Source organism: Pempheris klunzingeri, chromosome 5 (assembly GCF_042242105.1).
Source record: "Pempheris klunzingeri isolate RE-2024b chromosome 5, fPemKlu1.hap1, whole genome shotgun sequence".
NCBI classification, from domain to species: Eukaryota; Metazoa; Chordata; class Actinopteri; order Acropomatiformes; family Pempheridae; genus Pempheris; species Pempheris klunzingeri.
The window spans coordinates 18114797-18248195 of record NC_092016.1 but is presented as its reverse complement, the minus strand read 5'-3'; the positions used below and the strand labels follow the sequence as shown (position 1 = coordinate 18248195).

Below are 133399 nucleotides of genomic sequence, written 5' to 3'. Positions count from 1 at the left end.
ATTTGCTGTACAAGCAGATGATGAAATCAGATGCAAATATGCACTCCATGGTGATGTGGATGGAATAAAATATCTTAACAACAGCAAACAAACAATTTGGACAAAAAAGTCTCTGGAGAACAGATACATCACATAAAACAAGACATAAATGTGTGTCAGAATCAAAGACCAAATGAAGATGTAATTTTTTTTCTTTAAAAAAGGGGAACTGAGCTCCAGACTTCCCTCCTAACAAAGCTGATCGGACTTTTAGAAGCTGGGCCTTTAAAGGTCTATGTAAATTTGGACAAATGTTTGGGGATGAAGAAATGAAATCTTTTTAGCAGCTATGCTCACAATATGGTGCACTCACTTCTTGTTTATTTAGACTCTTTCAAGTGAGAGGTTAGCTTTTTGAAAGAGAGATCTATTCAAAATATAAATCCACTGGCAAACTGTACGCTTGAGATGTTTGACTGTGGGGTTCAAATGAAATTCTTAACTAACATGGTTAAAATAGTACAAGCTATTCATCAAGATAAACAACTACTGCCAATGTAAAAAAAATGATCTCGCATACAATATGTCGCCAGCTGTTTTGGAACAAATGTGCAAAAACATTCATCAAACAACTCCCTCAAACTATTGGAAAGAATATACATGGAAGACTATAATTTGATATTTAAAACACCCCGAATTCAAAGTAAGCACAAAGAAAAATGTACCTCCAAGATGTTGGAGAGAATACGGTGAGCAGATGGTAAACCACGATGGCATATTTTAGTCATGTAACGCTACAAGTGGCTTCTGAGAGAAGTAGAACTGTCGAGTATTTTTGGCGTTTCTCTAAAGAAAAACCCACAAGTCCTACTATTTGGGGAAAATACCAGAAGACATCAAGAAGAAAGATTCTCACTTCCACTGAGTAATAACGGTAGCAATAAGTAAACAAATTAGAGGGACTTGGTTGAACTTCAGATGGGAGGATCAGACAATATTTCTACTGGCCCTCCCGTCAGATGTGATAACTAAGACAATAATATGATATTACAGTAATTGTGTTGATATCTTTCTCTTACATAGGCATACACAAGAATGTGTGTGTACATTTCTATGTATGTACGTGTCTTTGTACATGGTTATTGCTCTTTTATTGGTATAATGTATCCACTGACTTACATTTATCAGTTGGCCGTCAACTATTTTATGAAGATACAACTGTAGAATCGTTTTTTCTTCTCTCCGTCTAGGGACTTGTCTGACCTTTCACCCTTACCCTTTAGGCATCCTAATGAATAATAATAAACGGAGGCATCGTCATAATGCTTCTCTGTTTAGGAAATATGTCTGCACATCTACAGCCCAGCATACATGTGTCAGGAATAGGGAAGCGATACATGCTCGAACGGAGCACTTCCCTTTTCCTGCTCACTGGAAGTACTGCTCAGTCCTCGTAAATCGCCCCTGCAGAAGACAACTGAGGAAGGATGTCGCCCGGTTACTGAAGGGCCATATGGAAGATTCACATCCTATTTCACACTTTTATTCACAATGCAAAGGCAATATCAGTAGCGTCCGCTTTTCTGTACAGCCAGATGGTAATGTGGAATATTTTGTGGTATGGAGCAGATCATCCTGATTATCCTCGGAGGTCAAACTCTCCTTAAACAGGAACAATGAAGGTTTTAAATGGGTTTTTACTGGGATTTCTAGCTAGATCCCCCTTCCTCATTCAAATCTCCCTCTTTATCTGTCTGTCACTCTATCACTGTATCACTCAACCATGGAAAAATACACAACAATAGTAATAATAATAACAATAACAAGTCTTCAAAAGTGATTTAAAGGAAGAAAATAATGTGGCAAGCCATGTGTATGTAATGATTTTCATTGCGTGTCAGAAAACCTGCTCCGGTTCCCATAAACAGTCACACCCTTACCTGTAAATAAGACTTTGGCAGGCATCGTCTTGAATTTGTGTGGGTGTTTGTTTGCATTTCTGTGTGTAGGCGAGACTGAGAGAAAAACAGTATCAATACATCCAGGATTTTATGTTATAGTCATAAGAATTTGACCTCAGCTTCCACGGCCTGTGACATATCTTTCTTACCTTTTCTTAAGCTTTTCTCCAAAATGCTGCAGTCTGTTATGAATTTCACAATGTCTGACAATCCTTAATCATCTCTTTGTCAGGAAGCAAATCTCATTCTTAGTCACAAAATTCCTCTGTGATCAAGATCAGTCATGTGGTTAGTCGTAAGGTCATTTTACACAAACCTACAAAAATGCAGCGTAGAGTGTGAATGATGAGCCTTTCTCAGAGTACATGCTAGACATCAGCTTTATCAGCGTTGGGGGAGATATTATTTCAATATATAGATACTCTTTGAAGAAAAATAATGTGCTGACTGAACTGGTGTGTACCAGAGGGCTCTCGCTTCTATTTTATCTCAGCGCCCTCTGCTGTTGACAGGGAAAGGCCGGGCAGAGGAGCACAGATGGAGACTGCTGTACAAAAACACACAGGCTGAGGAAATTCCAAATTACTGCACTTAGATGCACTGTACGTCACTTAAGGACACACACACACACACATCCACAGGAAAGTAGCTTTTGCAGCAGGGAATATCAAAATATACATGAATCACACCCCAACCATTAAGAAAGAAAAAAGATGATGATAAAAAAGTGAAGTGATATTGATTGGTCATAAATCGTATGACATGATCACACTCTTCTCTAACAACAGTAACCTTTTATTCAAGTTTTAAGAAGAGTGGTTTGAAAGTGTTGCATCAAAGCCGACATTAGTGGAATACTTTGATGTGGGCAGACTTGAATTGACTGTTTATACTGATTTAAATGCTGCATTTCTCTATGAAGTGGCCTGACAAAGCCCTGAAATATTCAGACGTACAGGTGATGAATGACGATGATGTTTTCGTTCTGATGTGTTTGCTAATGTTGACTCAAAAACCCGCACAAAGGCCAAGATGGATTATCTGATTAGTGTTTACTCTGATTTCTCAGCTGCAATGTATGTAAACCAATTTTTGGTTTGTGATTGGTGATTTTTGTTGTGGACAGTGAGGGTCTGAAGATCTCATCCTGAAAGTGAGAGCTTCATTGTGTCATAATTATATCATTTAATATGAATTTGTGGTCTGAACATTCTCGGCTCAGAGGTGGAGATGTCGAGTCACTAGCTGTCAGGAAACCCTCCTCTCCCTCCCTGAATCAGAGGATGATAGTCAAGCCAATGCTGCAGGAGGTAGTTGCATTTCTCGCCGCCAGAGGCCGCAAGTGTCCCATTTTTTTTATTGGTCGACTGCCCTCTTATTTCCACACAGGCTGTCTCACTGCCAGAAGTTTCTGGTAGGAGGCTTATCCACAAACAAGTCGTATTTCTAATGTGTTTTTCTCTCCAATACTCTTTAAAACTGAATGTGAAATAAACTAAAACTAAAAAAAAAAAAAAAAATAGTGCGACTTTTACCGGCACGCAGACATAATTCAGAGGTGGGTGATCCTGCTGTGTTTGACTGTCCAGTCCGATGTGGTGCTGAAATGCTGCATCTGCACTGAGAGTTGGCTTTTATTGGCGGTTCAGCCCACTGTGTGGTCCCCATGGGCGTAAAAAAACAACGCAAACATATAACATTAAAGGAACTGTGTGCGGATAGGAGTCCACGAATTGAATTTCCAGTGACAAACCTGCCAAACAAGTGCCAGTAAAGCGATCCCCCGGGGACACTGCGTGGAGGGGTCGCTCTCATGTGCTCCTTCGGACGCCTGCGTGTCATAAACATGATATTTGCTTTTAAATGAATCGCTTCCCTGCGCGAGCTGTATAAGTGCGCTCAGAGACACGCTTGCAATTTATTTAGCTCTGTAAAGCTGTAGCCTGGATACAGGAGAGAGCGTCCTTGGTATGTGTGATTGTAAAGAGCCGGAGGAGAAAGATGGCCGAGGGGGGAAGACTGATAATTTGAAGACATGCCAGGGGTACATTGTCAAATTCAAAAGGCATTTCAAAGAACCAAACCATTCACTTTTTCATTCTCCCTTCTTTTTTTTCTTCTCTCTCTGTCCCCCCCCCCACCACCACCACCACCCTCTCCTTTCTTTCTTTTCGCACGGTTGCAGGCCGTTTGAATCCACCAATGGGCCTTCAAGTTAGAGACATTGGAATGTAAATGAGCCCAGCGCGTGCTCCCGGCGCAGTGAAAGCTCGGGATTGTTTATTGAGCTCCCAGAGCCACGCGCCTGGCCCGGGGGAGTCGGCGTGCAGAAGAATCACACAGCGGGGGCGGGGCCTCGCGACGAAGCGTGCGTCTCCGAAAAGGGGTGGGTGGGGTGTGTGTTGGGGCGCGTGTTGAAAAAGAGGAGTGCTGCCAAAGTTTGGGTCAGATCGGCTCGTGGAGTAAGCAGTCAAGAGAGACTTGGACTAGAGTTAGCCACACGGTCCCCACGCGAAGGACACGAGAGCTGTACACTGCCAACCCTCTCCGCTCTTCTTGTCCCACTGTCAGAGGCGCTGCGCTCTTCCCCCCCCCTCCCCTGCATCCATCACTTCAGAAGAACTGTCAGCGAGATGGAAACTACAACCATCACCACCACGCAGACTGCATTCACCTTTGGACTTACCGAAAGACGCGCCAGCCTCAGCCTGCACGCCCCAGCCCAGGACTGCGCAGTCCCCGCCGCGCACCCCAACGCCGGCAGCACAGCCGGCTTCCAAAGCAAAACCAAGGTGCTGAAGAGACAGCGCTCCAGCTCGCCGGAGCTCCTGCGCTGCAAGCGGCGCCTGAGCTTCAACGGCCTCGGCTACTCCATCCCTCAGCAGCAGCCCGTGGCCGTAGCCCGGCGGAACGAGAGGGAGAGGAACCGGGTCAAACAAGTCAACATGGGTTTCCAGACGCTGCGTCAGCATGTGCCCAACGGCGCTGCCAACAAGAAGATGAGCAAAGTGGAGACCCTGAGGTCAGCCGTGGAGTACATCAGGGCTTTACAGCAGCTCCTGGACGAACATGACGCGGTGTCTGCTGCTTTCCAGTGCGGGTTGCCATCCCCGACACTTTCCAACACCTATTCCGCCGACCCGGAGTCGCCTCACTCCACCTACTCGTCGGATGAAGGAGGTTATGAGCCCCTGAGCTCCGAGGAACAGGAGCTGTTGGACTTCACAACCTGGTTCGACAGGTACTGAGGCTGCCAGAGTCCGAACCACACAGCGGCGTGTGTGCGTAAAAGCGGCTGACTTCTTTCAGAAATGCTGACAGAGACTTGATAAAGGCATCAGATCAGTCTTGCCCTGCGTGCTTGAAAGTGATCTGTTGCCTCCCTCCCTCACCCGGGCTGATTCTGCAGGAGAAAAGCAATAGCGAGAAAGGGAGAGAGTGAGAGTGTGTGTGTGTGTGTGTGAGAGAGAGCGAGAGCGAGAGAGAGAGAGAGAGAGAGAGGGAGCCTCTTGTTGCATAGAGCATGAATAGTCGCCCTGAAGTCCCCACAAGGAGGAGGGAGTTGGACTCGGTGTCACGTTGACGCGTGGAAGTAAAGAACTGTTGGTGTTGTGTTTGAATAAGTGCAATTAATACGTGACACAGCAGGTTCTGCAGAGACGGCGCTGCAGATCCTGAGGACTTGCTCGATGAGAGTTTCATCGGAGCAGGACTGCCTTCCTCAGCTGCCACGTCTGCTGGAAGCAAAAAAAGATGATGCGTCGAGAGAGACTGTTTTTTTTTTTCTTTCTCGTGATGTACATTTGAATCCCCCTTTCATAACAAAATTGTACCATACGACGAATTGTTTTAACATGAAGACATATTTTTGTACATTGAGTCAAACAAACAATGTTTCTTGAACAACTGTCACTGCCACTTTCCCTGACAGTGTTGTTGAGAGCCAGCTGTCAGTGAGGCAGTGAGTTGGCATGTGTGAGTTGTGTGACTGGACAGCAATATCAAGGCTACTACCTGTGACAGATTGTAGTTGTTTTGTTATTTTCAAATAGATGGATGGCGTGGAGACCTTTATTAATGTATGCACTTGTTCTCCGTTTCCAGTAGCCTAAAGTGTAAATATTCGATTTTAACAGATATATTTTGTGTAAAACAAGTTTTATAAATAAAGATGAATCTATTTATATTATATGCTTTTCTAGTGGTTTGGTTCTTCAGCTGACCTGGCACACATGTGTGCTCAGACGTGTGTGTGTGTGTGTGTGTGTTTGTGGTGGCGGTAATTGAGCAAACGAGGCAGCGTCTCTTCTATTCAAAGCCCCTACGTGACCTTTTCCCGACTTGGTTGGGCACACGGGGGAAAATTGCGCAGCTGGGTGAGCACTCAATAACCATAATGGACGTGCACCTTCTACAGCGCTTTGTCTGCATTCAGGACGGGGAGATTAATATTACGTTTCATGCATTGCATTGTTTCTTTTGCATACTCTGCCTTTACCCAATAGCCCAGAGGGCCTGGAGCGGAGGGAGGAGAGGGGAGGGTGGGGGAGCGGGAGGGCTGCAATTCACTCCTCTCAAAGGGTATAGACACTTTGAAATACGGCCCGGGGAAAGTCAGCGAGACAATGAGACGGGTCAAAATTCTTATTGCCCGATTGAGATCAATCTAAATAAAACCTGGGGTTGTAGACTAGTTGTATCCCCGACTGTGTTTTTCATGGCGCACACAGCCCAATCAAAAAGCCCATCTCCTGCGAAATGGGGAGCACAGCACCACATTGTGAGCACTATTGTGTGCGCCTTTGCGCCTCATTATGCCAATTATGGAAGATCCTCTATTGTAATTAAACACTGATGCCAAATTCAGCGAGGCAGAACGAGGAATAACGAGTTTAATTTCACCTGGTGCTCTCTGTGGGAGTGGAAAATTGGAAACAAGAGAAATTGATTGAAGCCGGTCTTGTAGCCCTAGTAGTACTTTATAATACTTTAAAAAAAATAAATAAAAAAATAACTAAAATACATCACACCGACCGACATTAATCCAGAATTGTGAAGAATATGAGCAGTGGTGGTATCTCACAACAACATCACTTTCACTTCTGGACTTCAGAAATATGTGTTGGTTGTTTTTCTGCACCTGAAAGTGTGCCACATGCATTTGATCACCCCATCTTTCTTTTTCCTCTCTCCCCTTAACACACACACACACACACACACACACACACGGCAGCCTGCAGGTGTAAGCCACGTGCCTGTGCTCGGTGACAAAAGCTCTTGCTCTCCCATTGGTTAACGGCTCGCTTATGTGAGCCCTGTCGGGGAAGGCAGTGACAAAATCAAACAAGTGATAAACGACATTAATTACGCTCTGCATTATAACCTCCCACGTCACCGGGATTCAAAAAGACAAATCAATGTTTTGCTCAGAATACCCCGCTGCTCCATTATCATACGGCTGAAATGGTGTTTCTGATGTCCTTCAGTGTCAGACAGAGGCCAGGGCGCAAAGTGAAAATAAGCGCTTGTCTCTTGTCCTCTAAGATGGATATGCAATTTTCTCCTCAGCCACATAGGGAGGAGCAGGGGCAAAAATAGATTTATTCATGTCATTTTGTCCGTGGGTCCTTTTCACTTTGACAATACATAAGGGCAATGTTAATTTTAGAGTAATCCAATGGTGCATAATCAATCACATGCATCTAATTTATGCATGCGTTTTCGTGCGCAAAGCCATGATGTATGCCTAAACCATGGAAACGCCAAATGCGCACATACCTAAACTATAATATAAGCGCTAAAGTGGCCAAGAGTGGGGTGATGAGGGGTCATCTGTTGCTCTGCTGAATGCACTCATCAGACTGGATTTTTAAGCCGTTTTGCATGAACAGCGGGCCACCCATTCTTCCAGTGTGTGCGTAAATTGCGCATTGCTGAATTAGTTTTGCTGTACAACCTTCGTTGGGTTCATGTTTTGACCCCGTTGGCAAAAGTCCTTTATCAGTGTATGCCCCACAACATAAATAATTTCAGAGGTGGACAATATTTACATCATAACACTCTAACTGCCACTTACTACGCAAGTTGTTTCTGTTTCATCACCTTTCACTTTAATCAATGTTTGAGCTTCTCTTTGTCATTCATTCAGAAACCATTTAGCAAAAATGAAAAAAACAACAATGTATATTGTAAAAACATCCAGTTATTTCAACATAAAAATATATGTAGTCCTAAAATGTGAGATAACTGGCCCAATTTTTTAATGTTTTGTTTGTTTGTTAGAAATCAAATCACATTTTCAGCTGTGATGCCATGTACCAATGCCTGCTGGGACAGGGGCTGAAGGGGTCACAGACATCAGGGTCACTTTGTTGTTTCACCTTTTCCGAAACGTGACTTCTCTGTAATAAACTAATGGGAATACACACAGCAGATCTAACTGGCTTCTTCTGATAAGCTAACAATGTTACTCTATCAACTTTTTGAATTTAGTAGGACATCAAGTTAACTTTGAATCACGAGTCCTGAAATCATTCTCATAATAAAAACTACATATTTTAAGTTGACTTACACTGAAACTAAAAAGCAGGTTTCATGAAATCAGTTGTAATGTTCTGCCCTCTTGACATGAAAGGAAACTAAAATGTCAAAAATTGCCACCGGACAGTTGTTGAAGTCCCAACCCGCCACAAGTCATTATGTAGAGGATTTTAGTGCAGAGCCACAGCCACCTGTAGATACACTGGTGCATCAGGAGCTGCAGAGTATAAATTCAGACCAGACTTTGTCTTACTGTGCGTTACTTCAAACCACAGTCACACCTACTTATGTCTCTCAATATCTAATGATTCATAATTAGCACAAAAGAAACAAAAACATTACCTCAGATTGTAAGTTTATCAGAGGAAAGGTGAAACCATAAACTCCATAAGAAACGGCTTTTGGCCAGTAAGAAAAAACGTGATTCTCATTAGTTAGCACTAAACCTGAATGCAAGTACAAGTCAATGGAGACACTGACGTTATTTTATCACAACAAACAGTGAAATACTGAGCCACAGCTGTACAGATGCAAATCCGAAAAATACTCCTCAGACAAAGGAGGGATGAGCAGAGACAGAGCAGCGATGTAGCTGGTGCACAACCTTGAGCAATGCTTACAGAGGTGTTAATGTTTAAGCAGGGGCACAGACACGTTTATATTCAACATAGACAGAAAACATGCTGAACTGATTTGGAGTAGACCCATTTACACACACACACACACACACACACACACACACACACACACACACTCACACATACAGACAGGGCTGTGCAGCTGGTCCAGAGACAAATCTGTTGACCCCTTGGCTATTGATTGAGTAAGGTCCTGGGTAGCAGAAGCACTATGGACACACCAGTATTTTGCAGTAATCAGTGCTGCTGCTAGTCCTTTTTTCCCTGATAGAAGATATGGTCATCAGGTCACACTGGCTCTGAGCTGTGATAATAAAGGCCCTTTACATTTAAAGCTCCTCTCTCCTTACTAAATTTAGGGAGTTTCTGTTTTCTGCGGATGCTGCCTAAGCTTTTTTTTTTCTCACCAGAGAGTCTTCTTCATAGATTAAGTAGTTTTCCTTAAAAGAGAAGCTTATCCAGCCTGTGAGCACAGCAGGGGCTGACATTTAAACCAGCACAGATGCTACTATCTGCTGTAATAAAGTAGGCCCTTAAACTGAACATTCTTGATAGTTTAGTTTCTGGGATTCAAATTCATTCATTATTAAGATTTTCCATTCCCAGACTGGGAGATGTTCTTTAGTGAGCAATCCATTGCACTGAATATTTGGTGAGGATGTTCTACGGTTTCAATCAGAATCATGCACTGAGCCGTGTTGTACATCACTGCGTTGAAGGAATAGATACGCTGTTCAATATAAGCATGTTCTCTCCACCAGAATCTGCCCATCACATTTCTTTTTTAATTTCTCTCAATGTAAGCAAACATCATAGGCCCACTCCACCGAGCCGGGAGCCCTCTTCCCCACACCAATGGGAGTGTTGCTCACAGCCGCCAAGTCACTCTTACTTACTGACAAAAAAGTCAGTCATTCGACTCGTGTTTTTCTTCTATCTTTCTAAAAAAAGAAATCTTTCTCTTTTCAGATGAACATTTGAATGCATGCAGCTCAGCACTTTTAACTGACACCTCTGTATGTGAGTGAATAGGCCCTAAACTTCAGACGACCCAGCAGAGGAGGAACCAAGCTCAGGCCTGAAGAGTGGAGAGATGGAAGAGGTGGGGATGTGTGGTAGGGTGGAGGTGGCGGGGGCTGCGATTTGCATGGGCCATTGTGCTGCACAAGTTTGGGTGCTTTTTTTTTTGGCCTGGGCCCTTTTGGCCATTTACTTCCACTCTGGCTGGCTGTGGCGGGCTGTGAATAGTCTCTGCTCGGAGGAGACACAAAGGCGCTTTTGTGCTACGACCGCACCATATTCATCATGTAATGCCTGTAAGACAAATCTGATTGGACGTCTCTGTCACTTTGATGTGGGTCCAGAGTGCGAGTGGCCCTGAGATTGCTAACTTCACTCTCTATTGCCTATTCTGCAGCATTGATATGGGGGTGGAGGCAAGGGGGAGAGAGGAGAGGTGGCTCTGGGGGAGAAGGAGGAGGGAAAAAGGAGAGTAGGCAGGGGGTAGTCCTCATTATTTGCAGGAGCAAATTCATAATAAATTTCCCCATTCTACAAAACCGGGTCGAGATGATTGACACTACTTTACGCCAGGCTGAACAAAAGCCCTGATTTGAGCAGAATACCAAATGAATGGGGCGAGCGTGGACTCAATTCAAACAATTTTAATCTCTCCCTGTCCTCCCTTATTTCTCCTCTACTCCTCGCTCCCCCTTTCCCTCACACTTACCCTCCTTTTTCAACTCCACCTCTCCTGCCTCTTTTGTCCAGAGCATTCTCGTTTTACAGGGTAATTCTACTCCAACGGATGTGCTAATTGTGCTGGGTTAAACTGGATGCTGGTGGAGTCCTGTGATACAGAGCTTATTCTTGCCTAATGACTGTAATGATGGTTCAGAGAGACTGCAGCCTGTAGCCTGGAGTGGGCTGCTTGTCCAGAGCTTGAGAGGGAGATGTTTTTTTTTTGTTTTCTTTAACTTGTGTGGGCTGATTGGGAAGGAAGAGCAGAGTTGGGGCTGGTGTCTAATGCTATGTGTTGGAGAGAGGATGGTGGACACAATGATGGGACCATAAAATGGAGCTGCTCTGGAAGTGGAGTAGGTAGTTAGTGATGGGTTGGAGATTAGTGTGCAAATGAGGATTGGCAGATTACACAGAAGAATGAGTGCAGTGACAAGGATATTTTTCTCCAGCTATATCTATCATACAGATGACTATGATCAAACCTTTTGAGTCTGAGGTTCAATTTCACTGTCAGTCATGGGAGCCATAAAATTAAAACTTGGCCGATGTGGTGAAGCCATCTCTGATCTGTGGTGGGATGAGCAAGAATCAAACATTTTTAGAGTGATAAACTGAGACACCTGTCTCACAACCCCAACATATGCATCTTTTTACAATGATATTTTACACTCAGTCATTTGGCCCTTACCAATGTACAAATGAGGTACGACCCAAGCACATTAGAAAACAGCAGTAAACCTTGTTGTAAACAAAAATTGTTGACTTGTTATTGCCGGAATACAAATCAGCTGATTCAAACGCTACCACATATGACGCTATATTTACTAATTGCTTGAATCTTCTTCTATGTTGTTAGTTAAGCACAGTGTTCTAGAGTCATGCCAGATCTTCCTTCCAATGTCGCTATCATTATGTTTTCTGCTCCACAGGCCTCCTGTCACCCAATTAAAAACTCCCCCACACTGTCCGGCTCTGCCCTCACTTGTGTGCATGAGTGTGATGACGTGTCATGTTAAGTCATCAAAGAAAAAAAAACGGTAACTCCCTTTAACTGTCTTTCTAAAAACATGTTATGTGTGGGCTTGCTGCGTGTGTGTGTGCTTTAGCCTTTGTGTGTGTGTTTAACTAGCTTTCGCCCATGCTTCAGTCGAGATCAGGTGCATTCCTTCACTCAGCAGTGCGCTGTAATGTATCGTTGTAATGTCTTAGAGTCTGTGTGTGTAACCCCAAAACCCACTTTTCTGCTTTCGTTTTTATTCAAACAAGCTCCTAAACACACACACACACACACACACGCAGTCATGTCCTAGGGTCCTCAGCAGGTCGGAGCCTGCCCCTGGTAAACCTGTTCACAGTGACACACCAGCCTCTGACACGCACTGGATCACATGCTTCATTCTTCTATTGTTCGACACTTAGATATTTTCTTTTATATGTCTTGTGAATATCTCTGCATGACACAACAGAGGTGCCTTCTTTATGGTATCAAAGCTTAGTGAACACTTGCTTCTGATCATGAAAGGACCTATTAATGGAAACATGCGAACACATGCAGGATTAGGATAAAAAAAAAAAAAGAAATCACGTAGAGGTGGTCGAATAATGTTCGAGCACAGTTAAGTTTTGTCTGGTTTCACAGCCTTGATGTTGGCCACATTTTATTCAGAGACCTACATATACATATGACATATAATCTATCCAAGCAATATTTCTCTCACACTTTTTGATCTCTTTGTGTATTCTTGCCAGGCACTTGAGGAACTTCAGACTAGAGCTACTTAAGACTTCTACTCTAGTGTTATTCATCACATACAAAACATGATACATTTATAACGATATGCATTTTATCTACCCAACAACATTGCTGCTTAATGCAACAGTCAAACACTATAATATACAGTACAAGTTAACAATGACATGGCATGACAATGCAATATTGCTGCTTTTCTTATCCATCACTTCCTATTAAGCTTTTGGTCTTTCAGGGATTTTAAAGAACCAAAAGTCAGTTTCTTAAAACGGAGAGAATGTGACACTGCTCTCCACAACTAAATGATGCATGATTAAGCTGATTTGCATTAGAGCAACCGAAAAGATCACACCTTCCAGGCAATTGTTTTTGGAAAAATATGGGTCGTGTGACTCAGAATGTGATCAAATGAGATGTTGGGAGGGATGTTATTTGCTACTCTCTCTCTCTCTCTCTCTGTCTCTCTCCCTCTCTCTCTCTCTCTCTCTCTCTCTCACACACACACACACACACACACATATACATACACCCAAATCCATAGTCCCAGGTCCCCCTGCACCCCACGAGCTATTATCAACAGAGATGCCCAGGCTTACAGAGGCGTGCCCCCTCCCTAAAACAAGGTAAAGGGAGGATTAGTGAGCACCATTTAGGGGTTCCTTTCAGGCCCCCATTTCATTTCATTAGCTTGTGACCTCTCCAGTTAATTATTTTGATCTGGCCAAAGGCTTGGCCTGCTTTTAATGATCCTGACTGACTCACCGCCCCCATCAGCGCGCACAATACTTAACACACCCATTGAGGGCAAGGAATAGGAGGAGTGAAAAGGAAGGAGGAGAGAAAAGCGAAAGATTGAAAGTGGCATTTACCAGTCACCGGCAGAGGCTGTATGGAAGGGAACCTGGTGACGGCAGGGTGGCGTAACGCCCTCAGACTTTTTGTCAGAATATACCATTGTCCCTCATTGATGGAGTGGCTCTCCTTTTTAAAGGGCGAAATCATTGCAGAGCTTTAAGCTGATTTCAGTGGAAAAAAAGAGAGAATGAAAGAAAGGGAATCCACTGCACCTCCTTCTTAAAAATAACTGATGGAAAGAAGCCTTTAGAAATCATTCATCTGAAGTGTCAAGGCACTGAGAAGTTGTTCAGTTGCTATTTGGACATTCAGAGGTTAGAGATACAGTTGTGTGATGACAGTTACTTCCTGTGTTGTGTTGTTCTGTTTCATCTAGTAGAGAGAGCTTGAGCTGATAATAGAAGACATATATCTACCCGGTGTGTAGACTTTCTGGTAAATCCATATTATGGTATACTATATTATTGAATTATATTCTGTTGCATGTGAAAATAAAAATAAAGCTGTACACACACAATTGTATTTTTATGTGTCTGGTGGCCAGTTTTATGAATCAAATAGCTCCTCTGCTCTCCTCTCCTCTCCTCTCCTCTCCTCTCCTCTCCTCTCCTCTCCTCTCCTCTCCTCTCCTCTCCTCTCCTCTCCTCTCCTCTCCTCTCCTCTCCTCTCCTCTCCTCTCCTCTCCTCTCCTCTCCTCTCCTCTCCTCTCAATCCACCTGTCTCCCTGTTGCGACGTTGCACTAATTGCCTGTATTTGTTCATCCTGTGGGTGTTTGCGAAGGGATAGCATTCGTTTACCCATGGCCACACAGCTCCATATTGAATGCAAACACAATAAAATCCAAGCAGCTTGTGCTATTTAACGCCTTACATACATACATACATGCCACCCAATACATTTCTCATTCTAACCAGACACGAAGGATGAAAAGTTTTTGGGGTGGAGCAGGCTGATGGTTGGGTTGGTCTGGTATTCCTGTTTTTTTTTTTGTTTTTTTTTCTTCGTCTTTCCGTTCTCTCTAAGTCTGTTTTTGTGCCTTGTATTTGCTGGCTGCACTGCTGGCCAGTTTACTCTGTCTGGCTATGCATGTAAAGAGTGTCCCCTCTTTGTTCCTGCCTTGGGCCCACAGCCAAGCTCCCCCTTCAAAACTTAAGCCACACACACACGCACACACACACACACACACTCACACACACACCCACTCACCCCTTTTTACTCCCTCAAACAACTCTCTCCCTCTCCCCTGTGCCACCCTCAAATTGCAAATAACAAAAAAGGATGATAGAGCTGCAGAGACAAGCATCACTTTAAAAAGCAGGTGTCCAGAACTTTTCATTGCTCGTCGATTTCAAATGGAGACCCTTTAACCTCTGTGCTTTTCTGGCTGGTGGCTGAGGTAGCCAGTCAGAAGCCTAATCAGTCTCGTCTGACAATACTGGGAGGTTGAGGGCTGTCAGTCCTTCTTTCAGACAGGGGCTCCAATGAAGCCGTGGCAGGGAAACCCCTGATTGATTAGTGCCTCTTTATTGAAGTGCGAGTGTGTGTGAGCAAGAGTGTGTGTGTGTGTAGGGGCCCAGCCAGGAAGCTTTATTTAAATCCAGCCAGAGAGAGTACTATAATTATGACTTTTTCTTTCTGCTGGTCGGTTAAAGCTGACAGAGAGGGTTCTTATGACTCACTTCACCCTCTCAGCCTCCTAAAGAGAGATTATTACTGGCCCTAAGAGCTCGGACCAGTCAGGCTCATCAGCGTGGCTTTATAGACCTGAGAGAAGGGCCCAGTCCAGAGTAGGACTCAAAAAAGACAGAAAAAGGGTGGAGGACTGAGATGAAGACAAGTCACTGTGTAATCCTATTTCAGCCTTATTCACTGGTGCCAGGGGACTGAACAATTTATGTGCCCAGTATGTCAAATAAATGAGACCAGACAAAGTTCTAACAGAGAGCAGTGTGCCAGTTGACCGCTATCACTGGCAGTGAGATGCGTTACCCCCCACAACAAACAACCAAACACAAACGGAAGCCGTCTGGGGGTCAGATAAATTAGTAAAATGTTGCTGATCCTGTGTGGCCTTGTTGGTAGGAGGTCCTCCTTCTCTCCCATTCTCTCTTTCTCTCTCTCTCTCTTTTTATCAGGTCATCCACTATCAGTATGTGGCTGCATCCCCCTGCAGTTTCAGCGCTGGCCGGGCCTCAGCCCTGCCTCTATTGTTCAGTGACAGCTCCTATCTGCTGACCGTTGTGAGATGTGTGTGTACGCTCACCTGCACTGTAGGTGGGCTGCCTCATAATCTAGACATTAAACGTCACTTTCATTTGTAGATTCCCTTTTATTGCATTACTTGATAAGCAAGCAAACACATTCTGGTGCAGTTAATAAGACTTAATTAAAGCGACTAAAGAGAGGGTTTCATTCAAACATTGTAAAGCTGTAATTTGTGCCAGACTATAAGGAAGAGTGATTGGTTTTAGGCAGGCCTGTCATAAAATGAATGACTGAGTGGATTAATCGCCATCATTAGCGTGTACAGATAAGCAGCAAGAAGAACTGTATACTGTATGTCAACAGGGCAGCGGTAGAAGAACTATTAAGATCATTAAGTAGAAATAGCAATAACCACAATGTAGAAATTCTCCATTAAAAAAGTTTTATTAGCAAATGTACTTAGAGCATCAAAAGTAAAAATACTCAAATAACTCAAAGTAAATGGAAATAAAAACTACAATGTTTTCCTCATTAATGTGGTGATGTTGGGAAGTAAGTGGCATGAAATGGAAACACAAAGATACTCATACCTCAGAAATGTAAGGTGTTGTAATGGATGTAATGTAAATGTAATTTGTTACATTTCACCACTGGAATAAGACTGCAAATCACTATGTGTGCATCCATATGTGTTTTTGTGTCTTTCAGTGTGTGTGTGTGTGTGTGTGTGTGTGTGTGTGTGTGTGCGAGTCTGTTCACATTATGTTTGGACCATTATAACATGCACCTCTGGGTGTGGCGAGACTTTAGTTCTACTGACAGTGTCTGTTTTTACATGTGCAGAACTACGACAAAGACAAACACACACACACAGTCCTTGAACCACATTGTGCAGCCATGCCCCCGTGGTACCGACATAACACATCACAATTACTGTCACTCCTCAGACCTGACCAATTCATTGTCTGTACCTGCTCGTGGAGGTGCACTTCAGTGACGGGTTTCTGGGTGATGTTTGGACTTACGGCGCTCTTCTTTAGACACACTGAGTATTCACTGGTGAGTGAAAAATGAGGATTAGCTTGAACAGCATTCATAGATTCAAACAGTCTCTGGTTTGTGCTTTTGTAATGGCTTCCCTGAAGTGCTGCGCTTTCATCTTGAATCACCTTGTTCTTGTGTGAATAGCAGTCGAGCACAACTGGACGCAGTGACAGACCTCAGAGTCAATATTTAGACACAGGTAGAGAGTGCTTGGCTTCCCCCCCTCCTCCTGTGTTTTTGTTGCCGGCTGTGACAGTTTTTGGCTCATGACATCCCATGCGAAAAGGACAGACAGCTCTTGTCATTTGACTCCAGGGATTAACAGGAGCAAAGAGTGTAATCCTAACACTTTGAAGTGTGTAAGATCTTAGTATTTCACTTCACACAGAGCACCCGAAAAGACCTATCATTGTTATTGATCTAAAGAAACCATCAGCCTGCTCTGGGCTTTGAACATCACTTGATTTTCTTTTCTGCTTTTTAGCCATTGAGAGGAATGTCGGGGTCATTTCTTGAAAAGTTACAAAGAAAGAAAGAAAGGCAGACAGAAAAAGAAAGCAGTGACTCACCACATTCATTCAATCTAATTATCCACCTCATAATAAGCATAAACAGTCTATCTCTCTTTGAATCTTTGTGCATGCGTGTTTGGTTCTCAGTTAATTTCGATGGCGTGTGGCAGCAGGCCTGCCCTGTTCATCATTAATCACAGCTTGTTAGATAACAACCCCGTTCTCTCTTTCTTCTTTATGTCCTGTCCAGGTTCATGGCCTCCTCAGGTATAGAGGATTCACAGGTAAACACACAGGCATCAATACACACACACTTACACCTGCTTAAGCATTAACCATGTCAACCATAAGTGAATAAATGCACAGGTCCTCACATATCCTCTCTATCTGTCAGACACACACACACACACACACACACCTGTGTTTAGCATATCTTTTAGTTAGAGGGGGAAAATTCCGACATGAGCCCATTTATCAGGGGGAGAAGGCGAGCGATTAGATATTGGTGATAAAGATTTTGAGTCAACATCCCGGCAGGTGTCGAGCGCTTTTTACTGCACACGAGTGACTCCACTCCTGGATCTTTATAGGCAATAAAGGATGAAACTCTTCCTCCCTTCATCCCTCCACCCGCCCCCATTCCTCTTCTCTGGGCAGAGTCCAGGCTGGGGCTTAACCACCCTGCAGACAGGCAGACTCATATAACCTGATTGGCTACAGAGATGCATAAACTGAAAGTAGCTTGCTATTACCCACAAATGTAGCTCTTTTTCGATGTCATTACGAAGTAAATATGGGGTAAGCAGCCCATAATATGGAGTATAACATAGTACAGTGCAGTTATATAGTAGGTTGCAGTCTATCACCACAATGATTACTATTACGTTAAACAGAGAATTTGAAGTTGATCAGTAAAGATCTGTGAATCTATGTTGATAACACTGAATAAGCTTGGTTAACACCTTAGCCAACTGTGTACATATTTTCAGTTGTCTGTTTCAGCAGTTTTTTCTCTTTGTATTTCTTTAGTGGCACAAAAACACCAGAGCTAGCAGCTACATAGTTAACATAGGCTACACCATAAAGGTATTTTGGATGGCACTGTTATTGAAGGACACAAAGTCAGTGTGTCATCTTTTATCTTAAAGTTTTTTTGGTGTGTGTCACAAGCATGCTCCTTTTCATGACGTACATATTGTGAAAGGACACCTGTTGGTCTGTCCTTTGAAATGATTTCATATGCATTTGGTAATTTAAAAAGTACATACAGTGTAATTTATTTATGGTTTCCTCGTGAACACAAATTTGCTACCCCCTTATTCCCTCGTAAGCTACCATTGTATCCAGTATTGGTACCTCTTATGTGCACAATATTTACCTCATTACATGAATTAAGAAACTATTTATTCGATTCCTTTAAAATATCAAAGAGCTATTCAATAAAAATATTTTGAGAGAGTGTATCCCCCAGCCTGTCTAATTTCAGGCTGGTAAGCTCATAAAACTTGTGGAGGCATTGAGCGATCACAGAGTTTGCCAGAGTAGTCCAGAGGCATATATACTGTCTTTTACTGTGACAGGTTCCAACTAAGAAACTATAGCTCACTCAGCTATGATCACTTGACATAAATTACTGAATGTTAAGATGGTGCATTGCCCTGTTCTGGTTGCTGAGGGAGTTCACATCTGCATCTTGTGGGACCAATATAGAAATCAACGCATCAGGCCACTTAACGAGAGACAGACGTGTGCACCCTCACGGGGTGATGCAAACTTGTGCGTCCGTTTGAGCCAGAGGTGTTCAGTGTCACTGCAGTGATAAGTAATCTCCTTGTAGACGCAGGAATGTGTGATGCGTTTTCACCTCTACTGGGGGGTCCGCATTCAGTCACCTCAGAGACAGCAGTGAAGACCTACAGCAGTAGCATGTATGAACCCCCCGGTCATTATGAGCCACCTACTGAAACCAGCTACTTCATCAAACTTTGACAGGGATGAAGCCACAGGCCGCAGAAATTAACTAAGTTAGCCTTTCAGATGCTAGTCTGTGCAGAGAAAGGCAGGCAGGGAGAGTCTGGTCCAATTGTTCCCTGATCAATCAAAGTCCATTCCTCGCCTTCTTTTTGGTTTGGGATCAGAGAATTAGGTTGGATTGTCTTCCTAGTGATCCATTCCTGTGATAGTTTCATCACAATGGACAACAGAAGAATGCCAGTTGGTTTTCCTGCAGGGATTCTTTACTGTATTGGACAAATACAGATGGATGGACAGCATGGACTGAGAGCTATTGTTACACGGTGGGGAGGTTGTCCTGCATCTGCTGCCCACTGGGACCAGTTACTTCATTAATTGTCCAAAAAAGTCCATTCATTCAGCCATTGTTTGTGCATTGTGGTAAACTGATGTGTTAACATATGTACATGTTGTTTCCTGTTGTGAAATAAAGAGGCAGTTTCTGTCCTCTAAATCCAAAAAATCAAGTAGTGTTTCATATTTGACCTTATTAACATTTTTTTAAAGACAGTATTAATGTGTAGATGGGGTGAGGTTTTTTTTTTCACTTACAATGTCATTCTCATCTTTTTAGCACTTTATTTCTACAGAGAAAACATAACAAAGACATGAAAAGAGACAATCTCCCTTGTCATTTACCCTGATTTTCTCCTTCTCCTCCCGACTTTGTTTAAAAAAAAGTACTAACCACTCATGGACACACACACACACACACACACGGACACACACATGCACACACTGTGTCTTGGTTTGCTTGTAAATGAGAAAGATGCATCTTTAATAGCTCCCTTCAAGATAGCGGAAGGAAAAGAGAGTAAACAGAAGTATGATAAAGCAAAGAGGAACCAATAGCTGGGGGTCTGGTGTGCTGCCACAGTTTGCTTAATGTTAAACCAATAAGATAATACATGGACCATGTAGTCTGGACTCCCTCCATTCGGAGATAGTGCTCGGACTGAGCACTGTGTGGCGTGTGCTCTCAGTCCCTGTATCAGTGGCTCTGATTTTCAGTTAGATAGTGGGGCCAAAATGTGTGTGCTAAGTTAAAGATAGTGTTTACAGCACCCACTTATGGGCAGGTGTAACTTTAAAGCAGAGTGTGAAGCCCTGTGAACTTTGGTCCTCAGACCGTGTTCGTCCAAAAACCTTTTTGGCTTTTTTCCCTTTTTTGCGGGACAGGTGAGACAGAGTTTGGACCAGCAAATAGAAGGAGAAGAAGGATGAGGAGGAAAGAAAGATGCACAAGAGGGAGAAAATGATGATCAGGAAGAAGATGTTGATAAAGTGAAGGTGGATACTGAGGTCTTCCATGAGATCAGCGAATGAAGTGAAGAGAAGCAGAAAAAGATAATACGCTTGTTCCACGTTGAGGAATTTCAAATGATCCTCATCATTAACACTTACTGTACATCCATCATTATATGTCAGCCATCTCTCCAGAGATGACCTCACACCAAACCCCCCCCCCCCCTCTTCCTCCACTCACTTCCTACCACCTCTCCACGCCGCTGCTCAGCCCCCTTGGCTCGTGCTCCATTTACCCTCCACATTTGTGTGCTCCAGGGATGCTCCTGTGCGCCTGAGCAAGCGGGGGTTTGTTAATTTGCGACCCATGTGGAAGAGAAGGGACGATGGTCTGGATTTGGGGGTGGGGGGGTTGGTTTGAGGCCGGAGGGAGCAGAAAGTTGTTCATGCAGTGGGCCTTCACAAATGTGACACACACCTACAGGCTCAGAACTACAGGGCCTGAATGAGGAGGAAGAATAGAAAGTTTACCCTTTGCTGATCTATTTGCATCTGATGCTCTTTTACTGTCAACACAAGTGCAATACTGAATGTGAGTCTTGGCATATCTCTCATTTGATTTAGTAAATATGTTTGCATGCATAATAAAGAAAAGCACTTGCTCAAACTTTGCACTTTGTCTGTGTGTTTGTCTTATGCTGAACGCCAGTCGAGGTATACAGTGAAAAGAAGGGTGTGAAACCTGCTGTCCCTGAGACATCAGTGCACACACACACACACACACACACATTATTGTTTTTCTTCAAACAGCTTGGGATTTTGTGGTGCTGCCTTGGCAAATCAAGATTTCCATGTACCAAAACAATTTTCCATTTGGAAGATGGAACACAGGTCTTTGTTTATTCTCTGCTTCATTCAATTACCCCCTATTTGGTTTGTTTAACATTTCATACTCATGATCACATTTTTTGTTTGGTTGCTCCTCAGATCTGTAAATTAATGCCTGAGCTGAGCGCAGAAGCTGCATGTGGTGTAGAATTCATTAATCCTCCTTGTACCCTGCGTGTGTGTGTGTGCACATCACAGAACGACGGCATCCCCGGAAAGATACTGTGAGTGTGTGTGTGTGTGTGTGTGCGTGCGTGCGTGCGTGTGTGTGTGTACATGTGATGCTACGGTGAAAGGCACCATCTGTTCCATGTGACAGTAATGAAGTGAGGGGCATTGTGGTACAAAGCCTCAGACCCATTCATCACAGCTGTAGGCGGGCCAAGCATATTCCCCCTGTCTTATAGGGATACCTCTACACACACACACACACACACACACACACACACACACATATATATGCACACTCACACTGCAACTCCTCACATAACTGTATGGTGTCAGTTTGCTGTTGCCTAAATGGTATGTGTATGCAAACACTTGTAGAACAGTTATTCATAGGAACTGTCTATGAAATTGTGATGCATCAGTGAGATTTTGAGTGTGGTTTCATTTGCATGTTCATCGGCCATATTTGATATGCCATTCTGCCTCATTTACCTGGCGTACTGTAGCAGGAACTCTACTGCCAGTTAGTGTGGGGTCCAGTTTTACAACCTCAGGTTGTAAATGATTTGTATCAAAATAAACTGTTGAAACATGAGATGCAGAATCCCACCATGGAGGCGACTGCAAAAACTACAATTGCTTAACAAGGATAATTCATGCATGCCTGAGTTTTAGGCAACACATAGCTGTAAATGATGAGGTATCATCATTCTGCTGTGCTCAGATTCAGCAGATGACTGCACTTTGCTCCATTCATAATTATATACATAGATGGCTCCCCTCAGAGTGGTCAATTCTACTTTAACTTGCAACAGATGTGTGCAGGCACACAGAGGTATTAATGCTCTTAATTTATATGCAGTATATATGTTCAGATTTTTTAATGACTGCTCCAACCAGCAAGTTTTGCTTTCCAATCTCAGAGAACTGAACAGACATATAGAAAGTAAATAGTAACACTATTTTTTTCATAGGTGAGATTCATGTTGCAACACCAATGGTCCACTTACACACTTAGTTTGCACAAGTAGACGCTTCTGGACCTTGTGTGTCACAATAAGAAAAGCACGGGTGTAAATAATGAAATTCATTATGGCTGTATTCCATTTAGCTGCTTCAGTTTTGGGGTCCTGGTATTATGCATGCTGGTCCATTGTCACACTGTCATGGGTTATACTGGGATGCTTGGACAGAACTGAGGCACTGGTGGTGTTATTAGCAACACCTATGCTTTTCTTATGATGACAAGTCAAACGTCTGCTGCGTTAAGACCTACTGACATCTCTCTGATCCTCGTAATAGAAGAATTTACACCCTTATTCTAATTTGTTCATGACCTTCAGCTGAGCAGAGGTCTGATGAGCCAGAATAATTGGAAATGGAATGGAAAAATGTTGATCACTCTTTTTTAATTTAATGGGAAAATAGATTGAAGAAATATATGTAATTGTTTTGATTTTTAAAGAATTTTTGAGTTGATTTGATTACAACCAAAACAGCTTATTTTACATCTACCTAACATGCCCTTATATTATGGCTGTCATATTATGGCATAGGGTCAAAAAAACATTAGCAGTGTGACTCAAACATTTCTAACTTAACTTCTCTAAGGTCCAATAAGATAATAAGAGCTGGAGTTGAATATCATAACAGTGTTTGGTATTATTATTATATTTCACACTGGCAAACTGACTCAGGTGAGTTTCTACTATAGGAGTAACTGTGCTTTCAAATAGTGATCAGTTACTGTTGCCCAGTGCTGTTGGTGTTCCAGATTTGGACTCTGCGGGGGGTAAATTTGTCGCTGTGGCTTCTGACTACATCTGAGTCCACCCATAGATTTCACAAATGATAGAGGTTCCTGCTGACCACCCACTGCATCTTCATCTCACCACAATATCTTTTTAATTGGGCTGTGGCTTAAAATAGAAGGATAGTGTGGGTGGACGATGGGTATGCAAAATATTATTGCGAGTAATTGCGACTGATTAATTCAATAAACAGTGTTTACCGGCCCAAACCACATAATCCAACATTAAGACCAATGTTACCCCAATGTTTAATGTTGTCTTGCTGTCTTGTCTTGTCTTGCCGAATAATTTATCACACATGCAAATTACAATTCTTTAGTTTTTGTGAGAGTGACTGGCCTGCCTTTCCTTAAGCTCACACTGCATAAGTTTTAGGTTGATTTATTTAGCCTGATTCAGCCCTCCTGAACATCGGAGGAGAAATCTGGTCCGGTACCTTGGTCCGGTACTTTGGTCGGTACCAATGTTCAGCCTGGATCATCAGGTAATGTGAGGGGTTTACATATCCAATCTTAAACCTCCAGATCTGTTCACAAATTCATCTCAATAATTTCGAACATGTTGACATTTAGGATTCAGAATCTGGATAATAATGTCCCTACTTTCTGAGCCAGACCACGACAGATAATGAGAAAGGCAAGTCCCCAAGGAGCCCTGGAGCAGCTGACGTTACTGCCAAGCAATGGTAACCATTCTACCCATTGAGGCTAACATTAGCCAGCAACCTACTGTTGACAGATTTTAAAGATATTAAAACATATATTGACTGATACTAAAACTGACCTCCAGCCTGTGTCAACCGGGTCTCTCGACCATTTTGTCGTCCAGACTTGTTTAGTCTTCTGCTTTTGTGTTTTCTCGCTGCTAAACATTTGCAAGTTGCAACACGTCAATGACACCTCCAAATGAGGTGATGCATTGCTCGCAAAACGCTTGTTTGAGACATTTGCGAGCATTCTCCTAATTTATGGGATGCAACCGGATTTCAAAATCAGTTGGTATTTTAAAGCTCCTGTAGTGTGAGCCTGGCAGTACAGAACTGCTGTCAGTTTTCAATAAAGGAGGCAGCAGAAACAGCTTAAAAGTTAAAGTTCAAGCGTCTGCAATGCAAAAGTGTCTGAACTTGTGCACCACATTTGCATGATTAATTGCCATGAGACTATATGTACAAAGACATGCAAAAGCCAGAGAATTCCTTTTGAGAGACTGGGGAGGCAGTTATTTAGGATTTTCACCATCAGATATTTTGCCTTCTGATGTGATTGAATGAGACATCATACATGCAAAACTCAATTCCCACAATATATTACTGAATGTTTGAAATTTCAACAAAAACATATAGTATCATATCCTATATCGTATCCTGATTTAGCAGGATCTGTTTAACACGTTCTACCCCCACTGGTCCATTCAGAAAACTGCCTCCTTTTGCCATGCAGGTCTCTCTATCAGCCTCACACCAGCGCCTGATCTATTAGATAAACCAAGGCAGACCTCATCTCTGTGCAAATGATTAGAATCACTGTTCAAACATTGACATCAGCTGGAAATGCTTTATTCCCTGCTCTGTTTAACCAGACAGGGCTTTCCTGATGTCACCAACACTAATATTGACTCTTACAGCCTAATCCCTCAACGTCTTGCCTTGTCTCCGAACTATGAATGCTGACATTAAGCAGCCCATTTATCATATTTTCAGGGACTGACTGGAGGTGTCTCCTCTGTGGAACCTGCCCTCCCTCCTTCTTCTGCCCACTGGTTGTTTTGTCACTGCACAGATCAATGCCAGTGCGCACTTTCAGTTTTGTTATTTAGTTTTAGACCCCCCCCCCTTCCTCCAACCACAACCACCACCACCACCACCACCCCTCCATGCTCCATGCATCTCCCTAACGGACTTACAATGAGGTTCATTCTCTCCACTTGTTGCCCTCTCCCTGCATGAGTTGCTTGTGTGTCCTCCATTTTTACACTATATCAACACACGCTTTGTACATAACTGCCCTCTGTGACCCCAGACTGAGGCTGCTCTCTTCATCTGCCACCCACACACATTTGCATGTATACATGACCATAAATTATTTGCGCTTTGAATGTACACTGGTTGTTTGTGTGTGTGTGTGTGTGTGGGTGTTGGGAATTGTGATGTTTCCTGTTTAGACTCTTTCTCTCCAAACTCGGCGTGAAGTGTCGGTCAGCTTGTTCTGCACAGGTTAACTCCTCCCATCCTTTTGAACCTCCTCTGTCCCTCCTCTACACAAGCATCCTTCCCTGTCCCTCTCTCACTGTGCACCACCGTGCAGGGCTCCTTGACCATCTGAAACTGTACATTTTTACAGTAACACATATTAAGGCATTGTGTTGTGTGAATACAATTCACCTGTTAACTTAATCAATCACCACAGCCCGGGACATTTGCAGCTTTAACAGAGTGACTGTTATACACTAAAAGAAGGTATAAACTCCTTTTTCATGCTTGCAAAAGCATTGTTGTCACTTGCACTTTTACAAATTGCTCCTTACATCTTTTAATGGTTCTCCTCTTCTTGGTCTGTTGTGCAAGCGAGTTTAATTCTCCTCTCTCTTCATCAGCCTCCTTCACTCCCCGACCCGCCCTCTCTCCTCCCGCCTCCTCCTCCTCCTTATTTACTGGGTCGCTGGTGTGCCTCATGTTCTGTATAGGGCCCCACTTTGCATTTCCCTGCCTATCAGAGAGCTTGTGTGTGTGTGTGTGTGTGTATATGTATAGGACCCCCCCCGTTCTCCTGCTAGCTGAAAGCGCAGAGACAGCGTCCCTCTCCTTCAGCCCCGAGGCTAAGTCTACTATCATGCTAATGCCCATGTCCTGAGACTAATAGGTCCTTTTACACTGGAGGTTTTCATTCCCCTTGCCTCACTAAAGGGTTTAGTGCCAAGGCCCTTTCTCTCCTTCCTAAACTTTTAAACAGGATAAATATTTCTGTGATTCCTCCGCCTGGACGATGGGTTTGGGGACCGCTCTTTGTATAATTGGCTGCAATGGCCTTGTTACGCTTTCTGTAAATACACCAGGCGAGATGCTGGAATGCACAATTAAAAAGGCTGATCAAAAAAAAAAAAAAGATACAGGATTGTGCTGTGCATTTATGTGAGAGTGGCCTTTGTGTGTATGTGAGATGGTGTGTGTGGGTGTGGGTGCATGTGGGTGTGTGTCTGTGTTTATGTTGGAGTGATTTTGATGAGGCTCGTGGCTTCTCCACTCCTCGTTGCTCTGTATATATTTTGATGTGGAGGTAAATCAAAAAGTGGTTTATCTATTACCACCAACCTATGATCACCATAACCATTAATACAAATGAAAAATATAATTTTATTGAATATAATAATACCTTATCTTCATGAACTTGATATAATTTTCATGTTTTTTCTTTCTAAAACATATTCTACAAATCAGTGCACTTTAAAGGCCAGGTGACACCAGACAGTAGCATTAAAGAATTCACCTGCACCTGTCTCGTGAAATATCTAGTTAGAAGCTTGCTGATGTAGTGACCCACTGGTTAAGTTAACAAACACCTGTTGCTGTCAAGCAAGCTGTGAATATACATGTTGGGGAACATACCAGTGCTAGTCAGGCACTCCTTGAGCTAGCTAGTGTGCTAACTGCCAGCTGCACAGTTCCCACAATTTATTCCAGCTTTTTGTACCATTGACTTTAGTTTCATAACTGCCTGTTTTTTGTTGAACGGTGTGAATTTCAAACATGTTTGACATGTGAAAAGTTATTGAAACAATAGTTCCTGGCCAAAAACGTTGATATCATCTGACCATTGAATATAAAGCCACAGGGCTATAGCTAACAGCTGGTTAGCTTAGTATAACCATGGGCTGTAATAGAAGTGGACACAGCTTCCAGGTCTAAAAAGTGAAACCAGTAGGGAATTGCCCTAAAGCTGCATTCTTTCCTCAGTGAAAATTTCCCCAATGAGTTTATGGTCTCAATCGCTAGTTTCAAGTCCTGTTTGGTGCAGCATGATTTGTTAATTATGGTCCCATTTAGAGTAAAACAGACGATACAGCAGGCTATGCTTTAAGGCCGGAAGACCTTGTGACTAACCAGTCAGAGGAGGGTCATGCCGAAACATCAGACGTCGTCTGATTGTCGTTGCATAATTAACATCACATCTGGCTCCAAAACCAAGATGGCAACATCCTAAATGTCAAACTTGAGGCTTCAAAACAGTAGTCCACAAACCAATGGATGAGGTCACGGTGGCTGCGTCCGCTCCTTTTAAACAGTGTATGCGTTAAACATAGAGACTGGAAACATGAGGAAACTGCCAGACTGCCTTTGTTCCAATGGAACAAAGTCCACCAACGAGCACCTCTAAACATCATTAATGATACTATACGTTTTGAACTCTGCAGGTTAGCCTGGTTAGCACTGTCAACATGGCACTAATTAGTCAACTGCTGTTATTCAAACTGTCGACACTATATTTTAGATTTTAAAAAGTTACATAGTTTTTCATGATGTCATATGTCAGATAAACATGTTATATTATAAAAAAATCAAACATAGATTTTTCAATTTGATGTTCACCACCCAGTCATGTTCAGATGATGTTCTTATCTAGTCAAAATCTACCAAAGGGATTTGATGACATCACACTGATAAATTAGCCATGTTTAAATGAATGATTGTCCTCTCGTAGCAGAATCGATGGTCTTTGGAGAAGCTGTGTGGCATTCCAGGAGAAAGGTTGAGCGTTGGAGCATGCTGAGCGTTCACTATGTTTTGGGTTTTGCTTATCTCGCTGTACAGTAAACAAACAGACAAGGCGTTGGCAGCAGACAATCAAAGTGCAGGCCAACCGCTCCATCCCTTCAAATGTGAGGCTTCCAAACACACACACACAACACTGGAGCTTGTAAAGTTAAGCCCCTGCCAGTGTTTACATTTACATCAAGCATGAAGAAGGAGTCAGATACTGGTGTGGCGTTATTGTGACACCACCGATGACGATTCCAGCAGTTCCAGTAAACAGTTCCAGTTTATCTGTGACATCCTGACCGAGGAGAAGAGGGGGAACTCCTGTCAGTTCTCTTCAACTTGCTATAATTTACATTTTAACCAGTGCTGCTTTTCTGCAGTTCTGCAGGCATTTAATCAAATATATTCACAGTCATTGGTATGAGTTATGAGTTTTATATGCCATAGTTATGGAAACCGATAGAACTTCAAGGAATGTATTATGATAGCTGTGAAACATGATTTATGAACCTGACCCTCAGCAATAGGTTCACTTGCTGTTATATAACGTATAGGTAGCTGAGATGGTACAGAAAGCTTGAATATGCTAATAAACAAACACATTGCACTTAATCTAATAGTATCAACACATACATAGACAGTAGTATACATTCACATCCACATGAACACATAGTAGAAGTCAGTTGGCGGTTAGGGGCATTCTGTTGCTATAATTTGGCGTCAGATGTAACAGGCATGTCTGCTCATGTCTCAGCACACAGCAGAGAATGAAAGTAGCCCGGAGCAAGGATGGATTTGACTCTCTGAGCATGTGAGTGTGTCAGAGTCAGCAGAAAGGTGAGGGGAGAACAAAACCACTGAACAATACTTGTGCTGTCGTTGTTTAGGATAACTTCCACAGGTTGTTCAAACTTCAGTCTGGTAAAGTAAAATACCAAGTTGTGTGCACCAGGTTGTGTCCTTGTATCTGATACTGAGGTGCATGAGCGTGACTAGCACAAGAGATAGCTCACAGGGTCCTCACACCGTGTCCCACTCCACTGACTTGTGCTGTCAGATTCTGTATGTTTACAAGTCTACCGTACCTTTCTTTGTGCGTATCCGTCTGTCCTTGTGGATGAAGACACCTCCCAGGTCTCATCCTTCCATTCTCCGATGGAAGAATACATGCCCTGCGCTGATGAAAGACGGGGGACAAGCCGATGCATTCTGACAGCTCCGTCAAGCACAAGAAATGGCTGCTGGCTGTCCCTGATGCTGCTGGGTACCCCCACCCTTTCCACACACTTGAAAATAGTGTTGACATGAAGGCATCCACTCATGTATGTACACAACATAAATGAAAATAAGTTTTTTTTTGTGTAAAATTCCCAAAAAATATTTCTTTAATTATAATATCAAAATGTCTTTCTTTCCCTCTCTTGTTCCTTCTAAACACATATGAAAACGAGTCAGCTGGACAGAGTCAGACAGTTTCATACCACACCAATAGAAAACCTTGATACAGGAAGTATCATAAATAATGCACATAAATACATATTATATGTACGGTGTGTATACGATACAGTGCATACTGAACACATAGTTTTGTGTGTGTTTTTCCTTTTGTATGTGCTATTCAGTTTAAGGCTCATGAGAAGATGCCAAGTCTGATAATAGGCAAGGGGTTGGCTCTCTCTCCCTCTACCTGTCAAGCAGAGACAAAGTGACTCACAGCCACACACACATGCACGCACACTTGTATTCTTTCTTCTTATTATTATTATTATTATTGGTGACAATTATATATATGTTATAATCAAACAAATTCCCACAATTGCTTTGGGAAGCCACATGCCCAAGGTTTCATAACATAAATGGATTCACACAGACAAAAACACAGGCCTTAATTGTAAGATCTCTATTTAAATTTTCAAAGGGCACAGACTTCTACTGCTCTCAATCCATCCAGACAGGGACTAATTACTGCTGGGATACTATGTGTTGCAATATTAACTATCTCATAGAAAAGAAAACCAGAAGTTCCGCCGTGCCAAATGTATATTCATGCTTCTGTCTAGTGGACTGAAGTGGTCTGTGCCTGGTTTAATTTCCTTTTTGCTTTTGACTAAGGACTAAGGCAGCCTGAGTTTGCAAAGTGGACTTAAGAAAGGTGAGAGGAGTGAGGAAAAATGAGAAGGCAGTAACAAGGAAATTAAGTGACCCTCCAGGCAGTCGATCCTCTGTTTTCCCACCGAACACTTTTCAAGGTGAAGTATGCATCAGTGTGGAAATATGACAGATAACAGTGTCGTCTTCTTTACATCTCTGACCTTTTAACTTTCTCTTGCTGGGCTGCTTCAGGCCATGGATGAACTCTGACTAAAAATGCAAAATCGATGGTAGAAACAACTTCAGTTTAACAGACACCGGGGAGAAGATCTGTCTAGAATAGAAGGTAACCAATCCCCTTGGTCATGTATTCCTACTATTGCTTTAATTTCTTGTGCTTAGATCAGCCTCTATAGAATACTGAGACACATACACTGTTGCCCATAAAGTTGGAATAAAATGTTTTTTACCTCTTCTCATGCAATGATTGTGACAATGTGATTTATTATTGATAAATAAAGTGTATATCTTCTCAACTTTATTGATCAATCTCTTCCAAACATATCACAGTGAAACTTAAACCACAATTAACCTTTGCAAACTGTGTATTCAGGCTTTAACAAAATTGGGGGTATTGAACAATTATTCCAACTTTATGGGCAACAGTGTATATAAATTCAGCATTTTTAATTTTGCAAAAATGGTCAGTTCAAGATCACTCATTTTTGTCATTTTTAAAATATAATATTATATTATAATATTATAATAATTATATTAATATTATTATTATATTAATATAATATTTTAACTGCAAAACAAGTTATTACTCTCACTTTACTGGCAGTGTTTACAATGTGATTGCAACATAAATAAATAGATGAATATTAAGAATGAACTAAAAAAGGAAACATAACAGTAACACATAACAGTAAAAAGAAAAATGAAAACAATTAAAGAAAACATGTAAAAGAAAGTGATAAATAAAAAATAAAAAAACGTAAGCAAGCACAGACGTCTGCTGACTGTTACATGTGACAATAGTGATTGAGATTATTAGTGCTGTGTGAGCACTAATCCATGTTTACTCAACAGTGTTTAGGACAACCTGACATGCATGAGCCGTGACATGCTGTGATTGACAGGTAACCTGCAGGGCAGAGGGCCAGGTATGCGTACAGCTCTCCCCTCCATCTCCACATGTGTGAACACCTGATAGCTAGTGACAGGCAACCGCACAACCCTAACTCTGTTCTCTGGGTGTCTGTTTGTGTGTGTGGGTGAAGACAACCACTACAGCAGCAAAAATCAGCCTCAAGTCAGTCATCTCCACCTTTATGTAGGACGACGGTGAACAGTTGGCGCCCGTGTGAGCTTCTCCATACATGGCTCAGCTAATGATTTCTCATCACGGCGAGCCATTACCTCTTACATGCCAATCTCCAAGACAGCATGGAAAAGTCCACACACACACACACACACACACACACACATACATCGTCACGTTAACAAAACTTGATGTGTGTGTATATAATTTGGTGTTTGCCGACAGGGTGTTTGTGTTGACAGATGGATGTCTCGAAATCTGTTTATATTAAACACATGTGCATGTGTACAAAAGCGTACACACACTACCTCCACCGTTAACTGCTTCAAGAGTGCGGTTACAGGTACTGATGGAATATTAAACAGACACAAAGTGGATGAATGAGAAAGGAGGAAAGATGATGACAGGTTCAAGAGGGTTCAGGCCCTTCTTTTTGTATGTCTGTTTAAATGAGATAGACAAGAAATAAATAAGAAAACAGATTGTTAAGCTTGACCCTGTACAACCTCAGTCTGAGGTTAAATCAGCAAGGAGAACATCCGATCAAAGTCTTGGAGGAAACTCAGAATACCAGTTCCTAACAGGCTGACCAATGTCAATCGCACATGCTCAGCATGCCTGTGGTCAATCGAATGAAAAAGCCAAAAGACAGTTTTGTTTCTTTGATGTTTCTGAACATACAAACAAGCAGTCCATTCTCCTCTCTCTGTTTTTCTATGTTTCAGTGTTCTGTCCCATCTCCACACCCGTTCACATTTTACTGTATTCCCATGGCACTGCGCTAACTTGGTATATATATGTGACATCAGGTGTATTTGCATCTGTTTGTGCAGAGAAGCAGAAGTCTAACAGGGCATAAGGTACAGTAAATTAGATACGTGGCTAATTTTGTGCCTCTCTGTTCAAAAATGACAATCATCATTAGCGCACCATGTCCATAGAAGCCACAGAAGAACTCAATTGTGCTATAGAGGCGGCACTGGGAAATGAATGACAGGTAGCAGTAACGTTTAATTTTACAAAGAGGTTACAGAGCTGTGAAAATGAGCTCTGGTTAAGAAAAGATTGTTTGTGAAGAAAGGTGTTCTAAGCTCCTCCCCGAGGGGCGAATCTGCTGCACAGTTCTCTATTTTAGAGTGTTTTTAAACCCCAGAGAGGGGGAGGTTTTAATAGTTTTTTGCCTGCCTTGCACTCTGCAAGGTTGGGTTCTCTGGCAACAAAAAAAGTAAAGTAAAAAAGTTTTGAAACATTTGCTCTTTTAAAAATGTTGCTCAGTAAATCCTCACAATAAATAGTGGAATACTCATATCCTGAGCCATAATGAAGACACTGGAAAAGAAATCCATCCCAACATTTGCAAAAAACCTCATCTGGAAGATTAAAGAGTAAAAAGTGTTAAAAGCCACAAGAGCGTAAGATAAGAATTCCAACAATGAAGGGTTATGGATTTTATTTATAAATTCATGTTGATCTGACCATGTTTCAGTTGCATATGCAAGACACAAAAAAGAAGTAAGAGCTGTGCTTTGACAAGTCAAAATGTTTGCTGTGAAAAAGGCCTAGAAGGTGACCTATTATTATCATGGGGTACAGTAATATAATAATGAATAGACAAAGCATGTCACATGGGGAAAATACTGTAACTGGCCTACTGTCTCATTATTAGAGTGTTCATCACCTTATGGCCTTTGGATAGTTCACAGGATAATCATACAGGTTTAACACTGTGTAGTGTGTAATGTAGTGTGTAATACACAATGTATTCATCAGTACTGGCCATGCAGCCCTGTGTCTATGAGTATCAACAGCGATATCCACTCTGTTAGTAGTGACCCCCCCGTCAAAAATACTGGCACACCCATCTGACTAATACAACAGAGTTTGATACAATTTCTATTAGGGATACGCAGATCCAATCCAGGTTTAAAGACTTTCCTCATACATGCCTAAATGCTGATGGGATATCTGTTCCAGTGCAGCACAGTACAGTCTGATTAAGCCTGATTAATTAAAAAGCAGTCAAAATGCAGAGAATAAACTGAGAGCAACGCATGCTGTCTTATTCTGTCTGGTATGTTCATACACTTTTAAGTGTCACTTAATGACTGTGTCATATGTTATACATTATAGTAAGTTTAAGTGTCAGTAGCACAAATTCCCTCAATGAATTGTTCTTTTGAATGACTACATCAGCCCTCAGGTGTGCCCTACTTCAACACCGTACCCACGCTGCTCTTCTGTCACGGACGGTTTTCTGTCTGAGACTTGAAAATGTTTGTGATCTCTTTGAAAATATGAGCCCCAGATGTGTTCAGTGTGTCAAAAGGATTCAGGTATTGTAATGCATAAGTTCTGTTCTTTTTCCACATAGCTGTGGTAACAGATATTTTATGGGTTTTTCCTCCACTCTGTGTGCCGCGTTAACCATGGCGTTGCTTCATATCTCTGGTTTCCGTTGCGTTAGTGAGGCCGCAGTCGTCTGACCTCGGGCAAAACCCTCTTAACTGAAGCATTATTTAGTCACACACCACAATGGCTAACCTCTGCCCACACAGTTGTTTGCATTTCACATTTTGTGGACTATTGCAATTGACTGTGGTTTTCCCAGAGTGGAGACTTTGATAGCAAGCCAACTTCAGTTGGCTTGAAGCAGATAAAAAACAGCCACTCCTTAGAAACACAGACTCCATTACTACGAGGTAGGCAAATGAGGTGTTGGGAAGAGGAACCCACACCTTTCTATTAGTGCACATGCTCCTTGGCTGTTTGGTTGGTGAACAGACAGAGCCACTTTGATCGAGTCACTCAGGAGGATGTGTATGAAGCAGAATGTCTCAGACGATTACGCTCCTTAAGAGATGTGCTTAGTGTTCTTGAACCCAGACATGGCCTTAGAAGAATACAATTACTGTAGCAGGGTTATATAACAGTGATTCATCTTATTCAGAGATTCTGTCTCATACACACTTGTGTGTTCATATCATGCCCTGGAATGCTGTCACAATGACATATCGTGGGCATGGTGTCAGCATGAGCCACATCAACACGTCCATTTTCTTTCCATCTCTCTCACTATTTCTCTCAGTCTCTGTGGTCGGTGGAGGTGATGTGAAAGTAGACAGATGGGGTTGGCAGCCAGACAACAGGCTGTTGTCCTCCGCGTCTGTTACTGGGCTCTCTTTCCTGACTCCCATGTATCCCGTGTGCCCCCTCTTCTCTAACTCCCCATATAGCCCTGTTTTCTTCTTTACTTCCGTTTACAACATCTCTTCACCAACACTGCTCACCACATTTACCATTTTACACTTTTTATCCCTACGTACATTATCATCAACACATTTCACCATAATCCCCCCCCCCCTTCTCCTCTTTTTCACCGCCTCTCTCCATTCTTTTACCCACTGCCACTATGGCCCCACGCTAACAGAGGCCTTCATTAAATGTCAATTATACACCAGAGACCACACAGTGGAAGGACAGGACACAATGATTTCTGACCCCCAAAGGTCAACGTGCTTATGGGCATTCAGCTCTTGGTGGACAACAGTCTGTCAGCTCTGAGGTCTTAGCAGACCGTAGCTGGATTTTGAGTTTTCTCAGTTCAAAAAAATATTATACACAATGATCACATGCTGATAAAAATAGAAACTTAACAGCAGCAAAAGGGGCTGGATTTTGAAGTGCCAACTCCAAGGGGGAAAAAAAAAAATCACAGTCTCTCCATATGTGCACGAGCATGGGAATATTTTGATCACACATCTGTGCACTCCGTGTACTCCCTAGCGTGTTGCTGTGTGTGGGTCTCATACCACAGAGAGAACCAGGCCAGATGGTGAGTGTTATGGGGGGGGGAGTGGGCCACATGTTGTGAGTCTCTATTCAGACAAGCTGTGCAGTGCGGACATGCCCCCAGCTCTAAATAAACCTGTGGCAGCACCCAGGGTGGAGCCTATAGCACAGAGAGCAGTAGGTAGGAGGGTTAGGCAGAGGATAAAGTGAGTGAAGAGATTTCACCAGAGAACACATAACAAGAGGCTGTTTGTTGTTTTGGTTGCATACTGTGCGCTGTCACATATTTTGTCATCAGCTCCATGTCGGCCTTTGTATAGTTTTTGTCTCATTGTACATAACGGTGCAGCTCTACATTACTGAGCTTCTACATAACTGCCTCCATCTCCAACAGGTCAGACCGGGTGTGAACCAAATTCCCCTTGTGCTGTGTTATGCATCCAAACTGCACGCGATTTTTTGGAGCAAGACTTTAAGTGGATGTGAGACAGAGACATAGGAAAAAATGGTGTGCATTTGTAGAAACAGACAGCGAGACAATAAATGCGAAGGAGCGATAGGAAGATAGAGCCATCTGGCAAATTTTTAGCTGGCCGCTATGAACAAAAAGGGGGGCAAAGAAGGATTTGGTGCACAGCCCAAATGAGTGCAGGATATTTCTGAAGCAGTATAAACCACAGAGAAACTGAAATTCACTTAATTTCTGCCAGAGCAGGCTGTATATAGATAAGAGCACCTCTATCACAGGAAAGGTGTACCATTGGGAGGTTTGTGGAGAAACTTCCTGGGGCACATGCAAACCCACCGGCACAGCAGTTTTATCTTTTCCCCTTCTTTCCAGGGAAGTACTCCCAGATTACTAATGCATCTCCCTGTCAGCAAGGGCTGAAAATAGGTGAGCGCTGACCCATTTAATCAGACTTGTACTGACCCCTAACTAAGGTGAGAGCAAACGTTTGGTCAGGAGTTACAGGAATGGCTCAGATCATGCGTGCCCTGCGGTCTTTCATCTGAAATTAAAGTGAGGTGAAAATTACAGGTAGCATCTGAATGGGGCTGGTTGACTTTGGGATAATCTAATGTTTCAACACAGAGGTCATGGTATCCCTTTTGCAACACTTTCCCACCCTCCCTGTTCGTTTAAAGGTAGGATTCTGGATGCTAGATCACAGATTGTTTGTCCAGCTAACTGGTTTAGCGCTTTCTGAAAGGTAGAAAGAAGTGACAGAGGGTAGATTCTCGTGGGAGACTGATGGTTAAGTTCAGTTGACTCGATGACCCACGACCACCCTCTCTATCTTTCTCTCTGTCCTTCTCGGTGAAACCTCTGTGGCCCCTGGTCGCCACCTCTGGCCCTCTGGCCCCTGACATCCACCCCCAGTGTGCTCCTGTCCACCCACTGCATCCCCTCAAAGAGCGCCGGGGTCAAACCAGCAGCAGTGAAGGTGAAAATGCATCTCTACCCTGGACCCGTTTGTTCAAGGCTGCCATTATGCTGGGTGTGATCAAGCAACCAAGTTCAGCTCCAAGATAAACCAACCCCCCCGCACCCTCTCCTCTCTCTGTATCCCCAGGGAGATGCACCCCCAAGCAGAGTGTCTTCTCTCTTTCATTGCACCCCATCTCTGGCAAAGGACCTGCTCCCTGTTTATTCTCTTTTCAATACCCCCTCTTTTGTATCCTCCTTCTTTTTGGTCTTAGGCTATCGTGCCTGCGCTCCACTCTTTCTCATAACCCTTACCCATTTTGTGGTTCCTCATCCTCCACTTTCCCTCCTCTTTGTCACAAGTTTTATTTTGGCATGTCCCTTCACACCCATCTCATATTTTCCCCTCTCTTTTATCTTTAATCTTCTGTCTGTCTATCTCCTCTCTGATCTTCTTTCCTCCTTCCATCTCTCTTTCAGTGTGGCCTAGACACCCTGTAGTCTGGAAACTGGCCCATCACGGCCCTGCCCCTGAGGCCCTCCGCACGGCCCCGTGGGTAATGGGCATTGTGTATTCCCACTGATCCCTGACGGGGCCATATTGTGCCTCGGCGGGATGTCAGGAGCACAAAGCCAACCGGCCTGCCACATTGTCTCACACTCCAAATGAAGAAGTTCCTCCTCTGGCTCCCAACACAGCCTTGAAATGTCAGCAGAGAGGGAGGAGGTGTAGGGTGGTGGTAGTGTGTGTGTGTGTGAGAGTTGGGGTGTTTTTTTTTTTTTTAAGAGAATGGATGTGTGTATAGGAGGCTTATTGTTGGAGATGAGGGTTGTGTGTTACTCATTAATGCACCAACACTCAACTCATTTGGATCTAAATCCCACAGGCAACTCCAAGAGACACACACACACGCTTGGGTGCTTACTCTCACTCCTAAAAGACTCACATACACAGAGATGAGTGCACACACATACACACACACACATGTTGGACTTGGTTTCCAACTGGTAAAAGTTTAGATTTATGAATGGGAGCTGTTTTGCTTTGTAAAATTTCTTTCCACCAACTATCAAAACAAAATGAATTTCAGAGCCAAAAGTCACGCAGACCAGGTTTGGACAATGTAACATTATCCTTTAAACCATATAGATTTTTCCTTGAACTTGAAGACAAGTTCACTGGCAATCTCTCTGCTCAGTTATGCTGTCGCACTCACACACCCTGACTATCAAAGGTACGATTCAGATGCTGCTGATGTGCAGCTAGATAAATAAAGATAAAGAGCTTCACGGGCAGGTCTTCACCTTCACAGCTATCACAAAGCAGGAGTGATTGAGAAGAGACGTGCTGTTCAGACCTCTCTGTCTGCCCCTGTCTTTCTAATAGAAGTAAATATTAACTGTCTGGAGATAAAGGGGTACTTCCACACACCTATGGCCTCTACTCTCCTGTTGTTATTTTATACATATATGTATGCTGAAGTGATTGATTGATTGATTGATTGCAAAGTGCATATTGCTTTACTTCTGTCTTTCAGTGTGGCAGAAAAATTTGGTTTCACGTCCTGTCTTCACCTTCACATTATTTGTAGGTTTTAAACAAGACGATGATCTCTCCCTAACTTTTATGTTATTGAGTAATTTGAGTACCTTAAACACAGGAGAGGCACATAAAAAAAGAAGAGTACCGAACAAACTATTATCATTTAGTTATGATGACTTGTTGGGATATTCATAAGAGAAATAGGATCAATTCACCTAAATCCCAAAAATGTTAACATATTATTTTTTGTAACTTAATTAATATGATGAAATTCATCATAACTGCCTACTTTTGCATTAAGGAACTTGCTCCTGGTTTTTTAGTTTTGAAAAATAATAATCATAAAAAAAAAAACATATCAAAGCATATTAAAGTACTGTGTTAAAGTTCATTCCACACCTTGCTGGGAGTAATTTGACAAAAAAAATACACTTGCTGGCTTTTTCTGGAGCTTTCAGTCAAAAATGTCATGTACAGGATATACGGATGTACGGGGGGGGGGGGGGGGGGTTGCCTGATGTGAGGATTAGATTCAAAGCTGCTTTCCAAAATAAGTGGACAAGGAGGCTAAAACATGAGGAAATTAAACATCAAGAACATTCTGCGTATAGTGTTCGGAGACATCCAGAACCTACGATCCACTTTTAAGAATAATTTGTATTGTCTAATGTGTGATATACGGATACTTTTAACTGGATGTTAGCATGAGTCATCATCTATAAATGTTCCTGTAGATGTGCTTTTAGAGTCATCACTTTGGATTTCTTTTCTCACATCCTGCAAATGCAATATAATATATATTATCTATAATTTTGAGAGGTACATTTGGAGGTAAAAGGAGTTGTGGCTGAGTTAAGTTAAAGAGGAACATGTCTTGCCTAAATATACTGACACAACTAAGACTAATCTAAATAGCATTTCCTTTGGCCCCTTGTTTTTATGTTATCTGATTTGATCCTATCTTGTCCTATATACAGTATCATGTAGACATTATAGACCTCTGAGTTGCTCGCTTATGACTCTATATTTTGCTTCCTGTCTCAGACAAACATGGTTTCCTGCCATTTTAATTGAATCCATTATTAGAAGGGCAGAATTAACCTGTGAAAGGAGCTTTATTTGGTTTACTAGTCTAAGTGCAAAAAAAAAAAGCAAAGCAGCCACTTAATCAAATTATCCCTGTCTGTTGACATTGCACTTTGCTCCGCACAGGAATGTTGATCTCACTCAAACATACTTTCACATACTTACTGCCATCACATTCCAAAAGCTAAATTAGTCAGTTAACAAGGATGGTATTTGTGTAACACTTGCATTTATCAGTGTTTACATACGTTCCTTGTGTATGTTGACTAAAGCCTTACAGAAATCCCAGTAGTGGTTGAATGGACCAAACGTAAATGTGTGTTTTTATTTGTGTGGCTCTTCCCCAACAAACCGCTTCCAGCGCAGTGTTTCAAGAGGCTTAATGAAGTAGTGTTTGCGGGCGAGAGTGTAAATGTACGTATTTGCCTGCCAGCTGGAGCAGCCAGGTCAACAGGACGTCTGAGGGTATATCACACAGGTTGAGCAAACTGCCCCCTGTGAATCCAGCGAGTGAGCTGTTGACACTGAGCACAGATAGATTGGCTGTGGCTATAATGCAGACATGGCCCGGGCTCAGGGGGCTTGGCTTGGGGTCGAACCCTGCTCTGCCCAGCCGGTCAGACACCCTGGAGAGAGCCTGTCAGCATGTCTGAACTGAAGAGTGCTAATCCCTCTGGCAAGGGCCACGCTGGAGCCCACTCTCAAAAAATGCCATCAAAAATTCTATCATCTTAATGTCACTTTTGTCTCCTTTCATACTAGAGCCAATCCTCTGTGAGAATTGGCAGTTATTATTTTGAAAGGAAAGCTTTCGAACCAATATCTTTAATGTTTGCTCCAAATGGTCTGAACCAGGCCACAGGCCACATCACCAAAACGTAACCCCTGACCCTGCCTCATCACCTTATGATAATGTTGTATGCACCAAAGTAATTACTGAGAATTGGAAACAAAATGATATTGTTACAATAAAATCTCATTTGGAAGCAAAACGGAAATAAGGAAGCAGAAATATGTATGAAATGTATGACATGCAACGATGGGACTGAGCCAGGGACATTGAGATATGTGGTATGCAACTTAACTGTTAAGCTACTGGGGCACCCTTGGCTTTTAGGCGAAACTGCAGTTTGTAGGCCCACCATCCACCCCAACCACCTCTTTGCAATTAGCGTATGATATGATGGCAATGTATGATGAAATATGGTAGGTTAGATCAGAAATTTAGTCTGTAGTCTTCTGAGTTTGATATGAGTTGTATATATTCATGCTTGTAGGACATTACACAATGACACAAACACACACAAAATGTCTTGTCTATTTCCGCTCCTTGCTCAAGTCAGTCAGCATTGGTACCCACCCGCTTCTCTTGTAGTGGGGCAGTCTGTACATATACACCTATTTAGTCAAATTCACATCTCTCTGTTTTACATTTCAACTGTCCCTCTGCTCCATCTACTCTCTGTCTCACTCCCATTCTCTTTTCTCTGACTTATCTTTCCATTCTGCAGTAATGAGCGTGCTGTAGCTGCAGGCCTGTCCGTGCTCTGTGTTAATCCTTCCTTTCAGCTTGAGGGCCATTTAGAGCACAAGCACCCAGAGCCTGCTCCAGAATTTAATTAAACATTCTTGGTGTCGCTGAGTTACCTTGCACTCACTCTCTTTCTGTTTTTCAGACATGTACACGCATGCATACGCATGCACACACCCAGACTCCGTGCTTTTAAAAATCTTTTTTGGAATCCTGATGATCCCAACAACCAATTTCTATTTAATTGTGAAGGCATCAGGTCTCTCCTATGTCTGTGTGTACTCTTTACACCCAGTGCTCAACCGGTGGAATTGATACACATTATGTTTACCTTGTAACCTGGCAGCGGCTGTGCCTCATACCTCTCTGCATGGTTGAAAAGTTGAGTCATATGTCATGCTCACTTCAGCTATTTAGTTTTGATAACAGAATATATCAAAATAAAATCAAATAACTGCCAAAGCAGCATCAGTCAGTGATGCAGCTCCGGTGAGTGTGAGTCACTCCCTCATTTGTTCAAATGTTTATTTTACTCTTCGTTGAGTGACACCTTACAGGTGCAATTGGAAGAGTTTCTTTCGTGGCTCAGTTCAGACAAGATGAAGTATTGTCGGTTATTTCTCTACTTAGTGATTAGAGGAGGGCATATTACAATTTATTTGACTGCAAGGAATTTGCCTCAAGTGTCTCTGTAACCTCATGCGGCTGATAAAGTCTAAACTCTATAAATCAAACGTTTCAGCTCACCTCAAACCATTGGCTTGTGTACTATGTACTACAAAACAACCATGCATGCATATACTTTTGTGGAAAAACATGTCTGAGACAACCACACGAATTGTCTCTACTGATGAAAATTACTCTCCGAAGACTGGCATTCTGGTTGTTGCATTCAACTTTGGTGATTGTCTGGTGGCTTGGCTGCGACTCCTCTCCTCTTTCTGCAAGTCTGGTACAAATCTGGCAGGATGTCATGGCTTAATGACCAAACTCTCTGAGCACTAAACCCAATCAGGGGGATAGCAGAAGGCTTTTGATTTCTGTCATACACATACATGTATAAGGAGGCACACATGTATGTATACAGGCTCCGTGCATGTATAAAAACACAATGTAAGCGAACAGTTGGACAGGTGTAAAATGTGCCCCAGTCAGTTATGCTCGTCAGCCAATCAGGGCAGCGAGTCGGTCACGATAAATCATTTCTCTCCAATCAGATGTTGAGGAGGGTTGGAATACACAACGTTAGTTCCCCCTCGCTGTGAGTGAGTGTGTGTTATCTTCCCTGGACTAACAGAGGCCCTCATTCATACTCAGGTCTTTATAACTGGCCAAAGAAAGACTAATTTGGGTGGAGGTTTTTTTTGGTGGAGGGGGTAGTATGGGGGAGCTGTATTGTTTGCCTAATCCGCAGTGACTGGGAAGTTGTACGCTGTGCAAATAGCGCATATTTGAGGAGCTCTGCTCCAAAGTAAAGCCCCTTCTGCCCCAAACGTTGAGATAAGCATTGGGCTTGGTTTTATTCAGAGAGCAATGTCTTAACGGTCAAATTTTTTTGGCTCTCTCTCATGCCATTTTGTCCTCCATCAGAGCCGAATAACACATCAAATCTCACTGGATATACTGGCATTGGCTGTTGCAGAGACAATTGTGCAATTCTTATCTACAGCAATTTAGCTCATCAGTGCCTGTATCTGTGGGAAGAGTTATGACATTTTTCTTTTTTTGGATAACAGACAGCACAGTGACAGAAGAGATACTGTAGAAAAATGGAAATCTGTGGCTGCAGGACAGGACAGGAGTTTCTATTAAAATCATCTCTTCTCCTCTCTCTCTATGTTTCTTTCACTCGTCTCCTCTTTTATCTTCCCCACCACCTGAGCTTCATGTTTGAGGGAAACTTTCAGATGAAAGTTCAGCAAAGCACTCCTCTGATTAATTCAGTGTCCCCAAAATGTCCCGTGCGGTTAGATGTGGGGTTCTTTGATTTATAACTGAAATCATAAACTTGAAGACTGTCAGTGAATAGAGTCAGTCAGCAAGTCCATCCATCCATCCATCCATCCATCCATCCATCCATCCATCCATCCATTAGTTTCCATCTATTCATTAGTTTGGGATGTTAGTTATCGGTGAGACATGAAATACATTCCATGGTTACATGGGTGAAAATGGGCTCTGCACTGTGCATGTGTGTGTGTGTGTGAGTGGGACAGTTATATGTTTGTGTGTGTGACAGTTAGTTGGCATGATTAGACCTCAGTGAAATGTTTCACCTTGCTTGACGTGGAGCAGCTAGGCTTGTACCATGGCCCCCGGCTGCATGCGGAGTGTTTTGACGATGCGTCAGTGTAAATCTAAATGTTCTGACGCACTGCCTTCTCCACACTTTCGAGTTTCCTTTCACATGGCCCAAGGCTGACTCTACTATCTTGCCTACTATTTGACTTTGAGATCAGTCAATCTATTACATTACCATAGGATTGGCTTTCAAACACTGCAGACGTTCTGGCTTGGAGCACATAAGTCAAACAGAGTGCACTGAAAGGTTTGATAAGGAGTATGGGACCAACAGCTAAATCCGCTGTTTATTCTAGAGCGTTTTAAGGCTCAATAAATTCAGACAGCTGCAGCAGTTAGTGCCATTGTGTTACCTTTTGAAATATCGTGATAGATCTCTGTATCAGGACTTTAAAGGTCTTGTGTAGTCCAGGCCTTTCCTAATCTCCCGTCATCTGCATAGAACTGCATAAAACTACCGCTCACAATGGCAGTGCAGATCAACACCAACAAGGCTAACTTGTCCAACAAAGTGCTGCTTTATTTCAGCCACCCTTTAAAACACACAAGCTATAATCTTTCGGGGGAGTGTTTGGATTTGAGGTCTGAATCTCTCAAAAGCAGTGCTCCCCTTTCTTCCCTTTTTGCTGTATTGAGGAATTCCCTTATCTTGCCCCACCAGTGGCGTAGCACAGAAAAGAGCAGGCCACTCCATTGTCAGCCTCTTAGAGTTCCAGTCTTGTTTGATAGTGTTTTCTGCGGGTCATTTGACACCCCCCTCCTTCTTTTTCCAACACCCCCTTATGCCCCCTCATTGTTTGCCTCTTCTATTATTCCCCTAACCAGATTCAGGGTGGGGATGGGGGGGATATTGAGAGGTGGATGAGGGGAGGATAGGGAAGTTTGTCATCGGTTTGAAACAGTGAAAGGCCTCAGTCTGCTAGCGGCCAGCCAGGGTGAACCAAAAAGCCATGGAACCATATGGAGCCTCCAGACAATCAAATTACTTTTTTCTCCCCTCTCCCCCCCCTCCCCATCGTCTTTCTTTCTTTCATTTTCTTAAAGAAATTAACGCAGAGCTTTGAATTTGCCATCCGAAGGCAGGGAGGGCATAAGTGGAAGATGTGACCAAATTCCACCGGTCCTAATAAGTTAATGAAATAATGAGATCATTCCTTGTCCGTCATGCCCTTAAGAATTCTGGGGGAAATGCTTTGCTCTAAAGGTGAAGACCCTTAGGGGGTCAAATATGCCAGACCTCCATAGAAAAACTTGCCCTTTTTAGAAAATGGATGTGCAGCACAAAATAATAAAGCTATTTATTGTTACATAACACACATTGAAAAATTGCAAATAGATGAATATGAAGCCTATTTAGCAACATACAGCTCTCCATTTCTTGTGGCACTAATCATTCTGTTGCTCAAATTAACTAAAGCACTTGGCTGCGCTGGCAGAGTCAAGTGAAAACTTTTACACTGTATGAATATTTTCAGTTAAGGGTGCTGACAGAATTATAGCTGATGTGAAGGATAACTGTTTTTTTCACCTGTGACAAAACAATTTCACCATCCCCTCGGGCAAGTGCTTCCATTTGCCATGGTAACAAGCTTCCCCTCGGTCATTTAAATGGCAAGGTGAGTGGAGAATAGCCAGGGGGTGTTTCATGGGACACAGGCACATGCACGTGTTCTGGGGTAGAACTCACGCCAGAGTCAATGCCTGGGTGGCCAATTAGCAAAAAGGAAAGAAAAGACCCTGCGCCGTCAACCAATGATGGCTGGGAGTGCAGAGAAGGGGGAAGGTTTTTTTTTTTTGTCTGTTTTCCTCTCCCTTTCCTCCCTCCCTCTGTTCCTCTTTTACTCTCTAACTTTGTCTGTCAACTTGGTGTCCACAGCAAAACTCTGTCGGAATACCCAATGAGGATTACTAGACTGGAAGCAGTGGGATTTCTGGGGTTGTGTGTGTCTGTGTGCGTTTATGCATGTATGTGTGGCCGTGTGCGCGTGCAAGTGTGTGTGTGTCTCACTTGTTTGTGGAACAAAAATGTCCTAGTGTGTCCCTAGACAGACATTTGGCTGTGTCCCATTGGCCATAGAGGATTACAAACCCTCTCTTTGCCTCTTCACACTGGCCCACAGTGCTCCACTCCCCCTGGCTAATGACCCAGTGAGACACATTCATTCCTTCAAATAGACCTCAGATCTGGGCTCATCCCTGATATTTCCTCTACATAAAACATTTAAACACCAGAGGCTGATTACCACGAAATTAAAAAATCACACCCCTGATCTTTTGTGCTCTTCTTGCCATGTTGCTCTTGGTACTTACTTACCGACAAGTTCAAGTTGCGGAGAACAGTTGCCAAAAAGGCTTGTTGGCTTTGCAGAGCAACGACCATTTATCTGTGCTATCCTGTGAGACTTTGCTTGTTATCTCAAAAGTTAATGGCTTGCAGGCTAATATTGATGCTGAAAGTCATCGTGAGAGGCCTGAGCATAGACCACGGAGCTCCAGTTGCTGTTCGGTGCCATGTGCAACTGGCTGCTGTAATGCTTCAAGAGATCAACAAGGTGGTGGTTTAAGGACTGTTAGGTGCATTCCTCCCAGGCCTGCTCATTAATGATTCGGGAGTAGATGGAGTGTAAGAGAGACCTGTGGGAGCCTGTCTTCCACTATCCTTCACTTCAGCCTTCATCTTCTCACTCTGCCCCTCCAGATATTCCACCGAGCTGATCCTCCCTGATGCCAAGCCAAGACCTGAGCATGCTACTCCCCTTCCAGCAATACAGCCTATTTATACACATCAGGGTTATATGGAGTGGAACGCTGCCAATGGTGGGAGAAGCTAAATGCTGCGAAGATGACTTTTGATCAAAGAGGGTCGATTTTAATATTGAATGTGGATGTTTTGATCTTTTGTACTTTTGGGTTACTGAATCAACCAAGACAGGCCTCCTTCACGTGTATGCCTCCTTTATTCTGTGCTTACCACTTAGAATGATCTTCTATGATGCCTTTTGTCTTGTATTGTTTGTTTTCATGCTGCTGCAGGTGCGTGTTGCTTCGTGGCACAAGTGAACCAAACATTAGTTTGCTTGCAATATCCCAATTAGCTTTTCCTGCAAAATAATTGTTAATGCATTAAAATGTACAATGTACTTCTTCTCATTTTTGCTTGTATGTACGACATATGCGCATGTGTATCAGAATGAGTGTGTCTGTGCACTTGCACAAGCAGCCCGATTTAATGACTCCAGGCCTCGCTGTTGAAATTGAGAATAACTAATGAGTGTGTGCCGGCGGGTGCGCGTGCATTTCTGTGCAAGCATGTGTTTTTGTGTGTGTCTGCGTGTACGGGTGCGTGTTGAGGAGCGCAGGCCTGGAGTAGGGTGCTGCTACTGCATTTGGGTCTTTGTGGCTCTCTGTGAAGCGGGGTCGACCTTGTGGGGCTCTCCTCTGGGGCCCAGACAATGCCAGTGCAGGATTATCCACCCCAGGACAAAGTGTGTGATTACCATGAGAAAACAGCCAGCTCCAGCCCCATAGCCAAGGACTGCCAGGCCTGCTGGAGAGGTGGGCCGCCACTCATTAGCTGCAGGGAGATGCTGAATGCAGGCGCACACTCACTGCCTTACACGCACACACAAGGAAACACAATGGCACACACGCACATAGTGACACGCATGCTCATACTGATACACATGTGCGCATAGTGCAAATTTGTAGCTCATGCACAGACACACATACAGAACAGTCAGGTCTGCAAAAACTACATGGTTGTTAAATGTTTCATATAATTTTGCAAATGTTATTTTCATAAAAGCCAAACATGCAAAAGCAAAAATACTCTCCAAGATAAAAGTTATTTATTTATTTATTTTATTTTTATTTTTATTTCATTTTATTGTATTTTATTCTATTTTGTTTTATTAAAAAAAAAAAAATCTTTTTTAACCAATCACTAATACAAATCTTGTGAGCCACATTTTGGCCAAATAGGTGTGATAGAAATCTCACTGTAAACTCCATTAATATACACACTTGTAGTAATGTTATGAAGAACTGTATAAACAATATGATGATACCACCAAAATATACCAATTAGGGCATAATTAGGGCATATACAATTTCATTGTATATCAACTTTTAGTGTAATTATATAATGATGATATGATCATATTCAAAGTCATGTCCAAATTAAGAGTTAAGGGTTAAGTTGCAATTAAAAAATTAGCTAAATGACTTTGTCCAATGTGATGCATAACAGGCTAACACAGCTCACACCATTAAGATCAATTTCCTTTTCTTATATGTTATCTACATATATTAGTTATTTTGTAACATGCATAAACAGAAATAAATGAATATTGTCATAGTAATTTAAGCCATATCGCCCACCCAGTCTATATTTGGGTGTACTATTTGTGTGAGTATGTTGCAACATACAGGCAGTGTTGCTCTGCTAACGTGTGCTTTTGCATAATGAGCATTATCACTTTGAAAGTGCAGTTGCAGCAAGAGTGTGTGCTCCACAATGCACAGACAGAGATTGGTATCCCATCCTGCTGCGATGACCCCAAAGAGAGCCACAGACCTATTGTGGAGTTTGTATCTTAAGCCCCTGATCAGTGGATTTCCCACCTCTTCACTGAAGAGTCTCTCTGTCTACCCTGGATTAAAGGGATGAGCTGATACCCTCCTAGCTCCTCATCCATCCTTCTGTCTCCTTGGAGGAGGATAAGAAGAAGATGTCTTTTGTTGGACTGAGGCAACCCACTCGAGTTGAGCTGGAGAGGGCCTGCGATGGTGGAGGTTTTGGGGGTGGAGAGGAGCAAGACGGAGGGAGGATGGGAGAAATGATTATTGATAAAGAAGACGCTCTTAAAAGACGCATACCAGGAGGTATCTCCATCCGTAGGCACTAGAAGACAAGCGGGGACACACACACTGAGAGGGAGGGAGAGATTATGAGCGTATTGTTTTAACTGGGTGGCACCTCTGGGTCGCAGGGGAGGTCAAGAGTTCGGTCCCCTGCCACTTTGACCCCTCACAGTTACAGCATTTTTTTTGTGTGAAGCCACTCTTTTATATTTCTTTGTCTTTTACAACTTTGTGCTATTTTACGACCTCTTTGTTTCGTCATTGTTGGGAGGGGTAGAAGTAGCAGTGGGCAGGGCGGACTGAGCTGGTGGGGAAATGAATTGCCACAGACATATGTGTTACTGAAAATGACGTCTCGTTTTGCTTGACGTCATCTTTATTTTTGTACAATTACTTGATCCAGCCCAATCTTCTGCTCCTATTCTCATTTGGCACTTCTCTCCCACATGCCTATCTCTCTTTCAATCCATCTCCTCTCCCTTCCTGTTCCTCTTTCCCTCTCCAGGGTGGGAGACAGGTCACAGCTGTAGGGGGACGGCGAGCCTGTCACGTGTTGCTTTGTCCCGGCTTTCACCAAAACATACCGCTACAAGTTACCCTAGCAACTGCCTTTCCTTTTAACCACCCTACTGTAGTTTGGAGGAAATGGCAGCATTCCTCCTCCGGCCAGTATTCTCCAGTGACTTCCCAAAAGGTCACTTTGACTTTTAATTTCTCTCCTCTGGGTATGATTCATGATTTACTCTCTTATATGGGCCGGTTGATGTTTATATTTGACTTCTAGAAGAGCTAAAATAAATTCAGATCTGATTGGACACTCAGCTATTTATCTACCTGGAGATGGCTGCCAAAACGCTGTTCGCTGAAGCAGGAGTTAGTGAATGTCATGCGAGAGAAATGAATCTTGGTGTGTAGCTCTATAAATATTTGACTCTCCTTCCTCGAGCCCTCACTGTGAGAAGAGGCTCTGCCTATTCCTGCTCTCCTTACCAGAGGGAACAGGGTGGCAAGCCGTCTGATTAATTGACTTAAAGGGAACATAGATCATGTTTTTTGGGAGACCTAGAAAAAGTTTGGGCCTATCCTCTGTATCCTACAGAACATCTTATTCAGCAGTAAATTTGAGCCTGTTATCAGTGAAACATTATGCCGCTAAAGCCTGGCCTGCTTCTTCACAGATTCCTTTGCAGTCTCTTCTTTGAACTGAGCTATGTATGGCTGTAGAAACCCATTTTCTCTAAGCACCCAATATCCCCATCTTTGTGTCTTTTTACTATTTCTAGCTACCGCTTAAGGGGAAATTTGGGTATTTTTCAACTTGGATGTTCATGACTGCTACCTAAACGTAGATCCCTGTGCACACCTGCAAACGAAGGAGATAGACTGCGACCAGACATCTGTGAATGTGTCCATCAAAATTTAACACAGTTAAGTTACTCTTGTCATGTTTGCAGGAAACAGTGCAACACTTCACTTGTTCAGGCTGAAGTGAATTATGCGTGAACGATAGTCCATGACATGCCATGTTTGATTACCTGCAGCCTGACCTAAAAATTCACCAGTCACAGCCAAGCAGCCACTGCCTGTCAGACCAATGCAACATAAATAACGCACTGTTTAGAGCTACCTCTCGGATAGCTAAACTAGCTAGCATTAGCTAACTTCAAGTAAATTCACTCATGTACTTAAGCTCAGCACAAATTTGAGGTACTTGTACTTCTACTCCTCTACACTTGAGAGAAAAATATTGTAATGTCATCCAACTACATTTATCTAACAGCTTTAGTCAGGCCTACTTTGCATATTCATATCAACGATCCAAAGGATAATCACTATATGCATTATGATACTATTATAATCAATAAGGAATTATTGTTTTCCAGGGGGGAAATTCATAAACTACCCAGCAAAAATATAATGCAATGTGTATATATATATGAATAAATTAAAATGAGCTCTGCAAAAATGCAAAACAAGATGTTGTTTTCTTATCACATTCTGATCTGAAAATGATCCCAAAGGCTTAATTAGTGTCGCTAAATTCACTCAAATGTTCTCCCCTGTTTCAAACGGATAAAAATTAAACACAGAAAGCAAGCTCTCGAGATTACCGATTGCTGGCTAGCCAAACTAACCGCAGAGCTGTGTATCCCTGGATCTCTACAAAAAAAAAGTTGTTGAGTGCAAAGTTAGCATGACCCATGGATAGAATGGCCACAGTTATGAGAATAATCCAAAATGTCCTGTAGGATTAATGTTAGAAAAGTCACAAACTAGAAAACTAGTTGTCAGATTTGCTGAAGTTTTGGTACCTCTGCCATATGGGAAATCTGTGTATGTATTAGTCTTCTTTGCAATGTGTTTCCCAAGAGGATAGCTTTCACTTCAGTTTGAGTGTGTGTGTGTGTGTGTGTCTGTGTGTTAGACGTGCACACTATGAGATCATCTGTGAGTATCACAGATGGCCTGGGGTCCCTTTGCTGACATGACTCTCATTTATAACCATCAGGGGTGGATGCTGGAGCCTTGCCTTTCTAACCAGCACTCATTCTCCTTCTCTCTCTCTCTATCTCTCTCTCTCTGTGAGACACACACACACACACACACACACACGCATATATACACACACAAACTATGGACTAGTGCACTCTACCTAGCAACGCTCGGCACTGAATGGCATCACACTGCTCCGTGGTCCAACTCTATAGTCAGCGGAATCAATAGACGGCTGATGTTTGAGGATCTGGCTACTGTCCACAAGGGGGACTGTTTGTCTTTGCCGATCTATCATCACAATCACCACAGTATTATGCCATCTTTCATTCATTCAGATGTTCAGCTTCATTTAGCTGAAAATCAAGAAGTTAATTATCTTCAAACTAATTGTTGTGAAGAATTTCCTCCTGTCATTTCAATAAGACAAAATTAGATATTGTTTTTGAAACTCACCCATTTCGCTATTCAACAGTTACTATGGATTTTTGAATTCCTCGAGTAAGGGAACTCAGCAAGCTGTTGCACACAACATACCCCCCCCCCCACCTTCCTATCCACCCACACAGCAACCGGTGCTCATTGAAGAAAAGGGATCAGTTCCTTCTGGTGTGTTCCCTCGGCCCGTTTAGCATAGGTCCCCACCCTGGGGCCTTCGGGCCTGGCTCTGTGCCCTGACACCGGAGTCTGGGGGAATGCACACCCTGCTGAATGCTTTCTAATGGCTCAGAATAGTCTTTAATGAGCTTGAAGATGCAGTGCTCCGTATGGTGATGTTCACCTGGGAAAATCACAATCTGTGCACCCTCGGACCGGACATAGGCCTATGTATACACACACACACACACACACACACACACACACACACACACACACACACACACACACACACACACATAAATGGCCAGCACATACACATGCACATGCACACACACATTCAACTGGTTTTTTGCAGCCTCAGCACACTATTGTCCTTTTAGTGAATAGAACTGGAACGTGGTCAGTCACGGTTGCATTAGGGTGCTGTGTGTTTGGGGACTGATGTATGCTTATATGTGTGTGTTTGTGTTGTTTTTTTTATATTTTCTTTTGTGATTATTACGTCTAATTTTGTGCTCGTCCTCTCCAGTTCTGCATCCCCCATTACACTCCGTCTTCAACGCATAAATACTTTATTCTATTACTTTAAATATTGAATTACTAATATTGACGATAATAGAATGCACAGAATATATACGACACGGTGGCCCCCACCTCGCTTCATGCTGGTTCTAGGCACTAATTAACAATAGCTGTGCCACATATAACCCCATTCGTTCCCTCTCTCCACCCCTCCAGCCCCCTCTCATTCCACCAGTCCACTATCTGCCTCACAAGTCTCTGGGGTCTCATAAACTAGCACACTGAATTTGGACAATCCAACATGTGCTTTGTTTCCCCCGACCATGGCTTTCCCCCCATTAATAATTTTGCTGTCTTCTAACCTTTTCTATATAGACCTTTACCTCAACACTTTTCCAGGTTTGTTTCATTTGTTCTTATATTTTCTAAACTTTTAATGTCTTTTATTTCACAGCTTTCCTTTATTCCTCCATATGAATATCACTTGAAAATGAATGTTAGGTGTGTTTTCCCTTGTCGTCTTTTGATTTTCCATTTCTTATCTTCTTCGTCTTCTTCGTAAATCAGTCTTTTACAGATTGACTGTTCGCTTCTCTTCTGTCACCTCCATTTGTGCCCACGCAGCTGCAGGACTTTCTAACATCCATGACCAGCACTGAGAGGTGCTCTATCAGTAGAGGGTGTCAACGTGACCAAGTGGGGACTTCCCTCTCTTCCTTGGGCCATAAAGGCAGGATAGCCTGCAACAGAACATCAGTAGCAACAGAAAGGCACCAGCTTTTGTTTGCACTTAATGGATGCTGCCCATTCACTTACATAGTGCCCTCCTCAATCTTAACTCTTTTTACTTTTGGTTTCTGTTCTTTTTTTTTTTTTTACAGCACAAGAAGTGACAAAAGGGTTTTCTTTCTTTCTTTCATTTTCTTTCTGTTCAGAGATAAAATCTGTGCTCCAGTAGCATTACAGTTGAGTGCACATATCACACAAAAGTCAAAGGTGTCTTTGATGTCAGACTATGTAAATCTCCTACTTTATCCATCTCTCTTTTTTTCTTGCAGATGTGCACTCAGCCCCTCTGCCTCACCTGAGTTTTACTGTTCCACTTCACAGAGCATCAGTGGTCAGGTCAGCAGAGCACGGTGAGCCTCAGCCTGTGGGCCCCTGAGTCAGGAGTTCGGGGCCCCTACTGCCCTCCAGAGGGAGTGCCCATAGACGCAAGGGGAGGGCCTGGGCGGCCTTGTTTGACAGCTCAACACACAGGGCTTGCTGGTGACCAGGGGGCCATCGAGGGGGCCAAACTATACTGCTTTAGATAGCACCACACCCCGGTTCCATCCCCCAAGCCTCCGGGCTGTTGTTCCCTCAGAGAAGAGGGTGTGTTTGCAGGAGAGACCAGGCGAGGAGAGGCAAAACCCGGGACAAAAGACGGTACTCCGGCCAGCACTGTTCTGCATGGTAGCGGCTGTATTCTTCTCCCCTCTTTTTTGCCTTTTCTTTTCTTCGGGTTAGCTGCCTTTGTGAGGATGTGATGGAGGCCGGGGGGCAGATATGATGGATGGAACTGGGGGGCATGAACGCATAGGGGGGGCCGCAGGGAAGATGGGGATGGTGGGGCCCAGTGTCGTGCTCCCTGTCTGAGGGGAACGTGCAAGGCATGGGGTGTCCCTGGGTGGTAGGCGGACTTGGGCCGGCGGGGGTTTGGTTTCTATGTTGTGCATGTGTTTCATTTTAAAGGAGTGTGGATGGAAATGTGGGGGAGGGTGCAAGCCTCGGTGAGAAGGAGTGTGTGAGGGATGAGAGGGTCTGTGCAGCATCTATGGATGAGGATGTACAAGTGAAGAAGGATGTTGCTGCTGCGGGTGGGGAATTGTTGGAGATGAGGGTACAAGTTCAGGAAATAGAATCACTTTTTTGCAACATGGGGGATCCAGCTTCTCTGATGAATCTGCAAAAAAAAAAGTCCAACACAAGCAGATCTAGCCACTATTGGCCACTATTACAAAAATATTGTATATGATGCTCTTTAATGTCAAAAAATGTTGAGATTTGAAAATGCACCTAATCTTTGATATTTTTTAATGGGGAGAGAGTAGAGATTAGTGCATTAGTGCATTGCACTGCCTACTGCCTGTATGTGTGTGTGCATGTGTGCTTGTCGTGTATGTGTGCATACGTACTGGGTGCTGCTGTATGTGGAGCTCAGTTCTCTGGGGGTAAAAAGACAGATGAGGGTACTGAGTTAGGCTGAGGCCACAATATTTCATCATAGACAGTATAGAACCAGGGCTGGATAAATTGTTTAAAATAATCATCATATGGCCATCCTTTGACCAACAACATATAATACCACACACACGGTACATGATCATGATGTTTTCATCCATTTTGAAGCCTCACTCTGCTCTTCTGTTCACGTTTCTTATGCAATCAACAGAGCATCTTCCTCTCACAGTATAAGGATGAGGAGTACTAGCATTCCCATGGGATTGCCCTCCTGCTATGGCCTCCTTACTGCACCTTGCACTGTGGAATGTCCTCTCAGCAAATAAATGACAGCCTGCTTCTTGACTCGCTTCTATCTCCCACTGTCCACCTTGCAGCGTGGAATGTCCTAATCCATAGACATACATTAACAAGTGCTTATAGCCCCAGGAACACCACTCAGCAATCTGGAAAACCAACTAACAAATAAACAAAAAAGAGAAACATTCGACCGCCTGGAAATTTAGAATTTCCTGTCATTTGACAATTCAAACATACTTTTAATGTCAAGTGCCCAATTTTTATCAGTAAGAATTAGCAGTTGGCAGCTCCTTGATTTTCTAAACCAATTATTTGTTTTCAGATTGTTGTCAAGGTCACTGCATGGGGCTTGGAGTCATTATGATGCAGCTTTTAATACAAAGGTAGGAAATTCAAACCACTATACCCACTACCCACTATACTCCCTATAGTCTATCACATTAACTGGAGGTCTTTGTTGACACATACACACCACCTGCTGCATGACAAAACAGCCCTACGCCGCACTTTCACTTTCCTCACCAAGAAAGATACCAAACCTCCTCCTGGTGCATTACAGACAGGACAAAAAAAACAAAAAGGAAACCAGGACAGACGCCAATCTTCCACCCATCAGATACCAATCAGGGCCTTGCAACCTGCTGGTATCCCTCTGAAAGACTAAGATCAGTATCCGGCAACATGCTGGTTGTCCAGTAGTCGGCAGCCTGGTGGCTGTCACCCAGTGCCCAGAGAGAGACATCCTCTTAGGGCTGGGACAAAGGTGGCTGGTCCTCAGGGATTACCCATTAGCATGCTAGTCTGTGTGTTTAACACTGGCCTGAATGCAAAGGACAAGAGCCAGAGCCCTGGTCTATTCTTAAGCAGGGAAGTGTTACTGTTTCAGCTGCTAATGCCGACCTGACTTATGCATACATACGCATACATGCATATATATGAGAGGAATTTTTGTTTCTATCGGCATGCTGGCTGACTTAATGACAGCTCTGCTGCTCAGGGTGAAATCTGATGCAGTGAATGTTGCATTGCAAATAATAACAACTTAAAACTTTCTGTTTATCATTTCCTCATTCATTAATTATTACGAATTAAGTTTTTATGTTTTTCATATCTTTTAAGCTCGGATATCACAAAGCTCTCCTTGACTTCCTCCTAACAACGTGGATGGTCGGCCTTTTGAACTTATGCACTGCTCCTCTAGTGATTATGAGACTGTGACATCCATTGTGATTTAGAGGCAAAAATGCATATTGTTTGTTGTCACATGTGCAGAATCAATGTGATTAGTGACTTTATGGCAGGAAAGAATGGCACGGATCTCATATGAAGACTAGTGCAAAAGATTAGTGCATGTGTCATCTGTCCCATTCTGGGATTTATGCTGAAGTTTAAACACGAGCAGTACAAGGACGTTGAAGCCAGGTGAACTTATAGCTGATTTATTCATTCAGTTAAACTAGCCTATTTTTCATTTGTAATCTATCTATCTGTGCGTTGGGGTGACCATAGTTCTTTTTCTGTGCGTGTGTGTTAGCCTAATGATGTGTAAAGACGCCTGTATGGAAATGTGTATTTGTGAATCTTTGTGATTTTCCTCAATGATTGTGTTTCTCTGTGTATGTGTGTCGGTGATTGTGTGAAATGCTCCTCTTTTTCGTGCTGCTGTGTGTGATTATGTGCTCAGACTTGCTGGCTGGTGGCTGATAATAACACAAGAGCCCGTGTGTTTGTGGATCTCTTAGCTGAGGAGATTCCCACCGTGCTCAGCGTGTCTGGGCTCTGTGTGTTTTTGAGGTTGCACGCGTGACTCCGCCAGCTGTTCTATTCTCCTGTTGGCCCCCTCAACCCTACCCAGCCCTTGTCCCTCACCGACCCCTCCTTCCCTCTGAGGCCTGCTCTTCATCTGATAAGGGCTGCGCTGGCCAAACCCTCAGCAGAGCTCCTCATAGCCCCTCAGCGCTGCTCTATGCTAACAATACACCCTCCTTTCCCCTCCACGCTCACACCATTTACATGTGAAAACACTGGGTCTTATCTCCAGTTCACTGGAGCTATGGCACCACAGCCAAGTGAGTGTGAATGTACGTAGATGTGTGAGTGTAGAGAGAACCTCATGAGTAAAAGCAAGCGAGCTGTGAACACTCACTTACTAAATCTATATTCATACCCCAATTTCAGCTTTATATCTCGTCTTTTTCTAAGTAGAGAAATATTATCGGAAACTATATGAGCAAATTAAATATACAGTACCCTCAAGAGTCTCATTCAGCACTAGTTGAAAGAATGAAGGTCTTTATCGTCAGTGGGATATTTGCCAGCTTTATCTCACTAGCACTGTATCCAATAGCTAACGGCTACGCTAATACCAAATGAAAGACCCCCAAGAGAGGAAAAGTACTCCCTCTACTCTGTCACTTTGGAATATTGCCATTGTGTCCGTTATCAATAAATCTCATCTAAGTGAATATTAACATCACCCCTTTCCTCACTACCACCACGGCAGCCAACCCAACCACCATTATTACTCTGCTTGGCTTGGTCTCGACCTCTGTGGGGCAGAACTGAGGGGACGGCATCCTGTGGGCCCAACAACATTTTACCTTGCAGCTGATGTAGAAATTCACCAATTCACCAGCTGCCGGGCAGACAGAGGCAGGACAGACAGCCAAAGAGAAGTGTGCAGGCTTTTAATTAAAGTCTGTGTAGTTAAGGGCTCGGGCTAAGCAAACATGGGCCTCCAGCATCAGAGTTTAAGATGAGGTAGAGGAGAGCAGGGCGATGGGAGAAAAAAAAGCTCCTAACGCTAGATGAGGGAGGAGGGGCGAGGGGAGAGAAAATGAGAGATGTGTAGAGTGTGGGAAGATAAAAGATGAGCGGGCCGGGATAAAGGGCTACTAGGAAACGGGGGGCAGGTAGAGGGATGGGAAGGACAGGAGAGGGGATGGGCGTGTGCTGTCATAGATGGTATCACATGTTATCTGATGTATCATAATGTTATGCGGATATTGGGGTGGGAGGGGCGAGACGATATGCAGGGTTCTGGGGGACATTACAATGAAAATAGGGGGCGACTGGTGAGATAATAATTCTTTTATGTATTCACTGAACTAGGTGTCAGAAGAGATGTAGATAGTTGCTATGAATTTAAGATACATGCAGATTAGAGCTTGAAAGCTCAACATTACGGCATTCAAAGCCTAAATTTGACGTATTATGTTACAACAATGTAGCAGGACAGAAATCAAGAACTTTTCTTGTTTTGCACATTTCAGGATTCTGCTCCGAGCTTTGTCCATCATGGTGACACGGTGACATCTGTTGGTGGAAATGTAGAACTGCAGGGCTCTGGTTGGCTGCCACTACAATATAACATAATTGAATGTAGGGAAAATGTGGATATTTGAAGGGACTCTAGAGCTTCCCAGCTAAATAATTTGATTTTGCTGATAAGTGCTTCACACCAGCAGAATCTATACTGAATCTATACTTCTGACGCCATCTCTCACATACTTTCGTCCCAAAGAGTTAAGATTATCCAATATTTTGCACAAAAAAAAGCAAACATTAGAGAAACGTCTCTAAAACATGGATCAAATTTGTCCCAGAGAACAATTAAATATTTCCCCCCAATCCATTAATCATCTTACAACTTCTCAGCTTTTTATCTGATCTGATTCCTTTGAGGGCTCTGACCCTCAGTTTGGGAGGAACTGAACTGAACTACCTGTACAGTAGCTAAAAGTAGTTCCAGCTTGACCTGCTTCCACACTGAAATGCTGCCTGTGCATTGATGCATCAGTATTAGCTACCTAATAATGTCATGAATGATAATAGATCATTTACAGGGGCCACTTTTAATAATGAGTACTTACTTTCCATTCTTAAAGTGCTTTTGCTGATGACACTTCTGTACACTTTTTTTTTTTAATGCAGTACATTTATTTGTAATGGAGTATTTTTAGATTGCAGTATTTGTACTTTTTGGTACTCTTTCTTTAGTAGAGGGTCTGAATACTTCCACCACAGTATGTTTCAGTCTCTCCACCCACAGTGTAGAGTCAGATGACATCCCTGCTACTAAAACTTCACTATTGGGGGATCTGAGATCAAAGGTTTGTCTGTGTGGGGCACAGGAATATTAGATCAAGACTCAAACATACAAGATCCGTGTCAAAATTTTATATTACTCTGATGTCCAGAATACAAGATCAAGAAGAATAGAAAAGATCATGATGGACCATGTCACAAAAAGTAAAAAACCGACCTCATGAGATCAAATCAGAAAAAAAAAGATCTTTACTTAAAATTAAACCAAGATATAAACAACAGAACAGACAGACAAATATAAATTTTGTCCTGAGAAACGTTTTCCAGTTTTACAGCAAATAACATGGATTCTGTTTTACTTGATAAAACTTTGCACATTTTAATATAATAAAGGTACAAACAGTTATGACACATAATCATTCATTTGGAGGGTAATGTCCTTGGGTTAAGGTTAATAATGATTATCTTTGGTTTGATTGTTTTTCTGGCGCCTGCATTATCACCGCTGGCTGTGGAGGAAAAATAAGATGCAAAGGACAACTACATTTAAACAAATTCATCTCTCACTTTAAACTCTACTTTTAAATAGATTTCTTTGCTTCCCCTATCTCCTATGTACAGTGTCGGACAAACCCCTTTGAAATGAATGCACAAAGGCCAAAAGACAACAGTACATTTATGAACACAGATCCTTCAGATATGGGTTTCATCAGTCCTTGTCTAATACTACTTAGGATGATTTCCCAGAATGACACACAACCAGAGATATACAGAGCTATAAAAAATCTCAACAAACAATCTGATCTACGACAAGATATTCTGAGATGCTATGTTGTCGTGTGATCTCACTGTAAAATCTCAGGCCAGGCTGCTGTTTTTAGAGGTTTTAAATAGACTATTTGTGCCCATAAACGTATCACATGCGAAGGCACTAACGGCCAAACTTGAACAGAATAAGGCCTCAACAAATTAATTTTTTTTTTTGTCCCTACATAAAAACATTATTGCTTGTCAAACTGAAACGTAATAAAAATGTAACTCTGCCAACGGAGGTGGTTCTTTTGCTTAGAGGAATGATTTATGAAACTCACTTGTTCCTTGGACCTCAACATTTTTAGCTTGAATTTAACCAAATGAAAGAAATGCTGCGAAAAATATTACGAAAAAAAGCTCCTGACATCCACAGCTCACTTAGAAATACCTCTGAAATGACTCTCAGCAACTCAGTGGAAACGCTACGCTAACATGGGTTTAGCATGAAGTACCACTGAAGAAATTACAAAATGTTATGTTTTTGTATAATCAGCTCACTGGAAAAAAGTTCAATTTCAGAGTACCTCTGATTGAGCCGCGCATGTATATCACAACTGCATGGGTTTCTGTTAAGCTATTAAAAATCTTACACAATTCTACTTTAGTGTCTAAAAGTGTATCAACTTCAACAAGAATAATATCATTGCTAAAATGATCCATGTGCATTAAGTCAATCAATGTAGCTGTAATTCTCAACAGTGCAGATTTTACCTAATAATCAGGTATTTTACAGTTTTAACGCAAAAATAAACTCCACTGTGGAACTGTAGAGGTGAAATGTGAAGTACAGCGAAGAGCATTACAATATGGTGCATGACTTTGACTTGGCTGTCCAAGTGCTGCTGCTGCATAGTGTGTTACACAATGAAGAGCAACACCGCTCGGTCATCACAATACTATAACACGATGACCATTTCAGCTATCATCATATGTTTCAATGAATGTGGTAATGAATAGCAGTTTAACTCCTACTTCTTTGGAGATGCAGGTTGTGGTCACGGTTAGTTATCCTACACTGTATTTGGTCAATTCAACTGAGCTGAACTGAAAAATGAATGAGCGTGTAACTGATGTAGTAGGTGTAGTGCAGCCATGACCCCAGTAGGGGGAGCCTGCACACAGGATCAGTCAAGCTGGTTGAGCTTTTCTCAGTCCAGTGCTTCATGAAAGCTTGTGTGCAGGCAGCAAGTTTAGGGCACTGTTTAGTCTACAGCCTCTTAGTCCTGGTTGATTCTCCTCAGCAGGCCTTTGTTGTGGACTGTCCTGGTCTCACGTGGCCCTGCAGCCTGGTCCTTCACTCCTGCAGTCTTTAAGTTCTAACTATTATCAGTCAAACAAGAGAGTGGCTACAGCTGGTCCGACTCCTCTCTGGAGCTCACAATCGGCTGCGTGCCCGAGGCAACAGTTCTGGGTGTGGAGGGTGCAGAGAGATGTGCTGTGGGGTGACTCAAAGGGTCTTGTGGACCCTCGTATTGAGGCAGATCGCCGTCTGATGGAAGCTCCCCTTCTGAGAGGTATGGGGGAGGAGGGAGATCAAACCAGGGAGGCCGGCTGGGGAAACACAGAAGGAATAAACAGAAGAAGAATATGATGCCAGGGCCACAAGCTATATTACATAAGAACTGTACAATGATTTTTTTTGGACTAGGACCAGGAAAAAAATCTGAAAATACACTAATTTCTTACAAAATAACATGATTATATAAGAACCTTTCATTATTTAAGAAATATGCTTATTTGATTTACATTTTCGTAATTTATCTCATTTTTACTTTTCAATAATTATAATTTAATGTTTTCCACTTCTGAGCAACTGGAAGAAAATGGAAATAATGATCATAAAATCGTTCGGAAACTTGTGATAGCGAAGAAAGTGATGCTTTTAATAAATATCATCCTTCACAATAACATTATTGAGCTGTTCACTATCTTTCTGTGTTTGTTTGAGTACCTTATAATCAACTTTTTTAAGAGCAACATTCTACTTTCATTTACTACTTTCTACTTCTTTCGAATACCCAGCAAATTACAAAATTCATGATTGTGCAAATCACATGAAAGCACCACTCAGACATACCTTGCCACTGATTCAGTCTGTGCGTATGAGAACTGTGTGTTAAAATCACAAGTCTTTTCCCCACCTATTCACCTACCTGTCACTGAGAAGGCCACACCTCCCAAGACTATATAGTCCTTCACGCCTCCGACTCCCTCTTTTCCCTCCACACCAGAACAAAGGAACAGAGTTTGCTGCCTCTCCTATTTTGCACTTTTACAGCAGCATTTGTTAAACTTAGTATGTATTTCTCATCAGTTATTGACTGTTTTCTCTGTTGTACTAGATTCCTGAGTTCATTGCGAGTACCTTAGTTTAACTGACCTAAAGACGGAGGCATCAATGATGTAAGTTTAACTAGAGACTTCATTTGTATTATAACTGTCTTTGTTTAATATTGCAAGAGTTGTGATATTTTCTTATTCATTTGTAGACAAAATCATCCAGTCAACCAGTTGTTTTGAGAAAGTGGAAATTAACTACTTGGAACATCATGAAGGATCCTGTGTTTAAATGTGCACCCACATCAGATGTTCAGTGAGCCTGCGCCACAAAAGCCACAGTTTTTTCAGATTGGATAAGAAACCACAAGTAAATGAAATTATAGTCTTAATCTGTTGTATTCAAATTATATACTAAATTTGATTTTACAACTTTCCCCGCCACTAATTCTGCTTCACATTTTTGGTTTAGTCATGGCTTACACTGCAAAGCTAGCTTCATGGATGCAGACATACGATTATACATTTCCACACAGCTGTTAGAATCGTTATTCCCTTCACCTGACATCCAGAACAGCTTGTGAGTAGGACGGAGGTGAGTCCATGGAGAGCCCGGAGGGATACAAGGTCCCAGACAACAGCTGCAGCGCCTGAGGAGTTGAGCGGTACTGGCCTGCTGCGGTGGGGGAGCCGGGGGAGAGACCTGGCCCTCCGGGGTGGATGTGGCCGCGGTCCAAGATGACCAGGCGGGACAGCAGCAGGGGCTGGTGGTGGTGGTGATGCGAGTTCCCTCTTACGCCTCTGGGCAGCAGGACGCTGCGCTTCCTCTGGTGATGGAGCACCAAGGCCAGCAACGCCACCACCAGGACGAAGATAACAGCGCTGCCGATGACGGCGTAGGTGATGCTGGGGTAGTAGCGCAGGCGATAGTCCAGTGTCACAAAGTCCTGACCCGGAGCTTCTGTGGGGGAGAGGAGGGAGATGAAGAGCAAAGTGAGGATGGGTGATGAAGGAAGGCAGGATGGACACGAGGAGGAAGAGGGAAACAATTTAAGGAAATAAGAGGTTGGGGAAACAGCAGGATGAGTTTGCAATTGCAGAGCCAGGGGAATGGAGAAGGGAGGGAAGGAGATGGGGCATGAATATCAAGCAGTTGTTTTCAGGTTCATTGTGAAATGTGTTCTGTGTGATTCAATGGAGGCAGCCTCTTTTGGAGATGAGAGCGCTACATAATAGCCATAACAGCAGTCAGACTCTCCCCAAGAGCTTCTACAGCTGAGGAGAACAAATGGAGCATCGTGTACAGTGCAGAGGGCTAGTTTTGAGCCCCCAAAAGCAGGGACCCCACTCTTTATTATGAAGAAAGAGAAAGAACAGAGCGGCTATATAATTCTTTGTGAAGACAAAACAGCTTGCAGCAGTTTCAGATAAAACTCTGCTTGAGTTGCTCAGCGCTGAGGATGAGACAAGGCAGCAGAACACCAGGGGCCAATACAGATTACCATGTTTGTTGCAGGGAAAAGGGGGTGTCTGCAAACTACGTAGTAGCCTAGGGAACTTAAAGTTCGCGCTGAGAGCCGTGGCTGGCAGTAAGAAATGCAGAGCAGCCAACTTGCTGCCTGAAATGAGGGAAGGGACTACTGTAATGCCAGAGAGCACTGCAGCTTATTATTCCAGATGGGATGAGGGAATAGCACTTAAACATTTCCGCTGACTGATATTACAGAGTGAGAATTTCAATCAGGCACTTGGGGTGAGGCTCATGTAAATGGTGTTCCTGCTGCTTACCGGCAAACAGTATTGTTTTACTAAGGAGAGAAAGGAGGGAGAGTGGAAGGAATCATATTTATTACAGAGTTGCAGTAAGGCTGTGCTAATAAGGAGTGAGCTACATAAAAGTATTTTACAGTAGCTGTTTTGGTTCAAATTACACTAATGCCTCAGGGGGCTGTAAACATCAAACCTCTGTGTGCCTCCTTAAAAGTTCAAAACACTCATTGGAACACTTTCTATGTTCTGTGTTCGAGGTTTCCGCGGTGCTCCTTCACAGACTGCGTATTAAAAGCCTAATATACTCTTTAAAGGACTTTCATCTCTGTCCACTTGCTGTCATACAGACAGTTGAGGATACTGGCCAGAAAGCTTGCCAGGAAATGACCATTATGAGATATCACAAGGTTGAATCAATAGTCGGAAAATGCTTTCATCTATAAGGATTAGATCCCCTGAATCTGCAGAGCAAGGAAGCCTTTTGGAGCTTTTTGAAGTATTCCAGGCTTACGTCGACTTACAGGCTCTTGGGGGATATTGTGTTTAGCACAGGGTAGAGATTCCTCCCACATGTACAGGCTAGAGCTACAGGGCCTCAGGGAATTAAATGAAACGTGCAGAGCTCCACAAAAAGTCAACCAGTGTGACCCTGTTACATTGAGTTATTGGTCTGATCCACAAAGCTACACGAACTAAAATGCCTGTGAAAAGGAACACACTTTCTGATTCCCAATAAATTAGCCAATATATTGTTTATGAACGCTCCATATCCAAATCCATATTATGCATTGATAGAGGTCACAATGTGTACTTCTATAAATCCACATTTTGGGAAATATGCTCATTTGCTTTCTTACCAAGAGTGAGATAAGAGGATCGATACCAAGCTCATGTCTACACAATAAATACGAAGCTACAGCCAGCACGTCCAGCTTAGCTTAGCATAAAAACTGTGAACAGGGCAGGGGGAAATAGCTGGCCTGGATCTGTTGGTTTTATGTGTAAAACACACTCAACCCCACCCAACCCATAAAAAGACAAATTCTATTCTTATGTATTATGTGTTATTTCTATTTCTTTGGTGCAGTCACTTCTTCTTGGAGTCTATCCCGTTTGACTGGCAATCTTATAGTGACAAGACTCAAGTCTCTTTCTAAGAAATAGACACATATATTTAATACAGAATAAACAAACACAAACGTTAATTTTGTCGTCTCCTGACAGATTGAGGCTAGTTGTTTTTCCCCATTTTCAGTCTCTATGCTAAGCTGATATTTAACATATCTGAGTGGTTTTATCAATCTTTTTTATCTGATTCTTGGCAAAAAGCGAGTAAGTGTATCTCCCAAATTGCTTAACTATTCCATCAAAGGTGCTAGGGTTAGAGAGACTATCAAAGCCCAACATTAGTGTGGCCAAAGCAGTGAGCTATCATTAGAGGAGTTTTTGGTGCTTGTTTTCTTATCCACCATGCTTCATGCTTTCACTGTCTACCTGACCTTGAAGGCCTGTGGGTGTCTTCAGCAGTGTCTGCGTGTGTGAGTGTGTGTGTGTGTGTGTGTGTGTGTGTGTGTGTGACTGTGTGCACTAATTCTGTTGAATTCCCAACAACAACCAGCCTGGCATACAGCCTATTTATGAACCAGTGTGTAGTCAGGGGCCCCACGCCTTAATTAAATCTAATCTAATTCAGATGCTCCACCCGCACGTTGCCCCAACCAGGCACCAGCCAATAAAACAAGCCCCCTCGACCCCTCCCTTGTGATTTAAAATTGGCCAGTCCTTCACGCTACCAATTAATTATAAACTGGACTCTCAGCAGAGAATGGCCAAAACAAAGAAGAATTATTTCCATAACTACCAAGTAAAAAAAGGACAAATAAAGAGATCCCACCGCTGCCACCCTCTGCAGCCTATCAGGTTTCAATGCAGCCCTCTGGGAGCAAGGAGAAACACACACAAAAGGAACTCATAATGCTGTAACATTAACAATGGGAGCCTATTCGGTACATTAGTGATAGAGGCCTGAAAGGCTGTTTCAAATCGCGCAGGAGATGAAAAGACAGGGAGAAAAAGAGAAAGAGACTGAAGCAAGCTCTTTTTCTGTCAGAGGAGAGAGGTCCTGTGTGTGTGTGTGTGTGTGTGTGTGTGTGCCCCCACCCGCTGTGTGTGATTGAGCTCCGCATTCTGTGTTTCGGCACATTTGAAGCTGTTAGTTGTAGTTAAGGCACAAAGAAAAGGTGTGATCACCACATGAAATAATGGCGGAGTAGGGTCTCACAATGACAATGGTAAATCTCATTCAAAAGAATAGAGTCCTAATTACATGGCATTACCTTCCATACACATGCACTCACACACTATCTCACACACTTACTATCTGCAAAACTTACTGTTAGCTTCTACCTGTAAATTCAATGTCGATGAAGAATGGATTCAAACTTCAAAGTCCCTTTATAGCTGATTTTGTGTTAAAAGCACATCAAAGGAAAAAGGGAAAAGCCTCATAACTCTGATGCAATCTTTTTAGTTTGAGCTCTACGGATCAAAATTTCACCACATATTGCCGTGTTTAGGATAAAAACCAGAGACCATCTGACTGCCATATGTACGAAAACTAAAATCAATTCAGCAACTTTCTTTGTGCTTTTCCAGCTTTCAAACTTTTCATCCAAATCCTGTGGAATTGGTGCGCTCACACTACATGTAATCAGAGCGCCTGGTCCTGCCAGCATCTCTGACAGTGCTGCTTTGTACCAAATTCATTTGTTGCGATCAAAGTTGAACATCAAAGGTCACCAAACTCTTTGCTGTCTTGTCAGACTTGACATGAAAGACTCAAGTACAGTGGTGCTGTGGAGCTGCCTGGGCACTGTTGACCTCAGAGGGAGTGAGGTCCAAAACGAGGGAAGCTTTCCTTTTAGCTCATTCAATTTCACGAGTACAAGTCTTATGTGACATAATACAAATTGAAGTTCTAAAGAAGAAGTAGATCGGTGATTTCCCAACTAGCAGTACTTGTACCCCCTTTTGCAGTTGCCAGGGGTAACTAGTTATCAATCAAGCAGAGAAGTCTTAAGAGTTAGCTACAAGTGGTGAAAAGTCTTGAAATAGATAGCTAATAGTAATAAATAGTGAACCAAACGTACTAGATTGATGGTTAGTACAGCTAAGATAACAGATAGATGGTTGTGATACTTAGTGGATGAAACACTTTGAAAAGTTTGGTAGAAGCAATAGATAAATGGCTGAAACAGTCAGCTTCTTCCTGTCCAAGTGGTTCTCTTGCAAATTCAAACTGACCAAAACAGATTTTGTGACAATATTGACATTCCAACCACTTTGGGTGTGGTCTGCCAATTAAAGCAATGGCTAGATGTAATGCTTTTCATTTTAACATTCATATTTTCACAGATTGTTTACACTGACGGCCTGTGGCTGAGGCTGCTTTGAAGGAAGGAGAAACACCATTTTGTAAAGTGTCCGTTTTATACACTGCAGTCTTTTTGAAAAATGACCACAGTGACCGAGTGGCTGAGTCTAATCTATCAATACATTTATTGCATGTTCATTATTATGTAACTTTTCAAACTAACATCAGTCCGTGAATATTCTGTATAGTGCTAGCATTCTGCCGGTGGATCAGTGAGTCAGATTGAGGGGAAATTACCAGGAATATGGAGCATTTTCTGGTGAGCCTGGATGTTTAAAAGGGGGCTGCACATGAATGCACTTTTGTTCAACATTAATAACCTCACTCTGCAGCTCACCCACTGACACTGGCACCTCTAACAATGCTTCTATACTGTATTCATAAACTCATAAACCTTCCATATGTGAAGGCTTGGGGACAGGGGCAAGGTGCAGCCTTTCAACTCAGCCACTTTAATCACATCGGAGTGCCTTCTCCCCACATCTCTCCCCTCCCATCCCCTGTCCTCTCCTCCCCTCTCGCCTCCTCTCCAACCACTCCTGTGCCTTTTGTTTCCCTCTGTAGTTTCTCCCTCAGTGTCTCCCTCTTCCTCACCCTCAGCTCTTTGTGCTCTCCATAGCTCTCTCCTCTTTTTTCCACCAGCTGTCCTGCTCTGCTCCCCTCTTGGTAATTTACTGTCATGGAGATGACATGTACCTTGCCTTTATGATATACAACAACTGCACTCAGCCTGGATTATGCACTCAATAGAATGCTTATCAACAGCGAAAACCTATCGAATCTCTCTTTCAATCTGTCTCCACTTTCTTTCCCTTTACACTCTGCAGTCATGGTCCCTCTTTCACTGCCTTCTCTCTCTCTCCTTTTTGCATTTCATTATCTCCTGCCTGCATCAATCTTATTACCCCAGTGTGAGAGGAGAGAATTATAGGGACACTAAGAGGTCACAGAAAGCACAACAGTGGACCGAGGAGTGGAGTTAAAAGAGGACAGAGCTAGAAATACAATGGACATGTCCAAAGGGAGAAGGAGGAGAGATAAGATCGGGAGGATGATAGTATCATGTGCACACATCTCATCTCCTCTTCCACAGACTAAGAAAACTGAACTCCATGCACGCTGTTCCAAACTAGCCTGAAATCTATTACAAGAGATAGAGTCGCACAGACCGCCTGCTGTAAGCCTTCAGAACCAGGAACGCTCTCTTTTTGGCTGGATCGTTTTTTGAGCTTAGGCGGTGTACTACCTCTTTGTGCCATCCTTTCCAAACCTGGCAAATGATCCATATTTCTTTGACAGTGTTCTTTTTTGTGAAGGGAAAGAAGTCATATACAGTATACTGTATGGTCATTTAGAAACCGTGTGGTAATTACATGCTGTAGGATTTTTTCCAGCAAAACACACAATAAAAATGCGAGTTAGAGCACTTTTATCTTCAGTAATGTGACGTTGAATATGTGAGAGGGGATTTAAATCAAATCCTTCAGATTTTATTGGACTGTTAAAAAGTGGTCATGGATGAGGGAACACTGGAGTTGTAGTGAGGTTCGGGGCTGTAGAGGAATGTTGGCTTCCATCAATACTTCTCTCATCTTGGCTCATCTTGTGGAGGATGAAGAAGAAATCGATAAATTAGACCTCTGGGGTTAAGTCTTGTTAGCTGGTTGGTCATTATCATTATCAGGTTTTTTTTTACTGATATCACTTTTGGTCTGAAAATATGATGATACTGTCCAACGCCACCTTAAATAATTCCATCCAAGATTTACATTACACCGCAGCAAAGCCTATGAGCAACAAGAGAGGAAACTTTCACATTAAAATATATCTCAGCTGAAATTAAAATTGAAATCCATTGAGAGGTGCTATAGAACAAGATGGGACAGAATGCTGGTGCACACATACACGCCCACAAATAGAAAACTGTGTGTAGCTACTGAAGCAAAGTGAGGGCTGGTGTTAGTGCTCAATAGGCTATTGAGCAAGCAGTGTTTAAAACTAGCTCTGAGGCACTCTTTTGTGTGTCTTTAATCAAACTTTGCTGCTGATCAACAACAGACAAGCCATTGGGTTGCTGAGATACAAGCCTTTTTTTTAAATCGAGGGCATTCCTTTATCCTGATTGGCTACCTGCCACTGGATATGCTAACTAACAACTGTCAGAATACGCTCATTTGAAGATGAATGAGCAAAATAAAATGAAAAGAAACCGGGCTAATAAAAGACTCCACATATCTTAATTGCCACACTTAAAGTGCCTCTGAATAAAGGGAATGGAGATATTTCTCCCCTTTGGCTCATTCCTGAGGGGGAAGATAGGGCCTACACAGCTGTGCTGTACTTTCCCTATGCACTGAAGACTCATTTCACATTCACAAAGTGCCATCTTTAAAAAGAGTCCAAGGTGGAGGGGAAAAAAGTAATAATCTTTGGAATTCCAGGGTTTGCTGCTACGTGCCGAGTACGGCTGTCTTTGGCTGATAGAGGTTGGTCACAGCAGTGCAGAGTCACTTTGTCTGACGCTAATTACAGGTGCGGGACTGCCGGTTCATTTGTCAGCTCTGTTGCTACGGCTACGGCCACAATGACAGAGTGATAAAATGAGGTGCAGAACCAGTGACAGGCTTGGTCGGCTCAGACACTCACACAGTGGATTTAAGTCCAATATGAGTGAAGGGGCCGTGAGAGGAGGAGACGATGTAACCACTAGGGGGCAGACAGTTCTCATGTTTACTTGGCAACAAACATACACTCACACACAGGCATCCACACTTCATCTGTTAGTATTGGGCGGGCATCCAGGGCAGGGGGAGGGCATACATTGGGTTGAGGGGTGGGTTGAGGGGTGGGGGGCATGCCATCTGGCTTCAAACAGACGCACACGTGTGTAACATACATACAGCCCCCATTTGCACGCCAGCCAGGCACACGCATTTGTGAACAAACCTTCCTGTAAGTTCATCAGAAAAGTTCAAACACATCCATGCTCGCACACAGACTGCTTTTAGATGCTCATATGAGGAAAAACAGCAACACAAACAAAATCCCAAAAAGTGCTTTCATCCTGGTCCAGAGCGAGCTAACTAAACCCATGCCACATGGTGGAGAAATGTGAAAAGAAAAAAAAAAATGGGAGGGGAACTACAAACAGCAACTTGTGGGTTGTTGAGTGCACTCACGCCTTTATTCTCTTCAGACTCCACCACAAGCAGAGAGGAATCTGAAGGGTGAAAAACAAACTCTTAAAAGTGACTGTGGTGGCTATGGCACCAATAAACTTTGCTAAAAAGGATTATAAAACTGAAACTATCCCGCTTTTACCCTCTTTCTGACCTAATTTACACCTGCTATTAAACTCAAGTCTGTGCATCTGTAATATAACACAGTCACAGCACTGCATTTACTCCCAGCAATTTTCACTCTCTAGTTGTCTTCCTTCTGCCTGCATTGAGATCTGCTCACATTCTTTATGCACACAATGCAAAGGAAGTGAGTAGGTGGAATGGCGGGAGCTTCATCAATAGTCAACAAAAACATGATAGTGAGGTTACTGTACAGACTGTACCTTTTTTTTTCCCTACAGGAAACATCGAAAAACAAGTTTGTTTTACAGCAATTGTATTTTGAAGCAGCTGTGAATGTTTCAGTGTTTTTCTTGTTGGCAATTTTTTTTTCTTTTACCAAATCTGAGTAGCAACAGAGCAGAGCCTGTAGTGATTTTATTTCTAACTCATGAGCAGACACTGTCCAAGGCGATCCCATCACTCTGTAAGACAGACCAACTCCAGAGGTGGTCTGGCTGACCAAGTCACATGCTGATACTGCTTGTGTGCATTAGCGCCTTCCATTAACTTGCAATCTTCTTTATCTAGATAGGACATCCAGACACAGACCAAACTTTAATTCCATGCATAAATGGGGTCCATGCTTCACCGCCACCCCAGCTCACGTTTTCACAATTGTGCTTGAGATGTATTGTGTTTGCTTGTGTGCTGCACCTTACAGATGAGACACATCCACTCAGGCAACATTGATAAATGGCTTTTGATGTAACCCTGCTTGCTAAGAAACTGTGAAACACTAAGGTATATTTTATCTAGCGGGGACCTGGAAACACTTGATGTTCTCGCTGCATGTTGCACAAAGGAAAGGACATCAGATTTTTCATCATTTAACACAACATGTTTGCAAATGATGTATTTATTGCACTGACCTGGCAAAGCCTTTTGAGAAATAGCCTTTGTGCAATCATATTAGGCTGTCTACATTTTGAACCAGAGAATGTGAGCCATCAACACACTTAACTCTTGGATTTTAGAAAATGGGGTTGTAGAAACAGGACTATTCAATCTCTAAATTGGCCTTTTCACTCATTTCAAACCTCATCTCTCTCTCTCTCTCTCTCTCTCTCTGGGTTTTCACATTTAACTTTAGTGTGTGATCACCCTCGTTGTCCTCTGTTATGTGTTATTTTATTTCTGAACCCTCGCTGCCAACAAACGTCCCAATGGTGGGACATGAAAGATTGATTGATTGATTGAAAGCTGCTCTGCCAAGCCATGCTTGGAAGCAAAGCATGTTAACTGCTTTGTGTCAGGGCTGCTCCAGATCCCTTCAGCATCCCAGTATTAATATTCATGTCCCATGCTGTCACCCTGTTCCTGTTGCCGTGCCCTGTCATGTACTACATGTCTGTTCTCGTTAGCATGCACAGAGAAAGAAGGAACTAATGGGTAGGCTGTGTGTGTGTGTGTGCATGTTGTACTCCATAAGCCTCTTTTTTTCCTCATCAAGAACTTCTGCATGTCTTTATGGTTTCATGATAGGGAGAGGTAAAAGAGACTGTATATTTGTGTTGTATTTGCTTGTTCTTTTGTCAGTCTGGCTCTGTAATTCCAGCCTTCAGTCTGTCTGTATATCTCCCCTTGTGTGTGTGTTTGAGTGGCGCGTTGGGGAAGGGAGGTTTTCATGCTTCATCGGGCCTCTATTTGCCTGTCCTGTAATAACTTGTCCGCTCCATTGCTTGCCACTATCAGACCCCCCCATAACACTCAGTCACAGCTTACTGTGGGCCGCTGGTAGAGTGGAGGGGAGGAGGGTTGGAGTTAATGGATGACTTCAGCATCTGGAGAACATCCGCAGAGGAAGGGCATTTTTCCCAAGGAAAAATGGGAATGGCAGGGCAGGGCAGGGAGTATGAAGGGCAGGTGAAACGAAGACAACTGACTGATACATGTAAAACAATTAGATTAGACAGTAAAATAATAAGAGAGCAAGAATATGGTTAAAAAAGTAGTGCAGCTGATAAATGAAGTGACAACTACTACTTTAACAGCGACTACTTTGTAGCAGTATGGACATCAATGGACTGGGGGGCTGCTGAGGTGTTACTGAACGCGCTAATTAGGCTTTATAATTACACTTCCTTGACTTCTGGCACAGTACAATACATCTTTTTAACTAATAGCTACAATTACATTCATTTGCACACCATACTGCAATTTGCACATCTATATTCCTGTACTTGAAAGGGCATTTTTTACTTTTATGTTAGTAGGCCTGCTTGCATTTGACATTTGTTTTTACATCATTCTCTCTTTTTTTTTTTTTTTTGCTTATCTTCTGCCACTGTGAAATGCGAAGGACTGCAGTGACTTCATGGTGTCTTGTTATTATTATGAAGTTTCCACGCAACCAGATGAGACTTGCAGAAGTCACTGCATCTGGCTCAGAAATAGTCCAGCAAATTATGCCTGCAACACCACAACATGCTTAACATGCAACGTGATAATATAATTTCATCTAACTCTTGGCAAAAAACTGAATAAGCACATTTCCCAAAATGCCTAACTCTCAAAAATTTCCAGTACTGAATCTACAGTACAAAGGACTTAATGTTGCTGCTGATGAGGGAACATGGGAGAGCAGTGAAAAGTGGGATAGAAGAGCAGCGACTGTAGCACAGAGGGGAAATACTCAAAGGTATGTTCATGAATAACAGGCTTTAGAACGCTGGTAAAAACATGGGCCATGAGCATCACCTTCGCCTGTGTATCACAGAGAGTCTGACTCAGAAGGAGCTGCAAAAATGAAGATGCGTCACTCATCATTCTATTTGTAACATGCTGCATGTTTCAACTGAGGCACAAAAGTGGGTGTCTTTTTTTTTTTTTTTTTTTAGAAACCCTTTCGGTGGCTGTGAAGGGTAGGCTACTTTTTTCCTGGAGGAAAAAAGGAAGAATGGGGAGGGTGAGAGGTTGCTCAGGATGAGAGGCTTTGACTACGAGCCTGTCCCCCTAGTCCTGAGGAGTACTGTCACCATGGCAACTGTTCTTTGGGGCTGAAAAGGTGAGTTAGAAAGGGGTGGAGGCTAGGCTGAGAGTGGACACAAACAGAACTCGCAGATGCTTGGCGCATGCGCACAAACAGATAACGCCCAAAGCCAAGATGTGATAGAGATGAGTGATAAGCCTGGGGAGATTAAGAGTCCTATTCAGGCCTGTGTGCATTTGCAGGGATGGGATCTGCAGGCTTCAACCAGAAGACTATTATAAACTGTAGCCTGCAGCAAGAACGGAGGAAAAAAAAAAAAAAAACAGCAAGCAGAATGGCATACAGGACTCACAGAGGAGATGCAGACTCATCTGACAGCCTCAGTGACAGGAGGCTGATATGGCACAAGTGACTGTTGAGGAAAATTGGTTTTAGTGACTTATAAAACTTTCATACAATGTAGAAGTAGCGCTGGTTGGGGCTGAATGTTGCAGAAGAGCTCTGGCTGACATCCACCAAGAATTAGGATATTCATTAAGCACACTTGTAATAGCACAGACTGTAAATATCTCATGAAACGAATGTATTGTTTCTTCTTCTCTGAAATACATTCCTGCCATGAGGATACTTTAACACAGAAGAGTATGCTGTAATGTGTTAAAATCTGCGAGAACAGAAATATGTAAGCACAGCAGTGAATCTAAATACACTGCTTTCACATGTATCTGCTGTGCCTCCTGGAGGACAGAAGGGAGATACAGAAATATTATGTAATGTTATGTAACTGTGGAAGAGCATCCTTAGCCATAACACCTGAAATCGAAGTAAAACACTGCATCTTATTGCAATTACAGCTGGCCTCTTATATAAGCTGGATTTATTAGTCAGAGACATGGTCAGCTGAAAAGGTAAACGGTACCAGAGACAACCTGACCATGATGAAAGACTGTGTTTGATGCGGAGGAGGATAAGGCTGAGTTGATGCTGGCACATGGCTATTTGGAGAAAAACTACTATTTTAGAGGCACACAATAAAGGAGCAAGGCTATTTATTAAGCCCTATTACTGAGAGCCAGGTAATAGAAACAGGGTGTTAGGAACAGGTCTAGTCTCATTAATAACTGGGTAGTACAGCAGCTGTGCTGCCAGAATTTTATCTATAATATGACACTGGTTCTTATTTCTCTCAGTCCTTCAGATTCAGCCAAAACCTTTGTTTCATAGCTCTTTAATGCATTCAGACGTCTATCAAGTGAACTGAAAGGATTCTTCAACCAAATAAATCTGCTGCTGTCCCAAACCAACCACTAAGTATGCACCTTTTCCTTGATAGTAAAAAAAACCATCTAGAAGTATCTAAAAGTCTAGAAAGCTCCTCGCTGATGAGTGTTTAAAGTCATTAAGTACAAATTGCAATTTCTATATTTCCCCAAATATGCAAGGTTTTAGAACAATTTCCCTTTCTTTCAGGAGGTTTCATTGTGCCAGTGCTGTATGAGAATCAACATGTGGAGGCAGGAGGCATATTTGAAACAACAGCAATCCATCACAACAAAGCTGACCTTTTTGTCGGTCATTGCTTACTATTGTTACGTGCTAATGTTACTATGCATAGGGAATATTCTGAAAACTCTTCTGTGGAGATACATTCATGGAAACTCGTAACATTTGAAACTTGAGCAGCATCCAGGAAACAGGTTTTTAGGAGACCAAGCCTGGAAGGTGGCATGAAAATGATAATGTGAATATTGTAAAACATTGGCATTTCAGCAGCTGACTCTCAAAACTCTAATGTCATAGTGTCCTTGGCCACACTAATGAGGAAGCGTCTTATGTCTTCTTTGCTTGGGGATCAATCTGAAAACGTCTTATGCTGATAAAATGGTCAGCGGTAATGAGTGGTGTGCAGGAAAGGCCTAATGTAAAAACACTGGTATAGTCCTTTAAAAGCCAGCTGTAAATGTACATATAGTAGCTGTCACTTTTGCAACAACTTGTGTAAATGCCTGCAGTTACACTGCTAACGTTTATCCAACTCTCTGAAGAGTGCAAACCTCATATCCACATCTTGTAGCGATCAGATTATTGCTCGGGTATTGCTGCTTGTTTTAAGTTGACTGTGCGAGCTGCCCATGTAGGAGTCAGTTTTATTGATCACGTAAGTGGCAGTTAAGCCATCAGTCATTCCCGGGCTGCCACTCAATGGTTCACCTGCTGAGGTTGTCCCAAAGAGCCCTGGTGGCTGGCAGGTCTGCAGATGAGCTTAAAGCTGGTGAAGTAGGTCGCTGTGGTGCAGGTTATTGTGTCGGTGACACTTGAAGATGCAATGTCTGTCTTTTCATTTAGCCCTCACATGTGCAGTGTTGGATTCAGTGAAAACACTAATCCTTTTGTGAGCATTACATGACGTCTATAACTGTTTGTGTATAAAGTTTCAATACTTTGAACAGGGAGTAAAAATCCAATTATTTTTCACATTGTTCAGAGTAAATTAATGTAGCCGGATTTCAGTATGTGTCAAAAGCGGAGTACTTAATGTTCCCTTTTCGCTCACTCCAGAACACACAAAAGAAAATTTTATGCTAAACTACATTATATCTCAACACAAACAGCAGCAACGCGGAATACTGAAGACAAACTGAATTTTCTATGTTGGATTTTCAGAGCATTATAAGTAACCACTGCAAGTTTACACTGTGCACTCAAGAAAACTACACACACCCTCACAAACATGCACAAGAACATGCATGAGCACACAAGCAATACCTTCGCCGTGGTAACCTTATCCGCTGAGAAACGGTGGCAACAGGAGACTGTGTTTCAGTGAGCGAAGTTCCAGCTGAGAGCATTTGATTTAGTTCTCAGAGCAGAGATCACAGTTCCACAGACAGGATTAATTAAGATGCGTAGGAATCTCTTTCTTAATTACCGTACAGTGTAGAAAATGGACACTTGTAGAATAATTGCAGGTATTTTCTGCCTGGATTTATTTCCCAACTGATTGTAAAATTGTATCACTTAAATTACTGGCGAGTTTACCATAAATCAAACACGCCGACTGCACATTTTCAGACAGAATATCATTGTCATATACTGCCGTATAATCTGGCCTGTTTAAGTACCGCAGGTAAAAAGACTATACAAATAAAAAACACACAATCCCCAGCTTAACCGATGTGTGCACACAGTTTGTATGATTGTTTCTGTGCACATCCATAAATATGCAGAGGGGCAACTAAATGCTGTTCAAGGCCAAAGGGCAGCATGCGCAAGGCTTATCTATTAAAGGTACAGTGAACAGCGGCCCACTTTATCCTGGCAGGCCACGCTACGATAAATCTAAGCTCAGAGAGGAGAGGAGCCCGGGGAAGTCAGACCAGGATCTGGCTTCAGATCAAGTGGGATAAACCCTGCGAAGACACACACTTTCATACATATTTATACTGCATTACACACTGTTGATATACACACAAACAGGCATGGAGACACAAAAAAGTTGTTTGCAAAGAACATTTAAGTCTTTTGCAGCCACGTGTAAGCACACACACGTACACACAATATCAATGCCCGCATACAATGCCAGTCCTCCCATAGTTTCAGCTCTGCCCTCTCGTTCTCCCCTGGTTAAGAAACAGAGCAAGACCCCTGATGCCCATTCCACTATCTAATCCCTTCTCCTTCAACAATAGGCCTGGTCAGGCTGGAGGAAGTGTGAGGAGCCCCTGCGTCTTTTATCAAAGTCAAACCACAGAACAACACAGCCCATTGCTGAAGGTCTATGGCTCCTCCTCATATCTCTGTGTTCAGCTGTAGTGGAATCAATGGCCTCTGTCTGAGTGATAAGAAGTGGAGCATGATGGTCAGATGTACAGCTAATACGTATTTGGTCCGAGTGTGACAGTTAAGAGTTGAGGAAGCATGGAAAGACTGGGGATCAGTGCCTAAAGGGAGGCTGGTACCTGGAGGTCAGAGATAAGGCTGGCCCAAGAGCGTTCTCTGAGATAAGTGCTCGAAGTCGTGACCTTTTACGTATGAGAAGGCAAGGTGGAGCCAATCAATGAAGAACGCTGGTCATGCATGTTGTGCGGTCTGAATGAACAATGAGGAGCTGTGCTGACAGAAATGAGGAGTAGACAGAAAAAAAAAATCCCAGCAGGGATCTTGGTTTGCCTCACCAGAAGGTATGCTAAGTATGTCACCATCTCTGTGTAGTCTTTTGCATACTCCCTAGCTATTATTACATCTCAATCTTTCTTTTGTCGCTCATCCGCTTTCTCTCTCCCTGCACATCCATTTGCATCTTCTTGCAAGCGAAGTGTACAGCTAGAAATAGCTGACTGGCGTCTTCTTTAGGACCCAAAAGACCAAATGGTAATGTTTGATAAATTGTGAAGATGTGACGAACAACATTTTTGGCACCTCTTCCTCTGGCTATTTACAATACAACAGCTTCATTAGTCAGGAAAAATAAAAGAAGCTTTGTCACTGAAGGGCAAGGCTTTACCACAACACAGCCAATTAGGATCAATGCTTCTAGAATCAATTATGTATGCGTGTGTGTTATATGCACAAGAGCCACGAGGCTTATTGGTTGAATTGAAGTGGTGGGGCTCAGTGTGTGTTTAACCTTTGTAAGTGGGAGAGGCTGATTTTTTTTACCCTTGCTGTACAGCTTACTTGCTCAATACTTTTTGCTCCTTCCTTCCCTTGCACTCTCATTCCCCCATAGCCTTTAGTTTTTTGTCCATTTTTATTGACAGCATTCGTTCGTTTGATCACTAAAAGCTCGATGACTGTTTGTTTTGCTTTCTTCCTCCCAGATGTCTTTGTTTCCCAGTGTGCATCAAACAGCTGAGTTTCTTTATGCCTGCTGAACCTTTATATGCCTCATTCTCAGCGGAGGCCTCTTTTAATGGGTTAGACAGCCACAGTAATGCGTTCCTCTAAATCAATAACAGCCAGACAGCAGTATATGTTAACATACACTTTCGGTGCATCATTTCCAGCGTAACCGATCCCCGTCTGCGTGCTCGCGTTTGTTTCGGCTCTGTAATTAATGCTTTTGAAAATATGCACATTCATTCATGATCCCATCCATCAGCACAAGGTTCGGGCTTGCATGCTCATGCTCTGTAACACAGAAACCCAATCCCTTGCCCACGCAGCTGCAGATGAGACAGACCACACATCTAGCTGTGGCACACAGTGCAAGTGAGTCAACTTTGTGCCCATCTAATCAATAATGCGGCTTCCAGCTATGCATCATCTGCAGCAGCCTGAGGATCTCGTATGATACTATGCGAGGGAATGTGACCATGTAGCACACACTTTGGAGGGTTCATATGTTCAGGTACAACTTTCACAAAACCTTCACTTTCATGTTTAAAAAAAAGCAGAGAGATGTCAGCACTAGCCAGGAAGTCATATCCTGTCAAAACTGAAGCAATTTTGATCCGTTGGTGACGTTAGCCAAAAAGTCCCCTGGAGGAACATCATACTCGACTTCCAGTGATCGTCGATGATGAGATTCAAACTCAGAGTACCACCAAATCAGAGCACGGACATATCATTAGAAATGAATGGGGGTGAATACAGTTACTAACATATGTTCAGTGCAGTATGCAAAACAACCCCTGTTTTTTTTAGACATTCTTGGAGAGAAAACGACACCAAATACAAGGAAAAAAAAAGGCAAGCCAAAGACAATCACAGTCCTGACTCTTGAAGATTGCATTCTGTGAATACAAACACTGCTAAAAGGTTTCCCAGTAGACTGGCAGAGCTGGAAGATGCTGCTTTGAGAAACTAGGCTAGCAACTATCACTCGAAAGCTGTCCCTCAGGAATACACCCGGTTGGTCTAAACATCCGCAACTATTGTGGAAGTCGCCTATAGCTCAGTGTGTACAAGGCAAGTGCACATAAAGATGTGTTTCACAATTAGAAGAGTAAATAAATACATACATTATAGCCTGCGTGAGGTGCTCTTACAGGCAATAACATTTGCACCAAGGCAGATAACGTAGATCAAAGAATGCTCTCTGAAGAACTATGGAACTACACTGTTTGTGCTTTGCTGTCTTTTTCAAACATTTGAAAGACAACCATTTTTTCAAATGCAACACTCCTGCAGTTTGAGGAAAAAGATAACAGTTGATGGCCTTGACTCTTCAAATGCTTTCATCTGAGATCCTTGTTTGCTACGAGGCTGCTTTTAGAACCCACACATCTGGATGGCAGCTATGTGAGAAATTCTTACAGAGGGCAGAAATTTCACTCTATTTTGGTATTTCCTAGCACAGGTAGCTACTTGTAACTTCTTTTGCAAAAGGATTTTTACTACATGAAATGCACTACTGCAGCCCTGTTACTCTGCTTACTGACAATTAGACCAAGGTCTGTTGTATCAACTGCAGAGGAAGAAAGAGACAAAAGAGAGAAAAAGTGTACAGAACAGAATTAATGCACAACTTTAAAACAGGTGAGAGGCTTTTTTTTCCTTTTGTTTTTCCAACTTAAATACTCAACCACAGCCACCAGTTTTGCAAATATATTTAGAAATGCACAATACATCACTTTATTATATATTTTTCAGTATTTTCTGACTCTGATTCTAATGTTGCTGATGATGGCGCTGCTCCACTGACAATTAAACTGAGAACAGTTTGTTAAAGTGTAGCCTATCAGAGGTTTTATAAAGGTCAAAGTTAATTTGCACAACAGCCAAGGAACTTCAATATCATTAATTGTTTGGGTGCCAAACTGCAAACTCAGCCAATAAAAAAAGTACCATGTGTGGTTGTTTAAGACCGAATCCATTAATTATGTCAAAAATGTCATGCAAATCACCCTTTGTAATAGAGCAGATCTACTGGAGAGTGGAAATGATTAACTTTATTTATCAATAGAGCATTTTAGAGCTTTAAACATATTTGTTCTGCAGGCACGCTTGTCCTTGTTTTCTGCACATCCCCTACACTGAGCAAAGCTGCTTAGGAGAGGGACCAAAGGTGAAACACACAACAGAAATCTCTCTCTGTTGTTCACTGTACCTCTTTCTCCTTTTGTCTCCTTGTCCCCTGGCTCTCTCAATTGCCAGCATGGTTTTAACATGCCTATGCCACGTGGACGCCGATATGACAGTATTAAATGATGACAACAAAATAAAGAGACTAAATAGGCGAGGCAGGAACAGAGAGAGAGAGAAAAAACGGATGAGGAGGGTGTTAAAGTGGATGATGAAAATACAAAAAAACACCACTGCAGGAACAGAGTGGTCTTATCATCTCAGGCGTTGCATTTAAGCCATGCCCATGTGAACAAAGCGTCCGCAGACTGCCAGGGGAAGCAAGAGCAGAGAACAGAGGCGAGAGGAGAAAGCCCATGATGAGAGGAGACCAGACAGTGGGGCACGGAGAGGTGAAATGGCAAAGAGAAGTGAAGAGAAAAGGGCGGAGACGGGAGCCAAAACTGAGAAAAGTTGATGGGAGGTTAATGGTACATGAGCCGAATGAGTCAGAGCAAATGAAAAGATGGTGCAGAATCCAGTAATTACCATGAATGAGACCACTGTTGCATGCAGGGACTAATCTAGGCTCCCTATTCTATCTCTGATCTTCAAGTATGACTCCCATCAAAATCTCATAGTTCTCCTGTCATCAATTATACTCCTGTTATTCATTTCGTTTGTACTTCTCAGCCGTACTTTCTCTCTTCTTTTGCTCTGCTTTGTTTTGTTTCCACCTCACCACACTGGCTCGACTTCAATCCGTTCATCCTGATCACTCACTTTGCTGATTCCCCTTCCGCACATCCTCTCTGTTCTGCTCTTACCTTCCTGCACCTGTCTCTCAGGGTACTGCCTCCTTATTCCAATCTCTGCGGAGGCCTTATTTCCTGCTTAGTTTCTCATTTTTTCCCCCCACTCGCTTCCTCTTTTTATCCTCCTTAGTGGTTTTTCTCTCTCTACCAGCATCCATGACCCCTTCTCTAGCTACGGCTTCCATCTCCGTGTTTCCCTCCGCTTCTTTGTCGACCCCCTTGATTCCCTGTCTTTCTACACAATGAATCCAGAGGGTTTTATCTTTTTTTCCTCAATGGCTTTGCCACTCTCCCTAATCCCTCATCTCCATCAGCTTCCCTCTCGCTCTCTATCACTGTCTCCCTTTTGCTTTCCTCCCCTCTTCCGTTCCATCGTTTTCACACTCACATTTTGCTAGGTTTTTTTTCATCACATATTCTACCCCCACACCGTCTTCTCACATTTCTGTCTCTCACACTCCCTGACATGCAATCCTTCTTTTCTCTCTCCAGGGCACTCTTCTTTTTCCTTCGTTCCACTTAAGCCTTCCTTCTCTTTGCATTTCCATGATGGATACGCAGCACACCAAAAACATATATGGACGCTCAACCCTACAAAAAACACACACTCACACCATTGCACCCTTACCCTTATCTCCATTCAAACACACCACTGCATCCTACCACACCTTTATAACTGTTGTGGCTCTTTGGCATGGCTAAACTCTTACAGTATTGGCAGAACAAGCATTTGCAGAAAATAACCTGGGCCATTACAATAAAAGCTGTCTGACACCTAATGTACCACTCAAGGCTGTCTATCTGTTTACACCCAATAGCTGCACACCACTTTGATCCATTGCCACTTTAGTAGATGCATAATGGGGATAATACTGCCTCATAGTAATAATAATTACTGTAAGGTACCCAATATGTAAACGCACATTACCAAGGTAAAACAGTGCTCAGCAACGAGACTAGAATATGTGTTTAGTGATCCAAAACCATAGCAACGTGAAAGCCATCAGTAAGATTTTGTAACCTTAAGCAGCAGCATTTAGGGAGCCACTTCTTTTCTGAGCACCTGATGTTGGTTCGTCCAATTTCGTATTTATACTTCATCCGATGTTATTTGCTTTAATTGCACCAGTCTTTCAGCCTTGCACAATTGTGACACCAAATCTTTTATCACACTATAATTTACTCCACAAGACTAGAGTTGTAATGCTACTAAGTGACTCTGCTACTTATGGCTGTGTGCATTAGCCATGCCTGAGGAAAAGACAATGTGGTCAAAAAATTGTGAGGAAAATTAAATTGAGCTCTGGGCACATAACCATCTCTTAAAAGTACTGTATCTAAATCTCTCCAACATTCATCAAAGCTATCAAAGAGAAAGGAACCCTAGTAAGTGCACGTCTTTGCTCTGGTTTCATAATTTTCTTCATTTTTACTCAATCCAGTTTGAAAATGCAAAAACAGCGCTTTTCACTTCTCTTGTGGGCCATAAAGAGCCAACAGAGATAAAAAAAAAAATGTCTCTTGTACTTACGGAAACATTTCTAAGAGAAACCAAAAGACAAGGACTGATTAAATTTCCCTTTTAAGTTCTTTTTTACTGCACACTGAATCTAAGGACTTCATTAATAAGCTATAAACTTTTGCACAGAGACAGTCTGCCAAGTGTCTGCCACCACATTACAGCCATTGAGGACTTTAGCAGGGTGACTAATGCGAGCAGTCAATATCTAATATTGGTGCAGCCTCAACACCTCTTGGTCTTTCTTTAACGTGATATTGTTCAAGAAAGATAATGGGCTTGTCAGCCGCATTTAAGTTTGCACAATTCAGACTAGAAAGCACCATCTTCTAAAATAGAGTGTATTGTGAAAGCACGGAGGTAAATGTTAATGACTGAAATGATTTAGATGCAGAGATGGAGAGGAAAGACATAGACATAGAGAGAGAGAGAGAAAGAGACCCATTCAAGCACACTTTACATTGTGATCTCACCTCCTTTCTGCTGTCAGCCAACCGGTAAGTGTGTACTGAGGGGGCCGGAGAGGGGCACGTCTTTCAAGCCAAGTGTCGATGGAGCAAGGAAATGTTGCAGTTGAGGCCAGGCTTAACACACTCTAATGCAAATGTGATGCGCGTAGAGGCACAAATCAGTGAGCTAATGAGCCTGTTTTTTGTCCTTTTTGAAGTTTTACATTTTATAGTGTTATTTAAGTCTATCTAATGGTTCAAAAATAAGATCATTCACCATGACTGAGTATTTCTGGCTGTTGCATGGGCCAAGACAGCTCAAACAGAGATTGACACTTCTGCTATATTATTATATTATTATCTCTTAATGGAAAACCTCATCCATCCGAAAAGCTGTTAAAGCAGAAGTAAGAATGGCAACAAGAAGTGATAGAAAATAATAACTAGTGCACCCACAAACATACATGACCACACACAGACAGAAAAGCACCCTGACTCAAAGTACAATTCTACCCAATAGCAACAGTAGAGTTATTGTTGGGAGTGAAATTCCTCGACTAGTCTGTGGGTGCAGGTCGTCACTTGACCACCATCACCATGGTGACTGAATGGGGATAGGTTTAAGAGGGAAAGGTTGTTAATTTACAGAAGCCTGAACTGCAACGGCTGACTGGAAATGATTCAAGGACGAGGATGATTCATGCAGACTCTGGTCCCGGGAGTGACCCCCCTGTGTGGCCATAGCCAATGGCAACGAGGTCCTTGAACAACAGGGGCTCTGAAAAGACTGACACTTAGCCTTGGTGAGGGGGGGGAGAGAGGGAGGGAAGGGGTGACAAGAAATGAAAGATGAAACAATTCTCAGATGAAGCACAGAAAGCACACACTTCATTGAAACAGGATGTACACAACAGATGGGCATATATAGTATGCATTTCCACGTAACGACCCATGGACAACTACAGTATAGATGCTAAATGCTGGTGCCAGATCTCCGAGTTGTAAAGCACCCGCACAATAATAGGAAACAATTTTATCTACAATTTAAATTACAGAAATAGGAAGCTGTTCAACGTTGCCAGCAGCAGCTAACAGCATCTTGCCGTCTTGACCTTCCTCTCCTGCGGACCAACAGCCGGGAGACCCTCAGCACTGCTTTGTGAACATGCTCTAGACTGACAAAAGCAGAAAACCTGAAACTTTTCCAGAGTTCAAATCCATGGGCGGTGACACATGCAACCTCCCTTATTTGTGCCTGTCAAGTGTGCGTTGGCTCTGATAAACTGGCATTATTACATTCCACTCCCACACCTCAGTCTGCTGCCATTATATTCCCCTACACCATTTCATGCTCCCTCCCACACCTTTCTCTCTCTGCCAGTGCTCTGAGTGCTACTGACGAAGGGCATGAGCAGACCAACATCTCAGCGTCAAACACGTCTCTAACACAGAAATTGCACATGGATTAACTTGTCATTTTAATCTATGGCACCTACGTTATTTGGGCCCAAAGTCTGGCAGTAATCAATGGGGGAGGACGTGGCTGTGTGAGAAGCTATTAGCAAACTAAAAGGATACCAATAGTGAATACAGGCTGAGAGACTTTTAATCACGCTGACATCCTTTGTTCTTTGTATATCAGACTGACGCTATATATTAATGTCTAGTTTACTGCCGACGCTAATGGAGAGGCAGGAGTTACTGCTGCATGTCAGCAGACAGTCACTGTATATACAGCCCCGTCTGAATTACTGGTGTTTATTGGCCCCGTAAATGGCAGGGCTGTGAAGACAGGTTGCTGAATACATAGTGCTTATGCAAAACAGCAGATGCAGTGCTAGTGGATCTATCGAGTAGTTCTTACACAGCCTTAGGAGGATATAACAAATAGAAAGCTGCAGATTACTCACTGTGGGAGGGGAGCATCCCTGGAGTTTAAAATGAGGGATTTGACTTCTCAGAGAGTAGCGCTCCACACACAAACTAGAAGGTTAAAACTGCTTTAAGTGCTGTTGGTGGGGGACGGAGAGGGTTTGTGGATATGTGGCGATGGCGGCCAAAACAAAGCCTATGACCATATTGATGTTTTCATTAGACAGACAGATGTTATTTGCCAAAGTACCCTGACAAGCACTGTGAAAAAAGCGATTTGCTGAAAGGCTTATCAAAATGTACAAAGGAAACTGGCCAGTTTAATTATACACAGTCATGTTCTCCAAAAAGTCTTGCTGGCACCTATTGTTACAGATCTTGGACGTTGTTTAGTCAGTGACTTAATTTTCATCAAACCAATCTGGTTCAGGAGTGATGTCAGCCGCCAATGTTTTGACAGCATACTCATGTAGCAAACTAATGTTAATTGTCAGCTTGCTGCCCAACATCTCTCTCTGACTATCACTTCTCTGAGGACCTGTACGCCAATGATTACTCTGATGGGGTCGCTGGTGAAAACTATAATGCAACAAAATGTGTTGTGGCAGTTCCTGGGCCATACCGGATAGTTTGCATGAGCTAACTAATGAACGGTTAGCTGAGGGACTTACTGCCTCTGTCTCCATATGGAGTCTAGGCATTACAAAGCATACACACTATATAATAGGCCTACACACTGAGGCAGTGTGTAAACAAAGGCCTACCCTTGGGTGTGATTCCTTCATTGCTAGAGTGATACAAGACACCCATGAGCAGAAAGACTATAAATAATTTTGTTTACTATTCATTGTAATTTAAATCACATGTAAATTGATGTATCGAGCAAAAACTGTGAATGCATTCCAAGATGTGTGCTGAATGTCAGCGTTTCCAAACCCTTTTGGTCTGCAGAATTGATGTTGTCCCTTTTGTTCAAAGAAGCCTAATTGATGCTTTCAAAGTGTTTGTGAGCTACAGGCGGTGAAGTCTTCAAGGGTTTAAGGATTTATTTGCCTGTTATTTGTCCAATTATTTCACTGATATTACAATAAATAGACCAGAGGAGAGCAACAAAACAACAGTGGAGGCACAAATCTGTTGAAAAGCTACAGTACATGAAACTAAATTCACGACTGCACAGCTTTACTCTCACACATTCACATGGTATTCATGTACAAGAACAGACGTGTGTGAAATATATATATGTGTGTGAAAGAAAAAATGTGCATTGAAACGAATGCACACACACACAACCAAAACAAATGCCTATGATGCTTGCGGCCACACAAAGCATACCTTATCTTCAAGAACACCAAAGCCATTGAGAGCTTTTGAAGCCTTCACACCACCCTCTGGCCCTCTGTTCCTACCTCCAAATCACTTCCTCTCACATTTACTTTTTCTCTCTCTGCACAGCTTCAGTTAAGAAAAAGACCAAGATGATGCTACTTTGAGATAAAGATGTGACAATTAATCACAAACGCACTCTCCCACAGTCACCACGCATCTGATACTCTTTGTCAACTCGTGTTAATTAATGCATAATGAGAGACGCTGTTGTGTGCATTTTAAATCAATTACCGTTCTAAGACAACTCTAAAGGGACTCTGAACCACTTTTAAAACAGCATCAACTTCTGTGCTCATCACTTTTGTACTTGAGTCCTTAAAGTTGCCAGTGCTGTGACCTTCAGAGAGTTTCTTCAGGAGGCTGTAGAGTTATTTTTTGCAATTAAATATGCAGAATAATCACTGTGGGATGCACTGCAACTCTCTGTGTGTGCGTGGGTCTTGGTGACTGTGTGTGAGCGTGCTCGTGCACATGGTTAGTTGGATATGCAGAGTGGTTCTCTTGTTCGCAGCGAGGGCTCCCCCAGCATCTGGCCGAGTCCTGTGAGCCCTGCGGCGGTGTTTCAACAACAATTCGTTGCAGGGGCAAACATGCGCTTTATCAGTGCGCTCTCTATCCCCTGCTATAGGCAGCCTGGAAAGACAAGGGAGAGCAAAGAGAAGCTCAGCTTTGCAAAACTAGCTTTCATGTCATTTCTGTTTCCAGAGTTACACTGCTGGGCCTCGGGGCTCGACTTGAGATGGATGCTGCTCTCATCTTCTCTGGCTTATCGCTACCCCTCGCTCAGTTCTATCCAAATCCCTGCCTTTCTGTGCCAAATCACCTGTCTCTCTTTGCTCACCTCCATCTTCCTGCCCATTGCTATTCATTGCTCCACGCGACTCCCTTTCTGGTTCACTATGTTATGTTTATGTGTTGTGCTTTCCATTTCTTTATCTCTGTTATCCGTTACAGGCTCCCCGTCCTACTCCTTCTATCTCACCCTGCAATGATTGCACCAATGCATTTATAGAAGATTGTGTATTGTTACATTGAGCTGTTTGCCACTTTGCCACCTCTCTGCCATTTCAAAAATCAATTACCCATCAAGTAAAACGATAAACAGGAAAAGCAGCTCTGTGCTGCTCTGTTTGCGTTTAACTGTGCCAAATTGTTTAAAATCACTCTGATGAGAAATAAAAACACTGGAGGCATAAAAAAAAAAAAAAAAAAATAGAAGGAGGGAGCTGCTTCTGTAGATCTAATTATGAGACACCTCTAGGGCAGGATAACCAAACGCTATTCTATAAATGCCATGATGATCTGTCTGCTGACAGGCCGCCTGCTGATCTCTCACTGTTCAAATAAAGGAACCGAATGTGGAGATGTTGAAGCAAGTAATTATGGGTAAGGAGGAAGAGGAGCTAAACAGAGGAAGAGGTACAGGAGAGAAAGTGAGGAGGAAGATGCTGTGCTCAGGTGGCTCGGAGCGGATATTGTATGCCTTATCTGTCACCTGCAGGTCTGTGCTTATTATAGAGAGAGGGAAAGTCAGAGCAGAATGTAAGGTGAGTATGTGTGTGTGTGAGTGTGTGTGTAAAAAATGGAGAGTCAAACCATGGAGATGCCTTGACTCCCTCTGAAGCACAGAGGGTGCTGAAGAAAAAAAAAAAATATTAAAAATAAATCTTCATTGATCTCTTCTGAAGGTCACAGCAACACAGAGCTCACAACTCCCCGACACTTGTACTTTACGCAGCGCTACACGGGTTTTCAGCGGCAAAATAAGCGAGAGAACATTTAGGTCATTTGCGCTCCATACATACAAACATTGCTATAAAATCAGTGCTGACAGGAAGTCTTTGGGAGTATAACAACTTCCAAACTCGCTCAGGTGAGGAGTAGGTGCAAGGGTGCATTTCTGGGGAAGCTGAATTGAAAACATGCAAACTACTCAGCTGTGTAGTTGAAAATTCAGGCATTTTTATGATAAGATAAAACTCGGTAATCTATCATTAGACACCTGAAAACATTTCAGAGATGGAGCCAATCTCAGAAGCCTCTCAGTCAACCTTAGCAGGCCTTTTAATAAAATTGCTGCAAGGAAGAGCACTTTCTTTTTGTAGGAAATGGAACATAATAATTGTACCCTGGGCTGCCAGTGTTATGTATCATAAAGCACTGCTTGGATTTCACTGAGCCCATATTGAGGTGCATAAACATTTTATGATATAATCTAACCAAGCTGTAATAGATTGACAATGTTTTTTACGAGGTGATTATAACTGAACGCTATGTCTACCATGAGAAAACATTTTTCAGATTCACCCAGTATTAGGTTTCCTGCAAACAGTGAGCTGTTTGATCATTCCAACTCTTCATACAGCATCAAGTATTTGTTGTGAAGATTGCGTTATGAGATCTAATGCCTGACGACATAAAGAGGTGCCGCTATTCTCTGCCAGCCAACACCGCAGTTGGTATTGTTCAACTGTCAACAAGGAAATGAAGTGCAGTGGACACAGATATCCATCAATATTTCTGCATCACTTTTCTGTTTTATTCAGCATTCTGGGAGTTGTGCAGTCTGAACGGGCCTTTGATGATGGATGGACTCTCATTCCCTCGCAAACACACAAAGCCAAGAATTTTACTAAATCAGCTTCACAAAAAATAAAAAAAGACCGACTAATGGTAGTATACTACATTTTGATTTGTGAGGTAACAGGCTGAATTATAATACGAGGAATAATTATCTCCTGCAGCCATTATTCTATCTGTAGTTTGTCAAAAGTGTCGGATCAGAGTTGAAAAGTTTCAACAGGATCTACTGTGTTTATATTCAGAAGTCTTCCCCTTTCATCAGTTTTGCCTCTTGAGCTTTGTTCACATTTCTGCTGACTTTGCTCAGTATTCTCAATATTTGGTAATAACAATTGTGGGCTATAGTTGCTGACAGGTTATCATCGACTTTTCTTTTGTACGCCGTACTGTTTTCAGTCTTGTTATTTCTGACAGACTTTTTTTTTTTTAACTACAGTGAATCAGCGTGACAGCAGTAGCTAGAATAGATGGGTAGGGATAGACGAGGTTTTTTTTTTTTAACAAAAAAAAAAAACATTGACAGTGGTCCACATTTGGTTGCCTGGGGTTATGCACATCAGGGTCGGGCTGCTGGCAGAAATCATTTAGAAGTGTAGCTGAAGTGTTGACAGAAGCCGACTGTTGTGCCATAGTGTTGTGCTGTAGTGGCAGCAGCTGCCTGTGAGAAGCGAAGCTGCCAGTGGAATAAGAATGGCATGGCAGATATAAGTGGTACCTGCCAGTGAATGAGACTTTCAATACCAGAAGACATCAGACTCGCTGTCAGGGATGATGCTGCTGCTATTTGTGTTTCAAAGTCAGCGTAAAGTCATCAGTGTCATCATATTTTACAACATTACACAAATGATGAGGCGGTGAGGATTTTTGTGGTGAATCAGCGTAATGAGGAATGTTGTTTAAAATCACAGCAGCTCATGTCTGCTTTGGCGCAAAGTTGAATCTGTAAGTGGCTTTGCTGCATCTTAATGTAGAGCAGAATGCCGAGTAGATTTCCTAGGAGATCTTTTCAGAAATATCAGGAAGATGTGTCATATTGAGCAGCTTAATGGAAAAGCTAAACACTGTATCTACAAGCTTCCATCTGTTCTGAAATCTGCTGCAAAGTTCACTTCCAATATTTCCAGCAATTATGGCCTGATTAAATTCAACACTCTCCAGATCAAAGTGACAGTGATTATCACCAAGCCTCATCTTGAAATTGGTCGCTTTTGTGTTGTTGTAAATGAACTTTGAATAAATTGAGAGACCCCCCCCCCCTTTTTAAATATGAGAGAAAAGTTATCTTAATTATCCATCCTAATTAGTGTCACTGCAGCTACTTCTGACTGACCTAATCACAGTTCGTTTAGGCTTCTATTGTGCCGTGCACAGTGTTTTTCCCTCCATCTACATAAGAGATTGTCATCTACATTGTATTGTATTGTACTGTAGTGATTGTTTGGTGAAGTTTTGGACTATTCTGCCTCATAAGAGTAAAGCCGCGTTTCCACCAGCACGACTTGGCCCTACTCGACTCGACTCGACTCGGCACGGCACGGCACGGCACGGTACGGTTGTGTTTCCATTACACCTGGTACCACCTCAAACGTGGGCGGGGTCGTCATAGCAAGGCGGGCCGAAACTCCGGTAGCGTAATTTGTATACGGCACAAACAAACACAACTAAGGACGTGGAGTGTTTGGTTTGTGTGTATCTGTTTACCTCGTTCACAGAAATAATAAAAACGCTCCGTCTCTGTTTCCGGGGTTTTAAAAACGGCGGGTTTGATAGTCGCTCTCGTGACTCATCAAGTGACGCCGCTCCCTGGCCAATCAGTGGTCTGCAGTCTGGTGACGTCGAATTGTCAACTCAACTCAGCTCGCTTGGAACCCCGGCCGAGGAGGTACTAAAATAGTACCTGGTACCAGGAACTAGGGCCGGTGGAAACGCTACCTAAAGCGTACCGAGTCGAGTCGAGTAGGGCCAAGTCGAGCCGGTGGAAACGCGGCATAAGCAAATCATATATGTCTCATGCATTAAACCTGTAACATTTATTTAAGAGATAATGAACACGGGCATCAATACACAAATTGTCATCTAGATCTACCTATCTATCTATCTATCTATCTATCTATCTATCTATCTATCTATCTATCTATCTATCTATCTATCTATCTATCTATCTATCTATCTATCTATCTAGTCGTAGCAGAGGAGATATATTTCTGATCCTTCTGGGTAGATCCTTTGTCACTGCTGGATGTGTTCATGTTTAGTGGAGGGGTGGCTTTGGAGGAAAACGTGGAGCCTGAACCCTGCCGTTAATGACTTACCTGCTGTAGTTAGGCAGAGCTCCTCATCGCTGTTGTCCTGACAGTTGTCCTGGCCGTTACACAAGAAGCTGCGGTCTACACAGTGGCCATTTCGGCACTTGAAGCGAGCCTCCGAGCACACCAATGGGTTGCCTGCTGTGATTGAGTCAGGGCAGAGGTCAAGGGTTAAGTGTGGGTTCAAACTGGGTCACACTGAACAGCTTCCACTCAAAGTTTACATGAGAAACAGGAGCAACTGTGTGAATAACAACTTCAAGAGACGAACTTTAGAGCATAAAAATATTTAAAAGCAAATTAAATTTCTGTTTTTTGTTGTGGTAGCTTGTGCAATTTGTTAGAAGTTGTTATAGTGTTTTTGCGATCCCATCCCATGTACAACACTTTGATATGATTAAATCTAGAAGAAAAACACATTTCCATGGGTTAGTGTTAGGGATTAAGAGCAGACATGAAACACTGTGAGTTAGTAAAGTATTTGATCTGGGAAGTCTGATAAAAATCAAACTGAAATTCAACAGAAAGAAAATAAGAATCCTAAAAACAACCCATTCACAATCCTGGCCAACACTACCACTTTCTTTTGACACCCGTTCTGGGTTTGTCTTTGTTCTGGTTTTTGCAAAATGAGGCGGCATTATCTTGTGAGAAGATCCAGACAATTACACAGTGGTGACGCAGTATGTGCTGGAAGTGTAGCGCAAAGCTCCATTTAAATGGCTAGATTAGATTTGTGAGCGTGGGCACTGCAGGCTAGGAACACTGTCTCTGACAGTGGTGAGTGACTGGCTTGATACACTTTTGGCTCATGTGAGGACAAACCATTGCCTGATAATATAGACTATGCCTAGTACATTCTGGTCTTCCCCTTGTCCTGCCTAAGGCAAAGCTAGACACAAGGGTGCAGAGTCAGGAGCAATGCAAACAAATTAAGATGACTCAAATGCTTTTGAAAAGGTGATGGAATTTACTACATTTGCCATTTATACCTTAACTATTATTATCTGCTCCGAATGCAAGGTCTGATAGTAAGTGGAGGGGACAGCAACAATGCAGAGATTGCATTCTTTATAGAATGACATTCTTCTTGATTTTCCTCTGAAAGAAGCCACATAAAGAATATCTGCTTCACACTTTAGAAAGTATGAACAATACTGTCATGGCATTAGAAAAACTAAAGCAGAGCAAAAGAAACGTTGAAAAGGTTGAAAGATTCTACTGATAATCGCCCCCAAATCTAAAAAAGGCAACAGCAACATGATCATGTGCCTGCTGTGAAATGCACCTCCATCTTTGGAGGTTGGGACGTACAAAGGCGGTCATTGTTATCTTTAGGAGGTTTTATTCTTTAACTAACTTCGCTGCTCCTGGGTTAAATGCATTAAAGCATTTCTATTACTAAGTGTTGTTCTTCCATTTTATTGCACTGGTCTAGTGGATTAGTTATTAGTAATTCAAAGTATGCACATTTTTTTTGCAGTTCATTAATTAGGCATATTTCCCACTTTAAGGCTTCCAGCTTTAGAATTGTACATCTGTTTGTCATGGCACTCAAAAGAAATGCACTCAAACAAAGAACTGTCATAATTTAATCAATAGAGGCCAGACATATGCTCACTCTTATTTCTTAGTGTGTGTCAAGCTCAAAATTTCCTTACATAACATTACAGATTCCTTACAGATGCAATCTGTTGCATTTTGTTTTGTAAGAGCGTTTCTGGCCTGGTTAACGCCTTCATCATCTCAACTCCACAACCTTGGTTTGTAATTCTGTTATAAATAAATAGTCTATAGTCTATAGTATATAATAATAGTCTATAAGTCTTTACAAGCTGAGCAGTACATAATGAAGAAACTGAGTTTTATGCGTAAAATTGCTGGACTGCCTCTGTAACACTTTGCTCAGATTTTATTGGAATAATTGGACTTGTGTAAAATACATATTTAGCACACAACCCACTTGATGCTTATGGCCGGAAGAGTAGCTGCAGTATAAACTGTTATGACTGGGGGCCAGCACATCACTGAACAGACCATGACTTCTGCTGGCCATGGCAAGAGACAGATTGCTACAACTGGAATTGGTTGTCATGTGAGACTCACTGCAGTTCTCCTCGTCACTCCCATCAGGACAGTCACTGAAGCCGTTACAGCGGAAACGTCCGATGATGCAGTGGACGCCGTTGGCGCAGGCAAAGAATGTAGGGGCGCACTTTGACTTGACCTTAGCTAAGGACAGATGGAGGATGGGGGGACGTGGTGGAAAGAAGAACAATGGATTAGTGAGATGATGCAGCACTTTTCAATGCACTACATCATGTTTTATGACAGAATTTGCCTTGATGCACAAGGGAACGGAAGGACACACCAACAGGGTCGGCTAAGTAATAATGAAACAGATAAAACTGTATGCCCTAAAATTAAAAAAGAAACTTGTACACAGTTCCATGAGTCAAACAGCTTATTTGACCAATTATTTACTTAGCTCATGTTCTGTAATCCTTATCTTCACATTCTCTTATGTATGACAAGTAAAGGTTAATATCATGAGAGCACAGTACTGATAGGAGAAGAAAACAAGTTAATGACAAAGACAAAGAGAAGACAGTGTGGGAGGGAGATTGTATGGATTCTGCCATTGATCAGCCTAAACAGGCCACAGGTTGTATCTCCCAGGACGGGCCAGAGACTGAGTGACGAGCCTGCAGAACATCAATGCTTGGAGTCCTCCATTTAGCACTAACCTCTAGTTTTGACTCAAACACATTGATTTTCCCTTGCAAAGGGAGAAAAACAAGATAGAAGGTAGATGTAAGCAAAGACACCAGAAAATAAAGGACCTCGCTTTAGCTCTAAGTTAGATTTTCAGACCCTGATGGCAACAAAGGATCGACGAAGGATCAACAAAAGACATTGCAGTGCAGCAATCACCATTTACAGTCTATAATAATGAGCCACATATGTGTGAAATATAGCATCCTCTCTCAGATTGCTGGTTCACCTTTGTTAAACTCATGGATTATTCTCCTTCCACAAATTTGCATTAGCAAGATTAAACGTGTCAATTTGACTTTGAGAGCTTCTCAGGTTGTAATCATACTTACTGAAGACAGAGAAAGGAAAAGCCACCAATTACAGCTAGGACATTGTTATGATACTAGCTGAACAAAATTAGAAGTTAATGCCAGTGAAGGAACGCCGTTATAAACATTTTAAACACTACAGAACAACAAAAGGATGGAACAACCCACACATTCAAACCCACGGGGAGGGGGAGAGTGAGTGGGCAAACTAGACATCTCAAAGCAAGCCACCAGTCTTTATGTTTTTTTCTCGCCACTGAATACAAAGAGTGGAATTGGCCTGCTCATAGGTTGGCATTGTGCCGTCTCAAATGCCAGGGGCGCACATTTTTCCCTCTACAATATATTGTGGTAGGCTGATTTATGAGCTCTTTCAAGCTGCGGCGATTATGTGTAGCGAGGGGGGAGGGCTAGGCAGAACAACCACGAGGGTTTGAAGCGCCCGTCTCCAGGATGAAATGTAATCCGCTGAATGCGGGAGGAAGCTGGGATAGTGCCCGATCTTTGTGTCTATAGTCTGGGAATCCTTTGTTTACCTGGACTGCAGAGGCCCTAACCACCCAAAGCTCATTTTGCATGGTATATCACATTCATTAGGGTCCAGGGAGGAAAACAGACATGGCTGTAGCAACATATAACAGAGAAGAAACAAAATCATGTTGCTGTGGAGGGGTAAACTGAAATACATCTGGCCACAAACATAGGCTATATCATCCTTTATTTTCCATTTTGATCTATTTTGTATACATACATACGTACATACACACACACACACACACACACACACACACACACACACACACACACACACACACATATATATATATTCTTTACTTTCTTGGATATTTGTTGGGCAGGAATGGCTAGAAGGACAGCTCTGAGATCCCTCATTCGCTTCCTCCCTCACCCGAATCCTCATTAGAGCTTCTGCTGCTGGCTGGATTCATTTGACCCAGCGTTTGTGTTCCAAATTAGCTCAAAAGTCACATGAAGGGCAAGCTCATGAAGGGAAATTCGTGGGTGGGAGAGACAGCACTGGTTGGAAGGATAGAGCTAATGTGCTTAGTTGTATTTTGGGGGATGTGTGGCCCTTTATAGCCTGAGCTGAGCAGTTTCCAGAGCACAAAGATGAAAAATTAATTAGAAGACGCAAATTGAGGGTGGAAGAGATGGTAAAAACACAAACTTCTTAAGTTTCCTTGTATAACCCTGTGAAAGTGTCCTGTTTTATTCAAGGTCTGGTATTTTTACTGTTCAAATGCAAACACTGCTGATGATCCAGGTAATGCTGATTAATTTCAGCACCTCTGCCTTACACTGCAACCTACAACCATCCATTTCATGCAGTCTTCATCCCTTCTGTCATCACTCTGTTTCTTGGTTTGAACTGCTTTAGTTCCATGCCAAATTGTCTTTCCCTTCTCTAAGCTTTTGTAGAAGTTGTTTACGAAAAGCAGGCAGGGTGTTGGATGGCTTCCCAACTTAGTTCCAGTGTTCAGCTGAGCAGCACAAATGAAAACGAATGAGGTTAGCCGTCGAGCTGATTCCTTGAGGTAAGACTATCACTAGCAGAAAAACATGTCTGGATCACACCGAAACATTAAGTTGGAGGACACACAAACACACATAAACACGCACATACATAAACATGCCCTCTCTCCCCGTGTTTACAATCACAGGCACACCCACTATACTGAGATGCCTATTTTGACATCTGCCTAAAATTTCTTCCACAAGAGCATTTTTAATTAAAAATGCTGTACTTTAAAAAAAAAAAATCTCACACAAACACAGTTGAAATCTAGGCCCGGGAGTGTGGCACTGTGGAATATATTGAATTTAAGAGTAAATAATTTGATAATCTAAAAATGAAGTTGAAACAGAGTACTACTGTTTGCCTCTTCTCTCCCGTCTTTGTCTCCCCTGTGGCTTCAGCATTCATGCCAGGCTGAATCTGACAGCATGACTCCTGTTGGAAGATGCGGAATGCTTCGCTCTTATCTCCACACTTCTACCCTCGCCACCCTTACTCGGTTTACCAGAAAACAGAATGAGATCTGCAGCACAGGTAAACTTAGTTGCGATGGGCAGGCATGATTGACAGAGTGAGGAGAAACAATGGAGGAAGAGACTAATAAGAAGAGAAGCCTAACAGCTGAGGGTGAGCTGCTGAGAGAGAATAGAGGCCGAGAAACAGTAGAAGGCAGCTGAAGACTTCAAAGGTTTCTCTGACCTTGTTGGGCATTTTTGAGGTGAGGAAATCAATAGGTAATGAAGTCAGAGTGTAAGCAAGCAGGGCAAGGGTAGTTTCAGTCTAGAGGGCTCAGGGATCATTCCGTATGTTTCACTGTCTAAGCCCTGCATGCTAGTTGTACTACACAATAACCCTCTGTGTGCAGGAAGAGGCATTACAACATTATAAAGCTGCCTTCGTCTCAAGGGCTGAGCTTTTACGGGCCACTGGCGTTCTGCAAAGCCATCAAACTTCGTACTAGATGAGGAAGCGAGAGCGGCTCGTAAACCATGCGGCAGACGCATGTGCAAAACATCAGTAATATTTCAACAACTTCCGATAAAAGCAGAGGGGAGCAAGGGCATATAGTGAAAAAGCAGCAAGTGATCTCTTAGATAATAACCCAGATGCAATATTAATCACAGAAAGCATTGTGCTGCTAAAATTGCTTTGTTTTAAGTGGCAGCGCCAAAGACAGAATTTCTTACTACTTTGAAGATTTCAAAGGAATCATTTTGCCTAATTTGCGTCTATTGATCATATGGGACAGAGGGATCGTATTCAATGTAAAAGAGAAACTAGAAAGGAAAAAAAAAAGACAGCAGGAGACAGAATCAGAGTAAGAGATTGAATGTAAGACCCAAATCAATATTTCATTCCTGGTCCTTGGTATTAATTACACCAGCTCATGAATCAGTCACCCATTAAGCACATGGGATGCACCACACTCAGTCCTCTGCTGTACTTAGTTTTCCTGCTATTAATGCTTCATGTTCCCTTCATTTTCTTCTCCACTCCTCTCGCTTTGCTCTCTCTCCTCTGAGCCAAGCTAAAGCAGCACACACAAACCAATACATGCCCTGATCTAAGTCCTGCAGACTCCTCCAATCCCACCTACTTTCTCCTTCACAGTGTCGTCCACTAAATGTGAACCTCTACATGTAAGCACAAATGGAAAACACACTCTCAGTGCAAAGAACACCTATGCACGATGAAGCAGAGCAGAACAATGCATGAGCAGGAGGCAACAGAGGAATAACAACAGATCTGTCAGCAGAGCGTCTCTTTGTGCAAGAGTCAGTGCCCTGGTCACTGTTCTTATCGCAAAAACACAACACTCCTTATCTCAGCAAGCCCTTCCCCACCCACGGTGGGTTTGGTAAAGATCTGTCAGTGTGTGACTCTTGATATCTAAATCATAACCAATCTGTCTCAGGAGTCTTTTTATCCATTTGCACCCCTGCTGTTGAGGAGAACTTTGTTCTTGCTAAGCATTTAGCGGCTCTTTTGAACTCAATATCTCATGAGCTTTTTGTGGAGGTCAGAATCCAGGCAAAAAAACAAAAAGCACCATTGATGTTGCTCCAGGCTTTGGCTATGTTGTGACTGCAGAAAGCAATAATGTGATAATATTTGAGTAATCCAATGAACTGAATTTATTGTGCCCTTAATTGTTTTGAAGAGCTAACAGGATCAATAAACAATGCATCAGGTAATGAAAACTTCATACAGTTATCCGTCTCGTTGTTATGGAGCAGCAATAGATGTTTACACTGACAAAACATCAGCCCTTGTGTGAGCCTCCAATTTGCTGCCCTTCCTGTGTTTCTCCCAGTGATTGAATAAAGCAGACCAGAAGTGAGAGCCGCTGCTGGCCTGCACATGATGTGCAAATAGGTCAGATTTTGCAGCAAATCTTGTGTTGCATGTACATTTTGCTGAACAACTGACACTGTGGTCACATAGGACAATTATGGAATAAATAATGGTAAATCCTAAAAATATGTAGCTCAAATAAAGTAGAGTCATCGAGTCAGAACCAAATAAGGCTGTAGCAGTAAAACCCCAGGAGATGTATTGAAATTGATTAATGGTTCAATTCGCGGCTTATGAATTAAGCATCTCATTTGAAGTAGAAGGCTGTTTTATTTCTTACTTTAAAGCCCAAAAAAGCTAAAATGACTCAATATTTCACAAGATAGAGGGAATTTTTCAACTTTAAAATATAAAAAATGGCAACGTTAGCCTTAATTAAAGACATGTTGACATGCAAATTTGATTTTGAGAATACTTTGAGGAGATGAGCAGCCGTTTGTGTGTGGCTGATGTATTGTTGTTAAGAGCCACTGGCCCTGCTGATGCCCTTCTAGATGAAGCCGGAGTAAAAATTGAAGTTCGAAGAAGAAGTTTGTCAGTGTAGAACTGTGCGCACATGGATTCTTCCACAAAGACAGGCCTCAGCCTCAGCCTGCAGGGCCGCTAATACAGTGATTTCTTTGAAATGTATTTCTATGTCTTTTCTACCCCACCCCCACCCCCCCACCCCCGTATTTGATTCCCCACTTCTTGCTTTATACATCACATCCCCTCACCCTTTCGGCCCCACTACGTTTCTCTCCTCTCTCGCCCACTCATGCTCTGCCCAGACAAGGGCAAAGAGGCTAATCCTGGCTCTGAAGCCCAGTAAGCTCAGTCAGCTCTCCTCCTTCTCTCCTCTGTCAGTATCCATTTCGTCTAACACCCTCCCAGGCTGTCGTTATGGACACCACAGAGCGGGCTGGTACTTTTGACCTCTTTCTGAGAGGAATTAGTCAGCAGCCTGTCTCTGAATCATTGCTTGAAGACCCCCAGACCTGCCAACACATATACATACACGCATGTCCACACTGAGCAGATGCTCAATATTGGAGGCACTGTAAAAACTACTGATATATCTCATCAAATATATAGTTAAATGCATGTTAAGCAAAGCAGAGGTCCAAAAAATGGACTAGTAGAGGGGTCCTGGCCTTGCCAACAGTACAGTAATACAATAAGCTGCATCTTTAATGCAATAAGACTCCGACTGGATATATTGCCTGTCTTCTCTCAGCCTTGACTGTTATTTAAGATCCAGCAAAAAGTATTTACATGACTCAAGTTGACCCGTGTGCTGGAGGGGACCGGAAGAACAAACAAACAAGAGAGGAGCAGTGGGGCTTGGGAGGAGGGGAGAGGCCTGTCTTTTCGGGGCGAATAAACACTCCCTGACCATTCGAGAGACAATTCCTGGCCTGTGAGGCGTAGCAGGCTGGAGCACATTGACGCTAAGTAAACAGATAAAGGACAGACGCACGGAAATGCAGACCAGGTTTGCATGACTCTCTTCTGAGCTTTCTCGCCCACGGATAGCACTGGAATATGCTGAAAAGAGTCAGGTCAAGGGAAAAGAAGCTGGAAGAAGTTAGTAGACAAAAGTTTATTTCTGGTGCTGGTGAAAAATGAGAATCTGCCAGAAAGTGTCATTGTAAGTTCATGTGTGGATGATTCAGTCTTACAAAATGCTTTTGTACCAATCGCACCGGTGAACCTGAGTATGTGCAAGTGAGTGTGCTTGTCGGTGTTTTTGCGAAATCGCATGGGTTCAAAAGGAAATTGATTTTTACATGTTCAACCAAGTAATTTGCGAGTCCAAATTGATTCTTTCTCTTTTGTGTTTCCCCGTTTGCAACATGGTCTCCAAATAACAAACTTCTCATTAATGAGACACCGGGGAGATGTCACCTCATATGACCTTTATCTCAGGCTTTGCATAAGTATTCTTTGGATCAGAGACACACACACATCAGCACAATCCGCTGGCTAAATAGCATGGGCTTATGGGGGGATCTACTCTCCAACTACAGCTGTCCTCTGGTGCATATGGGTGTGGTAAAAATAGAGGATGATCCTGGAGGAAAAGATGTTTTATGTTCACACATATATGTTATAAATACATAAAGTTATTGTGTATGCATGCTGGCTGACTGAGGCAGAAAGAGAAGTACAGGGGTTGGTAGGAGCCTATTGCTCTAATCAACTAGTCTCATGCCTGGTCACTTAAAATGGATTAATTAAGGAGAAAATTGGCCAAAAGTGTTCCTAAAAAGCTTCCATACTGATGGACAATTAAAGCTAATTTCTTTCCTGCCATTCACTCATATTGCAGATGGAAGGAAATTTAATATCCCTGGTGGTCAGCACTGCTCTGCCTCCATAGTAATGACTGTGATTGCACAGGACAGTGGGCAGACATCATCAGATACACTCTGTGATTTCCTGCTTGGTTATATAAAGGTAATATTTCAGATTCTGCATTAAAACACACTATTTCTGTAGCTCAATGACAGAAGAGAACAACCTAAAATTAACCAACTGTCTTTCGAGTTGGCAACTCAACCATCCCCCTTTGTTAAATATATACATATAACTGTGAGTGTGTGTGTTTTCTTAGAGGGGGGTGTCTAATTACGAGTCTACTTGAAGAGAATCCAGCGCTGCAGTCTTAAAGTTTCCAGGCATTGTGTTCCCCTCAGATAATAGACACCCAGACAGACACTCCTGCTGTAGCCACCATAATGAGTCCTCCTCACTACCTCTTCTCAGTCCTTAACTCCCCTGTTTCCCCTCCCCTCGTCTGCCTGTCTGTCCCCGCAGAGCCCCTAATGGAGCCGGAGGTTTGTCTGGGGATTTTTGTGAGGCAGTTGCCGGAGATATCGACTGACAACTGGCCATTTATTTGAGGATAATAAGGCCCACTTATGCCAGAGCAGATAATGTAGACGTCGACAACAAACACAAATAGTCCTCTGACAGGCTGAGAGGCAGGCTGAGTGTGATGCTTTATGATAACTTGCTTTTATCTTTAGCGGTATAGCATGTAGTGTCAGCAACGGGCTAAAAGTCCTGCTTGTCTGTTGTTTCAAAGTGAAAGTACTTGAGGTGACTTTGATTGAGAATGTAACAAACTGATTAGACAAAACAGGAACAATTAATGTATCTAATTCTCATGCAATTAGTCCAAATGCATCAGAATATAATGTTTCCAGGTCTCACAGTTGTTGACAGATTAAGGCCATTGAGTGATGAGAATCTGGGGCACCGACTCCATCCATCTAAGTAGTTTATTAATGTGACCGACTTCCTTTAAGTTACAGGGATGTCAATGTACTACAGAATATAGTCTAGGACACCTCTTGAAATGTTCCTGTGTGTACATAACTTAAAATGACATGAGGCATTACAAACTAAGAAGATTGATGACTGCAAAGTTTGTGGGCTGTGAGTGTCTGTATGTGTGTGCCGGCACGCCATGGGACACAACTTTATCAAGAGTAGTCTGCCTGTTCCCTGAGCTGCCAGCAAGAGAGAGCACTGAGGGAAAGTGACTACTGGAGGAAGAAAAAAGAAGAAAATGAGAGATGTGACAGAATGGAGGACAATTCATATGTGATTTTTTTTTTTTTGGCAGGGAATTGGCTGGGTAAAATAAAAAAAAAAAAAAGAATCCCGGCAAGAAAAGGGCTATGCTCGTCTAATTGAAAACAAGCCTCTGTGAAGCAAATTATGAGCCAAAAGCCAAAAGGAAAAAAAAAAAAAATCATCAGATGAGATAAAGAGGGGAAGGCAGAGAGAGAAAACAGGAGTGCAAGACAGTTAGAGGGATGAATATATCGGGAGATGGGGGTTTCCATTCACAGTGGCAGAGCCTCAAAGTCAATCTTCATCAGCAATCCAATCTTTGTGCGGTGCTCTGGCTGAGGAAGGAGGGGGGTGAGGGGGGGAGGAGGAGGAGGAGCAACAGACCAGAGAGATCAAAGCCAACTAAAAGTGAGGATCAAAACTGAACTATTACTGTAGCCTTACAGTAGAATTATGCATGCGCTACTATTCCTGCACATAGTAGTAATCGGCCTTTGCTTTGATGGTATTAAGTTTTGCCCTGGTGCTAAACTGGGGCCGAGGGTCTGGCAGGGGAGGGGGAGGGATGCACGCTGCGAATGGGAGAGGGAACCGAGGACTGAAGAGGGAAGTTCATTTAAGTTGGCAGAGAATTAGGCTTAAATGGCCCTAATTGCTCTACAGATAGGGAACGGGAGAGGAAGGACAACTACAATGCTGGATAGCCAGAGAGGAGTTCAGAAGTTGAAAAGACATGACGTGACTCTAAATAGGTTATCTGGCTTCACTGCTTTAAGGCACGCGGCTAGTGGATGAAAAAATGTGATAATGGAGTCTAAACTGGACTTACGACAGCCTTTCTCGTCGCTCTTGTCAAAGCAGTCGGGCAATCCGTCGCACTGCCACCCACCTGGGACGCACTTTCCATCTCCGCACATGAAGTTTCCAGGGATGTTGCACTCTGTGGTGAAGTTGTTCCCCGGGAGCAGCTGGCTCTCTGGTTGATAAAACAGATAGAAAGACGGAGAGGAGGGGAAAGAAAGAGGAGTGAGAAAAGGAACAGACAATTACAATATCACTACATGAGGAATCAAACAGTAAGAGGGATACTGCATTCAAGCGATATTCATCACCACAGTTGAAATGGGAGACCTTTATTATCTCCGTTCTCTTATAATAGAAAAATATTAAAGGTAGAGGCTCTATTCAAAAAGCAGAGGTCATTCTGTGTTAACAGTTTTGTGAGAGTGTAAGGATCAGTTTAGAGCTGGACAGTACCATAATAGGACCGATAGGACACAAACACCAAACAACAGTAACACACAAACAAAAGCACATATTTATGTCTTGGACAGAGATGCCCAGATATAAACACAACCAGGACCAGAAGAAAACACACTCAGCAGAAAGCATGAGCCCCGAACTAGTTCAGGGCATTTCAAGTTGACGCAGTGCAGCTGCGGCATAATGGGCTGGAATGTGAAACATGGCCTTTTGGCTGAGGTTTGACACTATGCGGTGAGCAGTTTAACTCGTAAACAAAACTATAGGGCTGTAATTAGGAGTTTCGGACAGACTGGGGAGCACTTTCATGCTGCAGTGCTGAAACTGGGTTCAGCTGGCGGGCCACTTCATCATAGTTGAGAGCAAGACACAGGGGGCGTACATGCTGCCAAGAGGTGTGGACCTTTAAGCCTTACAAGAAGGTGTGGTTAGCCAGTAAAGTGGCTAATTGGGTCGCACCATACAGCTCTCATTTTCACACAACTGCTAGTGTGAAGAGCGGTGGTGTGAAAATGAAAAAAAATAAAAAATAAAAAGCCACTTTTGTTAGATCTACATTATCATTATGAACTGAACTGCTATACTTTGGCTTAATTGCTTTCAACAATTAAGAGTAAGCCTGGGATAGCCTCTATTTCACACTGACAGCGAATGCCACTTTTTTTTTTACTGAAGAGGATGATTGTGTTGGAACCGATGTTTTCCAAGGGTGTTAAAATGATTCCCAAAACAAAACTGTGCTGTTCTGCACATCAATGTTATTTTCAGTGCCTGATCTGTTGGTTTACAAAATATAAAATTAATTTATTAAGGTCACCGCATATAGTGAAATGCCTTATTTAAAGTAATACTAATATTCAACAAATAGTACATGTGATGTGACCATTTAAATCATCATATTTCACAGGGATGCAAAGAGATTAAATATCCTGCAATAGTGCCGCTTAAAGAGAAGTCGCTGCTTTTGTTCATCCAATATTTCAAACTAAATCAGATAAATGAATTCACTTTGTACAAAGGAAGCAGGGTTTGTTTTCTCTATTTAATCATTACAGGCACACATTCTCGACACGCTCCATTCATTACTCGAGGATCCAATGTATACCAATACAAATAGAAAGATTTGACCTTTGAATGCTTGTGAATTCATAACCAGAGCTCACGGATTCAACGCTGTTGGTTAATATTCACTTAGTAGATGTAGCCAGAGTGTCTCCAGAGTACAGCTGAGTAACTGGCACATAGAAATCATCTGTCTTTACATCATCCTTCTCTTGCTGCCCTCCTACCGCAGCAGGTTGTGGATACCGTATATAGATCCTCGCTTGAATGAGACAGCATAACCTTCCCCATCCTCTGTAGGGATGATGCAAACTCTTCTTTTGTCTCTTGCAATATAGAAAAGGGGAAGTGAGAGACGAGGAGGAAAAGCTCTCGCAGTTCATGACAACTGGGGAGCTTTCAGTGATCATTTCTGTAAATGGCGGACAGACGCACCGCTGACGAATAAATGCAATGAAAATTGTTACAGGTGCACGTTAGTGATTACTATCTTAACAAAACTAAAACAAACAGGAAACCTTTGGTGCCTGTTTCTTAGTTCGAGTTTCACCTGTGTGGTATAACATTTCAGTAAACACACCGACACCAATCCTGATGGTTCTGCAGACAGCACTTTACCTTGGTGAGCCTCTTGGATATATAAACAGCCATCCAGGTATGTTTGAAAACTGTCAAATGTCAATTTTTTGTTATCTATCTGAGAAAACACCACCACCTTTACACAATATCCCCTGGCTCTTCCCCTCCCATCCCTGTTTGTTTGGCTCTTTCCCACAAAGGGACCTAAACAAACAAGCACACTTTGGCGAGAAATAGAGATATAGAGAGAGGAACAGCAACACAATAACATTAGTAAGTGTACATTGATGCTTGAGACACGGTTAGACCGCTAATTGTACTATCTTTAACATGCACTTAAATGCATTTCAAGAGCAGATATCAAGAAGATGAACACAATTAATCCATATATTTACAGCCATAAATTAACACATCACAAGATCGACATTGGCCATTTGTTGTCATCTTTTTGATAGACAACAGACCCAGGTCCATCTGATTTGTTCCTCACAATGTAGCCACAACATGTGCACTTAGTACACTTAGTATGCTATAGATTTCTCAGCACAAAGCAGCTTTTAAGAGGGTTTACAGACCCACAAACTCACACACACAAAGAGAGCCGCCCAGTGTCGACAACACAACCGAGCAACACAGCAAGTACATGTTCATTCAGACCCACACGGTTAGTGTAGAAGGAAGCCATTCAAAATGACTTCAAAGAGCCGGCGGTTCGGGAGGCATCAGGTTAATTGGAGAGTTGCTCTGAGAGCATGAGAGAGAGAGGACAGAGAGAGAACTGTATGGGTTGTGTGTGTGTTTCAGAAACGACCCGATGGAATAAAGAGAGGAGTTTGACGGACAGCTCATCTTTTCCCATGAGCCTCTCACACAGCCAATGGCAGACCTTTGCAGCACTTCTTAAATCCAGGTTGTGAGTTCCTCTTTTGGCAGACTCGAAACATCTTATTGCTCCACTCTTGTCATTCTATCAATACAGTAATAAGCCTGAAAACTTACAGCGGTTTAACTGTCGAGGTAACGAACATGCCCACCTCATTACCACAGTCAGTGTGGCTACACAACTCATTACAGACTGCTCTGTGAGCTTGTTAACAGAATAATAACTCACTAGTTCTCTGTGAGCACTGCAACACTCCTGGAGAATTTAATGGATGTGACAGTGTCCATGCACGGTGACTCACTCATTCATCCCCTATGCTTTTAACTCTGATGTTGTGGATAGCTTGGGGCATTATGAGCAGCTGCACAACACTGCTGTGTGCAACTGTGGACCCACAGTGGGGTGTGTGTGAGGAGAACTGGAGGAGATAAGGCGGGGATGACGCTGGATGCCTGTGTATCTTGCTGGGGGAAGTGTAGACCAATTACTCAGGGTAAATATTGACTATACTATCCTTGCCTCTGCACGGCCGTCCTTCCACACTTTCCCACCCTCTACCATGCCTGTGTCACCTAAGGCCCTATTTAGACTGCTAAATCTTAGAGGGTAGGAACTTTCAGGCATCAGCTGGATAATTTTTAATTAGAATTTACATTTTCTGTTGGCCCTACTTCCAAGAAGTTTCACTGGTTCACCCGGGGTGAAATCCTTCTCTTTCAATCTTTCAGCTCAGCTGCTGTTTCTGGTGCCGGATGTAGAGCGCACCTCTCTTACCTCAATTATAATTTGAGTTAAAAATGAACTCCAGCATAAACAGAAGTCTAATTTCCCAGTGGTTCTGAATAATACTGAAATCAAATTTAGAACATTTTTTGCAAGATTTTCTAAAGGCAAGATCATCCCCATTGCAATCTTTCCTTGTCTCATGTTGAGTCATAAGTGGCATGCAATATGAGCACGACGGCTGTGCTGTGTTAGATTACATTCAGAACATAAAGGTACTAATGCAAGCAAACATTTCTCGTATTTACAGTTTATAAATCCCCACCAGCCACGTTTTAAATAAAAATACTATGCTTTGAATAGTGATTTGTATAACACTCCACAATAGTTAAAAGTTATATCTACTCCGTGTCCTTCACTAGAAATCCAGATGAATGAATATGCAAATATGTCCTGTTTTTAGAACTTCATTGCAGAACACAAGATTTCTCCTGCTTCACTAAAAAGTCTATTCTCAGTGAGTGCACTGGAGGTTTTAAGTTTTCGCATCATACATCTGTAAGTTGGATCATGATTGGCTTCCAAACTAGTTATGGCATCATGTGTGTGGAGCACGGAGAAACTTTCACCCCTCAGCAGATAAATGCTAAAAACAGGGTTCAAACTCTGCACATACATCACTCTGCACAGAATAAAGGTCAAACATCCAAGAGAGGCAACAATAAGCAAAACACATTTCTAAAAGCGCCCAGTGTAGTTTTTGACTGCACACACGAAAGTGACCCAATACACATTCCCAATTCTGATTTCACAGTTCAACAGTTGGTGGGCGGAAACAAACTGGCAAGGAAGAGGGAAACTGCGAGCTAACAAACATAGATGTAAACAACACGGGCAAAAAATTGTTTTCTGAGGATGGAAACGCATTCAACATGTTTGTCACGTCAGTAACACCGAATGTGAAAAATAAGTGTTTGCAAAAACACTCCTCAAGGCACATTTAATCAAAACAGGGTTGAATCGAGGAACCAAATCAGTCCCATCCCATATTTAAATAAAATCATGAAATTGAAATGTTGAGGATGAGTCTGGTTCTTAATGTCTAAGTGTCTCCTGAGTATAAGATTCTTACATTTGATTACTTTTTGCATGATTGGAATTGGAAAGGGGAACACGAGCCCACAATCTCTTAAAGGGATTGTCAATTACTCAATATCTTTGACCACTGTTGCCCATTCAAACGAGCAAAAATCAAGTCAATGCATGAATGGCAAGCTTCCAACTGTCATTCCAAGATTTTCCATGGGCACACGTCATATTTAATGATTCTCGAAATGTCAGCCTGGAGACTTCAGCACATCCTCTGCAATTCTCTGAAAATGAGGAAACGAGGCAGCCTATGGTCCAGTCGCACACATCTGCCAGTGTCCCAGGTCTTATGACTATCTTTATACAAAATGTCAGCCCCCCCCCGACACTGGAAAGCTAATTTGCTAATAAAATCTATATTACTCTCAACAGAGCCTATTGAAAATTTAATGTACCCTAAAGCGCACAGATGGCCTCCCCTATATGACCGTTCTGAGTATGTCTGGACATTGGATTTTGCTATTGGAAGCACCATAGTAACTGTTGCTATGATACCCAACAGGGAGACCAAAAAGGATGCTATTTAGAGTTAACACAACAGTATGTGGGGAAAACATGTAAAGACTGTCAGCTCTCTAAGGAGCATGTAGAGATAAAGATGATAGTAGATGACAGGGAGCAAATGGGAGGGGAGTGAGGACCAAGATACAGCTGGACAAGTAGTAACATGGAACAAGCGTGGAAGAAAAAGGTAGAGGAGTAATGAAAAAAAAACTCAGAGGTGGACAGTAACATCATTTTCTACTCTCAGATTTCTAGTAATAGCCACCCCAAGCAAGTTCTATTCCCTGTGCTCAGTGCATGAAAGGTCAGTGATATAAATCTATATCTGAGATGACTATTGGCTTGGCTGTTACTGCTTTAACCCCGTCGTCCTCAGCTGGCTTAGATATCTGACCTGCATTGATTAGCCCTGGGTGAAAGGTTCACCCTGGGATTGAAACAGCACCAGAAAACTGATTGGGTTGTCTGTGTACACTTTAAGCTGCAGTAGAAGTGAAAGTAAAAGTAAGGCAATGTGAAAAGTATCAAAACAGAATGTTTACTACAGGGGAGTCGTGGAGCTCTCCAGAGGAAGAATCAACTCTTAACGCGGGCTTCTCGCCACCAATAACGCACCATACTGTGCAAAACAGTCTCAAGTGAATTATGTAAAATTTTGTTTGAAGAGAAAGTCGAGTTACATTACAGCCTGATAATGTCAATACAAATATGGTCTGCTTATGTTGGAGGATAAGTGAGGAGTGAATCAATACGGCCTAGCTCTGAATGAAAACTAGCTTTTTCAGGTTCAAGGATAGAAACTTATTTTTCAATTACACGCAACTCTTAATGGGCTGACTGTATAAGCAGGCTCTGAGGCGCAGGGGGTGGGGGGAGGTGATTTGGTTGTCTCTTTCATTGTGTGTGTGTGTGTGTGTGTGTGTGTGTGTGTTAGCCGTGGAGCGAGAGTGAAAGAAAGAAAGAGCTTCCCCGAGAGAGGAAAAGATTCTCCATCCTGTTCCCTCGGCCCACTGAGACGTCCAGGATAAATAAGCACAAGTGTAAAGGACCTGGTCTGCATCAATTAAGGACCCCCTACAGACAGACGGAGACGGACACACACACACACACACACACACACACACACACACAGGCAGGGCAGCATAAGCACAGAGCAACAGAGCAAGCAAGGCCATAATGGGGGAAGATAAAGAAAAGGGCAGTCATGCATGAAGAAAGACAGTAGAGCTGGATAATATGATACTGGTTACATTTAGACCTGCGCCTCTTTCAGCATGTTTAGCCTTTTTCAGCCTCTAACAGCCACATGAAAACAGTGAATCTGTTTTTGTTGAGGGGGAGGCTTCATCACCTGCTATGTAATTAATTTATTTCTGGTGTCAGCTCTGATCAGAATGCCAAATGAGCGATTGAGCCAAAGTTTTTACTTTAAATTCAATTTTAAAGTGAGCAGAGCACAGCACTTAAGAGAGGCTAAGGTAAAAGTAGATTATATTACATTACAAATATATTATCATTACAAAAAAACACAAATCAATAAATACATGCTATGCTTTACTCATATGAATCAATAACCAAATCTACATAAAGCCACAACAGAGCGTAAGCATCTGGATAAAAAACACATAACAAAAGCAGACTATGAATGCGATTAGGCTGTAAAAAAGTGCAAAATCTAAATTCATTAAGCAGATCTTAGCCCCTTGAAGGCAAATATAATTAGCATTAACATACTTAAGCTAAATAACAAAGGGCCTTTTGTGGATGTAGGTTGGATATTCTATAAGCTGCACTGAAAACACGTTGCATGAAATTCATTTTCATATGCTGCTCATGGTACTTGGCATTGCAGAGTATAGGCTATGTACACTCATTCACATTCCTAATTTCTCATTTAAAACACACACACACACACAATTAGGTTCAGTGGGGTAATGCGTTTATACTCCACACACCCTTAGTTCCAATGAGTCACAGCGGGAATTTGATTGCGGTCCTCTGTTTGAGAAATTCAGTAAACTATATCAGTGATTATAGTAATCTAAAGAGGTAATCAGTAATGTGTGTTGGATTGCATGTTGTGCCTTGTTCTCCTGGAAAACAAAAAATCTAAACAAATTCCTATAAAGGTGCAAATTAGGGGGCATTTGAGAGAAAGAGCAGTATTAAATCGGAATAGGAAATAGGAGAGCAGAATAAAAGCATGGCGCTAGGAGAGGTAAATCAATAGTTCTTATGCCGTTTTTTATTGAGAAAACATGTATCTGCTCTATGAATAAACTGCAGGGAAGAAGGTGGATAGATCACCTCTGTGGAGATTTTATGGTACACATTCTGAATAATCAATACAAAATCACAAGAATAAACATAGAATAATAGAGGCTGAGTTAGTGGGTATAGACATGGCATTCAGTGCAAGGACATGGATAACAATAAGCGTGGCATGCGACTGTGGCTTGTCTGATGGTGACGTACATCAACAAAAATGAGGCCTCTGTAGGTTTAGACGAACACTTCATTTGTCATGAATGAATAAGAATAAGAATAAGAATGACTTTATTTATCCCGGAGGAAGTTGTTGTGCCAGAGCGCACAACGCTGCATCCCCATATTCTCACATGTTTAATGTCATCCTGTATGTCGACTTTGTGGTGTGACTGGTGCACTCAATATGTAATGTGTAACATATAAAATTCAATATGTAGGCCATATTTTTTACTCTAGCGTTTAATGTGTAAAACACTCAAAAAATATTCAAGGGGTTGCTGTGAGTCAGTCTTTCAGGCAGAGCCTCTGTTGTTCTCAGAGTGGAGGAACGTGTATATGATAGGCCGGGACAGCTGACATCTTCCCTGCTCCATATTCTTCTGATACACTTCTGGCATCAACCTGACAACAGCAGCCAAGCATTAAACATAATTCATCCTTCAAGGAAAATCTACATTTTTTCTTTTACATTTGCATTCCACTTTTAGCCCTTTTTTACATTTATTTTACACTTCTACAATTTTCATACGTGTTCAGTTTGATAAAAATAGTTCGGGACACAGTAGCACTGGTAGCTGCAGAATTTCAAAGCCCAACAAGGCAACCAGCACAAGTAATCCTAAAACCAGACAGGTTTTAACCAAATCCCAGATTTACCATGCTGTATAAAGCACATATTTGGAAGTGAAAACAAAAGCACATACACCTGAAAAGTCTGATAAAATCGTGCATTTAGTACAACTATGGCAGGCACGGTGGGTCAAAGTTAAACATGTGGGTAGCTCTCCAAAACTAAAGAATAATTACAGCGAGTAACTCTAACTTCCACCTTAATTTTCACTTCCAAATTAAGTGCTTAATATTGTTGAACTGCATCACAAGATCTCAGTAATTAAACTGGTTGTGACTGATGGCCAAAACTGTGACTAAGCAGTTCATATCGGTCACCACTGGTCATCTTACCAATCCAGTCATGTGAACAAATCATCTTTGCCTCTGGTAACACTTGATAGCTTTATCTGCAGTGACAGCTGTGAGCATTCAGTTTTCTAATCCCGATTTTCATTATCCTAAAAGTGGGAAAATGAGAATGTGCTACAGTTGCATGGCAGCATGACTTTTTAATCACATCTCAAGCTGCCGGCGTTTTTAAGGAACTGGTAGTTGAGACATTTTGATCTCTGATCTAATCATCATTACTTGTTGCGTTTACTAAGGAAGTAAAGATGCCAATCAGAGAGACAGCTGGAGTTAATTGTGTTGTTCATTTGTGGTGCGCTGTCCTACTGATGAGGATTCAGATTTTAGTTTATGATTTAACATGCAGGGCACAGAGTGAAGACAACTATCACCATAAGATGTCAAAAAACATCTTGACTTAAGACAAATAAAATGATTTTGACAACAATTCTGAAACGGGAGCCAAAGGTCCATAATGCGTTTTCCATGTTACACTATAACTATGCTTTACCTAGTCTGGGGTTCAATGCTAAATTCCTCTATACATATTATGGATGTGCAAGCCAAAACGCTATTCCATAGTCACCATGAACTATTTGAAGATTATTCGAATAATGGGAGAAGAGCAGAGAGAGGCGGGATAAGAGCTAAGCTAGCCCAGCCAGCGCCCAAGGCTGCTTTTAGCTAATTCCAGTTACGAAGATCGTCTGAATGAAATGGGACTCAGGCTGCCTAAGCAACGACTGTTCCCACATTTATAGAGACCTGGCTTCATCTCATCCCCAAGACATATATGCTCTATAATCAACTTGATACACTATGAGATACACTATGAGAAACTACACACAGTGGTGACAATTATGACAGGCTTCTAGAGCACAATACGGGTGTATAATTAGGGCGTGTTGATGCAATAGGACTGTAACAGAACTGATAAAGACAATTATCAACTTGTTCCTTTTTCCCCTATTTTTCTCCCAGACTAGCGTCACGTCAGTTACACATGGTGGTGCAGACCCTTATTTATACCATCCAGTGCACTGATACCGTGTAGTGTAAAGCTACAATTAAACAGGAGCATGCTATAGGTCTAAGACAGTACACATATTAGACCTAGTCTTCGTGTGTGCAGCCACATACTTTCTGGGTGGGCCTGATAATGCTTCCTACTAATGCAGCAACATTATACAGCAGTTTGAATATTTCATCTTCTGTGTCTGAGACAGGAAGATTATTCCTGTGAAACGGAAATGTATGTTACATTCATACCATTTATTTCTAGGTACCATGCATATACATGCAACGCTAGAGATGTAGAGAGATAAAGACGGAGCGGGGGGGGGGCATGCTGAAAGAAAGTTAAACAAAAGCAGCATGGTGGCTGCTCTCTTACACTTAGTAATCCCATCACTAAATAGTTTGTACACATTTGACAGTAAAAAAAGGGACATTTTCAACCCGGCACACACATGCTTCGAGGCTAATCTTCATTTTTGAAATGATATGTGTGTGTGGTTTGACAGGCTGTTAGCTTGCTGCTTTATTCAGATGAAAATATCATAGTCCAGCAACACTACAGTGGTGGGTGTGACGCGGCGCGCCACTGCGCCTGGAGGCATCTCCATATTTGCATATTCATAGATGTTGGAATTTTTGATGAGGACAAAGATGTAGATATAGGCTACTTTTAATCTTCCCCAGAACTTTACTGAATACGTTTTTGTGAGGAAAAAAAAACATATTAGATAAAATGTCATTCAATCCATTTTATGTGTATTTAAACTACTCTGGAGGGTATCCTTACCAAACAGAAAAACGGGTCCCTTCTCCATGTTTAGTTCAAGTTTGAAACTGGGAAAAGAGAAAAATGAGACGAGAGAAACCCGAACTTGGTGTTAAGCAAGGTTTAACACTTGCTTAACACCAAAACGAAAACCTCTTGCCATGACCAGATCAAGGCAACCAGGCTGATTGTTGCCAGCTGTCTTTACCACCCCTGCAAAAGGAATTAGAGTCCAAGGACGCCCCAAAAACCACCCACTGTCAGACCTAATCGAAAAAACATTCAGCAACAACCTCACAAGGAGAGAGTGGTTCATTCTCAACACGATCTGCCGCAGCACTGGTCAGCTCTCACCGATGGAGCATCGGCTCAATCCCCCTGTGAGCATCTGGAGAGGAACAAACAATGGACCACAAGCTTGTCTTCACTATAGCCCAAAGCAGGATTAGTCACCATCCATTCAGCAGATAACGAGACAATTGTTTAGCTTTAGGACTTTGCACTTACTGTTTAATGAAATAAGTGCACTGGCTGTCACGGCGGAAAGTCAGAGTAAATTCCTCAAGGAAGGAAGGCAGAACATGAACCTCGTCTTCTGATGAGCGAAACAGTCTTCTTTGTGATCAAACTTTTTTTATATATGGATAATATGGCAGCATCACAAGTAAGGCTGCAACTATGGCTGCAACGATTATTGTCAGTGTTGATTAATCTGTCGAGTATTTTCTTGATTAATGGATTTGTTGTTTGATCTATTAAGTATCAGAAAATTGTGAAAAATGTCAATTAGTGTTTCCCAAAGTCCAATATGCTGTCCTAAAACATTGTGTTTTGCCCACAACGCAAGGCTATTGAGTTTACTGTGATAGAGGACTAAAGAAACCAGAAAACATTCACATTTAAGAAGCTGGACTGGGAGAATTTTGACTTTCTTTCTTAAAAGACAGTTGATTGTCAATTGGTTAACAGTTGATCAAAATGATCAGTTATGAAAATAAATGACGTAATAGTAGACAACCAATTGATTAATCGATAAAATGTTCTAATCACAACCCAGTCCTAATCTCGAAGTGTGCAGTATACAGACATTATTCTTATTTTTCTGCGTTGGATCTCCTCTCTTGGACTCACATCAAACACAGAGCTGTCAGCGTGCCTGAGTGAATGGAAGTTTTTTACCCTCCTATAGCTTATGGCATTATCACAGACATTGAGGGATAACCGTGATTTCACAGAGCAGCCTCTATTTCCTCGAGATCCTTTCATAACTAATCCAAACGTATACACACATACGCACATGCCACACACAAAATTAAGCAGGCTGCACCACATGGGCTTTGCTTGAAAAGATGCACAAGGCGGTCTGGGCTTTGCAGTGCCTTTCTAGCCTTCTGTTGTCTGTAAAGAAATGCAAACAATATATGTTCAAGCGCCATACGATCTTTTTTTCAGCAGTTCTGTTTGCTTCCTCCTTTACCATTTCATGTTTGCCTACAGCTATACAGTCAGTACTCAGTTCTTTACTTCCCTAGTGAGGCAGTGAACTCTTGTCCTACCAGCATTAAGTGCTTTCCAGTATTTGCAAAGTTCAGAAGAAAAAGCCTTGATAACGATATAAATAAAATATAAAATGTTATTAATTAATGCAATGTTAACATTGCATTAATTTCTGGCTTCATTCAAAAATCAAAGATTTTTCCACTAGGATGTGGCCACCCAGTGACTAGCAGGCATCTAGAAGGGAGGGGCTCAGACGAACCCGCTTAAAAGCTTTAGCCTTGTTAAAGAGGCTGCATTATTGATAGAACATCAGTGGGCTGAAATAGTACTAGAGTGAGTAGAGTGCAAAAGAAAGAGAAGGCGATAGAGAGAGAGAGAGAGAGAGAGAGAGAGGGAAAACCAGCTTGAGGAGACATGTCAGAGAGAAACTGAGATTTAAAAAAAAAAAAAACAGCTGCTTCTATTTTTACATATTTCACATAATAGAAACACGTAACGTAATAATTCAGACATAATCTAGACTCATACAAATTTTCTTTAAAACTATTTCTTTCCAGCCCTAAATGAGAAAGGAAGTATAATTTGGAATGTGTAATGTGTAACTACATCTATACGTTCAGATATAATGCTTTTTTTTTTTTTTTTTTTTTACAGTTTAAACCTTTCCGTTTCACGATATTTCAATAAAGCACACACACACACACCCACATCCACTCATAGCTAAAGGTTGCAGCTTGACAAAATGAAGTGGCCATCTATGTGGCCAGTGTTTGTACAATAGAACGTACAGCTGTCTGTCCAAGTAATTATTCTCAGCAACTGATTCCCCCGCAGGCTATTTCTGTGCTCTCACGTATGGACACATGCAGTAGAGGTTAATGGAAACAAATAAAGATGAATACTAATGCAAGCACACATGCACACAGCTCTTTGGGAACATGAGCACAACACTGATTGTTTCATTAGCCTCTGCCTTAGTATTATGTATTCATTTAGCAGCCTCTCCTTTATCAAATAGGCCATGCAATGACAGCCTTATACTGCCTTCGGATCTTTGGGACGGTGACTGGCCAAATTAGCCTGGCTTGGCTAAACAAGGTCCTATTAATCACACACCGGTTTCCCATTAATCCGGGATCACAGATCACACAGAGCCTATAATCCCATAGCATTGGTTTATTTGGGCTATTTATGAGTATATTTGTGGTTGAGTTAAAATGGCGATCAGAACGTAAATTCATTACCAGGCGAGCACAATGTTGAAGACATAAAATCCAGCACAACGATGTTAAGGCACAAAATATGACGTGCTGTACTTTCAGAAAAGTTGTTTTGTTGCAGTTTTCCTTTAACCACTTGGCTTGGGTTTCAGAGAAGCAATTGTCCATCTAATCCTCTGAGAGATGACAGTGGCATTTTCAACAGCATCCCAGCCTATTAACATCACCTTGGGATTACCTTCACAGAGAGGAGGAGCCGACGGAGATGGGTGAGAGGAAGAATGAGGAGGACAACGATGACTAAGATGAGATTTAGCAGCCATGTTTGACACACAGACACACAAAATAGACAGTGCAGTATGACCACAGAGATGCAGACACAAGAAGAAACAAAGCCAAGCACAGAAATATCTTTTGAAGGACTTGAATTCCTCATCAGTCCCAAGAAGGAAGCTTCTCCTGTCAAACAAACGCATCTGTCCCATTAATTCTGATTCCACATGCTGGACCAAAACTAAATGTCAACACTCCCCTGCGTCTCTTCCATCATGCAGTCAACTGTCGCAGAACATACCGGTAAACAGAACACACCCTTCATCCACTGCAACACCGCAAGGCCCCTTACCGAGCAAACTGGCATTTCCAAAGAGCCAGACAGCTAGTGAGAAATTATGCAGATAGTGGCACAGAAGGAAGCTGCCAGTGCTGACCTTATGCTACACCTATGAGACTCGTGTTTTTCGGTTTGCTTCTAGCTCACACTGAGATCTGAACGTTTCAGGAGGAAAAACATCTGCAATAGAATTCTTCTTTTTTTTTTTTAAAGAAATTGCTTACACAAAGTGAAGAAATTTTAGACAACCGATAAGCTTTCTAGGTGCTAAATGAGCCAGAAAATGACACACAGAAACTCAAATGTCATAGGAGTTGAGAGTACGTTTGATTCCATAAAAACAATACTTAAAAGACGGAAATTGAACCATTCATTCTTCTTAGCAAACGCAGGCTCATTATGCACCGTGGAGAAGATGTACTGTAGCAGAGGGTAAGATGAGAGGAGTGAAAAAGAGGAGGAAGAGAAGTAGCACCCTTTTACTCGAAAAGTGCCTGGGGAGAGAGAGAGAGAGAGAGAGAGAGAGAGAGAGATAAAATGATGGAAGCGGGGAGCGTTCAACAAAAAAAGGCACAGGCTGCCTTTGTCTGTCTTCTAGTCTGTGTATTAGCAAGTAATGAGCTCCTAATTGTGTAGCCAGGCCATGGAGTCACTGCAGGGGTTGAAAAGCAGCGGGGATGAACTATATCTGCCAAAAACACTGGGGCAAAGAGAGCGATAGAGGAATAGAAAGAGAGAGCACAAGGTGAGTGGGAGAAGACATAAAGAGATGTGAGATGGAGACACTACATTAACGAGACAGGGTAAAGGGGGAATGACGGGGGCATTACATTGGAAATGTTTATTTCAACAGAATGCAGATGAGGGAAAAGAGTGCCAATGGCCCTTGCCTGTGCTCTCTGTCTCTTTCTCTGTCTCCTCTCTCTTTTTTCTCTGTATAATATAATATCTACTCAACTGAATGGTAATGAGTCCAAATGGTAATAAGTCAAATGGAGGGCCTTAGCTTAAAAGGTAGAGGCTGTATGAATAGTTCTCACCGTGGCAGCCGATGTTGTAACTAAAGGTCATTGCAATAAGATTTCAGTCAATGTGCTATCTGTAAAAGGCCAACTAGACGTTGAACCAACGTGACAGGGAAAGACATGAATGGTGATGAGAAAGGTCACGAGAGTCCTAGGTGACCAATTTTTTGACAACTGCTACCTACAGCCAAGGAAATTACTTCACAGCATAGGGATGTCTCACTGTCTCGTGCTCTCCGTTGAGCTTTTCTCTTTCCGCTGTGCGACAGAAAGCGGGTGCGTTGGGGGATGTTCACTTGTGTGTTTTTCTGTGCGTCCATGTGTTCTACTGTGTGCGCAACAGCAGGTGTGCGCACGGCATTTGTTCATCTAAATCTATCTCGTGGTGATCACAGCGCCGGCGGCCCCCACTGCGTCTCCTGGTTGCCACTTGATTTGTCTTCGAATCTGGCTTTACTTCCCCCCCGAGAGATCGGCTGCATTACTCAGGCCCGTAATTCTGTTCTACTCATTCGCACACAGAGCCCTACACCTCCATGTTGTCATGGTAATGGATAAAAAGTACTCTCACGCTGCACTGAGAAAAAGCTTCATGTACTCACAGGGCTCATGTTATGAAAGCCAAACATTTCCTTCTCACTGCATAACATCTGCTGCTCCATATCACATGCAGACTCACGCTCAGAGCTGTGGCACCTTGACACCTAATAGCCTCTCCTCGGTCAGTATCACCTTCTTCCCTGACACTCCTCCACTTGCTATTGTTTCTGATGGCCTTTGCTTCATTTCAAAGCTGGAGAAAATGCAAAGAGCAACGCTTTAGCGACCTAGTGACCAGGAGAGTGAGCATGCATCAGTCTGCACCAGCGATAACTGCCATTCCTTTCATTTCTCCTCACTGCTGCTACACCAGCACCATCTGTGCTAGTGGGACGACGGGTGGTGGTGGGTGAGGGGGTGGTGGTGGTGGTGGTGGGTGGAGGTGCAGGTGGCTGATCGGGCAGAGACACGCTGCTTTAAGTGCTCTGCACGGCACCGGTAAAGACACTAAACCAAATGAAAACAAATGGCCTCTGAAAACTGCTCCCACTCTTTGGGCTTGGTTTTAGAAGTCTTTTTTCTTCTTTCGTTCTTTCTTTCTTTCTTTCCCCGACGGGTTTATCTGCTTTCATTTGAGTTTGTGGTGAAATAATTGGGTTTGGTTCAAGACTGCCACTGGTTCTGATCTGAGCTGACCTGCAAGAGGGCGAGTTACAAGCAACTCTGCAAGGCAACTCTGAATGGTTGTAGCGTGTGGTTATGCATGTATGCATGAATATATGTATACACACTTACAGTGTGAACGTGTGTTGTCTATGTGTGACTGTATGTCCTGTGTGTCTGCCCGTGGGTGAATGTAATTCCCCACTGCAACATGGACTTGGCAGTGTCTCTGCAAGCGTGCACACTTTTGTGTATCAAGTTTATGTGTGTGTTTACACTTGTCTCCGTCCATGAATTCATTTATTTATGAGTGTCTGTGTGTGAGCGCGCGTGTGTGTACAAGTGCAGTGAAGAATGTGCAACTGCCTGCAGAGGTCAGTCAAGGAGGAATCTATCATAATCCATCATAATCAGCTGCTGTGCTGTTCCTTCAGGACAGATGAGCTCCTGACCCATGGCGGACACGGTGGAGATGAGAATCATATGAGGGTGAAATGTGATGTTTACCAGCTTGACTGGTTTCTGTATCCAAGACATTTTCAACTCTATCGGGGGACTGCGTAGACAACGCAAGCAGGTCAAGGCATTTACAGAAGCATGCGGCAATTGAGGGAGCAAGGCATTTTTTTTGTGGACTTTTTTTTTTTTTTCAGCAAACACACATCTATCATTTTGGAAATGTCAGCTGGGAAATTTTGCTGCATCAGAAAGATCAGATGTCTGATGTTGGACTGTTGGAGGGATAGACACGCCACCATCTGCACATGGAGACTCAGCAAATGCTGTATGTGGGCTGACAATATGTGTATTTTGGCATTGTGTCTAGGAATGAAGATAAATAACTCCATATTATTATTATTTATATCAAATAATACAACTCCTACCCCTAACAATAGGTTGGCTTGATTTGGAGGAAGATAAGGGGTTGTTGATTAGGTTGTTTTAATATTTGCAAAAGTGTAATGAATGAGAAGCACACAGTATTGGACAGCTTTATAAACATCTAGGACTGTCCATTAACATCTTTACAACGTGGACAACTAGTTGGTTGTGCATCTTCTCTTCGTTTGATTAGAGACGTAAGTGCCATGGTAAATTATATTATTTGTCGTGGAAAGAAACAGGTCAGGAATCAATAAAAACGTATCCATCAAAAATACATGCGTAAATACAAAACCAAATAATACACACCACTTTTGATCAGTGGCTTAGCGCACAGTCAGGACATCAAAGCCTGCAACTGTCATTATAGAAGTCTCCAGAGTGCTCTAACATTTGAAGTACACTGATATGAAGCTTCGTCCAAGTCTTTGGAAATCCCACCAATCCTTCATTAAGTATCTAGAGTCATTAGGCACAGGACAGCCAGGCTGACATATTGTCCTGGGTATAGAAGAAATTAGTAAAATCTTAGGCCTGCAGCTTCTCATTAGAGCAGGCTGCACAGAGAAGGACTCAATTACCATCTCTAGCACACGGGACCCTTGCAAGACTAATGGTACTGGCCCTATAATGACCTAAGCCAGGCCTGAACTTCCTGCCCTCTCCCCTACTCCACAATGAACCCACCTCCACTTTCATTTGCCCTCACATACTTCTCCTCTCTCTCCAGCTCAGAATATCAGAGGGCAAAAATGTATTTCTGCTTTTCAATCCTGTAGAGCAGAAACCGGCTTTCGTCTTTGGTATTCATTGAACAAGTGAAAAGAATTCATTTTGTGGCCTAGTGCTGGGGGCTGCTGCCAAGCCATGGTTGACAGGGAAGCAGCATTAAGGCAATTAACATGGGCTTTGCATTTGATTTTGGCTGGCGAGACTGCTTCTGTAAACAGCAGGCGGGATCAGGTGATTAGTTCCTGTGAAGATGAGCGCCTCGCCTCCCCTGGTCCCTGTCCAAGAGAGGATTACCCTTTATACGTATCGCGCATACACACTGCACCTTATACATACACAAAGACACACATATACACACACACACACTCAGATGCACGATCTCTGCTAGAGAGAAGAAAGACAGGAATGGGGAATGAGGAATCAAAGAGTGTGCACACTTGAAGCAAGGGGCTGACAGCTCAAGGGGTTAAGCCATGTTTGTGACATGACAGAGGTGGAATCATGTCTCCTCCACACATTAACTTCCAGCTTCTGCATCACTTCACCTCTCCCCCCTCAAACAGACAGGAAAATGTTCCCTACCTGCCCCTTTCATCACCCATTTAACACAGAGACTAATTCTTTGGATTCAGCTTCATTTAATGAGCAGGTTTTCAGGTATGTAATAATGGGAAATTCAATATCAATATCAGGGGGTCTTGAGTCAAAGCCTTGAAATTAATTGTGACAAATAGGCAATTATTTCAAGTCAGCTGAATTGAGATTGATCTTATTTGTTCATTTATGCACTCGCCTGAAGGAGTAGTCTCAAGTACATAATAGCTTTAACGTCCCCAGATTGGAATTTCACCTGAGAGGTTGCTAAATCAAACGTGTGTCCGTGTGAGTGAGCACGCAATAATTGGTGAAGAGAATTCCATTGGCACCATCAACTAAATTTCAATCTGGTGGAAAGAGAGGGGCGGATCACATCTCTGCCTTGTACTTTTCCCAAAGGATAGGGATGGATATCAGAGTCAGAGGTTTTAGCTGACTTCTTCTCTTGCTCCATCATGCCTGGCCAAACGCTTGTGCTCTCAGAATAAGGTTACTGAAGTACAACACAATGTTATGCATGGCACGCAATCTTCACACTTAAACCTGGAAGAGAATATGCCAGATTACTGGCATATACTATGACATACAGACATACAGATATACTGTGCACAGGGGGGCAAAGAAAGTTCAGTGCAGCCTGCAAATGACTGGCATTTCGCACTCTATGACCCCCTCAGTTATAATTATGAGTTTCACAGCAGCAAATGGCTTGTTTCATGAGCCAGCATTTCTTGTGTGTGTGTGTCTCGGACTTAGAGTTTACCCCTTTACCCTATAAAGCAATCCTGCATCACTGTTTTGTGTAACAGTAAATTCAATCTAATCCTGCAGATAAATACAGTAGCAGTAATGCTGTGCTTTTAAAACGGGTTTCACCCACAATGCTGTTTTGACAATTTGCATATTTATCACACGTGACATTGAATCATTCTTGGCATGCAAAGGAGCAAAACAAGGAAAACAAACATCTGTGTGATTGCAATAAAAAAAATGTGTCTAGTGAAAAGAGAAAAAACATTTTTACTTGTGATTAGATGTTGAAGATGGAAAATTGCATCTAATCACAGCATCCAAAGCTGGTGGATGGAGTTGGGCCACTCACTGGATTGATGAAACTGCCAGAGCTGTATTACAATTACAAAACAATTATGCACGAGGCTAAAGGTATGTCCACACAAAACCTTTAGTGCAGAGTAATCATTGCCAGAGGTATTTGGCAGCTGATATGTACAATGTCCAAATGCAGACGATGAAAGCACCGGGCGGGAAAGAAAATAAACATACTGAAGTAGGACACATCGATCTTCTGTAAATGTACAACATATTGGGGACTATTTTTTAAGCAGCGTCTCCCTTTAAACATTCACCAAAGATTACAAATCCTTCCATTACTTCTTTGTTTCCCTAAAAGGGATATTTCTCTGATTTTCACTCAGCTTTGTATCATTGCACTGTGGGTAGCATATTTAAGTGAGCAATGTTTCTGTTTCCTTCAAACCTGCCTGCACCAGGAGACCTTCCTCCATTTCCCTGTAAGGCTCTTCTGCCAGCCCTGGGGCTGTAGTTGGAACTAAAGATTGTACCTTCACATTTTTTTTGTATGTCTGCCTCCTCACTGCTACAAAATCAACCAACTGCAACCACTGGGAGCTCAATGGCAGATATGGAAGGAATTTTAAAAGTTGAATTTTTTCACATTTCTACTGCATAGCCATGCCAGTTTTATGAAAAGACCATCTTTCCAGGGGTGAAACACTTCTTTAATCTGCACTCGATCCTTTGTGTGAGTCAATCAATGAGAGCTCATTTATTTATCTTAAATTCATATATTCTCACCCACGTCAACAAACAAACAGCGGATGAGCTGCCTTGATGTTATCTGCGTTTCTCTGTGGATTTTGTTGACCTTTAAGGTAGCGTTTGTTTGGTTTGACAAAGGGGATGCTGGAATTTCAGTCCAAAATAGCCTGTCAGTGTCCACAATGGCTACCACGGCGGCTGTGAGACACAGTACAGCAAATGACTGCTGATCACGGGGGACAACAGGGGAGCCAGCTGTCAGCCTGCCAGGGTCCGTTCCCCCGTCTGACAGCAGGCGAAGCAACACAGGGGACACATACAGCCGGTCATTCTCCTCTCAGCGGGGCGTCGTGGATGAAGATAAAAGTGGGGGAAACCAAGGTGACTGGCCAGGCCAAAAATGAGCAAATGTGCAGCGCAATCTTGAAACTAAATAATCCATAACTCTGTAGCTACGTCCCCGTGCAAAGTTTACATCCTCCAAAGTCTGCATTTATAGAGCGAGTGCATCACAGCAGATCAACAAATTCAAGGTCAAACATTTCTAAAGGCTCAAAACTCAATCCTGCTGCTGACAGCTCAGCCCCAGTCAGATAAAACAGCTGTGGACACTGCTCTAATTTAAAACATTCAAGATCATCAAGAACATTATAGCAACAGCTAGCAAGACTGTATGTAATTACAGTGTGAGAGTCTTGTGCTAGGAGCTGCATTGCAACCGTCACCCTGGATAGATTTCCCTCCAACTATAAAACACTGCAACATAATGAACAATTAAGTGTCATATCACCTTGATATTTGATAGGCAGAATATGAGTATATCCAAAAGCTTAACTGGCCTCACGGTGCACAAATAAAAGCTTTTGTCCATAGTGATGACGTAAACATGTTAGTAGCAGAATACCCTGTGCACTTATCATGACATCAAGAAGCAGGATGGGTCTTTCGGTGGATTAAAACCCTGAGTTGGGACACATTTTATATGCCGGTTCAGTACTTGAAGTATTTGAAAGTACACAAAGTTCATTGTTTATTGTGTTATTCATATTGAAACAAGATGTTAGCGTTGCACGTAACACACAATCGAGACACACCAGACATGGCAGATAGCTAAACTTCTCTTGGCAGATCAGTTGTGAAGTTCACTGCTTGCTTGCATGGTTTCTGCAGTTTATATTTCACATACGACACGGATCGGTGCGGCACCTTCAGCTGAACGTGCATCTTATTTCAGCAGTAAGATGACTTAATTTACATTGTTTTTAAGATGATCCAACTTTTCTCCTGTAAAAGTGAAGGCAGAGTACAGTCTGCTGCAAAAACTGCTACTGGTAAATCAGCTGTGAGTGAAATGTGCGTATGTGCACATCTGCATGTGTTGCAAAATGCACAGGGACCCTCCCTGTGCATTTTGCAACACTTAAACAATGGTCCGAAAACATTCACTGTTTGGACTTTACTTTAAAACAAACTTCTCAGCACATCTTAAGTTACCCTTTGAGTCTGGCACTGTAGACAGCTAAAATCAATGTCTAGCACAAACTGTCCTCATGGTTAACTCCACTGGGAAGAACTATAGATAGCTTACAATGTACTGGGTAAAAGTACTGAATAAACACTATGGTGAGAAGCAGGAGTGTCATATTTTCATAAGTCGACAAAATCTAGTGGATAGTATTCTCAAAATAACTCCCTTCAGTAAATAAACAGATTCATCCGAGTCTGAGGTTTGATCTTGGCATCCAAGGACGCGGTGGATCAATACAAAGCAACCATCAGTGATTAACAAAGCCTCTGCATCACTGCATAGCAAATTAGTTCAGATCAATTCAAAATCAATATGTAATGAGCTGACTTCTAACTTTTTCCAGTACATTTTACTCCTCTCTGTTTCTCTCTGTCTCCTTCGATCCATGTATCCCAGGGTTCATGAAACATTTAGCATCATGACTTATAGATCAGAGATGCTGAGGGAGAATGGACACCAAACCTACATCCCATGCAGAGAAAAATACAATGTGATATGCACCTAATAGCCAAAGATCCTGCAATGTACAAATATGCTTCACTTGAAACATACGCAATGTGTACGCAACTCACTAATAAAGGATAAAACAGAATATGTGCTCATGGTAGTTAAAGCTGCACTTTTACCAAGGTCTGAAACATGACTCCAGTCATGTGGCTTTGTTTTAACAACTCTGGGAACTAAAGCCACACTGGCCCTCCTTAATCCCCTGGCCTTCTCTTCGCAACTATGGCTGGAAGCATATCAACCATGTCAGCCAGCACAAAAACACAAAATCTATTTCTCTCCAAAGACACGCAAAGATAAGCACAGACACACAGCGGTTTAGTGGGGCGACTGGCCTGGTCTCTGGGAAGCTACAGTGCAGAAATACAAAGCACAATGAGCAGGAGACAATGTGATTCTGTCTCCCTGTTCAGAGGGAGAAATGACCCGAATAGTCTGTCTTTCGTTATGAATGAAAATATCCGACCACCTGGCCTGTGTGTGTGGCCTGGTAACACAGAGCAGGTAATGGAGCGCACATTTATGCTGATGGAGTAGGTACTTACATTTGTCAATGCCAGCTGGCTAACTGAGCCATGTAAGAGACCAGAGTGTGTATGGTATGTTTTTTTTTTTTTACATACAATTCAACGGGAAAACAAATGAACTCTAATATTACATACTCATCTTACTGATTGTGCTATTGGGCGAGTGGGTCAACTGAACCCTGAGCTGTTCCACTTGATGAGCGTGACAGCAACATGTAAAGCATCAAGGTTTACTCCAAAATTCCTCACTGAAGCAAGACATGGGCTTTGAGAGGTCAAAGAGTTTACTCATTCAAGATGACAGGTAGAAAATAGTCATGAGAGGCTGTTAATACACATATACAGATAGTTGTAAAGCTTAAACACATAAAAAAATATGCTCAAAAGCACTCCTGCATTTTAATGGTGCATATGAATCAAAGTGAAGTGGACCCATTGCCATTATATGTATTCATATCTACGCATACAAGTGCGAAGTGAACATGCAATCTAAACTTATGTGCAAGATCTGATATTAGTGCTTATAAACTGAGGGATTGTGGGGAGCAAGGATTTAAAATATATCAACTAGTTTTAAAAAAATGATGTCTATATAGTATTTGATGCCACACATATCTTTAAAAGACCCACATTAAAGGATATTTGATCCATGCAGCAAACGGGTGCAATGTAATCAAACATTTATAAAGCTGGCATGTATATCACAATGCTGATCCTGAACAAGCAGTAATCATCCTTGGTTGTAGAGGGAAATAGCTCATGCCAAGCTAATTCATCTTTCCGAAGTTGTGCCTCCATATATTTACATCAATACTCCCTGGGGCACGGCTGAGCAGACCAGTTAAAAGCTTATATATTTTTTCAGGCCACACCGCACAGCATAACACCATAAATTCACCTTGTTTGTAGCTGCACTGCTCCTTTGTCAGTTGATAGTGTGGCTAAATTTCAGATTTGGGTAATAATTTTCTGAAACTAATTGCGACGGATTTCTGAAATCGAGCGTAGACGGTGAATGTTTTTTCAAAAATAATGAATCTATTGTTAAGCATGGAGTGTAAATACCGTCACTGTGATTCTGCAACACTTTTAGAGGCATTTATTGACCAGAATTACTGCACGGTGAAGCATGTGCAGGAAATTACCAGCACCCACATATCATCTGCGTCATCTGCAACTTTTGCAGCTGCCATTGTGTGTCGGCAGCATTTAACATTTAGATTCTTCAGTGCGCATATGGAAAAACACTGACGCTTGTGCACAAAACAAATTCTACTCCACTCATACATATTTTATATATCTTATTATTTTTAGCACAGACTGTGTGGGGTAGGAAATGCTGCCAATTTAATTTTCCATATCACCATATCTTTAAATGTCAATGTCATCATTTTAATAGGTATTGCCCAGCCAAGACCAAAATGGATTTTGAAATGTATTAGAACTTAATTAATGTCTGGGCTAAATGTCAACTTAAATCCAAAATGTTGTGACAGAGCATCCAGTTTAGACCTAGTACTACTGGCACATTTGTAAGCTAGAATATCAACCAATGGCAATGTCCTGCCAGAGGACAACACTTTGGGTAATATCTATGCTCTATTATTGCTTACAAACTGGCACAACCCCACACACCAATAACTAGCATTATTTTTGCCCTGGTCAGGCTGTGAGCTAATAAAAGGCTGAAGTACTATTTGTTTATTCAAAGCTGGCAACACATAAGCAATACTGAAGAAAACAAACTACCGTAATATGCTGGGAGTGAATTTCTGACATCAATCATTTGAACACGCTCCCTTTCTCCAACAGAGCAATCTAGGGGTGGGGTTTGGCAGCTCACACTGAATCTCTGTTACATACCTAATATAATATTTACTTCACTCTCACTGTCATTGATGGAAACGTATCTATATGCACATGCTTGGCCAGGGCCATGTGGAAGAAAAAACACACTAACTACATAAGTACACCCTGTGTTCAAAAACTAAAGTGCTACATTTAAAAGTTGTGTTTGCTTGCACAGGTTACAAATGTCTGCGAAATCTCTTTTTCGCAGCCGACATGTTTAATTCTCATAGTATTTTTCCTACTATGAGGCACAGGTGTTAGGAATAATAATAACTCTGGCTCTGTTATATTCAAGTGTCCCAGTAAGCCATGACAGCGTGACAACGAGCCAGCGGGCACATTACCAGGACCCTGAAACTGAAGCAGCTGAATGGAATTCAGCCATCTTTTTTATTTTATTGTTCACACGTGCCTTCCCCACTGCGGACATGGCAAAATGTCTTCCACAAACAAGCATCAGACCCAGTCTCTGCACCTGCGCTACCAGTTTCAGCACATTAGGATGCACTTTAATACACTGTAGGTGCGATTTTAGCTCAAACCCATGCTGACTAGGAAGTGGCATCTCTAGACGCCTTTAAAATGCCCCCTTAAATAATAAGAAAAGCACATGTTAACATGTTCGCTTAAAGACACACTACCAAGCTGGTGCACTAACTCTTTACATACTGTATGCTAAGATTTGCTGTACATGCATGTGTGCAGTGGGCATATATGTTATATCAGTCAACCTAATAATAAGTCAACCTGATTTACAGTCACACTCTTTTTTTTGCAATAGTAGATGCAGATGGTTGTTTTAAGGGTAAAAGACTTTTATCCTGTGCTCATATAAATAGTCCAATAACTCATCATGATGATCATGAACTTTGAAGCTTTGATTTGATGCACTGATTGTCACATGTTTCACATTAATCTAATTACTCACTGCAGGCCAATGGGCTGTTAGTTTGTCAGCACATTGTTATAAGCAGTGGATAGATCAGGACAACAAGTGTGTGCCAGCCAGTGCCCACTGCCTGTACACTGTCCTGCAGCAGTGTCCTCCACCAGGCCTCAGCTGCCATGGCGGGGCCGGAGAACAGATTGACTTGTCAACACTGCCCTGTCAACAAGCTCTCGGTCATATCATAACCCGGAGCAGGCTATAACCCCCGCTCAGTAAAACACACAGCAGTGGGACATGGCACGGAAGGCGCCTGCAGCCAAGACATATTCTCACTCAGGAGTGAAGGGGACATGCATTCGCCATGCAAGGAAAAAAAAAAACTGGAGAAAGTAGTGCTGCAACTCCCAATTTCCAGACACACAAAAAAAATCCGCTCAGTCGATGGAAATGAGAAGTCGGGAAAGTTCGTCTCATGGAGCTTCCTCCAATAAGTTTCTGCGAACTCGCCGATGGAAATAAAAGCATCTGAAGTGTGAAACTGTAGCACGGAGCGAAAAACTTCCACAGATTGAACCCCCCTCCTCCTCCTCCTCCTCCTCTAACCCACCGTACACTGGAGCGTGTCCGCGCCGTCACAACACTAGTTTCCGTGTGTTTTCTGTAAGGAGTAAAAAACAAACAGACTCACCCACAGTTCTCGAGCCTGACCCCGAACCAAGCAGGAGGTACCAGATCCACATCATACGGTCTCCTTTTCCCCCGGCCTGCCCTCGCCGCGGGGCCACAAACTGGGGGCTAAGAAGGAAAACTTCTCCGGCGCAGCCACTCCTGGCTTTGTGCTCCTCAACTAGGTCTTTCTTTCCTCTGAGTAAAAAAAAAAAAAAACTAGGAGTCCGTTTGGCGTGAGAGAGGCACGGAGTCCGGTCCGGGGAGGTGTAGCCCACAGGCTGGGGGCTGGTGGGGGCTCCGGGGTGGCGGCAGGAAGGCTGGGGAGTCTGTCGGAGTCGGTACGTTGGTGCTGAGGGAGGCGGAGTCGGAGGCAGAGAGCCGGAGAGCAGAGGTCGGCCGGTCCGGGACAGCGGTGCCCAAACTGCGGGCTAGGGACCGCTGACGGTCCCCTCTGGAGCAGGAGCTGGCTGAGTGCACCGTTACTCCGATCCCAGCTGAATTAACCAGCACCCTGAGATAGTGAGAGACAGAAACAATAGAGTAGATTAGAGACAAGAGATAACAACAAAATGTGTGAATAATAGTAATCAATCAAAATAATCATTGTAAATCCCAGCCTGGTGATGGCCCACTATGATAACCATACAAGTGCAAACATGGCCATCAGAGTATTATAAACTAGAGTAACCCTACACAAGGGTGCTGTAAAGTTAGTGCTGTGAAACAGGCACTTTCCTTAAGAAATATTACACAACCCTACAGCTGGTTATGGGACATCAGAGAGAGAGAGAGAGAGAGTTTGGGGAGTAAAAATTGGGGGAAAAAAACCCCAAACAAACTTGTCACTGGACAGTGACATAACTTTCATGAGTCTGTCAAGCAGTAATACATGAAACTCGGGTGAAATCTGCAATGAATGATCCACACTGCAGGGTCCTGTTCTGTGTCTCATTTCTATATCCCTCTCTGTCTCTCTCTCTCTCTCTCTGTTGTGTCTCCCTGTCTGTCTCTCTGTCTGTCTGTCTGTCCATTCCTCTCTGCATCCTCTGCTGTCAGTTCTCTCTCTCTCGTCCTCATTGACAATTCACTGCCTGTCCCTTTCTGTCTGACTCCTCTCTCCGTCCTCTGCAGCCAGATTGTGTTAAAGTAATTTTATAAAGAATTATGCATCCTCTTTATTCTTTATTTTGAACTTGAATGATAGCATGTGTCTCAGACAGTACGTTAGCATGAGAAAAATGTGTGCATATTAATACAATAATTCTTTGTTATTACCCTATAATCATGCTGGATGTTGTTGTTAAATTGAGCCTATAGGATCCACTGTAATCACCACAGCACATATATTTTATATCTCAGTGGCAGTTACATTGTTTGAATGTGATCAGGTAAGTTAGTGTTTGTGTTGCACAGCACAGAGACATGAAGCTGACCCCGTCCGGGGCACAGTGGGCAGTCAATTCAATTCAGTTTTATTTGTATAGCCCAATATCACAACAGAGTGTCTCATAGTGCTTTACAAAGTTCACTGAAATAAACAAGTGTAAGCAAACAAACAATCTAATAAAGAGTCCAGCAGTCGATCAGTCCGATGGATCACCTGCCCTTTATGACCCTCCTTCTTCGGGAAGGAAAAACTCAAAAAACCCAGTGGGAAAAGAGAAACCTCCGGGAGCACCACAGTGAAGGAGAGATCCAGCTCCCAAGGACGGACAGGCTGTAGCCTTGGACAGACGCACATCCATTGGCTGATGGAGAACCACATCAGCGGGACCAGGACCAGGATCCACAGGAACCAGAGAACCACATCAGCAGGGCGAGCAGTACCTGCTCTTCCTCTCTCCTCTCCGTCACCTTCTCTCTTTCTTTCTGTCAGGCTCTTTATCTTGTCCTGTATCTCTTCCCTTCCCAAAGCAGAGCTTTGATTGACAGAGTCTTTTCATTTTCGTCTTTCTCAGTGAAGAAAGTAAACACACGGTCAATTGATATTCAAATGCAAATGTTACCAGCCACAGTGAGGATAATAAAGATATGTAGCCAAGGGGTACCTCATTTTGACATGAATTTCAGCCTTTTAGACAAATTGAACTGGAAAAAACAGTATACCATTGATTTAAAGTTTATCAATCTGATGGAATTAACTTTATTTCTCTAAAGTTAAGCTAACTAGCTAACATGAATGGATGATTGATGTTCACTGTTTATTATAGCGCAACTGCACAGGAGTGTTCATCGGATTATGTCTGGTGATGAATGGTGTTTGAGGTGCAGGCACTCCACTAGTAAAACACCCTAGTTACCTGTATCATGCATATCATGGATTCATCTGTCTGTCAGGTTTCCTCTAGTTGGTGATGTAATCAAAGAACCCCACCCACCAACAAACACATACTAAAATGTGTTTGCAGCAACAAAATTAAAGTTATTTTTCATTCTTATTTTACACACCTAGGAGAAAATACTAAGGTCTGGACCTCTGTGACCTCAGTGGTGGGTAGGGCTGTGGTCATACCAGTTATTACTAGAGGAGAGGTGGACGCCAGCAAAGGTGGAGGTGTTAAGTGGTGAAGTGATGAGGCGCTTAAGGAGGAGTCGAAACCACTTGACGGGACTCAGTGTGGAGTTTGCTGTTAACTGCAAAGTTTAGAGAAAAACATTTCATGGTACACTGCCTGCACACAACTTTAAACTATTTAAGTCAGGTCACAGACTGTTTCAGAGACAAATAATTCAGCCTGATAGAGGACCACTAATAACTCACTGTTGTCTCTGTTTCGTATCAGTAATTTCATTTTATCATCATTATATTTTTATTAGATGTCTCATGTTGTCTTTTATCTTATTTTAAGTTTGGGAGCACAATAGCATATGGCCACCTCAGGTTGTCCTATGGCACTCCGTCATAAAAAATATATATTTTTATGACTCATGTGCCGCAAGCCATAATGCAGCTTGCCAGCTGTGTGCCAAACGTATCCCAAAGACTTTTGATCAGAATGTGGCTCTCCGAGCAAAATCAACAACCGGCTCGATATTGCTCGCTTGCTGAGGTGGTTTTGATAGGAGTGTGAATGTTTTGAAACCGTAAAAAACCTAGATATGGAGGCAACAGATGGCACAGGGGAAAACTATTTGGAGCAATCTTTTAACAGATGGTTACCCTGATGAAAGGTAAAAGGGGCAAATACTTGTGGAAAATCAAAGCATGAAAGAATGTTCGGTGTTGGCACAGAAAGAGAGAAATCCAAGCACAGAAAGAGATTCTTATTTTCAAATGCATTTCTGGCGTTCCTATACAAACACAACTCCAGTAACTTCCACATGATGAGGAATTAAATATTTAGAAACCCAGATAGAGCACCGTCCAGGCACTGATACGCAGAACGCACACATGCAGAGATAGAAGGCAGGGAGTGAGGAAGAAAGTGTGTGGTAAAAGTACTGGTGTGCTCAAGCCAATTTAAGTTGAATTGAATTAGAGAGAGACAGAAAGAGGGATGGAAGGACAGGAGGCTTCACCTATCAAACCTCTTTGCTCTTTATCGTATGACTGCAGCTGTGCGCAGACAGACAAACTCGCTTCAAACAAACGCCTCCTTTTGATAGCATGCTAACCTGGAGGCATATGATTGGGATGAGTCCCAATATCAGACTCTTCCAGCTCACTTTATATTCATCCACACACGGCCTTATCAAGCACAAGCCTCATACAGACACAGACTCCAGGGGAGGGTCTTGGCATGTCAGTCGGATCTGCTAAAACTTCCTCAAAGATTCCAGCTTGATAGCTTAAACAGGGGCCTGTTGTCCTCACATCCCCTCACTGTTCCCTGTAGGGCCTTGTGTATTTCAGTCAGTTATCATGAGTCCTGGTGTTAGGTGGTGGTCCGTGTGCACTGCGTACCCACTCTTGAAAACTGTACAGTTGGCAGATATGAATATTTCAATCAACAAAAGCATACACGAGTCTCCTCATCACTAATACTGAATACAATCAGCACTAATAAAACTAAATGCTTGTTGAGGAGGAGGAAGATTTGTCAGTCAATGTTTAATGGATTTCATTCTGCTCCCCTGGAGTTATCATTAACGTTAATGCTGAGCTGTTTCACAAATTATACAGTCTGATCCATGAACCAGAACAGTATAATCTGTTTTGGGGGACTCTGGACTCGAGGGCTGCAAGCTAAAAGCAAAGAAATGGGCTAAACTACATTACTGATTGACACACAGTGTCTCAGTAATGCCCATCAATTAGTTTAGGCTATCTATAAACAGCTCAGACCTAATTAGCCGCTGGCCAACAAATGGACTCATTAGGGGACATTAAACTCTAATATGAAGGTTGTTATTGACTAAATCACAGGAGAAACCCAATTAGTGGCCAAATTTGGAAAATGACTCAGAGGTAGTGAGACGATCTGATTGGCAAAGAGGGGGGAGCATTGCAACCTGGGATGACTTTGCCTGTGGCTGAGTGGTGGCATTGAGAGAAACACAGAGAGAGAGAGAGAGATTCAGCCAGAGATGTGACGAGAGGTACGTGAATGTATAACGGGAGCAGCACAAAGGGAGTCTGTGTGAGTGTGTGTGGTTGCGTGGGTGTGGAGAGAGAAAACAACACTTACAGAGCAGCAGCGAAGGAGAATGAGTAAGCAGGCCAGCGGCAAGAATAAGTATCAGGAGGTGGATGAGGAAAGCATGAGATGAAGGTGAAAATGGTATGAGAATAAAGAAGAGAGAAATGTAATCAGGGGAGCAATTGTAAAAGAAAGAAATAGCAAATGAGAGAAGAAATGTATTTGAACAAAACATTCCTCAATATTTGTGGTATTACCTTATATTACTGAGTGTTATCTCCAAGCTGTAGGGTATTACTGAAAGTAAATACACCTTAACTTTGCCAACAAGCCCGCTGTCAGTGAGAGCTTTGCTAATATATCACTTTATCTAACGAGAGTGTGAAATGAGGGCGAGAGAGAATTAATACAACTCATTAGAGCTTCAGGATGACATGTCCTTGTCATGTCAGACTGCCTTCGAGGTAGCTGTGAAATGCCAAGGCCCCTAAAGGACCGGCAATGGCACTGTCTAGCGTGAGTCTCTTGACATTCATCTTACATTTAATAACCAGTGCGCCAAAGTGAAGGACATCTTTGTTTGTGAGTGGCTCTG

At 42.5% G+C, this 133399-nt stretch overlaps 2 protein-coding genes across 2 annotated transcripts; one reads left to right on the top strand and one right to left on the bottom strand.

The window, feature by feature from the left end:
• The first annotated feature begins 4478 nt into the window (after positions 1 to 4478).
• ascl1b (achaete-scute family bHLH transcription factor 1b) lies at positions 4479 to 5191 on the top strand. Its single transcript, XM_070831424.1, has one exon. The coding sequence runs from the start codon at positions 4574 to 4576 to the stop codon at positions 5186 to 5188; it is 615 nt and encodes a 204-aa protein (XP_070687525.1). The 5' UTR covers positions 4479 to 4573; the 3' UTR covers positions 5189 to 5191.
• A 53338-nt stretch (positions 5192 to 58529) lies between these two features.
• Positions 58530 to 128386, bottom strand: ldlrad3 (low density lipoprotein receptor class A domain containing 3). The gene is made up of 6 exons (XM_070831010.1): positions 128244 to 128386; positions 102118 to 102264; positions 92856 to 92981; positions 90756 to 90890; positions 61897 to 62296; positions 58530 to 60609 (listed from the first exon to the last, which is right to left on the bottom strand). The coding sequence occupies exons 1-6, from the start codon at positions 128296 to 128298 to the stop codon at positions 60405 to 60407; spliced, it is 1068 nt and encodes a 355-aa protein (XP_070687111.1). The 5' UTR covers positions 128299 to 128386; the 3' UTR covers positions 58530 to 60404.
• Between the last annotated feature and the right edge of the window lie 5013 nt (positions 128387 to 133399).

Excerpts from the sequence above, each read along its gene's own strand:
- ascl1b (XM_070831424.1), top strand. The coding sequence starts at position 4,574 with ATGGAAACTACAACCATCACCACCACGCAGACTGCATTCACCTTTGGA.
- ldlrad3 (XM_070831010.1), bottom strand. The coding sequence starts at position 128,298 with ATGATGTGGATCTGGTACCTCCTGCTTGGTTCGGGGTCAGGCTCGAGA. Across the intron at positions 92,982-102,117 it reads GAGCGACGAGAAAGGCTGTC|CTAAGGTCAAGTCAAAGTGC; the intron begins GTAAGTCCAGTT and ends ATCTGTCCTTAG. Across the intron at positions 62,297-90,755 it reads GCTCTGCCTAACTACAGCAG|AAGCTCCGGGTCAGGACTTT; the intron begins GTAAGTCATTAA and ends TCTCCCCCACAG.